This window comes from Cavia porcellus, unplaced genomic scaffold (assembly GCF_034190915.1).
Source record: "Cavia porcellus strain 051 isolate PalLab524CR breed Dunkin Hartley unplaced genomic scaffold, mCavPor4.1 scaffold_23, whole genome shotgun sequence".
Classification (NCBI taxonomy): domain Eukaryota; kingdom Metazoa; phylum Chordata; class Mammalia; order Rodentia; family Caviidae; genus Cavia; species Cavia porcellus.
In genome coordinates this window covers 40458661-40568285 of record NW_026947506.1, presented here as the reverse complement: position 1 = coordinate 40568285, position 109625 = coordinate 40458661, and the positions used below count along the sequence as shown (strand labels likewise).

Sequence of the window (109625 nt, the reverse complement as noted above, 5' to 3'; positions counted from 1 at the left end):
TTTCCCATCAATCTCTGTCTGAAATCTGAGACCAAGAATTCATGGTGTTGGTTGTGGGGAGGCACTGGCCAGGGTTGGGGTACAAAAAGCCACATGGTCCAGCTCAGTCAGAGAAGCTGGGATGGGCTAGTTGAGGAATCAGAGTCCACTCTGCAGAGAGAGGTGTGCTAATCATGGGAAGCTGCTCCCAGTACCCATAAAACCAGTTGGGTGAGTCATCAGAAAGGGGCCTTGTCTGATCCAAGAGGAGAGAGGGAAAACCAGAGGGCAGGTCTATATCCACATGGAAACTGGTGGGGGATAGGGTGGGGGAAGTCAGTGCAGGAATGGAAAGGTGCTGGCAGAACAGATTCAAAGAGGAAGGGGCGAGAGACCAGATACAGTACTCACAGTCACACCTCCATGGCCCCCAGACACCCAGAAGTGTGCCTTACCCATCTGCTAGGCATTTCTTAAAGAAGTTGCCTGATCAGGATTATCCATGACACTCATCCATCAGGATCCCCCCCAGAGTACACTTCAGCAAGACGGGTGCCATGTCCCTGTGCAGTAAACCAGCTGGGCATCTTTCTTGTCTACTGGGACGGGTTGCGTATGGCCTCTTCCCGCATCATAACCTGCTGCCTGTGTGACCCTATCTAAAACGCCAGCCTAGATGGAGGAAACTAGTTTCAGAAACTCTGACACCTCTCTGCACATTCCTAAGCATACTCTGCTTCCAGAATCTGATCCTCAGCTGGCCATCGTCTGGCCATCCATTTGCTACTGACCTCCGCTCTTCTAATCCTCCTCATCAGCATCTGCGTTGGGTGAGATTTAACCTGTCCCAGTGGGTTGCAACCTCCTAGGCCTAACTTGTTACCTAGAAATGTGCCCCATGGCTGGCCTGGGGCTAGGACAGTTGCAGTTTATTGGCAAAAGAAATAGGACAATGAGATGGAGGGGAAGATAATCACCTTATACAGAGAAAAGGTAGATTTTGACTCACAAGATTTCAGACCATAATTAGGTGGTCCTGCAGTTTTGGGCCTGTGGCAAGACAGCCCATTACAGTAGGAACATGTGGCCACAGAACTGCTCTGCTCGTGGCCAGGAAGCTAAAGAAGGAAAAGAGGAAGGGGCTGAGTCCTGCCGTCCCCCTCAAGAGCGCATCCCCGATGACCTAAGGACTCCCCATGGGTTCCACCTCTCAAAGTGTCCACCACACAGAAATACTAGCTCCAAGTGCTTAGAATTTGGGCAAATTGCATTTGCTGCAAGTTAACTCAAGAATGCTGTGCGTTGTGGCAGGTGTGGTGGCACATGCCTGTAATCCCACAGTGGAGAGGCCTAGGCAGGAAGATTGTCATGAGTTTAAGGATAGTCTACGCTACTAGTAAGTTCAAGATCAGCCTGAGCTATACAGTGGAACTTTTCCTAAAAAAAAAAAAAAAAAAAAAAAGAAAGAAAGAAACAATGCTGTGTGAATAATGGCAAACATTCCGTCAGATCTTCTTGGCAGAAGTGCATGTCCAGGGTACAGAGAGAAGGTGGGTTGCTAGAGCCTCATAGGGCACTGAGTTTCTTCCCTTTTTTCTCTTCTCTTCTGGAGGTCTGGGTCCTAGAGTGCTGGGCTGCTAAGGACCTTCCCTGTACCTTCTCTCCTCCCACATAGCTGGAAGCCAAGGCCGAGCTTTCTCCTTGCAATCTGGAGAGTACTGAGGCACAATGTATGATAGAAACATATGAATGTTTAAAATTGTTTAAATGTATGACAGAAGCTGGGCATAGTGGCACATGCCTATATCCCGGCACTCAGGAGGCTGGGCAGGAAGGTCACTGTGATTTCAAGGCCAGCCTGCACTACACAGGGCGAACCTGTCTCAAAAAAAAAAATAAATAAATAAAAATAAATAAATAAATAAAAGGTATTATTGTTAAAGACACATTAAGCCCCCTCAAAATACTGCCCCTCGAAAAGTGGCAGCACACATCTGTAACCCCAGCACTTGGGAGGCAGAAGTATCAAGACCGCTGTGAATTCAAGGCCAGCTTCAGCTACAAAGTGAGTTCAAGGCCTGCCTGAACTTCATAGCAAAACCCTATCTCAAAAAGAAAAATACTACTCCTCACTTTGAACACAATTACCTCACTTTTCTTGCCACTCTCTGAAGCAGTTCTGGCCATCCACGAGGGTGCTGGCCATCCACATTGTGACCCACAGCCTGGGTGACCCCCAGGATCCCTTTAATGGTTCTGGAAAGATCTCTGGTTAAAGAGCAGAGCCACAGTGTTGATGCTCTCATTAAAAGTGATGTTTCCATTGTGTTTAAGATTTTTCTGTTTCTTTCTGTCTCTCAGGCTCCTCGAGGGCTTTCAAGATCAGGGCAGAGGCAGAAGAGCCTACCTGTTCCAGATGGCCAGCCTCAACCACCGTAATCCTCAGACTCTTTCCGTCACCAGTTGCCTTGACAATGTCATCACCCAGTTTTTTGGAGACTGACCCAAGGGAGCAATCTTGGGAGCCAGGGCAGACATGGCACTGACTTCGCCACTGTGCACCTCGGATACACAACTTTGATCTCACTGGGGTAACATTTGGGCAGCATGGTGGGGACGGCTGGTGTCGGATGAACCCAGATTCTGGACAGCCGAAGAAATTAGCACTTAACCTCCTCCTAGCCAAAAGCCAAAAACCAGATTTTGTTTTTTTAAGCCTGGAGATATAGGTTAATGTGAGGCCCCGGTTCAATCCCCTATCCTGGGGTAGGGTGGGAGGAAGTGCCATAGTGTCACCTCTACCTTATTCTGTCCACACAAACCAACCCTGGCACAGTGTGGGAAGGGACAAAGCAAGGACGTCAGCACAGCAGGCAGATTCCCTCAGGTGGGCGCCACGCCGACCAATACGAGGTTTAGACTATTTGGGGTTAATGAAAACACACAGCCCCCTTCTCTCTTCCTCCCCCTCTCCTTTCCTTCCTTCCTCCTTGGTGGTACTGGGGATCACACCCCAACCTCCTGCCTGCTAGGTAAATACTAGCACTGAGCTCCAGCCTCAGCCCAAGGCACAACTTCTTTAAAATATCATTTATAAGGTGTTTGACACTTGTCTGTTGTTTGATGATATCAAGGAATTATTAATTATTTTAGATGTGATAACAATATTATAGTTACAGTATTGTTAAAAAATCCTTAGCTTTGGGGGCTGGGGATTTAGCTCAGCGGCATAAGCACCTGCCTTGCAAGCAGGCAGCTGTGAGTTTGATCCCCAGTACCGATAAAAAAGAAAAAAAAAGACAAAAAAAATCCTTAGCTTTTAGAAACATATGCAGAAATATTTACCAATGGTATCTAAAATTGGTTTCAAAATATTAGAGAAAAAGCTTGTAGTACTGATTAAATACTATTAGTTATAAATACTATATATGTGTAGGTTAAATACTAAATTATATATATATTATATATATGCTATCTATATTATATATATATATTATATATATATATATATATATATATAATATATATATATATTATGGGGGTTTAGGCTGGCTTCAAACTCACCACAATCCTACTGCTTCAGCCCCCTAAGTGGTGGGATTACAGGTGTGGGCCACCATGCCCAGTTATATATTGTGGGTCAAACCCAGGGCCTTTGCACTGAACTACATTCACTTTTGGATTTTTTTTTTTTTAATCAGTACCAGGGATCGAACTCATGACTGCCTGCCTTATGCCGCTGGTGCTTATGCCGCTGAGCTAAATCCCCAGCCATCCTTTTGGATTTTTTGATTTTGAGACAGGTTCATTAAGTCATTAAATTGCCCAGGCTGGGCTTAAACTTCCTGTTTCAGCCTCCCACAGTTCTGAGATCACAGATGTGTCCCCACCATGCCCAGCTATGAACTGATAATTGCTGAAGCTAGTTTTTCCTTTACCCACTTAAGTGACCTTAGATAACAATCGGCCTGATCCCACTGTCCTCCACTGCAGAAATAGACTAAGGTCATTCATTCACTTGCTGAGCACCCTCTCTGTATCCGGCGTCTCACACCAGAGGTGTGAGACAACTCTCAGGCCACCTTGTCCTGAAAGAGTCCCTGGCTGAGCTCAATGCTTTTCCATCCCTGATTTGTGAGCTACTGATGGTGCCCCTAGAGCAGCAGCCCTGGGTGCAGCATGAACCGGAGAGGCTGAGTGTTCCCTCTGAGACCTGCTGCTCCACTTGGCTACTGAACCATTCCTGCCAGTAAGTGGCTTGCTGTGCTAGAAACGCTGCAGTGGGTGCTTTGTCTACATCATCTTCTCCAGTCCTTACTGGAGGTGGCTCTGTGTCCTCCACCCTGACAGGAAGACTGTCATCATGGCTCACGGGTGTGTGGTGAGTGCGTGGCGTCTGTCATCCAGCGATGAGCTGGATGACTCCTTTCAGGGCTATCATTCTGGATGAGGCTTTTAGGTGCTCACTGGCTCTGTGATTTTGAGCCAATTCCTTTACCCTTTCGTATCCGGCCTCCTTTCTTAGCTTAGACACAGCTGGCTGTGTGTGGCAAAGCACATACTATCCAGATCTGTTCATTTTCTCTCTGTGTCCCATAGGTAGCTGGAGATGACCTGGGAAGTCAAGGCTTGACTGGCAGAGGGTGATTTGCCCAGGTGGAGGTGTCACTGGGGAAGACAGATGAGGTGGAAGCCGGAGGGCTCTGCCTTGGTCTCAAGCTGCAGAGAGAGGGAGATGCCCCGGAGGGGACCCTCTAACCAATAAACCTGCAGAAGGAAGCCCTGGCCCTACATGGATGGGTGCAGAGACCCTCAGGAAGCTGCAGATGGAGAGTCAGGCAGCTCATTGTTGGGGAACGGTGGGACAGGAAGTGGGGTGACGGAGGGCACGGCCACAGAGAGCAGGACAGCCAAGGTGCATGGGACACAGCTCAGGGCTGCAGCACTTGCCCAGTGTGCTGGATTTGATCCCCAATTGTCTTAGTTACTTTTTACTCATCATTGAGACAAAATACCTGATGCCCAAGTTGGGAAAGGAAAGGTTTATTTCTTACAGTTTTTGGAGGTTTCAGTCCACACTCAGTTGGCTCCAAGGCAGGCGGGCATGGCTGGACCGCAGTTCATGGCAGCTGTCAACAGCAAGCTCGAACCAGCAAAGAGAAAGACACACCTTCTTCCTGCCATTACATCACATCCTGGCTCCACCCCCATGTGGGTGGAGCACTGACACCATCAATCCAAGCACTAGACAATGAACCATCACAAATGAACAATGCAAACTCATAAGGCCTGGGGGACACAAACATAAACCATGACACCAATGCTGGGAAAAACAGAGATCACTGTGTACTCTGAAGATGAGGAGGGCATGCACAGCTGACTCTCCCCAAATAAAAGTCTGTAATAAACCATGTGTGGCCCAAAAGGTAGTGTATAAGACAGCACTGACAGAATTTAGAGTGGCCAAAGGACATTGCTAGTAATAATAGCATGGATCACACATATGCTTTATATGGTGTGGGATGAAAATATATGGTGAGCCAGGTGTGGTGGAGCAGGCCTGTAATCCCAGCACTTGGGAGGCTGAGGCAGGAGGGTCGCCATTTGTTTTAGGCCACCCTGAATTACAAAGTGATTCATTCTCTCTCTCTCTCTCTTTCTCTCTATATATATGTAAATTATTATAATAAAAGATACATTGCCATGAATCCCTCTCAAAATATATCCCTCGAACACACTGCAAATGCACTGGATCCACCATTCCTGCCACTTGCTGAAGCAGCTCTGGAAGTCCTCTTTCGTGAGTGTCTTTAGTTACACTATTGTGGCTGCCTCAATGTCCTGAATCCACTGAGAACATCTCCTTTTCATGGTCACTTTGACTGCGGAAGAGCCAGATGCCACACTGTGCCCAATCCAGTGACTAAAGTAGATGAGGATACACCATCGTGTTCACTTGACAGAAGTTGCCATAAATGATTTGACCTGATTACCCCTTTACCAGTTTTGTGTTTGATTAGTCACTGTGATAAGATGCCTGGGATAAATCACTTTAGAGGAGAAAAAGGTTTTGGGCTCACAGCCTCAGAGGTTTCAGTTCATGGTCACTGGGCCTGTGGTGACAGCAGGAACATGGGGCAGAGGTCTGTTTTCTTCATGGCCAGCTGGGAAGCAGAAAGAAAGAGGAGAAGAGGCAGGAGGACAGCAAATATGTACAGAGGAACCCAGCCTGCGCAACTTAGCAAGACCCTGCCTCAAAAAAAGAAAGAAAAGAAGTTGAATGACTTCTCTATTATTTTTGGGCCTCCTAGGGGCTAGAATTGCACCCCGGTTCTCCTGCCTTTAACCCTCGGTGTAGCTCTGAGTGTGTGCCTCTAGGAACATGATCCCCTGTCTTCTCACATCCCTTTGCCATGGAGGGAGATAGCTGAGCAATAACTTCCAGGTGAGCAGAGGGGCTGAGCGCTGGCAGCGGGTGTAGGAGGGAGGGCTCAGCCCAGCAGGCCTCAGGGGCTCCTGACTTTCCCCGCACGTCCAGAGCACTCTGCAGTTACACAGGACCTGTGTGGCCATCACCTGTCCCTGTCCTTATAGGGTAGGACTTATGGGTGTCCTCCTCTTACTCAGTAGGTGGAGTAGGGAGCCCCTCAGGAGTTAAGAGGCTGGGCCCCCAATTTTTAGGGTCAAGGCAGCACTGTATCCATTCCAATCCCAGGCCCGCTTTTCCTGCCACTCTTTCATCTGCTTACCTGGCTTCGAGGGGTGCATGGTGTGGGGTGCATGCTCAGTGCACCCTCATGGGCCCCCAGGCATCTTGGCCTCCTGAGCCAGAGTGTGTGAGCTGGGAGAGGTGCAAGCTGGGAGAGGGCTGCTGGGGTCGGGGCACAAGTGTGGCGAGACAAAGACCATTTGGTCCACCACACTCTGCGCAGGCTCTCAGTTTCCATCTCTCAGTGTCACTACCTTCCTGTCCCTGTCTTCTCTGGTTTCCCATCTTCTCTGTCAGTTTCATCTTTAAGGTCTCTTTCTGGTGGTTTGTCTCTCGGTTTTATTTGACTTACACCCCATTCCTTTTTATTTTTGAGACAGGGTCTCCATAAATTTCAGTTGTCCAGGCTGAGACCTGAACTTGCAACCCTCCTGCCTCAGCCTACTACACTGTTCTGGGATTAGGGTGAGAGCCACTATACCTGGCTTCTAGTAGTTCTAACCTAGCAGCTGGAGTGGAAAGGGGTCTTTGGAGGATGTTACTGTGAGGGTGGCTCCAGACCTGGTGTGGCAGGGATTGGGGGATTCAGGGACCCAGCATAGAAATGCTAGGGGTGAACTGGGCAATCACTACCTCCATCCAAACTCGAGACTCCTCATCCTGCTCCCACTCTCCAGCCTGCATAAAGTGGGGAGTCATAGTGGGCAGGACCCGTGGTCGCTGACCCACCGGCACCAGCCCCCAGCAGAACTAGAGTCCGCTCCAGATCCTTCCCAGGTTTTTCCTCCGTGTCGTTGGGGTCTCCGCCCCTCCGAGTCGCCAGGAGACACCCTTGTCCCCAACCTCCAGGAGCCTGGCCTGGGCCGAGCCTACTTGGAAGTCCGAATCTGATTCGACGCGACCCTGATCCCCGCGGATCATCCTCCCCGCCCCCCACCTCTGCTGGGCTCTAGGCACCCTGGCTCCGGCTCGGCGAGGTAGGTGGACCCTGGACCCGGGGCTGGGGGCTGGCGCGCTGCTGCATGGCAGAAGGGGGCCAACAGAAGCCACCGGTGTCCCCTCCACCTAAGGGACACGACGGCCGTGCCCCCTCCCAACCGGGTGACCCAGATAACCAGGTGGAGACAGCCTCAGGTGCAGAGGCACTCTGGGCTCCTCCCACTCAGCCCTTTTCCATCCCCAGGAGGTCCGGGACCGGCCAAGTAGACTGCTTTCTTGGGAATCTGCCTCCCTGCGGCTTCACCTCAAGCCCTCACTCCGCGAACAAGATGGAGAAAGACCCTCATCTGAGAAGACCCCCAGGTAAGCCCCCTCTCTCTGACTTGGCCTTCAGGACAACCCCCCTTGCTGGTCGGCTTCCTGGCCCCTTCCTGCCCACTTCATCTTGTCTCCCTGCCTCAGTTTCCGGGAGTTTTCTTGCAGCTCTTCCCTGACTCTGCTCACCCCTGGGCCCACCACCTCCCCGCCAGCATCCTGACAAGAAAGGGATGTGTCAGTCACCTTCTATTTATGGTTCCCCTGGGGAGGGCGTGCACCACGGGATTCTTAGAACATCAGCCAGCAGGGAGTCCCAAAGTGTCCTTCTGTGATGGCAGATCAGGTACCTCCTCCGGCTTCCCTCTCTTCCCCTCTGGCCCACATATCCCCGTCCCTTTGTCTCCTCTCTGCTTCAGTTCCTGTCCCTTTCACTCTGTCTCTGGGGCTTTTGTACAGCAGCTTGCTTTGTCTTTCCCTGGTGGCATTTCCCCTCCATCTCCTCCTTCCCTTCCCTCCTCCAGTCCCGGGAACCCTTCAGGCCAGGTGCCTCAGGTGTGTTGGGGTGCAATGGGGGTGGGGTGGAGGTGGGTGTACACCCAGATTGCCCATTTACGCCTCCAGTCACCATCTCCTCCAGGGTGGTTATTCATGAGAGTAAAAGAATGGCCCCGGGGATATGTAGAAGAGGGTTAGGGGGACAGGCCCCTCTTCCTGAAGCCTGGTCCTGAACTTGCCTGAACTACATCTCCCACAGTGCACTGGGGACCCAGGACTGCCTCTTCTTCCACTGGGACTCTTTTTGGAAGTTAGTTCCAGGGCACGAGGTTCCAGGGCAAGACTAGAAGATGAGAAGCGATCAGATATATTTTTTTTCCTGGTTCTGGAGCTTACACAACTCACAGGCCGGGCTTGTCCTGGAACCCCAGACCTACCTTGCTGCTAGCAGTCACCTCCCTCAGGACTCAGGGGACTTTAGAACCTTTTTTATGTCCTCCCACTCCCAAAGGGAATAAGAGCAGCAGTGCCTGGAAAGGAAAGATGAGGGATGAATTGGAAAGTGTCTTCTTTCCTGACCCTGGGAATCCCCTAGCTCACTGTTCCTCAGACCCCAAACAACCTTATCAACATCCTTATTAGAAATTCTCTGCAGAGATTGTCTCCTTATCCCAAAGGTCAAGGCGGGGTGCTGGAGCCTACAGCCTGGAATTAGTTTCCCAGGTTCCAGATACAGGTTGCTTTTGCTTTGCCCACAGGGAGTCACGCTGAGATACTAGCTTGTGTTTCCCCAGGACCCTTAAACAAGAGAGGACAGGGCCCACTAGAAGCCAAAGTTGGCTCAGCTCGCCTGCAAACAAGGGAGCTAGGGGCCCTCTGTTTATCTGGGGGACCCCATTCCTCAGAGCCTGGCACAAGCAGTCTAGCTCTGGAGCTGGTCTATGTATAGGCGCTGGGATTGCTGGCAGTGTGGGCAGGGTGAGGAGGAGAGAGGCTCTCCCGGGACTTCCTCGATGGGTCTGGATTAATTTAGCCCATCTGGGACCCTTACTTCTACCCACGTGGTTCCTGTCCTCCATCAAAGCTGGTTTGAAGACCCGGGCACACAGAAAGTGCCTCTTCCACTGGCTTAGGAGGCCAGGGACAGTTAATTTGTAGGCTTTTCCTACCTGAGCAAATCAGTTTGAACCAGACTTTTAACATCTTTGAGCTTTAATTTCTATACTGCAAAAAAGAAAGGGTTAGACCTCGTGGTCTTTAATGGCCCCAAGAGGGCCTCTAAAATCCTCTGCACCTGCTTCCCCCTTCCCTCATGTTGGCCCTGTGTTCTTTAACCTCTCCTTTAGGCACTGGAATTGGATCAGAGTTAGGAAAGAAGGTGGAGATGACACTCTTAGTTTGGTGCTTTATGTATACATGCTGCTTTTACTTAAAGTGTGATTCTGTCATAGAAGCTTATAACTGTGCCCTCAACACCCCTTGGTGCCACAGCAGGTCCCCTTCCCCAAATCTGGATCAAGTATTTTGTTTTTTAAAAAAAACTCAGCGAAGCCAAAATCACTTGCTACAGAGTAGCCAGTCTGTGTCCCCTGGAATGTTGGTTAATGAAGCTCTAATGCAGATTATGTGAAGGGAGCATTATGATTGGCTGAGAGAGAGGAAGGGGGATTTGATTGGTTGATTTGGTTGGTCTGAAGACTGGAATTGGTAGTCATCAGGACTTGCGCAGGGGCTGTCTCCTTGGCTCTGTCACTAGGCAAGGAAAATAAAAAAGCTGGCAGCCAAAAAGGTGTCAGACCCTTTGAGGAGAAGAACGGACAAAGAAACTTTTGAGTGGGAGATGATGCAATGCTTACATGAACAGATTTAAGAAGAACAGAGCCAGGCATGATGGTATACACCTGTAATCCCAGTACTCAGAAGGCTGAGGCAGGAGGATTGCTGTGAGTTTGAGGCCAGCCTGAGCTACATAGTGAAACTCAGTCTCAAAAAAAAAAAAAAAAAAAAAAAAAAGAACAGAGAGAAGAGAGAGACTTCATCTTTGGAGGAAAAGTAAATGTGACCATGGTGGACAGTTTTGTTTGCTGGACTAGCAGTGGCAAGACTACCACCTAAACAGGGTAGGGTGCAAACCTATAATCGAAGCACTCTGGGAAGCTGAGACACCACTATCCTAAGTTTGAGCAGCTTAGTGGGACCTGTTTCAAAAAATTTTAAAAAGGGCCTGGGAACATAGCTCACTGCAAAGGTTTTAGGTTCAATTCTCAGTACTGAAAGAAAAAAAGAAATCACCACCCTGCCCTGGAGCGGAGCCCAAATCACCCTATGGAAAGAGGGAATAAAGTCAGGATGCAGAAAAGAAAGTGGGCTTTGATTGGCTGAGAGGGAATGGCTTGCGAAACCTGCAGTGCTGTCGCGGTGCTTGGCCTTTAGGTCTGCTTGCATGGACACCCTCCCTGTTTTCTCTGGGGCACACCACGGGAGGTGACATTGAGGGGCTAGACCCTTTGCTTTCCCTGGGGACCCTCTCCTAGGCACCTTGGTGATGGTGCAGTCTTGCTTTGGTTTCGGACAGCGGGTAAGTCTTTGGGAACTGGCTGGCACGGAAGCAATCTGGAGTTAAAGGCTTTGGGACTCTTGCTAGGTTTTCCTTTTGCTTTTGTATGGAAAAATACCCTCAGACTTTTTAAAAATGACTTTATTTTGAGACAGGGACTCAGACATTAAATTGCTCAGGGTGAGATTGAACTCGAATCCTCCCGCCTCAGTCTCCAGGAGTGTTAGGATTGCAGGTGTGCAGCGTGTGCTTAGTTCACACTAGGGGTTCCTGAGTTCCTGACTGTTGGGAACACTGTGGCAGGGGTGGGGGAGATAGAGTTATGATTTCTGGGAACTCATGGGAGGAGGGAAGGGACTGGGAGACTGACATTACCAGGGGAGCAGGAAAAAAAGTAAGTTGTGTAGGAAGGGATTATTGGGACTGTCATGCGGAGACCCAGACATGAAAACAGGGGCCTCTGATCCTGGGCTGAATTCTCTTTTCTACAGGGTGATGGAAGCCACCTTAGAGGTCCCTCAGGCTGCTCCAGATGTGGACTCAGCTCTGATACCCGACCATGGAAGACAGGGCCAAGTTTTGGTGTGGATCTGGGCTTCAGGATGAGGCAAGGGAGCTGAGCCAGGACTTGAGAGCAAGGCTGAGTCCTTGGGCACAGAGCTCAGGTCCAGATGGCGATCCGAAGCAGAGGCCAAGCCCTTGGACTTGGTGGCAGCCCTGGAACAGGAGTTTGAGGAGGTGCTGGCCTTCTCGAGCACATCTGCAGTGGCCTTGACTGCTGCTGGGCTGTGGGATTCCAGCCACACTGCAGTGCTGGCCATGCGCGATGGAGGAGTCCTGACAACCGTGGAGCAGGGCCCAAGCGAAGGGGATGAAACCAGATTTGGATGCACAGATACTAGGAAGGGAGCAGGGGGCTAACATCTCTCCATGCTTTGCTGCATTGCTGCGGAGATACGGCCTGCCATGGTGTCACAGCACAGGGTATGGGATCCAGGAGCTAGATCCTGGGGCATGGGGCCACGGGGGATCCCAAACAGTAACTGGGCATGGTGATGGATGTGTGAGATCCTAGCACTGGGAGGCTGAGGAAGGTTTGCAAGTTCAAGCCCAGCCTGCGTAATTTAGCGCCTCAAACTGTTTAAAAAAAAACAACCCTGGGTTCAATCCCTACTGGTCCCCCACCACCATTCTCCCAGTCCTATGAACAATAGGGAAACAGCCGAGGTGGATGAGGGCTGAGGGTCCATCTGAGAGTTTCCGGAGACAGGACCATGAACTCAGGGACCAGGCAAGAGGAGTAGGAGAATTGAGAGGGGAACCAGGCCCCCAGCAACAGAGCACAGAGACAGAGAGGGCACAGCTGAGGACCCGCTGAGCTAGGCTGGTGGAGGAGCCAGGGAACTTGGCACAATCCTGGGGGTGAAGCCAAGGAGAGAGGCCATGGAGAGCAGACAGGGACCAGGTGCCCCAGGAACTGGCACATCTCAAGAGGCAGAAGAGGCCCAAGTGGAAAGACTTTTGCAAACTCTGCAATCCAGACACTAAGTTCCCCGGAGGCAGCAGCAGAGGCGGAAGGGCGCCTCCTAACGGCAGCCGTCTGTAAAAGGCGCCAGAGCCAGTGGATGTGATTGGCACAGGACAGCCAGCGCGACCAGGGTGTGGAGGGTAGCAGCTGGTCAGGCCACAGCACCTGGGGGTCAAGGTGGCACGGCTTGAGCCCCGGGAGCTAAAGAAACACAATCACCAGGAAGGTAAGGACAAGGCATGGCTTGGCCTCCGCTGGGACATAAAGGTGTCCATCCCAGCCCAGTGCATTTTTACTTTTTTCAGTACTGAAGCGGCACTTTCAGGCCCCCTCCCCCACACTGTTTAGACAGGGTTTCATTACTGAATTGCCTGGCTAGGTTTGAACTTGCGGTGCTCCTATCTCAGTCTCCCAGAGAGCTGGAAATCCTGTCATGCACCGGCATGCAAGGCATCGTTTGTTTTTTCTGGGTTTTACTGAGTGGAGCAGCTTGTGAGCCTAGACCTTACCCAGACCCTTTCGCCCAGGGAGCGTCAACTCCTCACTCCTGGCTTCCAGCCCTTAGTCCTAACGTCTGGACTTCTGTGACTCTGCCTGGCCTGTGTCATCCAGCTGCTCTTCTGCACTGAGCCTGCATCCTTACTCTCCGCCTACCCCACCTGACATTCTGCTCTGCTTCCTCATCTCCAGCTCACCTCCTGCATTCCCATCTCCTCGGGGATGAAGGCGTGGGGAACCCCTGACCCAGGCCCATCCCTGCTACCCTGGGGGCCCAGGTGCTCCCACACTCCACTCCACCCCGGTTGCTCACAGATGGTCCTCCTGAGGGCCTAGGAGGGAAGTAAAGACATGGGGGGCACCGAGCTGGCCCATGCTCACTCATGCCCCCGGCAGGTGGCATCATGGCCTCCTCTCACATCACCCTCTGCTTCTGATGTCACTCTCCATGCAGAACCAGGTGCTTCTCACTGGGACCATCTGGCTGCTCTCGGCCAGGGACAGTGACCCGTGCCTAATGGCAGCCAAGGGCCTGGACAGCTGAGTGCACCCACTTATGCTCACACTGGGTGCAGTGCCCTTCCCCCTCCACTGCGGCCACAACAATGGTGCCACCTCAACTTGGCACCTGCAGTGTTGAGTTCCACACCTTGCCAGTTTCAGTGTCATGTGTTGGCTCTTCCTGGCACCCCAGCTGTGGCAACAGCTGGCTCATTTCTGCCAGGCTGACCTGGGGCTGGGACTGGCCAAGAGTTCTACTAAATGGCATCTGCTGGAGGCTGACATCTGAGGCTCCCTCTCCCAGTTCAGAAGGAAGAAGCTCTTTAGATTTGCACCCTCCTATTGCACCCCTCTCCTCTGAAGTTTCCTCTAACTCCTCCCCTTATCAGGTGTCCATTCCCACCCTCCCTTTCTAGCTACTCTCTTGTCTCTAGCATCCCCAAATATCCTTGCCTAAATCTAGATGTGAACTGTTTTTTTTTTTTTTTTTTTTTTTTTTTCCCGAGGTAGGGACACTGGGTATTGAACTCAGGGCTTTCCTACTGAGCTAGAGTCCCGGCCCTTTTTATTTATTTATTTTTCTTTTGAGACGAATCTTGCTAAATTGCCCAGACTGGGCTCTAAACTGCTGTCCTCCTGTCTTAGCCTCCTAGAGTGCTGAGATTACAGGCTCATATGCCTGGCTGTGAACTGCAGAATTTGCGGGAGCCCTTTGCACTGCTGTTTATTATCTAACTTCTCCCTTGCCAAGAACTGGGCCCTGTAGGGCACTTTTCCTGCAAGGCCCTGGCCGGGGAGTGAGCTCCGCCTTCCCTGGCTTCTCTCTTCCGCCCCCTCGTGGGTGAAAGCAGGCAGAGGTCTGTCCCAGCTCAACTGTTGCTCCTCTTCCCCGGCCACTGGCCACAGTAAAACTTCACAACTGCCCAGCACTCCCCTCCTCACTGCCCCCTTCAGCCTTCTGTGCCCCTAGATCAGTGTCATCTCCCTGATTCTGCCCCCCATTCCCCGCCTCCCCACACCTCCCACACTCTTGGCCCCTTTTCCTGCCCTGCCATTCTCCCTGTGCTCAGCTTCCACACAGACCTAGTGTGCAGTAACCGAGAGAGACCTGTACCCAAGACAGTCCCCCATCTGGGCCTCTACAGCACTCTCCTGAGCCTGAAATCCCCCTCCCCCCACTTTGCAGGCCCTCGGCCCAGCTCACCTGGGGTTCAGGCTAGAAGCTGTGGTACCGGTGAGGTCAGGCTATGGGCCTGGCATGAAGCTGTCTCCTGGTTCCATCGGATACCCTCTAGGGAACATTCCTGATATTTGTGGACACTGCTCCCAAACTCTGGATTGCATTGCTTTTTGGACTTTGTGAACCTGCTTAAACAGAAATGGTGACTGCTGCGTTTAAACAGCCCTGTCTCCTAGACTTGAGCCCTACACCATCGTCTGAGGAAGAAAACATGCTCAAAATGTTCCAGGTGACTTCTGAGTCACTCTCAGGAGCTGGGAGGCTGGCAGGGGCTAGAACCCAGGTATGCCAAGCCCAGAGCATGCCCAGAACCTCCCACTCTGTGATGCTGTGAGCTCGAACTTCTTGTTGGACAGTGGACAGTTGCTAGGGAGATGTTGACCCTAGCAACAGGGTTCTCTGGGCCTGGAATCCAAGGTGTGGGCAGAGGAGGGCTCCAGGAAGGTGGGAGAAGGGTGGGCAAGGGGGACAGTTTCTCCCCAGCATCACTTTCCCCAGCTCCGACTTCGGGGCCGCTTGTCTCACAATAAAAGGGACCTTTTGCCTGCGCTCCGCGTGCGGTTCACTTCTTCTCAGCGAGAATGGATGAGTCGTATTTTCTTCCCCCTTCCCCAGCAGCCTGTATTAGAGAGGATCTCCAAGCCCTGTGGCAATGGGGCTAATGACTTCCTGGAAGGGGATGGGGAGGGCTGCTGGACGTTGGGCGCCCCCTCCTCCCCGGAACGGAGGAAAGAAGCGGCCGCTCAGAAGCGAGGCGCGCAGTAGCACGGCGCCCACCATCCCCGGGCCTCGCTTTACCCCGAACCTGGGAGTCAGCTCCTACCCAAATTCTGTGGGTCCGCCTCCCAAGTTCACCCCGGCATCCAGGACCAGCCTCCGTCTGCCCCAGGACTCAAGCGCCTGACTCGCTTTCTAGTAGCGCTTGCTTCCCCCATTTCTGGGTGGGCAAAGCGGGGCGAGGGAGAGGACGTGGAAGGAGCCCGGGCGCCGCCCCCGTGGGAGCAGAGCTCAGAAGCGGCGGAGACTGCGGTTCCGAAATGTAACGCACGGGGGCGCCAGGAAGAGCGCGGCCGCGGGAGAGGCAGCGAAAGCTGGTTCCGTCCGTGTGAGTGTGTCCATGGGCGTTTTTGTGTGTATGTGTGTGTGTGTGTGTGTGTGTCTGTACATATGTGTATGAGTCTGGGGGTGTCAGGGTGGGATCCATCCGGGACAACATGCCTGGTGTGCCCCAAAAACAGGTACCCCAAATTGCTTTTTGATGAAGATGATGCTAGATATGTAACTAGGTAGGTGTGGACAGGAAGGCAGAAGACCTGTGTGTATTGTCGTGTGTGTACGGTGCAGACTGGGAGGCCCTGAAGCCGCGTCCTGGGTTTTTGAAGTCGCAGCTCTAGAAGGTTTTGATCCCTTTTCCATCATCCCGTAAGAGTAAGGAGGACTCACAGCCCCACATCCTTAGCAGAAGTCGGGGTGACTGTACTGGGCTAGGTGTGACATTGTGTGTGTTAAGTGGGTGTGTCTCAGAATCTTAGTGCAACTATGTTGTGTGTGTGTGTGTGTGTGTGTGTGTGTGTGAGACTGGTGGGTTTTGGAAGGGGCTGGATCAGAATTATGGAAGTGCATAATTTCTTTTCCCTTCTTAGTCTATGGATACCACCTATGCTGTGTGTGTGTGTGTGTGTGTGTGTATGTGTGTGTGTGTATGTGTGTGTGTATTTTTTTTCAGTCTCTCCAGGAGCTGTGTCTCTGTCTCTCTCCCATCTCTGTCTCTTTCCTTTTCTTGGTGACTCATCTATGCGGAGATGCTCTCCCCCGGGTTGCTGGGTCTCCCTTCCCCCATCCAGGAGCTGGGGAGGTGTCTGAGGGAATGGGACCCTAAAGCTAAAATCGGAGTGAACACCCCTTTCCCATCAGTCATCATCCAAAGACCCTCCAATGCTCCCCAGCCCCCTTCCCAAGACACCCCATCCCTGGATGGCTAGGGAGTGGAGCAATAACATGTTCTTCATGGAGCTGTTTTCAGGGGGTCTTAGGACTTGCTTTCTGTTTCAAGTGAAGACCCCTCATCTTCTCATAAATTGCCCCCTTCCTGTCTGTTCCCACCATGGCTGACGCAATGAAAGGCTGCAGAGGTGAGTCACCGGTTGGGGGAGGGGGTAGGGAAGAAGGACGTGAGCTGTATGTGTGTGTGTATGTGTGTGTGTAGGGGGGTGGTCCAAGTCCTTTCTTTCCCTTCCAGATCTTTTTAGGGAAAATATTCAATGCTCTACCCCTTTCTCTCTTGGTTTCCCAAACCTTCAGCTTGGATCACTACTCTGCTGGCTCCCATCTTCTCCTGCTACCCTCCTGGAGAGTATGGGAGACTTAGACACAAACACAGAGAAAGATGGGTTCATACCGATAGCTCAAAGCACACACCAGGCATCCCTTCCAGATCCCCATTTGAGCTCTGCCCTTTCCAGCTGTCTCTATCTTTCCTGCCATCTCCCTCCTCTCCCGAATCTCAGAAACTTGTCCCCAGTCCAGATATTTTCTAGAAACTCCTAGAGGCAGGAAGGTATTAAGGACAGTGCTCATCTCTAGGGGATGGAGAATGAATGAGTTGACCCAGGTAAGACACTGGGATGGAGAGAGACAAGAACAGACCCAGAGTAGAGGTGATACAGAAAAGAGAGGTCAATATTGAGATTAAAGAGTCATAGAGTCCACAGCCTTTGGTGTCCATCTTTCCTAACTCCTACCTTTCCCCATCCCACCACCTTCCCCATCCTGTAAAGTTCTTGGGATATGGATGTCTGAGAATTCCTTTGGGCTTCCCAATAAATTGGGGTGGGGGATGGAGGAATGGAGATTTCTCTGAAAACCAGGGGCAAAGACCCAGAACTTGGAGCCTGCAGGTGAGTAGCTTTGCTTGTGAGGCTGCACTGCACAGGGCTGGGAATGAAGGTGGATGGAGAAGGGGCAAGAGAGATCAAGGCATATGGCAGTGCACATAACCACCGACATATCCTGGTAGGCACAGGACTCAGAGAAATGCATGAAGACTTGCATGTACACACATAAACATTATTGTGCACCAAACCAGGCACATGCTTTTCAGATGCCAGCACATCCTCAGAAGTGGGTGCGTTCAAAAGACGAAAAATTGCACAGGCACTTGGAAGAGATCAGAACCCAGAGACTCCTGGTAGTAGGCAAAGACAGTCACACAAAGATGTCCTATTTGAACTGGAAACACTATCAAGCCTATCCACTCCCAGGTTGCTTAAGTACATAATTGGCTCCCCCAAGCCTTTTGTTTCCCTTGCCGGCTATGGGTCTCTGAAATCTCTGTACACAGGCAAACACACGTGTGCACGCACACACACAGCCCCACAGGTATGCACAGTTTGTCTAAGTGCCTGCCCTCCCTCCTCTCTTGCACTTGGACCCTTGTCTTATCTTCTGGCCCCGTGGCTCCCCCCCCTAGAATGGCTTCCCCTCCCCCCCTCAGATGTCTGAGCCTTCTCTCCACTGGACTTCCTCAGGAGGACCCTTTGCCCACCCTACTACTCCCCATAACTGGGCTGAGAAGAGAGAGATGAGTGGGTGAGGGGAGCCCAGAGAAGCAGGGGTAGGCCCTGCATGTGTGTGTGTGTGTGTACGTGTGTGTGAGGAGGGATGTGAAGCATTGCTTTGGGAATCCCTTGGCTCCTCTTCTTCCTCCTTGCTTTGGAATCCTCACTGTCCCCATAATTCTCACTTTTTTTCTCCTTTAGTTTGTCCCTTTCACCTACTCCAGGTTCCTTCCTCCCTTTCCCTGCCCCCATCCCTTCTTCCTTTCCTCTCTCCTCTCCTCCCCACTTCTTTCCCCGCAGAGCTGATGGGCTTTCTTCTGGGAAAGTCAAGCCACTGATGGAAGCGAGAAGCCACTGCTGGCAATAGAGGGAAAGCACGTGAGTGTGTGTATGGGGGGTGGGGTGGAAGGAGGGTCATAAACAGGAAGAGATGAGGAGGGGGCTAGGCCTGGCTCTGAAAGAGGCTCCAAGTCCCTGCAGACAGCTTCAGTCCTGGTGGCCAGAATCTCAAGAGTGCGGGTGCCCTGCGTGTACCCATGAGCACCCCTGTGTCCGCAGTTCTTGTGTCTGGCGTGTGTCATTGTCACTCCCCCCTTTCCCTGCCCACGCCCCCGCACTGCTCTCCGCCCGCACCGCACCGCAGCCCCCTCCGGCCTCCCTCCCTCCTCTTCATGCCTGCAGTGGCCGCTCCCCTGGCCACCTTCCCTTCCCCCCTACCCCCTCCCCATTTCCGTCCCCCCCCCACTCCCGCCCACGCCTGGTCTCCCTTCACCGGACCCGGCTCGCTGATGGATTCTCTCTGCGCAATCTGTGCGTCATCGCCCCCCACTCCCGGAACCTCTAGCTATCCAAGCCCCCAGCCCCAACCCCTCTTGTAGGAGATACGGTCGAAGGGTCTGGTGGCAGAGACTGTCTATCTCTGACGTTGCAGCCCCCCCCCCCCCGCATTCAAACCCCTTTAAGCGGTGGAGAGAGCTGGAGTTGAATCACTCTCCCCACCTGCGCAACCCCCTCCCCACCTGGTCTGATCTCGCCCTCCAAACGTCCTTGGGTAGGGGGAGCAGTGGAGAGGAAAGAAACTGGAAGAGGGTGGGAAGAGGGGGGCTGAAAAGGGGCACCGCAGGGGTCCCCCCACATGCACAGCCAAACCAGCCAGCCGGACAGAAAGACACACCTTTTTCTCCAGACACGAACGGGTCGTGAACAGACACGACCCAGAGGCACACACATCCTCTGTATTTCCCTTTCTCTTCCGATTCGGACCCTTTCCAATTTGACTCTCAAAACCGCAAGATCCACCCATCTGCCGGGGCCCTGGGCCGGCACCCCGCACCGCAGATCCTCGGACAGCGCCCTCCTTTTCAGGTTCACGCCGTCCTTGGGCGTGTCCCCATGGGCCGTGTGGACTCGGTTTAAGGAGTCTGGCCCCTTCAAATTGCTAAGCCTTAACATGCCACTCTCCAATATTGGTGTCCAGCTGGGTCCATTCAGACGCTGGGGGTACCCCCTGCTTATTCCGTTTAGCAGCTCGAGCTCTGCAGCAGCAAGTTGCTTTGTAACCCACCCTCCCGCCTTCTAACGCCTCTGCAGCCACCCTTCCATTCATTCTTCCATTCATTCATTCATCCTTTTCTCCTCGTCTCTCCTTCATTCATTCATAGCCCCCTGCCCCCGCCTGTCTCAGCGTTTCATTCATTCATTCATTCATTCATTCATTCTTTTCTCCGAGCTCCGCTAGCGCACGCCCCTCCAGCCGAGGACGCCAGTGCGCAAGCGCAGACCGGGAAGGGCGTGCATCCTCCAATCACTGGGCAGTCTCCCTCCACCGGGCGCCCGCCCGCTTCCCCATGAATGAACATTGACGTCAATGGGGCGGGGAGATCCCACGTGACCTCGCGCGCGCTCCTTTATAAGGTGGCGGAGACGCGGGCGCTGTCCAGCGTGCTGGAGCCGGAGCTAGCGAGCCGCCCGGAGCTGTGCCGACCCAGTTGAGCCCAGACCGCTGGACGCCAGGTCTCGACCGTCGCTCCTGCCCAGCTAGCGCTCGGATCCAAGGCAGCCGGTCCCGATCTTTCCTTGCCCCTATCCCGCTCCGACCCTCCTCTCCACCTCCGCCGTGTGACACCGGCTGGTAAATACTCTGCTGTCCATCCCTCAAACCCCTGGTAGCCTTAGGCTTGAGGAAGGGTTCTCTTTCCTTCCAGATGGGAGTGTTGAAAACACAGTAGGGAGCCCCTGGTAAGGGTCCCTGGTAAATGGGGGAGTCGCAGCTTTTCTCTTGCTGATGAAGTCGCCCACGCACCATCCGGGGAGTCCTGTGGGGAGGGAGCAAAGATATTTTTTTACTTATCCTTGCTGCTTAGTACGTGGGCGCTGGCAGTGAGATGGCTCAGGGAGGGGGTGAGGAGGCATCAGGTGAGAGAGGGTTGCGGCGTTCTTTTTCCCATTTACACGGCACATCCAGAGATCGGCAGAGCTTCGCTCCTAAATGTTCCTTCTTCTGGGTAAGGTTGGGGGATGAGGGAAGTCCTGGGTTTCCTGCTTTAAGATGGAGGGAGGGAATGTAAAATTAGACAGCAGGGAATTCTTACAGGAATCCCTTTTCTTTGGTTTCTTCTATTTTCAGTTTGCAGCAGCCCGTCGGTCATGAAATCCCTCAGGTTGCCGGCTTCCACTCTCTTCTGCTGCCTTCTACTGATCAAGGGGTTAGGAACAGCGCCCCCGGGGCGCCCTGAGGCACAGCCTCCTCCCCTTAGCTCTGAGCATAAAGAGCCGGTGGTAGCTGGGGACGCAGTGCCCGGGCCAAAGGATGACAGTACCCCAGAAGTCCGAGCCGCTCGAAATTCCGAGCCGCAGGATGAGGGAGAGCTTTTCCAGGGCGTGGATCCCCGGGCGCTGGCCGCGGTGCTACTGCAGGCACTGGACCGCCCGGCCTCGCCCCCGGCACCGGGTGGCTCTACGCAGGGTCCCTCAGAAGACGCAGCAGAAGCTCTGCTGACCGAAACCGTGCGCAGCCAGACGCATAGCCTCCCGGTGCCAGAGACTCAGGCGCCCGCCGCCCCGCCTCGCTCCCAGACTCAGGATAACAGTCCCGAGGCGGGCGACCCCAATGAGGAGCTCGAGGCGCTAGCTTCCCTGCTCCAGGAACTTCGAGATTTCAGTCCGAGCAGCGCCAAGCGCCAGCAAGAGACGGCGGCGGCAGAGACCGAGACCCGCACGCATACGCTGACCCGCGTCAACCTGGAGAGCCCCGGGCCTGAACGCGTGTGGCGCGCCTCCTGGGGAGAGTTCCAGGCGCGCGTCCCGGAGCGCGCGCCTCTGCCGCCCCCGGCCCCCTCGCAATTCCAAGCGCGTGTGTCTGAGAGCGGATCCCTTCCTGAAGCCCGCCAGTTTGGGGAAGGAGTGTCCTCCCCGAAAACACACCTGGGCGAGGCTCTGGCCCCCTTATCTAAGGCATATCCAGGCCTGGGTGCCCCCTTCCCCAAGGCGCGCCGGCCGGACAGCGCACTGCTGGGCGGCTCCGAGGCGAGCGAGCGCTTACTCCAGCAAGGGCTAGCGCAGGTGGAGGCCGGGCGGCGGCAGGCGGAGGCCACGCGGCAGGCGGCCGCGCAGGAGGAGCGGCTGGCCGACCTCGCCTCCGACCTGCTGCTCCAGTATTTGCTGCAGGGCGGAGCCCGGCAGCGCGGCCTGGGGGGTCGGGGGCTGCAGGAGACGCAGGAGAGAGGGAGCGAGCGGGAGGAGGAGGCGGAGCAGGAGAGACGCGGCGGGGAGGAGAGGTTGAGAGAGGAGGACGAGGAGGCGGCGGAGGCGGAGGCAGAGGCGGAGGAGGCGGAGAGGGCGCGGCAGAACGCGCTGCTGTTTGCTGAGGAAGAGGAGGACGGGGAAGCCGGAGCCGAGGACAAGCGCTCCCAGGAGGAGACACCAGGCCACCGACGGAAAGAGGGTGAGGGCGCAGAGGAGGGCGGGGAGGAGGACGATGACGACGAGGAGATGGACCCGCAGACCATTGACAGCCTCATCGAGCTGTCCACCAAACTCCACCTGCCCGCGGACGATGTGGTCAGCATCATCGAGGAGGTGGAGGAGAAGCGGAAGCGGAAGAAGAACGCCCCTCCCGAGCCCGTGCCCCCTCCCCGGGCCGCCCCCGCGCTCGCCCACGTCCGCGCCCCGCAGCCCCCGCCCCCCGCCCCCGCCCCAGCCCGCGAAGACCTCGCAGACTGGAACGAGGTGCTCCCGCCCTGGGATCGGGAGGAGGACGAGGTGTTCGCCCCGGGGCCCTACCACCCGTTTCCCAACTACATTCGGCCGCGGACACTGCAGCCGCCCGCGGCCTCGCGCCGCCGCCACTATCACCACGCCCTGCCGCCTTCGCGCCACTATCCCGACCCGGAGGCCGCAGCGCGGCGCGCGCAGGAGGCGGCGGAGGCGGAGGAGCGCCGGCTGCAGGAGCAAGAGGAGCTCGGGAATTACATCGAACACGTGCTGCTCCGGCGCCCGTGACCCGCCCGGGCTCCGCCTCCGCGCGCCCCCGCAGCGCGCGACACCTCGTCCCCCTCCGTGTCGCTCCTCCTCCCCTCGGTGTTTGCATGCGCCCCGGCCCCGCCCCTGCCGCCGGCCCCGGGCTGCGTCGGATCTCCCAACTGTCAGAACTCACTGGCGACCCGAGGCCAGCCACGTTGGGCAAGTGGTTTGTGTGAGATTCCTTTCCCCACGGGGCTCCGTCCCCAGCTACTCTGTCTGGGGACGTCCCAGTCCGAACTGGAAAAAGCAGTTCTAATTAATCATGTAAAAAAAAAAAAAAAAAAAAAAAGTGTGTCTGTCTCCAGCCCTGCCCGCGGGCCTCCCCGCCCTCTCCACATCGCTGTGAATTTACCCCTTCCTTCCTTTCTCTATTGTAAATACCCCTCACGGAGGAAATAGTTTTGCTAAGAAATAAAAGTGACTATTTTATTAGGACTTTGTTCTCCGTTATTCACCCGACCCCTTGGGCCTGTGTGGTCCTTCCCAAGGGGCGGTGAGGGAAGAAGCCCAGCCAGGACACCCATCGAGCCTCCTGCCTCTTAACCGCCCGCCTCTTAAGCCTCTTAACCGTTTACCGAAGCCAATTTGAGGGAGAATGTTTCACCTGTTAAAAACCCTCCATTCCACCTCCATCTGGGAGGCGGGCTAGCCTCCCTCCCCAGGATGGGGGAGAAAAGTGGATGTCCTAAAAGCCCAGCAAGCTTCTGTTGGAAAGGAAAAAGCCGCCGACTGACCGCAGCTCTGGGCAGTTCTTGCTCCCCAGGTGCCCCTTCCCATTACCTATCCACTTCCTGACCAATTCCCAGGACTTCGTGGTCCTACACTTCACTAGAAATCCAGGGAGAAGGGTTTGGCAACCACCTGTTTTTAGACATCTGGAAACTTTTCTGAGCAGATAACCCGGAACTCCTGATTCTATCCTCAAATAAAATAAAACTCGGAAAATGAAATCTTCCACAAAGAAATGTTAGAGGCATGAACTCACAGCCCTAGGAGCTCCTCCTCACGGGGTCAGGGCAGCGACTGGAGAGGCATCAATGTGCAAGGGGTGTGAGCTAAGAGTGCTGGTGCATTTCACTACATGGGCACGCGTTTGCTAGGTAGGGTAAGTGTTCCCTGTACTGTATGGAACACACTTCTAAAAACCCCTTTGCTGTCTGACACTCCAGTTTAACTGGTGTCTATTTTGTTTTCTTTCCCGTTGGGCAATCTCATTTCCAGGAAGAGGTGAACAGGCAGAGAGCTCCGGGCCTCCCTATGGATGCCAGCTGACCTGCCTTCCTTCACAGAGCTTGACTTGAGCCAGGTCCAAGAAACACTTTTTCCTTTTATTTCAGATGAAAGGAAATCAAGGTGGACACTTGGGCCACCCTGCCCCTTAGCTCCTGCCTCACCCAGAAAGTGGGGTGGAGAGACAGGGCCAGTGTTCCAGAAAGCCTGCCCTTCCCCCAACCCTTCCTTCCCTCAAAGCGGCAAGGTTAGAAAAAAATTAACTATGTTATTTCTGCCCTGGCGCTGGACAGTGGCCACACTGCAGCCCAGGAGGAAATGGGACAGCTGAGGGAAAGGCCCCCGCCCAGGCAGAGAAGCTGCCCTGGCTGGCCAGGGTGAGGAGTAGAGGTAGGTTTTGGGGCAGGAGGGAGAAAAGAGCCCTGAAAACCTTTTCCCTTTAACCTGACATATTTATATATTTACAGTGGTAAGGGGGGAGGATGGCTGGGGTCACACTGGTCCTTCTAAGGCAGGGAATAAAAGCCAAATAGCACCCCCATCTTGGTCACGTCTTCCTGCCTGCTGGCTCCTAAAGCCTTCAGTGGGAAAGGTCGGGATGGAGGGAGGGAATGTTTGCAGGGCCAGAGCCCATGGCTCCTTCTAAAGAAGGTGAGGTGGCCAAGGAGGGGGATCCAGGTAGGGTCCTGTGGAAGGACACAGGAGAAGCAGCCACCATGCCCTGCCTTGCCCCCAGTTCCACAGGGCCCAGCCTGCGGGGGCTATGCCAGGCCCATCTCCTCCAGCACGCTGCGCGGCGACTCATCCTCCTGAGGCAGAGACGGACAGGGGTGACGCAGAGACACCAGGAGAGGCAGACAGGGTGGGCAGGACAGCAGCAGTCACGAGGGAGGAAGCAGTTGAGGCGGAAGCAGACACACGAGGTAGGGGAGAAAAACCAACGTGAGTCTGAGGCTGAGCAGTTGTGGGTCCTCCCGGGCTCACAGGCTCCGGGCATCACCCCAGTGCCCAGGGTAGCCATGAGGGTCCAGATTGCGTCCATCACTGCCACCCAGAGAACCCAAAGCCAGGAGCTGGGGGCACTGGGGGCTCAACCCCAGGACCTGAGGGGAAAGGCAGTGAAGCTGGGACAGGGACAGGAAACTCGCTTTTGGGGGTCTGGGGGTACAGATGGTTGATTGGGTCCTCACTTTCAGGTAAGCAGGAAATAGTAAGAGGTTGGTACCAGTTCCCTGAGGGAAAAATGAACCAGACTGCAGAGAGATGAGTCATTAGGGTCTGATCAGAGCACTAGTAACCAGGTGGGGGTGTGAGCCAGGGCACGTGAGAGAGAGGGACAGAGACAGAGAAAGGGGACAGTGGGCCACCAGGGTGCCAAGTCTGGGTCTGCCCTTTCTTAGGCAGGCATGAGCCCCTCCCCCAGCCCTCCCCCTCTCCCCCTCCTCAGAGCCAGCTCAGCCTGGCTTGCTCATCACTGTCACTGCAGATTCCGGTGACTCATCTCCCTGCACCAAGGCTCACGGTGGCACAGCAGGGAGAGGGCAGGCAGGAATGGGGTGAGTGTGGGGCACTGGATCACAGGGAGAACCAGCACCAGGTGGCCCCGCCCTGGCCCCCAGTCTCCACAGCCTTTTGCTCCTGAGAAGAGGAGGCTGCTGAGTGTGTGTTGTAAAAAGTGGAGAAGTCAGGGAAGGAAAGACTGAGCTGCCATGTGTCCTTTTTCCAGTTCTCTCAGAAACACTTTAGGCCAAGAGAAGCATTAAGGAATCCAAGGAGATGAGGCAGGGACAAGATAGCTTGGGTCTCGGGAGGAGGACAGAGCTTCGAAGGAGGGGACAATTGCCACAGGTGGGTGATGGCCCTGCTACTTCCCACTTCACGGCCAGCTGGGCATGGTGGGGGCCAGACGAAACAGGGAGGGGGACGCCCTTGGCGGTGGGCAGGGTGTCCACAAGAGGAGGGTCCCTTCAGTCATGACACTCTTCCTCCTCCTCCTCACTGTCCCTGGCTCGTACCTCCTGCAGCAGATCAGCCTGCTCGATCGCCTTTAGCACACTCTTCTTGGAGGTGTCCTGGACGTCCCCTCCCATTAAAAACTCATCCAGGATGAAGTAAGCCTTCTCAAAGTTGAAGATGATGTCCAGCTCACACACCTGTCAGAAGAAGGTAAGGCTGAGCACTGGGGTGGGTGCACCGTGGCCCCTCACTTTCTCCAGGACCACTCCTCCCTCTCTGGGTTCCTGTTAAGTCTCATGTTCTCACCTTCTCCGGATCCCCAGGCTTTGGTACTTAGCTTGACTTTTTCTTACCTTTCTCTTGCCTCTTGTTCCCTAAGCACATGACATGAGTCACCTTCACCATCCTTGTCTGTGATTTTTGTTTTCTTCCCCTTAATATCTGTGACGTTGTTTCCCCCAGCGACTAGGCTAGGCTCCCTCCCCAGGCCCTGGCGCAGGGAAGATCTGGTCGGTAGGGCAGAAACCTCCAGTCCTAAGCAAGGCTCTGCCAACACCCAGGTGGCAGTGCACATCACAGAATGTCTCTAAACCTGTTTCCCATCTGAAAATAGATATACCTATGCCTGTTTACAGGATGGGAATAGGAGCAAACAAGAGAGCCTAAAAGGACTTTGGGTAAATTGTTAAGCAGGACACAAATTATGGATTCATCACTATCTAAAAATCCAGATTGTTTGCCCAAGCCCAGGCCCCAGACCCCAATATGGATAAGTTTAACTCACAATCTCCGAGGTTGGGTCTCCAACCTTTTTTTAAAACTTTTTAATTTTTTGAGATAAAGTCTTGCTTTGTAGTCCAAGCTGGTCTTTAAACTGTAGCCCAGGTTGGGTTCAAACTTGTGACCCTCCTGCCACAGCCTCCCACAGGTGTGCCCCACTTTCCAGGCACTATTCTTTTTTTAAAAAGCCTCTCCAAAAGAGTCCAACAAAAAGCCAAGGTCACAAATCACTGACCAAACCCGAATCTGGTCTCCATCCTCATTTGAGGAGTCTCAGCAGAGCTCTATTGAGATTAAGTACCAGAATTCTGCCCTTTTTCCCCCTACCACCAGGGCAGATTAAAGGATGTGGCTAATAGGATTAAAGCTTAAAAAGGGAGATTAATTATTGTTCTCAGTGCTCCAACTTCACCTCTCCCTAAGACTTCCAGGGCATGGACTGGATGGGCCTCCAAGTTTAGCAGAAAAAGTAAACTGCTGGGTACAGGGAGAGCGGGGAGACTTACACTGCCAAAGTATTTGTCCAGGAGCTCCACGTATCGGTGGATCAGCTCCAGTGTGATGAGCTCGTTGTCTTGGCCCTCGATGGCGCAGCAGAAGTAGAGGCTGGCATATCTGAGGAAGGGACACAGGAGATATAGCCAAGAGCTGGTCCCAAGGACCCAGGCATTGGACCTCAGCCCTCCCCAGTCCCAGGTCTGTAACCTGGCTGGACACAATGGGGGAGGCTCCAGGGTACGCAGAGTGACACACTCTGCCTCTTACTGCTCTCTCCGAAATAAGCAAACATGCAGTCTCCTTCCCTCTTGGCCTCTGACCTGTTTAGTTTGACTCAGCAAAAACCTGAGCCAAACAATTTACCTGTTGAGAGAAGGAACCAGAAAGGGTGTGTGTGGGTGTGGGGGTGTGGGAAAAGTGGGGCAGGGCCTCTGATTGGTGAATGAGTCTGCAAGAGACATTGGAAAAGGGTAAGACAGAGCCTATGGGACAGAGGTAGGTGTGAGAAGCAAGTTTAGGCTCAAGCAAAACTAAGTGGGGACTGGGAAAGTAAAGAAAGGTAGCATTCATTACTGCGCTGCGTATGTCCTCAGCCCTTAGCTCTCCTGACCTGGGAGACACTTATTTCCTCAGCCTTTTTAACCCACTGCTGAACTACAGCCCAGCAGTCTGAAAGTAAGTAGAGAGTCACCTCTTATAAACAACTTTGAGGTCCCTCCATTCTAGGAAGCTGCACATCTTGGGCTTGCGAGCCAGAACAACCTGCATAAGCTCCCGAACCATCTTCTTCCGCTCCTTGTCTGACGTGGCCAGGTACCATTTCTGCAGCCGCAGCTTTCCCTGCCGGCTGAACAGCAGCATGAATCGCATCTGGAGGACAAAGAGGACCAGAGACAAGAGAAACAGATTTGCTTCTTTCTTCCACACCACACAGCTCCAAACTCAGCACTGGCCTTCTCTACGCACGGTTCCTACTTTCTTCAAAACATCCAGCCCCTTGCTATCAACGCAGGGTGCTCCCACCAACAGGTACCTTTCCTTTAGAAGAGCAAGGGGGTTTTGTGAATCATTTGGGTTGAAAACTGGAATTATTAGTGAGGTGTGATCTTGGGCACACTGCACCTCTGAGCCTGTTGCTTTATCTGTAAATGGAGTACCTTCTTCTTGGAGTTGATAATGGCATCAAATGAGCTGATATTTGCATGAATGCCTGGAATATAGTAGCTTCTATAGCATGTTTGGTATATTATTCTTCCCTGACCTCCTCTTTCCTGCTTTCAAAAGGAAGGAAAACACCTTGCACAGTGACAAGCAGCAGGTAGCTGGTGTCAGAGATGTTTGTTCTGTCCACTTCCACACTGGAACCGGATATTTTGTGTCAGGCTCCTATGCTTGCCATAAGCTCATTGATGTCCCCAAAACACTGCCTCCAGTGCCCACCCTTTGCCCAGGGGTCTCCTTCTCTGCAGATATACACATATCCAACACCACACTTGGTTTTGGGATGCTCAGAGTCTAATCCCTCCTCCCTCAGCCATCCCAGCATTTGGTCCCTATAGTCTTCTCTAACTTTTCTTCCTTTTAGGGTGCTTCTTCTAAGATTCACTCTTCCCCAAGGTCTAGGTGTCCAATCTCCCTTTTAGGCCCTCCCTTAGGACATGGCCATCCATTGGGGCTCCTCTAGGGGATATCTGTGCAACAAGAAGCAAGTTGGGTGTAGTGAGATAGGGTGCAGAGCTCTAACTACTCCGTGGGCCCCAGGTTCCCAGTTCCAGGGTGCTTGGTGCCACCTATCTCCTCCTGGCAGCTCGCTTTTCCGTGGACATTATCAGGGATGAATCCCAGGGTGTGTGCAACAGTGTCAGATTAGTAGTTCAAAAGTCGGAATTCAGGAGAACTGGTGTGTGTGTGTGTGTGTGTGTGTGTGTGTGTGTGTGGTGGTGGGAAATGAGGAGCCTGAGACAAGGGAGCACAGTGCGGCTAAGATAAGGGAGTGGGAAGCTAGCAGGAAGGCGGAAGGCCTTGGTTCCGGAAAGAATGGGATGAAGGCGGAGATCAAAGATCACCAGGAGCCGGGGAGCCCAAAGCCTGGGACCCCGCGAGCAAATTCTCGAGCCTTTCCGCCTCCCCACCTAAGCCCAGACCCTGGACGAGCGTGGCCAGGAACCGCGGCAGGACGTTCGCTCCCAGACCCGGAAACTGTCCTCTCTCACACCCCAACCTCCTGGGCCCCGCAGGGAGAGGTCCGGATGACCCCACTGCCCTCCTCTGCCCAGAGACCCCAGGCCCCTCTCCTTGGGTGGCTGCTCTGCTGCAGAGGTCGGGGTCCCTTGGGCCGAGACCCGGGCGCCTCTCCGAGCTCGGGGCTGTCCTGCTGCCCTCTGGTCCGTCCCCTCTTGCCCTACAAATGCGCCTTCTCCCCAGGCCCCTCCCGAGTGCCATTTCAGCTCTTCCTCCGAGGCCGGCTCGCCCACCCGCTCAGGGGAGAGGGCCTCAGAGGACCAGAGGGAAGGAAGAGCGGCTCCCACGGAAGGCGGCCCCCGAGGACCCCCGCAGGTGCAGCCCACGCCCCTCGGTTCCCCCTCCCCTCCCTCTTCTCATTGCCTACCATCCTGCAGCCTCCGGCTCGGCGCGTCCCTCGTCAGCCACCGTAGATACCAGCTCCACTCCCTTTCTTTTCCTTTTCCTTCCCTCCCTCCGGGCTGAAGCCCCGCCCCGTCCCGCCCCGGCTGGGAGACCCAACGCGCTGCGCACTGCGCAGGCGCCAACGCCGCAGGGTGCGCGGGCGGGGCTGGAGGCGGAGAAGCGAAAACCATGGTAACCAGGTCCTTGACTTCGGCTTTGAGAAGCTGGGTCGTCATGGTAACAAGGCTGTCTGGTGGGTTAGTTACAGGATGGGGGAAGACAACAGTGATGTCCTCGAGCTTTACAGAATTGGGGAAAAAGGCGGGAAAAGGGATAAGAGGCGGTTGGGACAATTGAAGCTGGGAAGACAAATGGAAGAAAAGTAGGCGTTAAGAGGGAGCATGGTAAGTTAGATGTAGGAGGGGAGGAATGATGTGGGAACTAGGAAGATAAAGGGAAGAAATGGGGCAGTGTGAGAAAAGTAGAGAGTTTAAGTCGTTATTGAAAACCTCCTGGACACATTCTTAAAAATAAGAGAAAACTGGCGTGGTATTGTACACCTGTAATCTCAACACTCTAGAGGCTGAGGACTGCCACGAGTTTGAGGCCTGCCTGGGCTGTATAACCTGAGACCCTATCTCGGGGGGGGGGGGGAGGCAGGAAAAGAGAGGGATGAGAAATAAATAAGGAAGAGCTGATATGAAGGGATATAAGGAAAGGAGGAGAATCGTGAATTAAGGTGAAAGAGGGAGAAATAGAGAATTTTGAAAGGTTAGCAAGGGTCAAAACTGAAAGGCAAAGATGAAAAGCATGTAAATAGTAATAGGAGCTCTTACCCAAGTGTATCATGCAACTGTGTGTGTGTCCATTTAGTATAGCAAAGGAGCATAGATTTAAGGGAAATATTTTACATTTCATTGTGCTGAAAAATCATACACCCTTTTTATTTATTTTTAAAAGAGCAGAATATATTTATTGAGAGAAATAAAGCTTCAGTGTGATATAGACACAGAAGGGGTCCCCAGTGGGTTGCTGTCTTGGTTATTTTTCTCATTGCTGGGACAAAATACCCAACAACCAAAATGAAGGAAGGAAAGGTTTATTAGCTCGCTATTTGTGGGGGTTTCAGTCCATAATCAGTTGGCTCCAAGGCGGGGCAGCATGGTGCTGAGGCAACACTTCAAAGCGGCAGAAGACAGCAAAGCAGCAAGAGCAGAAGAGGAGAGAACAAGCCTCTTCCCCTTTATACTGTCCATACACCATCCCTCCCTCCGAGACGGCGGCAGCACTCACAAAATCTCTGTGCCCTCCTCTTGCACAGGATGAGGATGTTTAGAAAGTAAGAACCCTGGCTCTTTACTGACTCTCTTAGTTAAACTTCTGATCTTCTCAAGTTGACACAGTATATCAACCGCAACAGTTGCCAAATACTATCTTTTCTAGGGTCTTTTCTATAGAGCAAAACTACAAAATGAGGCCAGGTCTAAGATGAGGAAACCGTAGAACTCCCAAGGTGGGCATGAGGTGGGACAGAACTATGGTCATCCAATAAGATGATGAGTATAATTGCTCAGGTAAAATTGATTAAGTCTGGGACAAATGAAGAAATAAGTCATGTAGCAAATGAGCATGTGTAAGGAGCAGTGACTTCCTGTGGGGGTTGGCATGGTGACTCCTGGCTTCCTCAGGGTGATAGAGAGCTATCTAGAATATCAGTTCCTGATGCTATCCTCAGGAAGTATGTGGGTACATTTGATTTATCCTTTGTCTTAAAGTCTGGCCCCTAGAAGAGATGTCAGTCTCCCTCACAGCTGCAAGATATTTTTCTTCTGCACTGGCTCCTTCTAGGCCCCAACCCTGTCTGACCATAGTCCTTATCCTCAAGGGATTATGTGCCAAGGCCCCAGTGGATTCCTAAAACCCCATGTAGTACCAAATTCTATCCATACTGTTTTTTCCTACACATACACATGTCTATGATAAAGTTTACCTTATAAATTAGGTATAGGAAGAGATTAGCAACAATAGAATAAAATAGTGCAGTTAGAACAATGTGCTGTAGCTGGGTATGGTGGCACATGCCTGTAACTCCAGCATTCGGGAGGCTGAGGCAGGAGGATCATTGTGAGCTCGAGGCCAGCCTGGGCTGCATGGTGAGTTCAAGGTCACCCTGAGCCACAAAGTGGGTCAAGCTGTTAAACATCAATGTTTCAGTACTGCCACAGTAAGTGACTAATGGGTGGGTAAGTGTATGTTGTATGTATGCGCTGGAAAAAATGAGATTTGAGACCGATCTAGATCACATCAAAACGCTATGCAAATTCAAATTTATGGATTATTTCTGGAATTTTTCATTTGACTATTTTCAGACTGCTGTTGACTGCAGAGAACTGAAACCACAAAGTGAAACTGAATAAGAGAGGACTGCTGTGTTTCTTTATTTTCTTTTTTTTTTTAGCACTGGGAATTAAACTTAGGACCTTATGCTTGTCAGGCTGTGTCAGCCCAAGGGGAAGCATTATAATGAAACTGTGTCTCTTCCTTTTTTTTTTTTTTGAACCAGGAATCGAACTCAGAACCTCACGCTTGCCAGGCAGTAATTATTAGCATTATTTTGAGTAGCACTTGAAGCACTTGTTGAAGTCTTATTGTCTTCACTTTGTTTTTATTTGGCAGTATCAGGAACTGAACCTGAGACTTTGCACAGCGCTGTATCCCTCCCCCTCCTTTTTTTTATAGTTTAAAAACTTTTGAGACAGGGTCTCCCTAAGTCACTAAGCCCAGGCTGGACTCAAACTTTCTGTTCTGCTTCAGATCCCAGCGTGCTGGGGAATACTGGTTGCATCACCATGCCTTTTTATTGTTATTTTTGTTGTTATTTTTTGAGACAGGGTCTTGCTGTGTAGTTCAAGCTGGTCTTGAACTCACTAGAAAACCAGGCTGGCCTGGAATTTGAGGCAATCCTGCTGCCTCAGCCTCCTGAGTGCTGGGATGACAGGCATGCTCCACATAGCTGGCTTTTTCTTGTTCTTTGATATGGAGGTTAATTTGTGCTGGTGGCAAGAATCACAAGGGATAGAATCTCGTTTCTAACCCTTATTAAGTCTCTAGTGAATCTCTAGCCCCTCATTTAAAAAGTGAAAGCAGTAGGTGTCTTGCAACATGGTTCGAGGACAGGAAGTAATGTATAGAAACTCTCTTGCACGCTGTAAGTGCTTGATAATGCTAGCTATTGTTTTCCTTTCTTAGCTCATTGCTTCTTTTTTCTGGCTTTTCCTATTCCCCTTCTTCTCAGCCTATACTTATACTCACTGTTGACAAACTCTAAGGTATGTGGTATATACCAGTGGAATATTTTCCTAATGGCATAGTCGGCTAAATTATTTTGATATTATTCATTAGGTGGAGAATAAGACCACTAAAGCAAGTTGCTTGAGTTAGAAGAGGCAAACCATTAGACAGAAAGAAGAGATATTGCCAGGTATGATGGTGCACATCTGTAATCCCTGCACTTGGGAGGCTGAGACAGGAGAATCACTGTAAGTTAGAGGCCAGCACGGGCTGCATAGTGAGCTCAAGGCCAGTCTAAAGCACAGTACATAACAAGACCCTGTCTCAAAAAATTAAAACAGAACAATAACCAAAAAGAAGAAATACAATCCCAGCATGCAGAGAGGCCGAGGCAGGTGGGGACGTAGCTCTGTGAAGGCCTTGGGTTCAGTCCCCAGTGGGGGAAAAAATAGAAGGACAAAAAGCACAATAAATCATTAAACTTAGAGAAACCTGTCTATGGGAGTGAGAGAAGGATGTGTATAAAGAAGTAGTGATCAGTGAGGTAAAGACACAGAGAGAGCTAGGCAGCAGCCTGCCAAAGTCTGGGAACTGTAGAGATATAAACTCCTACACTCCCTGGAAAGCTGACACTTTCTAGAATTCCTCTTCTTGATGTGGTATGTCTAACTGCAGAAAGGATAACACGCACGAATTGTTGTTACAAGTACAGATTTTGCTCCGGTGGAATAACAGAATCCTAGTGGCGAAGGCTGGTTAGAAGACGGTGGACTGGATTTCTTCACTGTTAGTGAAGAATATAGCCTGGCATGGGGTGCACCTTAGGAATTCCAGCATGTGGCGGGGGCGGGGGGGGGGCGCTGAGGCAGGAGAATCTCTGTGAGTTCAAAGCTAGCCTAGACTGCACAGAGAGACCCTCTCTCAAAAGATTAAGAAAAAGAAAAAGCAATACATGGGACAGTGTGGAAAGGACAGGTGGGTGGCTGGAAGAACAGCGCACAGGGGCAGTTTTGGGAGTCCAGGCGGAAGGGTGAAGGGAGGCAACTCAGAGAGAGACACGAGACAGCCAATCAGAGGAGGCTGAGGATTCACCCAAGTAGGCAGCCCCTGGGAGGTAGCCCCTGTGGGACTCTTGGGGCCTGGTTGCTTCTGGAGCCAGTAGCTCTGTGAATCTGTGACCCACATCTCTCCTCTGACATCAGGCAGTGGCCTGAGTCCATTTGTGCTACTATAACCGAGTCCCTCAGCCTCAGGAGGTCCAGATATGACAGAAAGTTCTGCAAAATCCTGGAGCTGCGAGGTTTGAGATCAGGGAACTCACAGACTTGGCTGATGAGGGCTGCTTTCTGCTTGTAAGATGGACTCAGCCTGGCATGGTGGTGCATACCTGTAATTCCAACATTTGAGAGGCTGAGGCAGGAAGATCACTGTGAGTTCAAGGTCAGCGTGGGCCACATAGTGAGATCCTGCCTCAAAAACAAAAATACCCCAAGATGACATCTCATTGGTTTGTCTTCCAGAGAGAAAGGACACTGTGTTCTTACTTGGCAAAAGAGACCCAGTTTTGGGGGGACTGCCCCCATCAAGTCCTGTTATAAAGTCACCTGATCCCATTCGTGGGGACTGCTTAATCGCCTCCCAAGGCCACCTCTTAATACTCTTGTGTAGGGGATTAAATTTCAGTATGATTTGGGAGATGGGATTGAGACAGGATATTGCTATGTAGTTCAGGTTGGCCCTGAACTCATTATGTAGTCCAGGCTGACCTTGAACTTGTGGTGATCCTCCTGCCTCAGCCTCTTGAGTGCTGGGATTACAGGCATACAACAAACACCATGCTGGGCTCAACGTGAATTTTAGAAGCTAGACCATCTTCAAAAATCCCCTGATGATGTCATTTGCAGGTTTAAGAAAAAAACCTCGTTGGATTTACTGAGAAATCCAACGAGACCTTATCAAACGCTGCTCCTTCCAGCCCCAAACATTTGAATCCTTGCTGTGCTCAAGGGCTGTCATTTTCTTCACCTCCCGGATGCTCAACCTCCTTCTTAGAATTTGGGGACTCCCCATCTTGAGGCTAGGGGGATACAGACTGCCTTTCCAGTGGGGTGATGGAGATTTCCAGGTACTCACTTTGCAGCCCCTTGGTGACCGTGCCGCTGGACCCTCACTCGCTGTCTGCACCCCGCCTGGACCTCTGAGTGCAGAGGAATGAGAGTGGGGTGCACAAGGTCCCTGCACAAGGCAGGGGCCCGAGGGCGCAGTGCCCAGTGTGGCCCTGCCGTGGCATGGATGACTGTATCCTGCATCCAGCAAGGAGCACAGGTGGGTTCTGGGAGGTCGTCCCTGGGTGAGGCTTGATTCGCTGGGCCATCTGGCAGTTCTCTGAGTTTCCTTTGGGGCTCCACTTAGCCAGGCTGGTTGCTGGGCCTGGTAAACTTCTCGTCGTGCTGTGTCATTGCTGTGAGTCAGCCCCTTCTCTTCAGCTGGGCTTTGCAGTTCCTTGGGCAATGGTGCCGTGTCCAGCTCTCCTGCCTTCCCATCACCCAGTGCAGCAGCGGTTGATCAGCCTCAGTTCTGATCGATGTGAATGATTATTGTTATGGTTTGAGTGTCCCCCCCCACCCCTGCTAAAGCTCATATGTTGGAACTTTTTTTTTTTTTTGGTTCTTGAAACAGGCTCTCCCTATATAATTCAGGCTGACCTTGAACTTACCATGTAGCTCAGGCTGGCCTTAGACTGGTGGTGATCTTCCTGCCTCAGCCTCCTGAGGGCTGGGGTGTTGAAGCTTTAATTCTTCAGTGTAGCAGCATTGGGAGGTGAAGCCCTTGAGGAGTGCTTAGGTTGGTAAACAGGGTGAATGGGTTTCTCACTCTTGTGGGGCTGGAACCATGATCTCAAATTATTTGTTGCTGCCCCCCTCCAAAGTACTCAGGATTGAACCCAAGGCCTTTGCCCTGAGCTAAATCCTCAACTCTTTTTCATTTATTTAAAAACAAATAAAACAGGGCAGAGTGTGGTTGCCTGTAATGTCAGCACTAGGAGGCTGAGGCAGGAGAAGGGCTGCAAAGGCCAGCCTGAACTGCAAAGGGAGACCCTGTCTCAAAAAGACAGAAAGAGACAAGAGGGAGGGAAGGAGGGAGGGCCAGAGAGAGAGAGAGAGAAAGAGAGAGAGAGATCTCACTAAGCTGCCTCAGCCTCCTTCTTCCCTTCCCTTCCCTTCTCCTCCCTCCTTCTCTCTCTCTCTCTCTCTCTCTCTCTCTCTCTCTCTCTCTCTCTCTCTCTCTCTTTCTATCTTTCTTTCCTTCTTTCTCTCTGTAAGAGACAGAGCCTTGCCAAGTCAGTAAGTTGCCCAGGCTGGGCACAAACTGATAACCCACCCGCCTCAGCCTCCCAGCGTGCTGGGATCACATGTGTGTGCCAACCACCATATCTGGCTCACAACTTTTTCTTTAGATCCTAATATTAACATGGTGGCTGTTCTCCTTAGGCATCTGATATTAAGAAGCATCGCTTACACTTAAAAAAAAAATACTTCACAGTACCCAGTATAAAATTATGCTTCTGGCTGAAGATTTAGCTAGGCAGCAAAGCGCCTGCCTGGCAAGATCAAGGTCCTGAGTTCGATCCCCAATGCCAAATAAATAAATAAATGCATAAATATGCTTCTGAGTAAATTCTTGTTAAATTGAATGGAGTTCACACTTGGGAAGATTGTGGTTGAAGCCACAGCTGGTTGGCTTCAGGGAATGGCCTTCTATGTAAAGTCAAGGCGACATCTGGTGGCCAGGAGATAGAATTCTATATGCAGGAGGCTGTGTTGAGGTGGCCAAGGTGGCTGGCATATGATGTCAGCCCTGAAGGTGCTGGTGGCTGGCTATGGGGGCGTGTGCTTGTGCCGAACGTTTCTGAGCCCTTGTAGGGTTCTGGGATACTTGTTGCCTGTTGTTTTGTTCACAGATCCCACCAAGAGGCCATATAGGATGGTAGAGGATGCACTGCCTGAGCTTGTTAAGTAGAAATAATAATAATAATAATAATAATAATAATAATGGTAGAACAAGAGCTGGGCAGAGTGGCACGCACTTGTAGTTTTGACTGCTTGGGAGGCAAAGACAGGAGTATGGTTTCAGCCCAGGGGTACTAAGCCAGCCTGAGCAATTTTAGAGCCTGTCTCCTAATAATAATAATAATAACCACAAACACTGGCATGGTAGCACATGCCTGTAATCCTAGCACCTAGGAGGCTGACACAGGAGAATCACCTCAAGTTCAAGGCCAGCCTTGGCTGCACAGTGAGTTTAAGGACAGCCTGAACTACATAGACCCTGTCTCAAAAAACAAAAATAAAAACAAACAACCACCCAAAATAATAATAGCCCAAACTTCTGTTTCTTGGTTTTCTTCCTCTCTATGTAAATGTTTACAAAATGTCATTACGATGAAACTTACTACTTTTTAAAAATGATTTGAAGCTGGGTGTGGTGGTGCATTCCTGTAATCCCAGCACTCGGGAAACTTAGAAGGATCATTGCAAGTTCGAGACTAGCCTGGGCTACAAAGCAAATTCAGGGTCAGCCCGCACTGCATAGGGAGACCCTATCTCAAAAAAAAATGATTTGGAAAACAGATGGTGTCACCTTGGCAAGTTTCAGTTTTTTTAAAAAAAATTATTTTCATTAGTACATGTTTTTAAAATTTTTATAATAGTACATACTTGCAGGACATAAAGCTTAGATGCCTTGTGGAAGGTTGGTACATGTGCATAACAACGTCAATTCTTTTTGTTGCCCTTCTCTCCCTCAATCTAACTTTGTTTTGTTTTTTCCTTTCTGCTACTAAACTTTGAATCCCCAAAAGTTGGAGGCAAATTAAAATCACTCAGGGCATCCATTCACAGCCTGCAGGAAAGGGAAAAAGCAAAAGGTACTTGTTTTTGTTGCAGGGAGAGGGGACATTTTGCTAAAAGTTGTGCCTCTGCACCTGTGAGGACACACAGCCATAACTGTCTCTTCAACTGTCTGTCCAAAGTGTAGAAGACAGTATGATAGTGACATAGGGAATGAAACCCCCTATCTACTATGTCCGGAATGAGCTCGTGTTCTCTAAAATTAAAGAACGAATTTTAGGAACAATGGAGATTAAGAGTAAAAATATTTATTGAGAGAAAGCGTCTGTCTGAGAGAGAGAGACAGAAGGGGTCCCAAGTGGGTTGCCCCCCAATTTAATTTTGATAGAATATTTTTACCATTGGAAGATGTTTGCCACTTTTTTTTTTAATCTTTTTGAGACAGAGTCTCCTTACAAAGTCCAAGCTGGACTTGAACTCGCTATGTAGCCCAGGCTGGCCTTGAACTTGAGGCAATCCTCCTGCCTCAGCCTCCCAAGTCCTGGAATCACAGATGTGCGGTACCACACCTGACATGTTTGCCATTTATGATATTCACACGTATTGCCCACCTGTGAGCAGATATATAGTTCACTGTGTGAGCTTTACAGAAAGCCTGCAGTGTAAGTGTGGTGGTGTAGCCTGCTCGTGGGGAGCCTGTGGCAGAAGGGTCCTAACTTCAAATCCAGCCTGAGCAACTTAGTAACTTAGGAAAACCCTGGCTCAGAATTTTAAAAAAGGAGAAGGAGGAGGAGGAAGAGGAAGAAGAGGAATTAGAAGTGTAGCTCAGTCCTGGGGTGAATCCCTAACACTGATGAAGAAAAGCATCTACAGGTAGACATTGGTTGTCCCCTCTACCCCCAAAAACAATAGAGACAGGAAGAAAAACTTCTGTGTGTGCAGGGAAGAAAATCTTTGAATGCCAAAGATGGAGGCCAAGGTGAAGTCAGACAGGGCTGCAGGCCTGGCGCTGAGAGGCCACATCGCCATCTTTGTCCTCCCAATATCTGATAAATGAAGCAGCTGCAGGTGCGGTGTGGGCCTCCTCGGCAGCCCTTGGGTCTTTTGAAGAATTCCCTCCTCCTGTGAGCCGCGTTTGAACTGTGTACTGCAGACTTAGGGCTCACTTGTCCTGCTTTTTGAAGCATTTTGTGCAGTCTCTGGGTTTCTAAAATCTGTTAACAAACAGGTCACTGCTCAGTGCCGCTCCACAGCCCATCTTCGGGCCGAGGAGGTCCGAGACAGGCCGGGTTGCAATGTCCCTGAGCCCTTGGACAGGGCCTCCTTGGTGACCCAGATGTCATGGGAACCCCGAGGGAACTTTGGAGCTGTGTTCTGAGCTGACGGCCACATGCAGTGCTGTCCTCTCCAGGCCACCCAGCCAGAAGCAGGTTGGTGGCCTTTGATGTTCTAGTTCTACCACATCTTGGCCCCGGTGTGCATGGTGACAACAGCAGAAGAAAGGCAAAACTCGTGATGTTAAAGAACAGCATCTTTCTTCAGAGCTAGAAGTAGGCCTGGAGAGGTGGCGCACACCTGTGACCCCAGCACTTGGGAGGCTGAGGCAGGAGGATTGTTCGAGTTTGAGGCCAGCCTGGGCTACAAAGTGAGCTCAAGGCAGCCTGAACTGCACAGTGATACCCTGTCTCAAAAAGACAAAAACAACAACAACAACAACAAAAAAAAAAGCAAGTAGGCAAATTTAGAGTAGCTTTAGGGAGTTGGCTTTGTATTCCGGGTCTGTCCCCAGATTCCTCAGCTTGCTAGGGGCAGGAGACCCTTCCTGCCAAGCTTGCTGGAAAAAAAAGAAAGCTTCACATCAGAAGAAATAAAGGAATCCATAAAGAAGGGGCTCTCTTTTGAGCATCTGAGCACATCACATGGAGGTACCCAAGAATATCCCTGGAAAGCCTGATGTGGGGGCACACACCTATCATGATCCCAGCAGTCAAGGAGACAGAGGCAGGAGGATCACTTTGAATTTGAGCCCAGTTTGGGCGATGTAGTGACTTAGTAAGACCCTGTCTCAAAAATTTTTTTTTAAAAAGGGCCTGGTTCAACCCCTAGTTCAAACAAACAAACAAACAAACAAACAAAAATATATCTCTGAGACCAGATTGAGAGGAGCCATGAGAAAACCTTTACCACGTGTTGAATGCTTGCAGAGTAAGCAAGTGAATGAATACTCTTTCTGGATTTCTTCTCAAAAATTTTATACTCAGAATTACCTCCAAGAAAGTCTAACACCATTCAAGAAAAAAGGATAATGTGAGGACTCTTAAACAAGAAAAAGTTAAGTCTCACCAGCAAATTGGTCCCTTTTGTTTGTTTGTATTTGAAAATGTTTGTCTCACCGGAGTCACAGTTTTAGGGCTGGAAGTTTGTTGCTGTTGTTTGTTTTTTGAGATAGAGTCATGCTATTGTAGCCACAGGCTGGCCTTGAACTCAATGCAGTCCTCCTGTCTCAGCCTCCTGAGTGCTGGGATTATAGGCGTGCCTACCACATCTGACCTACTTTTGTCTTTTTGAACCATTTCAGTGTCTTACTATGAGCATATTATTAAATATAATTTTTAAAAGTCACCAAATCTATACCCTGGTCACTGAAGCATCTCTACTTAGTAGCCATCTGGCTATCCTTGAATATTTCCTGTGACAGAGAACTCACAGCCTCTTTACTAGATCATGTGCTTTGAGCCAGACTCCAGGTGAGTAGTTCCTACTCAGAAACGAGCCACACATGCAGAGAGCTGGATCTAGCAGTATCAGTCCCAGAGGTGGTGAACCTATGGCACATGAGCCACAGCGGGCTGCTCGTATCATTGAAAGCTCCAAAAGGTTCGCCATCATCAATCAATCCTATCTTTAGGGTTCTGGAGCCAGATGGCATGCAAGTTTGCTAGATAGTTATTGGTAATTGTTTTCAGTTTAAAAATTGGCTTTGCAAATGTGAACCGGGAGTAACTGGGAGAATTGTGTCCATTGTCTGGAGCTCTTAGCACACCAGAGAGGGCTGAGTGCCAGCCCCAGAGTTCCATCCCCAGCTCAGGAAAACAAAGCAACAACAACTAGAAGAAGACAATCCTGGTATTTTAGGAAGCCTTTGAAGGAGGATACGGAACGCTAACAAAAGAGCCTTTTTCTTTTTATCGGTATCGGGGATTGAACTCACGACCGCCTGCTTGCAAGGCAGGTGCTTATGCTGCTGAGCTAAATCCCTAGCCCTAGAAGAGCCTTTTTTAAGGAACCTGATGTGGGGAGCAGATGAATGCAATCAGTGACCAAAGGATCTTAAGTACTGACTGCACTTGAGAGCCATCGGAGGGGGAGGAGGGGAGGAGCGGATGCAGGGGAATAGACTTGAGAGCTTACAGGGACAGTGATCATGATTGGGCCTGGGTGGGTGGGTGGAAGGTGTCTGGGGAAACTGTCTCCTTTCCTCTCCCCTCCCCTCCCTGCTCTCACTGTGGTGCACACAGGGCCTCATGCATGCTAAGCGAACACTCTACCACTGAGCTATTCTCCTAGTCCCTCTTTCTTTTTTAAGGATGATTCCCAGGGGAGAATGAAGTCCCCCCTCAGCATGACCTGGACCATGTTGCATATTCGTGGTCACCGCCTTGGGGACTCACCCACAGTAGCCCTACTTGCCTGTGCTATTGGTGAACATTTCCCGGAGATCCCAACCCCCGAGAGATCCACCACCCAACAGGCTTTGAGTCTTGGTACCGTAGGGAACATAGAGGTAAAGATAGGGATGGCATATGCGTTATATTTATTTTATTATTATTTTAAAATACATTTATATTTATATATCAAAAGTGAACATGTAAATAGTCGAATACAATTTCAAAACACTTGACACCATGTTTAGGGACCCCTACAAGGGCTGCGGGTGACTTTCATCATCCAGTGCATCATGAGAAAAGAAAAAAAAGCATTAAAGAGAACTCAGAGAATGAGGATTTTTTCAGTGGAGAACATGGTGGGATGGTGGAGGCGCCTATGAGATTACATTCATTTCGCATCCACGTGCAATGCTGCTATAAATCGGCCTTCCTGCCTCCCCCCAGCTAGCAGGGTTTCAAAATGATTATCTAACAAGGTGCTCGGCGTCCGAGCTGGCTGTCTCCTTCACCCCCCCCCCCCGCACGTGTCCACTGCTCCCACACAGCAGCCGGAAATGACACATTGAAGTGAGTCATGCGGCTGTGAGTCACCCTGTAATTGGGGAAAGTTCTGTCCTGGTAGGTCATGCAGCCCCTTGCATTTCTGCTCTAAATATATTGGAAAAACTTGAAACCACTTTGTCCTCACTCAAGTCTCTGTCACGTCACCCACCCATCCTTTTGGTCCCTAAGGTGGGCTATGGTTAGAGCAGCTTGGCAGGGTCCCTTGGCCATCAAGTGGAAAGAAAGGAGGCGTGGGCCCAGGCAGCCACAAGGTGGCAGTGTGGGGCCCGGCACGTCTGCGCCCAGAGCGGATTGAGGCTGGAGGGCCGAACCCCTGAGATGCGAGGGCACAAACCACAGCAGAACTCTATGTACAAGCTTAAATAACACTTTTTCCTTAAGAAAATATCTTCCTCTCTAACAAGCACACAAAGGCAAGGAAATGATAAATATTCAAGCACACCCCTGGCGCCTCACTTTCCCCACCAGGAGGCTGGTGCAGGTGAGGGGCCAGGCACACGTCTCACCTTTCTTCTTCTATTCCTGCAAAAATAAAGTTGTGGGAAGCAAAAACCTGCTTCTATGAGTAAACAATCACCTACACTCCAGAATGATACGCAGTTTCGGGAGAGGGAGGCTTGGTGTTCACTTTGCCAGTCTGTGGCCCTTCTGAGAGGGGCAGTGGTCAGTGCAGGGAAGATGTTGAGATGAAAGCGTTCCCTCCGTCGGCCTGCTTTGGCCCGTCACCAGCTGCCACCGCAGTGTCAGGCAGGGCAGGGATGGCAGCAGCATGAGCGGAACACAAATTGTTCCTACCAAGCACAGACAAGCTCCAGTAAGCCTCGTGGTTCTGGTCTGCAGGGGCCTCGGGGACAATCAGGTCCGAGGACCCAATGTGCAGAGAGGCAGGCAGACACATCTGGCCAGTGGATCTGCAGCTCCTACAGCCCAGCTTGGAGACCCTCATGTTCCAGGGGCCTCCCCCGAAGGGGGTCCCCAGCCAGAGTCAGATTCCAAGCTCCTCCCACAGAGACTTAGATCGAGGAAGTCGACTGGAAAGATTTACCACAGAAAGGAAAAGGCAAATGTCCCTGTCTTTCTCTGCAAAGAATCATAAGAGCAAAATCTCTTCTCCGACACAGCTTTAGTTTTGTTCCGGGTGCAGTCTTCCGTTCCCCTGCTCAGGGCTCCATCACTTGGCCCATGAAGATGACTGTCCCTGTGGACAGCAGAATTATGAGAGGTGAGGAGAGGAAGGGCCATGTTCACGGGTGAACGGATCTAAGAAGGTGGTGGCTGTCCCGAGTTAGGACTGTAGCCCTTCATCAGCTGTGACAGCTGGCCGCCACCTCTGAGGACAGGCAAGGGACCCAATTCCAGTCCTTGCCCAGAGTCTGGATGTTGAGTGGACTTGAGGGGCATTTACAACTGGCTGGCTGTGCGAGACAGCAGAGGGGTGCAGGGGAACACGGGTGTTACCTGTGGGATTGTGGCGGACCAGGAAAAGGAAAGATCTGTCCAAGATGATCTCCTCAGGGGCCATGCGGGCTGAGATCACAACAACTGGGAGAGAAGGGACAGTGTCTTCGGTGAGGGGGACATCAGCACAAATACCCGGGTTGATCCCAAGGGGCCCAGAGACGTCAGCCTCTCATCTGAGGACAACGTAAGGAAGTGACTTTCTGGTGGCTTCTTTGTTCTGAATTTGGATCTTGGAAATTGAGGGATGTCCTCTGAGCCCAGGCCTCCTCCGGAGTTTGGTCAAGATCTAGCAGTTGTTCGCTCACAAATGCCCACTTGTCTAAAGCTTTATGGACAAGCAGGACCCTTACATCTATTTCTCTTTTGTGGAACCAGTTTCCCTAGAGGAGGGGATACTTTTTTCTTTTTTTCCAAACTAGGCATTAAAACCAGGGCCTCTGAACTGAGCTACATCTTTAGCCTTTTGTTTTGAGACAGAGTCTTGCTAGATTGCCCAGACTGGGCTTGAATTTGAGATCCTCCTGCCTCAGCCACCCAGAGTGCTGGGATTACAGGTGTGCACCACCACACCTGGACTGTGGGGTGGGGCTTTTCAAATTCAGGGACCTCAGGAACCATAGGTGAGGGAACAGGGTCCTATGGAAAGCATTGTGTCTTCCAGGCTGAGACACAGACGATAAAGAAAGGGGGAACTTCCTGTTCTCATGGAAAGTATGCTTGGGGAGAAAGGTCGGAGTAGAACAGGGTGGCAGGGGTCCCTTCTACAGTGTCAGCTTCTGTGAGCTGGACCCACCTGTGGAGGAGGACGCCACTGAGCCGTTCTCGTTCACTTTGATCTTTACTTTTTGCAGCGCCTGGGACACATACAGAAGCTCTCTTTCTGAAATGGGGAGATGCAAAGGTGGGTCAGTCATTGCTCTGGGGGAGCCTCCTCGGTCTTCTTGGGGGCCCCATTGGAGGAGGGCCATGACAGTACAGGACACGGTCTCTCACCTGAAAGCTTTGTGAAGTCCGCCCGGTCTGGCCTGAACATGTCGGTCATCCCCAGGTTCTCCAGGGGCTTCCTGAGGTCCACTTCTGACTCCAGGGAGAACCTGTTGGCCACAGGAGACAGCTCGAGCTCAGCTCCCCTTGCTGTGGCAGCTGCACCTCCCAGGGCCCCACCAACTGGGGCAGATCCGGAGGGAGGGAACCGATGGGGTGGAGGAAGAGGGAGGTCTATTTGCAAAGTCTCCTTGCTGGAAGTTTCTAATACTAATGGACATTCTTTTTCAGTCTCTCCACCTGCCTTGAACCTGTGACTGGTCACTTTTCTCAAGTAAGGCAGTATTTGCAGCATAATATTTTTTTCTTTTTGTCTTTTTCCTTTTTATTGGTACCAGGGGTCAAACTCATGACTGCCTCCTTGCAAGGCAGGCGCTTATGCCGCTGAGCTAAACCTCCAGCCCCTTGCAGCATAATTTTATTCAGTCTGAACTGAAAGGAGGGTGGGAAGGTCAAACGCTCCTGCAAGGATCAGGTCTATAGATTGCGTTTCTTCTTCTTTTTGAGACTGAGTCTTGTCCAGGCTGACCTTAAAGTCATGGCAGTCCCAAGTGCTATGATTACAGGCATGTACCACCATGCCTGGCTGTAGCACTAACACCAGAGGACTCAGGCAGCAAATCTTTAGAGGGCTGGATGCTCCCCACCAGGGTGCGCCTAATTACCTCATTCTTGTAAGAGGGAATCTGAGCTGCCAGCTAAGCCAATAAATTCTCCTCTTTCCCTAAGCCTGGCATTATAGCATCTGGAAGTCTGTGGTAAGCCTGGCAGAAGATCCCTGTGATTGATCACCCAGCCTCAGCCTTCTCCACCCGCTTTGCTTGTGCAAAAGGACTTTGGAACTCCAGCCAGAAGCTGCAGTCGGGCTGTCCCATCTGGGAAGTGATTTCTTTTGTTCTACCGCCTGAATGTTGGTTCCAGGAAATGGAGGTGGAACTATAGGACATTCAGAAAGGGCCGCAGGCCGATTCAGCCTCCTGCATTTCCACCATTTCTCCAGCTCCCCTCCAGGGGAGGTACGCAGGGGGGGTGGGGAGGGATGAGGGACTCTCCCCTGCGCCCACAGAGAAACAGATGGACGGATGATGCAGGAATTGTAATCAAACTCAGGCTGGCGTTTCCCATCAGCCTCCCACACATGTCCCTGCCCTACCAGCGTCACAGATCTGGGAAACACAGGGGACAGTGGTTTCAGGGACTCAGCACACAGGCAAGGGGAAATGGGGAGTGAGGGGGGTGCCCGGCTGATGGTTGATAGCTCACTTGGGCAGGACCAGCAGGCGGGTCCTTTGGGTCATGTTGCCTTTCCACTGACTGATGAGCTCGGCATCCAGAATGCTGGTGATGGCGGAGAGAGGCACCTCTTTTCGGTAGGGAGCGGCGATGAACATGCTGAGGGTCTCCCCGAGGTAGGGTAACTCCAGGATGTCGTAGTAGTCACCACCAGGGGTGAGGAACTCAGCTGTGAAGAAACCAAGGTGGCTGCTCAGGCAGCACTGAGCTTTCAGAGCCTCCCCGTCCCCACCCCGCGCCGTTCAGATGTGGAGTGTTTACGGAGGTTTTGTGTTTCCAGTCCTGCAGACTGAACTCAGGACCCCACTCTTAGGGCGCTACCACCAGGCTACACCCCCAGCACCTATTCAGTGTCTCCATCCCATTTCCCTTCTCTTGTGCCAGTTTGGCGTCTCCTCCCCGTTCCTCCTCCTTCTTCTCTCTGTCTTTCTGGGTTTTCTTGACGCTTAACTCCCTTCGGCTACACCCAGACTCTAATTTCACTCCTGATCCCTTCTAACCTGATCTTCCACATAGCCCTTCCCCAGCAGGATGTTTTGGTCCCAAATGATCAATCACATGATGGTGTCTGAGATGAGGAGAGGGTCTCGCACTCACTGTAGTTGAACTTGCTGGTCTGTGCCATCATGGGCACAGAGACAGTGCTGCCGTCGGGCTTGTGGAAGAGGCGGGGTCGGGTTGCAGCCTCCAGGAAAGGCATCTTCCACTGGCCATTGAAGTACAGCGCGTTCACCAGCACCAGGCGCGTCAGCTGGTCAACGGCCCCTTCGCCAAGCAAGTCACTGATCATACCTGGAGGAAAGCAGGAGATCGGGAAGTGAGGCGCCTCTGAAGCCTCTTCGACAGTTCTCTTCAGCTCCCAGCCTTCAGGTGGATGTATATAGATGGGAACCAGAGGGCAGATGGGGACAGATTGATTGACTGCTGGGGATTCAACCTAGGGCGTTCGCATCAAGCAACATTCCCAGCTGTTTTTCAATTTTTAATTTTTTTGTCCTTTTTTTTTTTTTTTTTTTTTGCACCAGAGATCAAACTCAACATGCTTAAGCTACTGAGCTAAATCACCCCCATCTTTTTTTTTTTTCATCTTTTTGAGACAGGGTCTCACTATGCATGCAGTTCAAGCTGGCCTTGAGCTCACTTTGTAGCCCAGGTTGGTCTCAAATTTGCAGTGATCCTCCTGGCTCAGCCTCCCAGAGTACTGGAATTACAGGAGTGCACCACCACTACAGTTTTAAGTAGACCAATCTGGCCGCTTTCAGTTTGTTCCATCTTTCTAAGAGTCTCAGGAAGTCTTCCAGCTCACCACACTCTCTTGACCCTAGGATCCTGTCCAGGGTCAGAGCTAGAAACTTCAGCCTTGACTTCCTTTCCCCCTAAATTGCCATGTGTATGAGTGTGAGCCCAAGGCCTTTCACACTGAGCTATGTTTTCTTTTTCTCTTTGTCTTTTTGAGGCAAGGTCTTTTTTTTTTTTTTTTTTTTTTTGGTACCAGGGCTCAAACTCATACGAGGCAAGGTCTTGCTATACAGTTCAGGCTGGCCTTGAGCACACTTTGTAGCCCAAGCTGGTCTTGAACTCGCAACAATCCTCCTGCCTCAGCCTCCCAAGTGCTAGAATTATAGATGTGAGTCATCACATCCAACTAAACGCTTTGGTTCTTAAAGCCCTGGACCTTCTGCCCACCTGGCAGATAAGTCCGCAAGGGAAGGTTCAGGCATGGGTGCTATTTCCTAATCCCCTCCCCACAGCACGGAGACCTTCCCTGGGTGGCCACTCACCTCTCGTGTGCTTCTTCACCCAGTCATTGATGATGAACCTGGCTCTGTCCACTTCCGTGAAGTCCACCTGCTTGACCGTGGTCCTGAACAGCTGGAAGAAGTAGGGCATGAAGCCCTTGACCAGCCTCAAGTCCCTCTGGACAAAGATGGCGTCGGTGATGCTGACCTTGTCTCCGTTCCACGAGCCTGTGAGCTCCTTGTACACTTGAAGGAGACTGCGGGCCATGCCCTTCCCTGCGTCAAATGAGAAGGACAGGCCCCTCAGACTCATCCCAAACCTTCGTCTCTTTCTGCAGCTCCTTCCTTTCCCCCCAAGGCTCAGATCCTAACCCCTTCCTTGGGTTAGATTGTTTTCTCTGTTTTTAAGTTATCATTATTATTTGTGGTCATTTTTTGAGATTGGCCTTGATAGTTCAGCTTGACCTCAAACTTGAAGTGATCCTCTTGTCTCAGCCTCTTAAGTGCTGGGGTTACAGAAGTGCACCACCATACCCATCTTGTTCTTAAATTACGAATCCTAAACTTCTTTTGATATGGCTGGGCTGATCATTTCACATGCATAATTCCATTCAGTAATCATTCAGCTCTATGTCATAGGCATTTTTATCATGCCCATTCTGCAGATGAAGAAAATGCAATAAGATCTGATTGGTGAAAGAAAGAAGAAAGAAAGAAAGAAAGAAAGAAAGAAAAAATAAACTGAAGTTTAAGGTTCATAGTTAATAAATGGCAAATCCGCTGGCCTGTACGGCCTTACAGATCAGGGTGTGGTGGGGGAAAACAGGCCATCTCTGTACTGCAGCTGGACGTGTCCCCTTGGCTAAGCTGGGCCCAGCCTTCCCCAGCTCCTGCCTCATTCGGTGCCTGCTTCACGGAGGCCGTCTCTCCCCCCCACCTCCCTCTCTCCTCCACTCACCATCGATGCTGAATCCCATTGCTGCTTCAGTCTGCCGCCGGGTTTCTCCATTTGTGGTTGCCTGCAGCATGGCCAGCACCGAGGCCACCCCGAAGGGCGAGAAAGCCAGGTTGCTGTCCTTGGAGGCCTCCACCGCCTGCCGGAACACCTTCATTCCGAAGTCTGTGGCCAGCTGGGCCACCTGGGACTCATGAGGTTGCAGGGTGGACCCTTCCTTAAAGACGAGGGCCAGGCCCAGGATGAGGCAGGCAAGTGTGGGAGCTACGTGCATCCTAGGATGGACCAAGAAGGATCTAGTTAGAGAAAGTTCCAGAAGAACGGCTGAGTAGGAGCTGACGCCCCTAAACAGAGCAAGTTCAGCTTCTAAGAGATCTTGGCGGGACAGATGCCGAGCCCGTCCCATCCCACTTCTAGCTGATGTTGTCCCTTGCCAGCCCCTGGGAGTGCAGCCTGTTGCTTGCTGTAGGAGTAGAGCGAGAACACCCGGGTACATCCCTTCCCCATCCACGGGCCCGAGAGGCTATGTTACGATACATGGTGCTTTTTGATTCCCTCATCACATCCCCAACCACTGTTTCATTCAGGGGAGCAGCTCAAAGCCCCTCTCCTGAGGTGGGGGAAGAGGGGGCGCATCTTCCTAGAAAGCCAAGGCCTTCGTTCTGGATAACGGGTTGACGTTGGAGCCTGATCACCTTCCCTGGCTCCAATGTGATCACTGCTATTACAGATTAAGGCTCCAGGGTTGCAGGGAAAGAAAACAGAGAGAAAGTGAGGATCTGGATGGAGGAGACTCTGGGAAGGAAGTTCTTTGCTGCAAGCTCCAGAGAGAGAGGCAAGAGAGGCACTGGCTTATCTCACCTGGCCTGTGACTGGTGGTGTGTCCTGCTTGGCAACAGCTGAGCTGGCTCTGGGCTGCAGGCAGAGGGCGTGTGGCTCTCCTCGACAGCAGCACTTTGGGTCCTGGAGCCAGGCACAGCTGTGTCCCTCCTGGGCTGCAGCCTCCCTTTATACCAGATGTGAGCAGGAAACAGATGAACTCATGCTGACCCCTCCCACTTTCTGACTCTGGAAGCCCGCTGGGTCTCTTGGCTCCTCCCTCTCCAGGATTTGCTGGGGCCTGTGTGCGTGTGCCTCTGCATGAGTGTGCATGTGCAAGGGCTCAGGAACAATTGAGCAAACTTTGGTTGCTTTGGCCTAGTGGCCTCCATGCACTTGTCCGCCCCCTGCCTGTGCCTTGGCTCTCTGGATGTTCTGCCAGAGTGATTTTTGGCAGCACCCCAGGGCCCACAGCGCCGGGTGTTTGCAGTGGCCTTCCCCGCCTTCCCCGGGGCTCAGCTTGAGGGAAAACAGCTCATGTTTTCCTCTCTCCCTTTGGAAAAACAGGTAGCTGGAGTTATCAAGATGCTAACAATCCCTCGAGCTTTCTCCCAGTGCTGTTTTCCTGCACCTCAGGCAAACTCCGAAAAATATGTCTGCTCCTCTGGGTCTCAGCCTGGTGTCCAGAGGGACATAGAGTGTGCCCCATGACTGTCTGGGCTCTGACAGACCAAGGACACCAGATCCTTTTGCGCCCGCCTTGTGCCCTCTGTGCTCCGATGATGCGTGGCTGACTCTCCACGTGCCCAGACGCCCTCGGTGTGCCCGAGGGCTCGCCTTGTGTCAACAGCCCTGTCTAGCTTGCTGGGGTTTGAGGTGTGCTGGGTGGGGTGTGGGTGGCTGGCAGAGATGGGAGTTGCCATGGTAAACTCTGGGTGAGGAGTTGGGAGCAAAGCAGGTGTCAAGTTCATTCTTTCGCTTCGTGCGGTGGCAGGGGAGGGCTTCTTCCTTATCCTCCTTCTCCAGGCGAGGATGCTGGTGGCTGTGGTCATGGGAGGAGGGATGGGAGGAAGCAGTGTCAATTTGTGGTGAGCTTTTGGGGTGCATTTTTAGGGTTAGGGGATTAGGGGAAGAAGAGTGACCAGTGAGTTCTTCCAAGGGCAGATATTCAGGGCTTCGCAGGGTCAGGTGCCTTGGTCGCAGGGCCTGGATGTTGTGGATGGAGGGGAAACTAGGGGGTGCCACAGGGGCTCTGCAGGGGAGAAGACGGCACACAGGCCCCTGGGGCTCACACACTGTCATGCTTTGTGTAGATGACAGGATTCTATGGCGGGCGGTTTCCATAGAAACAGCGGATAAATCAGAGGAAGCTTAAGTGGGTGTTTGGTAGTGTCGGGATAGTTGTTTTGGAGTTTTCAGTAAACAGCTGCCAAGGGCAACCACGGGGAGCCTCCAAGCAGCTTTCCCATGGTGGTGGTGGGGGTGTGTCGGGAAAGCGGGGAACCTCAGTCGGAAAGTCAGGATCACAGACATGTTAGCGAGAGCCGCTGCCTGCGGAGCTATCTCTGTTTACATCTCCTTCCTTTCCTTAGCCTCGTTCGGAAGCTGACGGGATGATTCGCTGGATCTCTCCCAGACAAAAGACACAAGTGGGAAGCCCCAGAAATGTCCCATGTGCCTTGACTGCCGTCTTCAGGAAATCTGGGAGTCCAGGCTGGGCGTGCCAACCCCCAAGGACTCAGATGAGCTGTGGTTGTAGTCTCAGCTGGAAGTGCCCTCTCCTGGTACCCAGCTCGGGCTCTCTGGCTGCACTAGCCAACCTTCCTCTTTCCCTCTGCCTCTGCCATAGAGCTCCCTGCTGTTTTCTGTGGATGCCTGAGGGCTGGCCAGGCAGAGACCAGTTCCACTCCCACTCGTAGACCAAGTGGCATATGCCATTCCAGCAAGTAGCTCCTAGTTGGGGCACGGGTCCAGGGGAGCAGCTCTAGGTCCTTTTGGGGTTGGGGATGCATATTCTTTTGGACAGGGTCGACTTACAAAGGAAACTTTTCCCAAACTGAGGGAAATTTTTACAGTCCTTGAGTCTCTTCTCTCCTGCAACCTGTCGGCAGCTGGCAGCTGGCAGCTGGTTATGAGGAACTGAGGCAAATTCCCCAGAAAGCAGTGCTGTGTTCATTGTCTGACTTTTCCACTGACTCTACTGGTCCAGAAGCCAGACTTGACTGTGGTCCCTGCTGCTTCTATCCTCACCTTGTCCATCCTCGGAGATGGACAATGCTGGGCTGTCACACACAGGGTGCAGCTTCCTGTGGGCTCCCCCAGAGGCCTCCCTGCAACACCCTTCTCAGAATCTAGCCTGACTCACGGAGTCATCACTTTCCCTTTCCCCCTGCACCCCAAGCAGCTTTGACCCAATCCCCTCCGTCAAGCTTTGGCTGTGGTAAGGGGGTCAGAGGAACAGAGAGAGAAAAGTCCCTGATGTTGAAATAACTGGGTCTCTGATTTCCGGAGGGACAGAGATAAGAGAGTGAGTTGCAGACTGTGGATTTCTGGGGAAGTTCCAGCTCCAGTTCCAGCTGGGAGAGATATCTCCATCTGTCCCTGCACAGGTGGCCTGTGACTGGACTGGATGCACATTTTCCATGAGTGGCCCTCTCCCCGCCCCCACCCTCACGTAGCCGCAGAGCCCCAAGAGCCCTGGTCCTCCTGACACCCTGGTGCTCTGTCACCTTCCCCCTCCTGCCCTCTGCCCACTCTTTGCTCTTCCTCTTTGCTTGTCTCCTGCTTTCTCCCAGCAGCCTCCAGCTCACTATGCTCTTTTTCACTTTCTCTCTGTCCCTAGAGGCTTCTTCTTCCTGGCCTCCCTTTCTTTCCCGGAGTCTCTTCTCTCCTGCAAGAGGTCTCTTCCCACTCCACTCCCTCTTGTCTGTTCTCTGACTCAATCCCTCTTTCCCTCTCCTTGAGCTTCCAGAATCCCTTTTACAGGCACAGGCTCTGCTCCAGGAGCCCTTCCTGTGGGAAGAGAGCCCGGGCCCATCAGTTACAAGGCTCCCTGGAATGTCGGCCGGCCCTCCAGTGCTCACTTTCTCGGTGATTTCTCTGGGAGAGCTGGGGGTGGCAGCAGGCAAAGGCCGATAACTCACAGGACTATTTCTGGCCTGGTGGCTCTCCAAACAATCGCCCAAAATAGCCCGAGCTTGGCCGGCTGCTCTGCCCTCTAGAGGAGCACGCCACAATGAGTGGCCTGCGCGTGGGCCTTGCTGCTCCGGGTCACAGCCCAGGACAAAGCAGCCGGCCCTGTCAGCCGGCTCCTCCTCAGGCTTCCCCTCCTCTGTCCCCCTAGCACCCCATCCCTCTGCCTCTTCTCTTCTCCAACTTGCACTGCTCCCCACAATGGCCTGCACTCTCCAAGTTTACATATTCTACGTTCAGCCCAAAGGAGGCCAGTGAGAGTCCTCTAACCCACTCCTGAGGTTGAGGGGCTGAGGGATGAGCTTCTGTCCACACGGCAATGGAAATACGCGGGAGAATGGTGACCCCAGGTCCTTCAGCCAGCCTCCAGCCTGGAATCCAACCCGCTGACTGTGTGTTACTTCTTTCTTTCCTTTCTTTCTTTCTTTCTTTCTTTCTTTCTTTCTTTCTTTCTTTCTTTCTTTCTTTCCTTCCTTCCTTCCTTCTTTCTTCTTTCTTTCCTTCCTTCCTTCTTCTTTCTTTCTTTCTTGCTTTCTTTCTCTCTTTCCTTTGTGAGTTCCTGAATGAAACTCAGGACTTTGTGCTTGCCAAGCAGAGGCTTTGCTGTTGAGCTATATCCCTGGCCCCTGCATGTTTCTTTCTTCCTTTAAAATTTTTTTGTTAAAAAAAAAAAATTAAACCATAATCTTCAGGTGAAAAAGAAAAAAAATTTTTTTGTTAGTATGTTTACAATGCATAATAAGTATATTCACTGTGGGATATTGGTACATGTATATACTGTGGCTGGGTGTTGTGGCTTATGCCTGTAATCCCGGCACTTCGGAAGCTGAGGCAGGAGGATCGCTGAGTTTAAAGCCTGTCTGGGCTACAAAATTAAGCTCTGTCTCAGAAAAACAAAACGAAGATACAAATGAAAAACATGTCTATATGGTACCTTAATCCATTTTACTTCCCCTCCCTTCTCCTCCCCCATTTCCTTCTATCTCCAGGCTGGACAGAAGCTTGCTATATATCCCAGTGTCTTAGGCTGGCCTAACTCTGAATCCTCCTGCCTCAGCCTTCTAAGCACTGGAATTATAGTTGACATTTTTTTTGTTTTGTTTTGTTTTTTTGAGACAGGGTCTTGCTATGCAGTCCAGGCTGTCTTTGAATTACTATATTGCCCAGGCTAGCCTGGAACTCACAGCAATCTCTGGCCTCCACCTCCCAAGTGCCGGGATTACAAGTGTGTACCACCCAGCTGACTATTTTTAAGGCAAAAATTGACTTTCATTGAGCCTCAGTTTCTTTTATTTTCCTTTTCTCTCTCTTTTTTTGGGGGTACCAGGAATCATGACCTGACACTTGTCAGACAGGCGTTTATGCTACTGAGCTAAATCCTCACCCTTGAATTGTATTATTTTGAGACAGTCTCACTGAGTTGTTCAGTTGGGCTCAAACTGCTGATCTTGCCTCAACCCCTCAGGGGGCTGAGACTACAGGCAGGAGCCAGCACACCCGGCGATTCTCCATCTTCTGTTGCTTCCCTGTAACAGTCTAGATCACTGTAACCACTCTTACATGTTTAATACAAGACCTCCAAATGACATAAGGAAAATATCATAAGTCTCACCCTGCTAGATGCCCAATATGCCAAGTTCAAGTTCCCCAAAATCAACGAACAAATTCTGAGGAACAGTGGAAGTTAAGAGCCAAATCACAAGGTGGGTATGAGATCACCAGGTGGGCACAATGCGGGACAAAACTATCATCAGCTAATAAGATTACAAGTACAGCCGCTTAGGTCATGCTGATCTGACGGGGAAGCGGGTCACGTAGCACGAGTGGAAAGAAGAAGGGCCTGTTCTGGCAAAGATGAGTCAGGAGGTCCCGGTCACCTACCCGGGTGCCTGATGCCTATTTGAAATAATGATCATTACTGTTTATCCCTCCGGCAGGTATATAGGTCTAATCGTTTGTCTTTATCTCAAAGCCTGGCCTTCAACGAATGTGCCTCCAGCCACAGTTGTAGTGTGTTCTTATCTTCTGCACTGGCTCCTCTGAGGGTCCAGCCCTGTCTGACAGCCTAGAATATTTCTGCCTGGCTTAGCTGTCTATAATAGCGTGGTCATTTCTGTACTAACCCTGCCACGACCACCTACATGTCTTCTGCGCTTTCATTTCCTGGTAGCATCTACAACTGGTCTCTCGTCATGTCAGCGGCCAGTGATTACAGATGACCCTCACGGATCCAAAGCAAGAACAAAGCTCCCAGGGACCCTGCACAGACACCAAGAGGAAGCCTGGTGGACCGGGATGTATGATGCACATGACGTCTGGGGTGGCGCGAGTGACATCTGAGGTGGTGTGCGTGACATCTGGGGTGAACGTGACCACCAAGCTTGACCATGTCAGCCAGTGAGGTGATGCAGCCTGCCGGCACCAACTCTGGCCTGATTCGGTCCTCCTGTCCATTTCTCCATGTCCAAGTCTCTGGATTGTCAGGCTCTGATTCACTTTCCTTCATCATTACCATAGCCAGTTCCGCATTCTCGACGTTCCTAAGTCTCCTTTATAGTTCGTTCTCTTTGGACACATCCTGTTCTTATTTTACCCTGGTTGGTAGGAATGTTGGCTTCCCCACTGTGGCCAAATAGTCCTTGGCAATCAATGCCTGGTGATGTGATGCAGAGAAATAGAAACTCTTCCCCGCCGGAACAATGTCCTGGAGACAAGAGATCGATGTGCATTTAAAAATGACGCAAAGCTGGGCCTGGTGGTGCCCGTCTGGAATCCCAGCCCTGGAGAGGCTGAAGCAGGGTAATGATCTTGAATTTAAGACTAATCTTGAATTAGGGCTACACAGCGAGTTCAAGGCCAACCTGAGACACTGTCTCACCAAACCAACTTCTTTTTCAAAAAGGAAACATAAATAATTATAAAAAAAAGCATAAAATTCCCTGTATGCTGAATCATAGGCCTGGGGTGTCAGAGTAGAGCCCAGGGCATGCGGAATGTGGAGGGAAGGCTTCCTCGTGCTGGGGAAGAAGTAGGGGCGCCCTTATGGATAAGGGGGGTTGAGAGCCACTGTAGGGAAAGGGCAGAGCACACCCCTCTTCTGTCCACATGCCCATTTCTAGGGAGCATCTGGTTTTCCTGAACCCTTCTACTCATGTCTTTGAAGTAGACATGCTGGCTCTCCTCTGGACTGGCTGTGGACTCTTCTTCTGAGCTGGGCAGATGAGCACAGAGGTGCTGGCCAGACTCAGTGGGGGCTTTGTGGGTGGCAGAGGTCCCAGAGACAAAGCCGCCAGTGACACACTAGGGGTGGAATTTGCCACGGTGGGGGAGGTTCTGGGGGCGCCTCGAGTCATCAGCCATCCCTTTCTTCCCTGCTGTATGGAGCAGAACTCTCTAGTAGCTCTTCATCTGAGTCATCTCGGCCGTCCTCCACATTATAACTCAGCCAGGCTCTGCCTGTGCCCCAAGTCTCCCCAAAGCCTCTGTGTGGTTCTGCAGCTGCAGGGCAGGGTGACCAGGTGCCAGGTGGGACAGGAGGGCTATGCAGGTCCTCACCTGGGCCTGAAGGCCCAGAATGCCTGTGCCTTCCTCCTTAACACGCACAGAGCGGCTTCTTGTCATCTTTCCTGGTGTGGCCCACTGCAACCTTCTGGGGTGTCCAGGGCCAATCATGACCTTGCCTTCAGGATTGCCGTCCAAGCAGCATTCTGTACCCAGTGCAGGCTGGTGGCCACATGGGCAGGCTTTCCCACCTCTGCCTATCCCGGCTTCCTCCTCCTGCTGTTTCCTGTGTCCTTGCCCCTGGCCATGCCCCAATGTCCTCACTGTCACAGTCCTCATTGCTGCTGCCTTGCCTGGTCTCAGACAGCCCTCCCTGAGCAGGACGGGCAGCACAGTACCAGCAGAGCCCAGGATGACCTCCTGCTGCTGCACTCGGTACAACCTGCTTCTGGGGCCCAGTTTCTGGACCCCAGCTCTGCCGGTGGTCATTGTCTGATTGTGCTGGCTCCCATCAGAGACAGCCTGTGTCCTCCCATAGACATCGAGGATCTGAGCACAAGTAAGAGATTCCCTTTCCTCCCTTGAGCCTCAGTCTTCCATTCTGTGAAGTGGGGTGGCCATGCCTCCCTTGTGCAGCATTCTTAGAGATCAGCACAGGGCACGTGAAACACCTGCTGTATCAAGCCACAGAAAGCGGCCAGTAGGTTCCCAGGGACTTTAAAATTGTCTTCTTCTTTTTAAAAAATGCAGCCAGACATGGTGATGTGCGCCTGTAATCCCAGCAGGAGGATCATAAGTCTGACCTAGTTTGGACTCCTTAGCAACTTCCTGAGACCCTGTCTCAAACTAAAAAATAAAAAAGGACTAGGAATGTAGCTCAGTGCAAAGGTCCTAGGTTTAATCTTCAGTTCTAGGGGGGAATAAAAGGTATTCTTTTAGGGGCTGGGGATTTAGCTCAGTGGCATAAGCGCCTGCCTTGCAAGCAGGCAGTTGTGAGTTTGATCCCTTGTACCGATAAAAAGGAAAAAGACAAAAAAAAAAAAAAGGTATTCTTTTGAGTCCCTCAGTTTTCTGTAAATAGAGAGACCAGGGCTCATGTGCTAGAGAGGAGAGGGCTCAGCTAACCAGATCTAAGGAGACCCTGCCAGAGGCTGAGCAAACAAGGCCATCAATGACACTGGCCCTGGGGTGAGCAGGATTCCTGCGGGGGAGGAACCTGGAAAAGACCTCATTACTGTGCTGAGGTCTTCGATTCAAAGCAGAGCCCCCAGGCAGGCCTTCCCTGCTGTCCCCAGATATGTGCCTTTCCAAGGCCCCTTCCCAAGGGGCTCGGCTGGGCCGTGTGGGTCAGGAGCAGTGAACAGGATGACATGAGTAAGGCTGATGCAGGCTGAGCGAGTAACTGTTATTCACAAGGAGACAGCGCCTCCTGCCTTGCCTTGGGGGGGCTGGGGGAGGGGGCAAAGGGAGCTGAGGCGGCAGATCCGAGGCAGTTCAGTTGCAACAGAGGACGTTTTGTTCCAGGGTGGGAGGGCATTTAACACCTCAGGAGCCGGGCATGGAGACAGACAGCTATAATCTTGGCACTTGGGAGGCTGAGGTAGGAGGATCGCCAGGAGTTCAAGACCCAAAAATGAATAAATTAACTAATTAAATATTTTTTAAAACACTTGAGGAATTTGATCTGTGCTTTTTGTTTTGTTTTTTACAGTGGGCATATGGGAAAAGCCCTCAGATAGCTTTGGATAGGACCAGAGGCCTGAGCTCTCTTTCTCTTTTTGCCTCCTGTTCCTCCCGTACCTGGAGAAGCCCTCAGGAAGTGCCCTGGGCAGAGGCTGGCCAGACCTGTCCCCTGCCCAGTGATGACTTTGGGAGTTGGTCTCCATTTCATCCTGTCTACATGTGCTGCCTTCCTCTTGAGCCAAGAGGGTCTTGCAACAAAGTAAGGGACAAAGCCTGACATTATGAGTTCTAAGGCTGTAGCTTGTGTCTCTATTCATGTGGGACCTTCTCCCTGTCCACCCCAGACTGCTCCCTGGGCTCACACTGCCCACTGCAAGCATGGTGGACACCCTACCCCAGGGACACCACAGGCCTGCAAAAGGGGACCTGACGGTGGAGGACCTTCTTCCTGCCTCCTGCTTCCTGCCTCCTGCTCATCGCTGACCTGGGCCCCAGCCTCTCCATGAGTGGCCAAGCTCCTGGCCAGTGACCAGCCCTGTCTGGACAGGAGGAAACCAACTGTGAGCCTCCAACACTGAGTCCTAAGAGCAGAAATTCCCCTGGAAAGGGAAGAATGCCCAGGGCAGTCAGCACCCTCCAGACGGCTGGGGACAGGGCTTTTCTGTCCCGTGGGTGAACAAGCCCAGGCGGGAGCAGATGCCACTCATTGTCACCCAGGTGCATGGGCTGGAATCCAAGCTGGAGGTCCTGGTGGGCACCTGTTTAGACACAGTGGGGACAAATGGGCCCCACTGCCCTCCTCTGTCTTCTGAAGACAGATGGGCTCCTCCTGGGAGGACCAAGGTCAGGAGGACCACAGGGTGGCCAAGGACAGAACTGAAGGACATCTGGCCAAAGAAGCCCCACATGGCAGAGAAGACTGGCCATGGCTCCCCATGGCCAGGTGGCTGCAGGAAACTAGAAAGAGCTCCGGCAGTGGGGGCAGGAGTTTCAGATGCAGAGACTGCAGTCAGCTGCGTGAGAGGTAGAAACCAGCCCCTGGGCCAGAGGGGACAGTGTCTTTCTCACTCTGGGCACAGACCAGGGGAGCTAGGAATAAGGCAAACCAGAAGGCACATTTCTGAGAGGCCATGGTGTCTCTAGGATCCCCATCCCAGCTTCCCCTGCCAGGGGAACTAACTGGAGGGAAGATCGATGTCACCAGCCAGATTGGTAGTGCGCTCCGGGAGGCTGAGGCAGAAAGATCCCAGGTTCAAGCCCAGCCCAAACAACTTTCATGACACCCTGTCTCAACAATTAATGAATAAATACACAAATAAAAATAAAGTGCAGGGGTATAGCTGAGTGCAGATGTGTGATGTCCATTTCACAGATAAAGACAGGTTGGTATCTTGCAGTTTGCTTAAAGTCAGGCAGCTGATGCCAGGGTCCAGCTATAGCTCCTCCGGCCCCATTTTGTGTCTCATGAACTCCCCTTTAGCTTGCCCCAATTTGAAGGGAATGTACTAGTCTTATATCCCGAAGGCAAACATCCCTCTAATGTCCTGCCTGAACCAACTCCCTATCTCCTCGATCCCTTTCCATCCACCTTAGAGTCTGGCCTGCAGTCTGAGATCAACACAAAACCACCCCACAAAAGCTGGGCTTGGTGGCCCACACCAGCAGTCCGTGTTCTGGGAGGCTGAGGCAGAGGATCACAAGTTCCAGCCCAGCCTGGGCACCTCAGTGACTTAGGGGAGCCTAGTCTTGAAATAAAAAATGGCTGGGGCATAGCTCAGTGCGAAGGCTCTGGATTCAACCCCTAGTGCCACAAAGAAGCAAAAACAAAAACAAACCAAGAAGTAACCCACAGACACAAGTGAGATACGGGCCAGGACAGAAACCTGCTCTTCAAGGAAATAGCAAAGGACAGTGTGACACATCTGGTCCCTGGCCCCTCTCCACAGGCTACATCCCCACCCCCACCTGCCACCAGCCCAGCCTCAGGGCTTCTGAGTGGCTCCTTCCCGTGTGACCGAGAGGACCCCAGGGTCCCACATCCAGCCGTGGGACAGGGGTTTGAATTCCACAGCAGGTTCTTGTCTGGTTCGAAAGGCTGCAGCCTCAACCCCAGATTCAGGAGCACAGCTGATAACAAGAAAACAAATCCCAAACACCAGTAGCCTAGGAGGTTGATCACAATCAGCTAGCCTCGAGTCCTCCAGGGGTGTGTCCCGTGTTGTTGGGATTTGGGACCACTGCACAATGGCACAGAATGACATCATTTAAATGCCAGAGTGGCTGGGCATGTCCAAGCACCTCTCTAATCCCGGCACTTGGGAGGCTAGGGCAGGAAGATCGCTGCAAGTTTGAAGCCAGCCTGGGCTACAAAGTGAGCTCATGGTCAACCTGAACTGCAAAATGAAACTTTGTCTCAAAATGACAAAAACAAGCAAGCGGTCGCTAAGTTGGAATCAGTTCCTCAGTTTAGCAGACCTGGGAGGAGGTGACCAGGAGAGCAGTGACACATGCTTTGGGGGTCCTGGGTCCATCCTAGGGCACAGATTTGGGGACAGGTGTTCGAGAGGACAGCTGAGGCCCTGAGACACTGGATGGGGCTGGGGAGCTGGAGCCAACCCCTGGTGTCAGCTGCATGACCTTATTAAGCAAACTGCAAGATACCAATCTGTCTTCCTCTATCTGCGAAATGGGTATCACAACTTTGCACTCCACTACACACTTAGACTTTATTTTTATTTGTTTATTTCTTCATTAATTTTTGAGACAAGGTCTCATTAAGACCTGGGGGGATGACTGTCAGGAAGACTTTGAAGAAAGCGAGTCTTTAGCAAAATTGAGACTGGGGATTTAGCTCTGCGGCACAAGCAACTGCCTGGCAAGCACGAGGTCATGAGTTCTGTTCTGGGTACAAAAAAATTTTGACCCTGCAAGCATTTTGCCATTTTCCTCTGCCCTTTGGTGGTGGGGCCGGGGAAGGACTTTGGGTTTTTTGTGAAAGGGACTATATAAAGGTAAAGATAAGAAGTTTCCAGGTGAGTCTGCATGTGATGCTTCTGGGTGACCATTAGATGTGGAAGGATCAGGGGCTTAAGGCAGGGGAGGGATGACTCGGGGCTCTGACACACATGGGAGGAGGGGAGGACTTCTCAGCTGGGGTTCAGGAACTTGGCAGAAGGCCTGGAGACAGAGCTCCGGTGGAGGATCTGCTCATGTGTGCAGGAGTCCCCTTTCCCGCTCGTTCAGCGTGCCTGGTCCTGTTCTCTTAGTCACCTCTGTGTCGGGTGCTCCCTTCCCTGCAGCTCTGGAGGTGGCGATGAGGCTTCCGTTATTCATGGCCTAAGCAGCAGCCGGCTCCCTTGGGTGCCTCCCAGGGTGCCGTCCAGCCTGCCAGCTCACTGTGCCTGCAGTGGCGTCTGACCTAGATAGCCCCTATGTGCACTGGAGCCTGCAGAAGCCTCAGGCCATGCAGGTGAACCTCAGGCCATTTCAGGAAGCAGAAAGGCGACTGTCCTGCTTCCTTGGCACACAGCTTCTCACAAGAGGACAGCCACGGGGTCACAGAGAGACCAACAGAGGGGCTATGAGGGCCAGGCAACTCGGGGTCCTCCTCTTTCTGAGCCCTCCTCCAGATGAACACTCACAGGAACCATTCCTGGAACTGTTCTCAAGGGATGTTTGTCACCACGCCCTCATCCTCTCAGGAAATTCTGTTTTGCTCTTGTCTGGCTTTGGTAGTAGATCACTTATGGGGACAATGGGATGAAGGCAGGAGGCAAGAGACGGCATCCATGTGGAAAGCCCCTGTCCTGGGGAACTCCTGGCTGTTATTTCTGAGAATGCCAAGGGCCTACAGATGACAGGGCATGTTGTGTCTGGGACGCCTGGCTCATTCCCGGCCTGATTCAGGCCCACGGTCAGGGGCCTTGAAGCAGGTGGAAGGTGGCTGGGCTGTCCCCACTGGCTTGAGTGATTTCTCTCTCTGACACAGCTTTCCTGCCCAATGGACCAGTACTTCTACAGTGGATGGATGAGAGTGCGTGTGTGTGTGTGTGTGTGTGTGTGTGTGTGTACACGTGCGTATGTGCACGCGCAGTGGGTTTCTGCTGTGATTATATTCACTGCCTGGCCACCCTTGAACTTCCTGAGTCTCTCAATAAGCCCAGCACATTAGGTAGGGCGGATCTCCATGGTCACTGTGGAAGGCTGTAGGAAGCCCTGACAGCATTCTTGACAGGGATGTTAGGGACATGTCTCGGTTTGCCACATCTGTTCCTCCACACCCTCCATCATCTGATTTCCATCTCTCATCCTTCTCCTGTTTGTTAGACAGCCTCATTTGCCACGGGCTCCCTCCTCCTGCTTCTGCCTCTGTGGGTAGTCTCAGCTGCCTCCCAAACCCAGGCACCCAGCCTGCCATGTCCCCCTCCTCTGTGTGGCCATCCAGGAAGCCTCCCCAGGATGGCCCTGTGTGGCACATCCTTGTCCTGATTGCATCGAATGTGTTACTCTATTTCTGCTACTGGATCACTAGATCCACACACCGAGTGGGAAGAGGACGTGGGTGCCTTCTTCCTCCAAGACCTGGTCCGTACCAAGCCTTACTGACACTGTGCCCTGGGTGGTGGTGCTTGGCTAGGCACGGGGCTGCTGGAAGCTGACTCTGCCTTCTGAGAGTTCGTTTAGGAAGAAATCAAACTGAAGAAAGGACATTAGCCCTCTGTCTAGGAGACGGTCTGTCTGTGGGTGTCCCAAATCTGATTAGGGAGACTGGGCAAAACCTCAGAGCAGCAGATACGATTGTGATCACAGCAGGGAGTAAGGACGGCCCTGTCCTCTGTCTGAGGGAAAATGCCAAGGCGGGGAGTGAATTCTGTGCCCCATTAGACAAGGGCAGCCAGAGACCAAATTTTGTGCCATCTCCAGACTGTGGTGCCCTGCTGGAAAACATCAGTGACCAGCCACAGCTCAGGTGCCTGGATGACACAGGCTGTTCTTGGATGTCAACAGTCATTAAGGTCATTCGGTACACTGGAGTGTGGTGGGAGTCACACCTTGCCTGTAGCCCCAGCACTCTGGGAAGCTGAGGTAAGAGGACTGAAAGTTTCAGCCCAGACCAGGCAATGTAACTTAGACCTTGCCTCAAAAATAAATAAAAATTTAAAAATTAAAAAAGACTGGGAATATAGTTCAGTAAAAAAGCCCTGGAGTAAATCCCCAATACCCCCCCAAAAAAATCACCCAAACCATGTCCTTTTTTTTTTTTTTTTTTTTTTTTTTTTTTTTTTTTGAGTGGAGACAGGATCTTACTACGCAGTCCTGGTCACTTTGTAGCCCAGGTTGGTCTCGAATTCCCAATGATCCTCCTGTCTCAGCCTCCCTAGTGCTAGGACTACAGGTGTGCACCACATGTGGCCATGTTCTCATTTTGATTCTGGTAACTCTCATGAATTCCCAGGACACATGTGTCCACTAGGGACACTTACAAACTGGCACTGTGGCTCTGTATGTCGTTTTCCATATGCCCAGTTTCCGTGACTTGGCTCCTATTGCTGGTCTGTCTGCACTGTGCACACATCAGCCAAGGGCCAGGTACGGGACTGTGATGAAGTCATCACAATCAAGTCACCTCATCTGGGTAACCAGCCACCATCCCCAGCTAGCCATGACTCCCCCACATCTTTCCTCTTGCTGATTGCATTGGTTACGTGGAGCCAGGGCCCAATAGGCACTTTCTGCATGGTGCAAGGACTGATCAGTGTGTAAAGTGGAAGGGAAACAGCCCCGCCCAGGAGTTTTGCCTCTAGGAGGATGGGGAGAAGGCACAGGGAGGTCATGAGGGCCGAGGGGAGGATGAATAAGTGGGTAAGTGCTGATGAGCCATGCACTGTGCCACGCACTGGCCGATTGCACCTACAGTGGCCCTTGGCTTAGGAACTCAGCCGCATCCCAAAGACTGCTTATACCTCAGGGTGTCAGTTGGAGGCTCAGGCTGCTCTACACAGCCTTCCAAGCCTGTCTCCTGTACAAGGCGATCTCTGTGTCGTCAGAGAGACATTGGCCCAGGATTCCTCAGTGAACCCCCTATAAGAAGGGGTGCTGTAATACCACATCCCTATTGTAATGCTCCTTTCAGTACACTTTAAGGGTTGGATCTGTACCTGACATAATCTAGAAGCACAGGGAGCCGGCACTCGGGTCCTAACTCAAGACTTTGGGTGTGAGTTAAAACTAAAATTCGGCTCCTATGCTGGGATGGACTCACAATGTGCTGTTAGAACCAGGGGTGCCCCACCTGGGTGTGAGTGCTGCCCATAGGAGGGTGGCCTGGGACTGAGAGGGTTGCTGCTGTCATTCACTGTGTGGCACTTGCTTCCTGGATACTTTGCTGACTTCCTACCTTCTGCCCTCTGTGGACTGTTTCCCCTCTGCATGCCCCCCTGCCGTGGAGCAGGCCAGCTATGCACTGAGACCTCTACAAACCATGTGCTACAATAAACATTTCCTTCTGCACAAAAATTTTTTTAAAAAAAGCGCCATAGTACAGTACATCTGTGTTCATTTAACACACGAAGACCAGGGGCTCAGAGAGGGCAAGTGACCCACACGGAGTCCACTCAACTGGGGGCAGTGGTGGAGCTGGGATTTGATATCGTTCTCCTCATCCTGAACCACCTCTTTGCAGGTGCTCATGTCCTGGGACAGGGGCTTCAGGAGGAAGGGCTGGACAAGGCGGGAGGTGCCCAGCATTTGCCCTTCGTAGACAGATTTGGCAGTTGTGGCCCTTAAGGATTAAATGGTAGGAAATGAGCTCTGGGGAATTTCCAGCCTTGAGTCTTTGAGAGGCGCGATCTGGCATGGTGCCCTGACAGAGAACACCCTCCCAGACCAGTGAGATGAACCACGCCTCTCCCCAGCCACAGGCAGGAGCCATGCCTGAGGCACCATGTGCTTTTCCCCTCTGGCATCTGCACGCTGGTTCTGCCTTGGATGGGGATTGAGCAGGGCTATATGAATCCTCAGCCCTCCATCTGTCATCCTGACCATGATGGGCTTGGATTCTTTTCGGAGTTGGGCAGAGGCCAGAGCCAACCATGGCCAACTCGGTCCAGTGCTTCACCTGCCATGGGGAGGGGCAAGCCATGCTTCTGGGATCTCTTCCAGTGAATGTTCTTCCCTGTTTCCCACCCTACCGACTTCCCGGGTGACTCCAGCCCCACCTCACCCCATTCATGTCTCTTTCTGGAAGGACACCATCTCAGCCGGAAAGATTTTGTTCTCGACCGAAAATTGATAGAGAAATGAGGACTGTGAAGATTAGAATACATCCATCAAATTTCATGTGTTGGGAACCTAATTTCTAAATTCATATATTTAGGAGGCAACTAGAATTAGATGAAGTCACAAGGCTGAGGGCACCATGAAAAGACTGGGGGCTTTATAAGGAGAGGAAGAGAGACCTGGGCTGATCTACACTTGCTCTGTCTTAGCACATGACACCCTCTGCATACTATTGCACATCAGGAAGGTCCCCCCTGGTGCCAGCATCATGAAATCCCAGCAATCGGGAAAACTAAGCTCAACTTGGGCAATGTAGTGAATCTCTGTCTCAAAACTTTAAAAAAAAAAAACCCACTTAAAAAATGACTAGGAATGTAGTTCTGTGCAAAGGTCCTGCACTGCAAAAAAGAAAAACACAAAAACAGACCAACGGAGGGCACAGGGAAAGTGGTGGTTGGGGAGAAGGGGTGTGGCCTGTGTTCAGGCTGGCCTCAGGCTCCCAGGCCAGGTGGGGACTGAGGTGAGGTATGCTGTTCCCCGGCTCTCTCTAAGGCTAATCCTTGCCTCAGACTGGCAGGAGGCTCCAGGCCAAAGTGTGGGAAGGGGGATCCCCTAGGTCACCTTTCTTTGAGTTTCCTGCCTGAGCATAGGGAAGGTCCCACCTACTCCAAAACTCCAGCGCCCCTGGTGCTGCCTCCTCTCCAGACTAGCTCTGCCCAGCAGGGACAGCAGCCCCAGGAGCCTCGATGCCCCACCCTGAGCACAGGCCTGCCTTCCGCCTCCTCCATCAGCTCCCTCGATGCTCCAGCTTCCACCAAGTCCTCCTTCTTTCCAGCCAAGGAGAAGCTGTGCGTCAGGGGAGAGAGATACTTTGGGAGGATACTGGGGAGAGAGAGGGAGCAAACACTGAGCAGTTCAGAAGAAGGGTGGAGGTGGCTTCCCTGGAAGGCCTGAGGGCAGCTGTCCCTGGGGTGTGGCGGGCTACTTGCACAGGTCCTGGTCTCCTCCCTGTTACCGGATCCCTCTAACCTCACTGTCCTCAGCTTTGAGACAGGCGTGATAGTAATACCTACATCCTGGTACCAAGCGGAACTAAAAGAAAGAATTCAGGAGTGTGCACAGCAGGGGAAGGTGCTCCTGGTTGCCATTCATTCATTCATTCATTCATCTGTGCATTCGTTCAGTGTCTACTGTGGTTCAGCCACTATTCTAAGGGCTTAGGATCTGTGAGCAAAACAAAGTCTCACTGCATGTGCATCTTACCTGGGACAGGAACAGCTGCAGTGGGGTGGGGGACAGGCCATAAACAAGCACCTGAATAAATAAGGAAATGTTACTGTTCAGCAGAACCTTCCAGTGCCATGGAGCAAAGACACCGCTTCCCCAGGATGAGGTTATTATCCTGTTCCCCAGACGTTGGATGTGTCACTATTATTCATGCCTCCCTTCTAAGGAAAAGATAAAGCTTGGCCCCAGGGCCTATCCCCAGCTGTACAGTTGCTGAGTCCTCCCAGGTCAGGCCCCACTTGAAGAAAGGTGAATCGGTTTAGCATAAACTCACTCATCTGTTCTGCAAAGCAACAGCTCGCTGCAGAGGAGCTGCTTCCAGCCTGCCTGCTCGAGGTGAATCAGAAGCCCTTGTCCCGAGGGGGCACGGAGGGAGGTGCCTGTGAGCATCTGGTCAGGGCCTCCGGAGCCTGGCAGGCAGTGGGAACGGCCTGTGTGCACCCTTCTCATTGACCAACCCACCAGGCTCCGAGTCCCCGGCCCGTCTGGACTTGGTAGAGGAAGCCCTGCTCTTTCTTAGGCCGCTGGCTGCTTTCCTCCTCCGGAGCGCAGGACTGTCCCTAACCTACTAAGGGAAAGAGGAAATAGACACTGCTGTTTCTGAGATGTTTCCTAAATTGTCCTTGAGCAAAATCAGAGAGCCCGTTTCCTTAGCCCTCCAAAGTGGGGAGGGATGCTGCAGCCGTCTGCCCACCATGTGCCCAGCCTCTGACATGTCCTCGCTGTCCCCACTCCATAGTGCAGCCTCTGTTGCTCTTGTCATCACGCCCTGCAGAACACATGTAGGAGAGAGCAGAGCAGACTGTGCCCACGGCCTCTCACTGCGGACATGGCTGTTCACCAAGGTTGTGGGAAGCACAGGTGGCCTGGATGTCTCAGGGCCTGTGACATTCAGCAGTGCACAGGAGGAGGGATGGGGTCGGCCACATGGCGAGGAGCATGAGGCCCATGTGAGTTTTACCGCAGAGGGAGGTGCACCACCTCCACACTGCCTTGGGGTTTGGAGCTGGGAACAGCCTGTTCTCCCCACAGTCACAGCTCACAGGGGCCACAACAGTCTCTCCTGCCACCGGGCCCCCTCAGTGCTGAGTCACGCTCTCCAGGGTTCACTGAGGCCCCAGGCCAGAGCTGGCTGAGTCACTGGATGATGAACTGTAGAATTCTTATGCCAGTTGTCACCGCAGTGGCAGAGGCCCTGCTCCCTTGCTAAGCCATTCAAAACATTCTGTCTCGGGCTGTCATTCCCTCTCCATCTTGGAGGCCTTGGCGGTGAGATCAAGAGAGGGGAAGGGGTCAACGGGGTGTCTACAGGCTTCTTTCCAACGCCTGCATTCCAGACCTCTTCTAACAGAGACATCAGCTCGGTGAGCACCAGTGAGGACCTGAGATCTCCCACTGGCGCTTTGTAAACAGATGGACTCAGGTGCCCTGGCTGAGGTTTAGAGCTGCTTGGGAGAGCAGAGGACCTGGTGTTGAACTGGGAAGGGCAGCTTTGGAGTCAGACAAGCCCTGGGCTGAATCTGGGTAGTGGGCAAGACTCATCAAGCCTGAGTGTCCTTTATCTATCAAATAACACAGTGATTCCTACTTCTCAGAGACAGACTGCTGAGCAGGCATAAGCAGGGACTCAGACACTGCTGTTTGGACTTCCTGTGTTTGCTGGGGAGTCCACGAGGTAAGGTCTTTCTTTGTCTTGCTCAGAAAATCTCAGAAGGGAGAGGAAGGATGCTTATTCAGGATTTCTTGGAGATTAGGTCAGGGGAGTAGGTTTGGCCAATGGGCAGATGTTTCTGGAATCCTGATCTTCTTGACCCAACAGGGAGGATCACAAATCAGCACGTTTGAGCTAGCCAAGACGCTTGTCTAATTGCCCCACACCAGAAAACAGGCAGAGAACAAGCCAATGGGCATAGCCACCCTCACCTGGCTCTCTTGCCCCCCTCCTACACGTCACACCTCCAAAAATCACACCCCAAGCTCTGCCCGTGTGTGCAGCCCCCACCTGCTCGAAACCACTGGGCAGGAGTAGCCCTGCAGATGCACATCTGCACTGCAGACCTACCTCTCCTGCAGGAGCCAGTTGAGACAGAAGGCCCCACAGGGTGACCATGTCACACCTTACAGCTCCTGCTGTGTCCCCAAGTAATGTGTGCAGGCATCCTGGGAGTCACCATCAGCCAGCCAGTTTCTGGGCCAGAACATTGGAGGCTCCCCAAACCCATGAACTCATCTGAGCAAAGGTCTCAATTTTTCCCAAGAACTTTATTAAAAGGAGTAGAGGAAAGAGATACAAAATGTATCATCAAAGGAATGAAAGAATACACAGCACAGATGCCTGACCCTACTGCAACTCAGAGATGGCTGCGATATGTACCACAGAGGGGAACCAAGGCTCTGGTTTCACCTTCAACCCAGTCTCTCTTGGCCACTCGGCCAACCTTCTCTGGAGACAGCTCAGGCTGCCTTGCTAAAGCTTCTTGTGCCCACTTTCCTAATTTCTTTCAGCACAATCCTTTCCCCTCTGGCCCCCAAGACGTTTATCCAGCACTTCTGGTGGGGTCTTACCTGATCTGACTCTGCCTTCTCCACCCCTCCAATCACAGGAGCCTGTGGCCCTGTTTATTCTTGCTCTGATGCGCTGAATTAAACTACGTACATAAGCCAGTAGGGCGAGTTGGTTTGGCTACCCTTGATCAAATCACCTAAGCCTTTCCCAAGCCTGCATATGAACTTGGTCTTCCCCCTGCTAGAAGCATCTTGGGTGCTCTCCCTGGCAGCTATCTGCCCCAGCTAATGCAAAACTGCTTTCTCCCTAAAGCAGATGTCTGCATCCCTGCCCCAACCCCCACTAAATTTATAGGACAGTTGGAGGTCTCCACTTCTCTGCCGAAGAGAGATAGTCAGACACCTTGATCTTGGCACCCACCAGTCAAACCTTGCCCGGTTCAGGTCCCAAACTCCATCAACTTCCGTTGAAAGTTTTTCCACTTCTTTCTTGGACTTGTGCCCCTTTGGAATTCTGCCTCTGCAGTTTTAGAAAATGACATCACTTCATAGATACAGTAATGGGAAGATGACAGTGAAGGAGAGCTCTTCCCTCCCAAATTATATCTTCTCTAAACTATTAAAAGACTGGGCCACTCTTGCCATTTTTAACTTTCTCTAAATGTCTACGATAATCAGTCCTTAATTAGTGCAGTCAGAATCTCAGCTGGCTTTTAGGAATGGCAATGAATCTTGGCAAGCTAGCCATTGGTCCCTTCTTCTGTCGTCACCGTGTGTCTTTGCAGATGGCTTCCTCGTGTCACTGTTGGAAAGCAAAACAAAATAGCCTCCTCCAGAGGCGCATGGTCTGCAGACAGCAGCTCTACCCAGATGTTCCTGAGCTTCTACATCACAATATGTGCACGCCACATCCCCATTCAAGCTTACTGACATCAGGTGAAATTCTGCTAATCGATGCGTTGGCGTTGGGCTTTAACTGTGTGTGCAGTACTTCCCTACACTTCTCATCCCATCCTCACTGCAACCTTGTGAGGTGGACGTGATGGCATTACAGTCCCGGATTACTGATGTGCAAACTGAGGCTCTAAGTTGTTAAGGAGCTGGAGCAAGACTGTACAGCTCTTTGTGGAAGAGCCGGTGCCCAACCCAGGTCTCTGGTACCTCATCCTCTTCCCTCTTTCCAGCATGAAGAATACAAACAAGGTCCTTTCCTGTCCTCCCACCCAAACAGCACTCTCCTGAACAGCCCATGTACCACCTGGACAACCAAGGAAAGAACAACTGATCAAGCTAACTGTCATATCCAACGTGGAGGGTTGTGGTACACCACGAATGCTTCCTTCAGGTCAGGGATACAGCTCAGCAGCACAGCACCTGTCTTGCAAGCACAAGGTCCTAAGCTCAATTCTCAGTACAAAAAAAAAAGTTTCCCTCCTTTTTTTGGTCTAGAATTCCACACTTTTTTTTTTTTTTTTTAGGATTCCTAGGTCCCAGGTAAGGAATTGAGGATTTTACTTCCAAATTATGCTCAAAGTTACACTTCCTGTCCTCCCCCCCAGGGATCAAACTCATGACTTTGCCAAGTAGGAATTTACCCTACTGAGCTAAACCGCTGCCCCCCTGCTTTTTTTTCTTTTTCCTTTTTATCAGTACCGGGGATTGAACTCACGACTGCCTGCTTGCAAGGCAGGCGCTTATGCCACTGAGCTAAATCCCCAGCCCCCTTTTTTGGTCTTTTGGAGACAGGTCTCACATGCAGTTTCAGCTGGCCTTGAGCTCACTTTGTAGCTCAGGCTGGTCTCAAACTCACAATGATCCTTCTGCCTCAGTCTTCAGAATGCTGGGATTAGAAGTATGCACCATCACACCTGCCTTTCTGTCCATCGTGCACATTTTGCCAGCATTCTGGACCCTTTCACCCTTATTCCTTTAGTAGGAAAATTATTTGCCTCTGTCTTCCAATCCCACTTGGCCTCTCATCTCTTTGCGCACTTGTGGGATTCTCTCTAGCAGCCAGGGCACATCTCACTGCTCTATATAGCCTGAGTGGGTGTCCCGTCTATCCTGGCTCACCAACCAGGTCCTCTGCCAAGGCCCCTGTGCACCTCTAGAGAGCTGCTCTTCCAAATCACATGTGCATGTGCTCCTGGAGAGCCTCTCCCAGAGCCCCACTCCACACACACACAGCCAGGACACCCTGATCTCAGCCCTGCTTTTGACAAGGACTGTAGTCTTGGGAGGCACACGATGGACTGTGCCACAGTGCCCCCTACTGGAGCCTTCCCACCAGCCAACATTTTCATGCAGCTTGGTTGCCTATGGCTATGGCATTCCACAGTGGGAAATCTCTGCCATTAAACACTGCCTCCTCCCTTTCTAGACTTCATTTATTTCACAGACGTTTACGGAGCACCCACGAAGAACTATCAGGCGTTAAGCCCGCAAACAGAACTGCAGCGAAGGCAGACGCCATCTTGGCTTCCATACCACCTACCTTCTTGTACTAGGTGGTTCTGTAGAACCACTACTTGGTCTGATTTTGCTGGTGAACAACTGTCCTCAAAGTCCAGAAACTGCCCACCTACCGCTTTCCTGGGGGGCAGTTACTGGTCCAGATGAACCCAGCTCTAGTGACGCTTCCTCTCTGCCCTGGCTGTGCCTCTTCTCTGAACCACTAGTTGTAACTATACGTCCACTCAACCCAGTAGCTATCTATCCTCAAAGCTCAGATAGAGGTGTGTTTTGTTGGAGTAACTATTCAAGCATACATGTTATGTCATGGATAAATACTAACTGAAGTAGAATGTGCGTATCTGAATAATATCAGAAAACAACTCAAAAAGAACCCAACCTCCTGAATCACTATTTACGGATCAGAACCTATCTCCACTTACTTCCTAATCAGACATACTTTTCCTTTCCTGTTATCACTATGTGGTCATAATTCATTCCAAAATCGCCTAGTTTTTCGTGCTCATGACTGCATCATGTAACTGCCTCTTCCAAATAGTCTTCATACTCTTCATACGCCAGGGTAGAGCTCACTCCCCTAACAAACCGCAGTCCACTTCACTGTCATTCTGCAACTGAACCGTTTCCAGCAAATGACTGGACTCCAGCGGGCAGTCACAGATGTCTCTGTACAAATATTTTCCCTAATAAGTTACTTTTCCAGAATGTATTCCCCAAAGTAAGATAAGACAGTCTTACAATTTTTAAAAAACTTGTCAAGAATTGCCACACTAGCCTAGAGCCGGGTGTGGTGGCTCATGCCTGTAATCCCAGCACTCAGGAGGTTGAGGCAAGAGGATCATTGCGAGTTCGAGACCAGCCTGGGCTACAAAGTGAGCTCAAGGCCAGCCTGAACTGCATAGTGAGACCCCATCTCAAAAAAGGACACACACACAAAAAAATTGCCACACTAGTCTCCAGCAAGCATTATTTGTAGTACCAGGAGTCTACATATTTCTCCAGAGGATATTTTGAAAAAAAATTTTTTCCTGCCTCTTTGTGACAGGGTCTTACTATCCAGTTCAGACTAGCCTTGAACTTGCTTTGTAGCCCAGGCTGAACTCAAACTCACAGTGCTGGAATTCCTGGCATCTACCAGGAATGGAAATTTGGCCTGGAAATTCATTTTTGATAAAAGCAAGTTTTTCTGTGGTTTGTTTCCTCCACATGTTACTAGCCCCTGCTTGGTCATATTTCCCCTGGGTACACAGCCTATTTCATTCTTTCTCCAAATAGGTCTCTTAGTCACTCCATATACAGTGTTTGAGACTCAGTTTTCCCTCATCAACTCAATTCTACATAGTTTTCTCATCTTACTGGCTTTCTTTTAATCATTATTCTTTGCTGTATGCATATTTTTATACGATCGAAGCCGTCCACCTGGACACTGAAGATCTGCCCCACTGTTTCGATAAATAAGAAAGGTGCTTCCCCAGAAAGACTTCCTTTTCCCTCTCCCTGGCGTCCTGCACTTTCCATCTGGACTTGTTCTGAATCCCTCTGGTTTCCACGAAGACTCCACCACCCATGATCCTTACATAGATTCCCTTCTGCTCCTCTCTCGACAACCCCCAGCTAACGAGGCCCATAGTCTCCTCAGTCACCTCAGCGCCACCTCTGCCACCACCGCACAAAGGACTGGTGGCCACGGTCACCTCTAACTGCATCCTTCCCTTGTTTTTATGCCTCCTGACCCTACTGCTGACTTCTCAGGTCCTCTGACTGGCCAGGCACACCAGCCCCACACTGGCCTGTAGGGTTCCACAGCTTCCCAACTCCTCTGCCTAGAAAAACTAAGGGGAAACAAACAACAACAAAAAGACTCCAGGAAATGTAAAGGAAGCCTAACTGAAGACTGCATGGTGAAGATTTGACCCCGAGCATAGGGGACGCCTTGGACTGGTGCAGAGTGGAGGCACGCAGGGCTCCCCTTCTCCGATACTCCGCAAAGCTGGCTTTTCTGGCTGCCTGTTCTCTTCACAGCCTCCGAGGCTAAGACCTACCGCCGCTGTCAGGGCCAGTACTTCCTGGCTACAGCCAGCAGATGTGCCATTGTCATCTGTAGCTATTTCGAGACCTCAGGGCTCTTGTGACCCCAGGGGCCAATCTGAGGGTAGCCAAGTTCTTGGTTCCTTCACAAAATGCCTACAACTGATCTACTCTAGGTATTTTGGAGTGTGTGTGTGTGGGTGGTGCTAAGGAACCCAGGGCCTTCAACCTGTGCTATGTCCCCAGCCCTTTTATTTTGAGACAGGATCTCATTAAGTCTCCAAATGACCCAGCCTGGATTTGAACTTATGATCCTCCTGCCTCAAGAATGCTGGGATTACTGGCCTCTGCCACCAGGCCTGGTTTGAGGGCCTTCATGTCTCAGAGGACATGTACTAACGTCTCCAGGACTCCCTCTTGGCTACTCTACTAGGAATGTTTTTGAAGAATGCAAATCAAGACACACTTACAATTCCCAGAAATCTACTGTCACATACAAACAGCAAGAGGCTCAGCTGACACCCAGCACCTTCTGCCCCACTGCTTCTGGGAGCTATGGCCATACCACGATTGGTCCTCACCTTGCATATCAGAAGAGGGGTCGGCGGTCTCGCATTTCATGCTGAAACACTGCCACCCTTTACCCTCCAGGAAATGCCCTATATCCCACCCCCTTCCCCCTCCCCCCGCCCCTCTAACTGTCAGGGGAACGGACCCGAAAGACATGGATGGTCCCATTACTGAGAGACACAACCAGGTACCTGCCGTCTACCATGGTAGTCACCCGGGGCTTTTCTAGGCCATGGAAGGCTGTCAGGAAGTCGCCCAGAAGTGACCCCTTTGGGTCCAGAATCACCACCTTGTTGACCTCTCGGATGGTCAGAAAGATGTAGCCCTTCTTATCCACAGACAGGGACCCTGGCTGGCAGCCATGCAGGCCTGGCCCCTTGTACTCCCCAATCACCTGACCCAGCCCGTCACAGACCACCACACTATTCTGCTGCCAGTCAGACCCCACGAAATTGCCCTGGGGGCTGGCTGTCAGGAACACCAGTGCCCGCTGGCCCCGGCTGGCCTTGCCCCCAGGGATGAACCGGGTGGCCAGGCTGCCTTCCATGTTATATACTTCCACGTGGCCCGCCACACTGACAGCCACGCGATCCTTGCCGGGCAGCGCAGTCACCGCATGGCTGGCCTGGCCAAGGCTCAAGGCGCGACGCCACTGCACCTCACCACTGGGGCTGATAAGATAGAGCCTCGCTCCAGCCGAGAAAGCCACAGCATTTTGGAGGGCCGCCACGCTGCATGGGGAGCAGCCCTCAGGGACCGGCACCGTGCCCTTGTAGTCGCCACTGAGGGAAAAGCGTTTCAGTGCCCTGTTCTGCTCATCTGCTACCAGGATCTCCCTGGGGCCGAAGGGACACAGCCCAGTGATTCGAGGAGACCGCTTGTCTCCAGGCATCCGAATGGGGAAGGTGCAGTAAAAGACGGGCCTGGGGAGGAGGCCTGAGCCATCCAGGTTTGGCCCCAGCGCAGGGCTGGGCTCGCGGGAGATGGATTTGCACCTGCCTTTGAACTTTTTCTTCTTGTTGGATCTGCCACCCCTCTCCAACTGGGGTCCTGCATCTTCCTGGGGCAACTGGGCTTTGTCCTCTTTTGGGGATAGGGCTCCATCCCTATGCTGGGGCTGGGCTCCGCTCTGCCCCTCTGGCTTGGCTCCAACCTCTTGCAGGTTTTGGTTTTCAGACCCTCCCTGGGTTCCCGCTCCATCTTTCCCACTGTCCTTCTCCGTCTGCTGCTCCTCAAAAGACAGCCGCAGAAGATGGCAGTTCTTGTCCAGGAGCCCGGGGTGGAGCTCGAGCTGGGGCAGCAAGCAGGGGGCTGGCCCTGGAGTCCAGGGACAGCCCTGCAGCTGCTGGAGTCTCTGGGTGATCGCTCCCTCCAGCGAGAGTATCTCAGCCTCTCGCCCCAGGCTGAGCACTCGCCGGGCAAAGGCAGCTGCTGCCTTGGCCACCTGTTCCTTGTCCTCTAGCTTGGCCAGCCTCTCCCGGGCAGCCTCCTCAGCAGCCTCCACATGGGCCCGCAGCTGTCCCAGCACCTCCTGCTTCTGGGCCAGCAGGGCCCGGAGGACTCCCTCCGCCGCCTCCTCCACCTGTGTCCCTACTCTGGCAGCCTGCTCCCGCAGTCGGGCCAGAGCTTCCTTTTCCACCACCCGACTGGTCTCCAGCTCCACCAGGTGGCTGTCCACACCTGCCAGCAGCTCCTCCAGGCCGGGTCTCCGGGCACTGACTGCCTCCGCCAGGGGGAGGCAGGGGTGGTCCAGGTGGGGGTCGAGGCGGCATTCACGGCACAGCAGCTGGGAGCAGGGCTGGCACAGGAAGCGCAGGGCCTCCCCAGGGTGCTGGGGACACTGGGCTGCCTGGCGCTCCCGGGCCTCTTCATCGTACCACCCTGCCCTGTAGCCCACCAGGTCCACCACGCGGTGGGTGTGGGTTTGGCGGGTACAGCGATGCCCATCAGCACAGGCCTGGCAGAGGTCATCGGCACAGTCCAAGCATCGGGCTGTGGCTGGCCCCCCAGCACTGGTGCCACCCACCAGGGGACATAGGGCACAGGCTGGCTTTCCTGCACGCAGGTCCCCGCAGGCCCGGGCCTTCACCAGGTCCAGAAGCCCATTGACAAAGAAGTTGGTCTTAAAGGCAGCCACTCCGGCAGGAGGCACAGGCACCATCTCTCGGCACTCAGGGCAGCGGACATGGCCGCTCTCAGCCAGCTGGGCCAGGCAGTCCTGGCAGTAGGTGTGCAGGCAGGGCAGGGTCTTGGGCGTGTGCAGCTGCTCCAGGCAGATTTTACAGGCCAGAAAGTCACTGCTTAGGGCCTCCAGCAGGGAGGGTGAGGAGCCCTGGGAAACCATGCTGTGAAGCAGGGGAGGGGTCAGAGGTCAGAGGGTGCCTCCCACCCCTCCCCCCATCTTAAGCCTCCCTCACATTCTCAGGTCTGAAGTCTCACCTGGTGAAGAATTTCCTTCTGGCTTCCTGGTGACTTACAGAGGGCTCTGGGCCTAGTGTCCACCCTGTTCCTCCTCCTCTTCTTCCTCCCCAGGTACATTCAGCAACTGTGAACCTGGTTGTGTTAGGCCTGTGAGAAATGAAAGATCAAGAAGGCCCCTGGTCTTAGAGAGCAGAAAACACAGGTGACAGCCCTGTGGCAGGTGTGGCAGGACCCTCTGTGGGCGAACAGGAACCAGGGTCCTGCTGGGTATCCTGGGAGAAGAGGGTCAGGTGAGCAGTCACCTGGTCCCTGCAGCTGGAGCAGGATCTGGGAGTCCTATAAGGGACCCTAACTTCCCGGGTCTCATGGGGCAGCATGGGGTGGGGGGGACCTGCTGCCCCAACATTTCCGGAAATGGATTCTGGGCTCCTCTTCTGGAGTCCTTCCCTTGCAGCCTTTCCTGCCTAATGCATTCCAGAAACTTCTGCAGGAGTTGGGGATGCCCAGCACAGGGACAGGAGTCCCTGTCCTCCACACAGAGATCTGATGATTTTCCCTCTTTCTGGGGGGCTGCGGGTGGGGGTTGGGAGAGGAGGGGTCTTGGGGGAGGCTCCCGGGCGGGGCAGGGCCGGGCGCAGCTCCCGCGGATCCCTCGCTGCCCTCCCTTCCTCTTCCTCGCGCGCTTCCCCTCCCTTTTCCTTCCCCCCTCCCCCGTGCAGTTCTGCCCTAGTTTTTTAGGTGCCCCTGGCCCAGCTTACCCTGCCAGAGCCGCCCTAGGGGTGCCAGCGGGACCCCTGTGGCCTGGACACCGCAGTTGCTGACAGCCAGTAACAGAAACAAAACTGAAACTAATTGAAGTTGTGGTGCAACTTCCGTCCCTGCCGGGGACACGGAGCGCGGGCGCAGGCCCCGCCCCTTCCCCACCCGGCAGGGTCTCTCCCCAGCTCCCCGGGCCGCTCGGTGTGTGCGCGTGTGCATGCCTGTGTGTCTGTGTGTCTGTGTGTCTGTCGCAAACAAGGCACCGCCTGAGGATCTGTTCTAGCTCTGCGGTGATTCAGGGATCCTGAAGCCAGGCCTGCAGCTAGCGGACACCTCGGCGAGGCCCTGCGTTGGGTAATCCTTGCTGAGCCATCAGGCAGGGCGGAAAGGGAGCCCGCAGCTGAAGGAAAAGATCTCTTGTAGCAACAGAGCAAGGGGTGAGGAGAGGACTGGGACCCCGGGGTCAGTGCAGGGCCCAAGATGCAGCTGCCAGGGAGGGAGGAGATGGAGATGCCCGAGGGAAGAGGTCCCGAAGCATGACGCTGGCCTTCCAGAAGGAGGTGGGCAGAGAGGCACCGATGCCCCGATAGGATGGTTGGAGTTCACAGGGCTCCCCCACTAGGGATTGAACCCAGCCTTTGCATTGGGGTACATCCCCATCCCTTTTCGGGTGTTTGTTTGTTTTCTGAGACAGACTGTTGTAGTTTATGAAAGGATCTTGCCCTAAACACTGCAGCGGAGGCTGGAGGCGGAACCAAGGGGCTCTATCTTGAGGTCACCTCCCCCATCCCTAGGCAGTTTACCTGTGGCTCGAAATAATTCCAATGGGCTACTTGTGCATCAGTAATGCCCCTTAGGCTCCACCCCAAACCTAAGCTATATGTGTGACCCCACCCCACGTGTCCCGCAGAGAGAATGCCACACCTCAGTGGTGGTGGTGGTGGTGTTTCTCTCTCTACATTCTTAAAATAGAGGCCACTTTTATTTCATACTTCTATCTTTTTAGCCGTGCGGAAAATTCTATCAGTTTGGACTGAACTAGAACTCACTGTGTAGCCCTTGAACTCACAGCAATGCTCTGGCGAGTTTTGGGATTACAGATGATTGCCACTCATAATCCCAAAACCTGGTTTCATCTCAGCCCCTTTTTTTTTTTTTTGTACCGGAGATCGAACTCATGACCTTGTGCTTGCCATTACACGACCGGGGAGCTAAATCCCGGCCCCATCTCAGCTCTTTTAAAAAAATCATTTTGCTTTAATTTTACACATAGGTAAGCTGTGTGACAGAGACATAATTACCCAAGGTCACTGCAAGTGCTACAGACACAGAAGAGGGAGAGGCCCTTCTCCTAGGAAGGGTGTGGCCTCAGTCAGGAATACTGCCCCAGAGGCAGCAACTGAAACCCCACCCAATGCCCTCCCCCACACACAGAGCCACTGCTTTAGGCAGTTGCAGTGCTTGCCAGACCCGAGGAGACAGCTTCCCCGGGAGATGGGAACGCTCTCCCCTCAACTACAGGTGAGCCAGGAGCATCTCCATGGATACGCACTAACCCAGAGGTCGGGGAGGAAGGGGAGTGTGGAGGGGGTGGGGCCGGATCTTGTCTGATTTTGTGGCTCCTGAGGGTGAGGCAGCAGAGGGACCCCCCCCTCATCAGTCTCATAGGATTGGGGGGTTGGAATTAATCAGAACTCTCCACCGATCGTGCTATAAAGCTGTAAGCTAGCAAGAAGCTCCGGCCACCAGAGTTCAGCCTCTTCAGGTTCATGGATTCAACCAACTTCCTGCTGAAAATACCAGGAGGAAGACTTGAAATGTACAGACTTTTTTCTTGTCGAGATTCCCCCTAAACATTCATGTAACACTTCTCTTCTCCCATCCCAACCCACTGGCAATCACTGGTCTGATTTCTCCCTCTTTAAATTTGTCATTTCAGCTGGGCATGGTGACACATGCCTATAATAGGTGCAATTGGGAGGCTGAGGCAGGAGGATCACTGAGTTCAAGGCCAGATTGGGCTACAAAGTGAGTTCAAGGGCAGCCTTGACTGCATAGTGAGAGCCTGCCTCAGAAAGATAATAACTTAATTAATTACTCATTTCAAGAAAGTGGCACACACCTGTAATCCTGACACCCAGAGGCTGAGGCAGGAGGACTGCCTCAAGCTCAAGGACAGCCTGGGCTGTATAGAGAAACCCTGTCTCCAAACCAAAAAAAAAAAAAGTTCTATAAATGGAATCATAAAGTATGAAATCTCTCTTTGGAGGTGGCTTATTTCATTTTGGGTAGCACCCATGGGATCCATCCAAGTTATATATTTGCCAGTAATTTGTTCCTTTTTACTACTGAATAATGTTCCACCATTCAGATGCACTACATCCGAATAGCCAGCTGGGCACTGGGTTTGGTTTATCACCAAGATGGCTATGTACAGGTTGTGTGAATCTGAGTTTCCACTTCTCTGGGATGAATGCTCAGGGTATGTTTGATGTGTTGCATGATAAACATATGTTTAATTTTACAAGAAAATGCCAACTCATTTTTCTGTTCCTTTCAGTAAGTAATACATGCTACTTGTTCCCTCCACATTATTGCCAGCATTTATTAGTTAATATTTTTATTTTAAAATTTGTATCCATATGTCTTCTTTTTATACATCTTTTCTTTCTTTCGTGTAGCCTCCTGTGAAGTGTCTGCTGCTCTTTTGCTGATTTTTAATTGGATTTTAAGATCCCTGCAGACTTTGAACAGCTTTTTCTACATTCTGGATACAAAGAATTGGTCAGATACGTGATTTGGGAATGTTTTGTCCCAGAAGCCCCTATCTCTCCTGCCCCTAGGAAGTTACCTGTGATGCCATCTTCCCGCCCCTGGAAATTTACATATGGCCCAAACCTAGGACCAATGGGCTACCTGTACATCCCTAATGCCTGCCTTAGGTTCCACCCCAAACCGAGGCTATTTACATGCCCCCACGCCACGTGTCCGCTGGAAAGATCGCCGGACGCCAGCGGTGGGGGTGCTGGTCATCTCTCTCTGTGTTCACAGAATAAAGGCCGCTTTTTATTTTATACTTCTCATCTTTTGGAAATACTTTTCATCTTTTGGAAATAATCCTAGCATTTGGTGCCATGACTCGATCAGCAGGCAATTGACTCCTGGGACACACCCAGTTGAGTCCCCTAGCCGATAACCAGATAACATCCTGGATTAATCCCAAGCTTTTTCCTCTCCCAAGGTGTCCCTGTCCCCAGCCGCCTGCACTCAGCATCGACCAGATTGATTTCAGGTGAGCACTCCCCGGGGAACTTTTGGCACTGGGCAGCCCCAGTCGAATGTTCTCCCCGTCTGCGTGGGTCTGTGCATTTTCACGTCCTTAGGACCGCCCAGGGCAGGGTTCTTTCTGGGAAAACCTGTGTCCACAAAATCTCTCACGGTCTTTGGGTTCAGATAGCCCAAAGCAGAGATTTTTGGGACCGCCCACACTGAAAGAACACCTCACTTCCTTAAAGCCTTGCGCTTTCACGGGCAAAACTGTTACTGACCCCACGCGGGCTCCACTCGTAAATCAGTGATGACTGGAATATACGAGTTTTTGGAACCGTAGCTGCCGCGTGGTGCCACAAACAAGTGACGGCTTGTTCTGGACCTCCGGCTTTTTTCTTGCCTGAATCAGTCATGGGGAACGTATTTTCTAACTCCCAAAAGACGCCTTTACAATGCTTAATTTCCAATTTACGTACTCTAAAAATTAAAAGTACCATAAAAACTAAACAATTAACTTTTTACTGCCAGGAGGTCTGGCCAACCTACCCGCTTATCGGCAAGCGTTGGCCCAAAGAAGGAACATTTGACCCCTGCATTCTCAGGAACTTGTATGATTTTTGTCAAGCTGGCAACAAGTTATTAGAACTCCCTTATATTCAGGCCTTTCTTATTCTGAGAACATGCCCATCTCTCATTAAGTCTTGTGCTCCCGCTCAGATACTTTTAGCTAAGTCTACCACGCCGCAAACTTTTCCATCCTGCCCTCCGGTGTTTTCCTGGCCGCCGCCTGCCTACCCCCAAACTCATTCCCTGCTGTTACCTCCCACCTGACCCCTCTCTCCTTCCCCTATGCCTGATTCTCTCAGCAGCTCTAATCCCTCTCTGTCGCAGATACCTCCCGCTGTGCAAACATCTCCCTCTCCCAGCAGCTCTAATCCCTCTGTTAGTGCTTCCTCGAAGTCTCTGACTTCTTCTTCTCCTGAGAATTCTCTATCCCCTACAGCATTCTCACCCACCCACTAGGTCTCAATCGCTATGTCCTTCCAGCAGGCCACGTGATTGTTCCAGCTTGCGCCAGGAACAGTTGCCATGTTACAACCTTCTGCCACGTGGCATGGCACCACCATGTTCAGGAGGGTGACATGGCGACAGGGCGCTGCCATGTTTTGGGTCACGTGACAGGGAGCCGCCATGTTCCCAGGACCCTCACTGTCAACGGGCGCCTCCCTGTGGCTCCTCTTGTGAACTGCAACAGCCGCCCTGTTGCAGTGCACATGATGCTTCACTGTGCTGCCGACAGCAACCTCTCGCTGCAAGGCTCACAGTGAGATGCCATCTGCCTGTGTTTCCCAGGGTGACCAGCAGCAGCTCTGTAGGCCCTCTACAGATGATTGCTCACATGCGCCTACTGGACAGGTGGCTGCCCAATGGCCTTCTGCTCCGGAATCTTCTCAGGCTCTGCTACCGCTTCGGGAGCAAGCTGGCCCCAAGGAACTTGTTAACATCCATGTGCCTTTTTCCCTTTCTGATCTATCTCAGATTATCCTTAAATTAGGTAGCCTCTCTGTTGACCCACAGAATTATATCAGGCAATTTAAATTTATTACTAATTTTTATGATTTACATTTTAAGGATGTGATTCTAAATACCACTCTCAGCTCACAAGAACGGAATCAGCTGTGGCAAGCAGCTCAAAAAGAAGCTGATCAGAGACATAAGGTAAACACTACTGATAATGACTCTGGGCCTATACCTGTACCAAAGCAGGACAAGCATACTAACTATAACAAACTTTTAAAACAGGTCCAGGAGGCTAATCAAAACCCAGCTGTGTTCCTAAATTGGCTTTCTAATCCTCGTGCCCCATGAGCAGTTCCAGCTTTGCGCACTGTGTTGGACTGCCTCCCAGCCCCTCCCTCCCCTGTGTGCCATGGTCGTCTCTGCCTTACACGTTTCTGGGGGCAGTCCCAGCCCACCCTTGTGTGCTAGTCCCAGCGCTCGCCCCACATGCACGCTGGGCGTGCTCTGCCGGAGTGCAGCAAAACAGCAGCTCAGTGACTCCGCTCAGGCATGCTATGTTTTACAATTTGGCTCCGCTCAATAGAAGCTATTTTTTTTATCACAATTCTCAAACCATTTAATCAAAGTTACTGGCCACCTGATAATTTTACCAGCCTTGTTTATCAATCAGCCTTCACCAATCTCGTGTTTAACAACTAAGATTATAAATTCCTTTTTGCTGGGAACCACTAGCTCTATTTCAAGACAAGGGTTTTCTTCAAAGTTTTATTTTATTTGTCTTGGTTCATACTACTGCAAATAACAACTTTAAAAGTAAATGTGTTCAAAATTTGACAGTATTAGATCAGTTTTGATAGATTTATTCATAAGATTGCTAAACCTTTACTGCAAAATGTTTCCATTAAATCCTTTTTAGACAGATTAAAGCCTTTTTTTGTTAATTCCATGTGGCACCTTAAAAAAAGCGGTATGCCATCCAGATAAAGCCTGCTCTCTAATCTAAAATGCCAATATTAAATTCCTACATACTTACTTAATTTTACTGTAGTCCAAATCCCAAACAAAAAGGCAAAACTTGACCTTCAAACCTTATAGAGATCTTAATATGTTTTTTCATATTTTTAACACTTGTGACACTTGGAATTCTGAGACAGGTAAACCTACACAAGGTGGAGCTACCTGGCCCCTCCATGGACCACGCTCAAATGCAGCAGAAGACATTGGGCAAAAAAATGCCCCTTCCTGGCATTCTTTGAGACCTTACTTCAGGGCTGCTGGACTGTCCTAGCCACCAAAGCGTGGGTAAGCCATCCTAACTTGTGGCCCTCACAGGAAATGTCGACACTGCCAGATTCGTCACCGACAGAAAATTGCTGCCAAAGACTGAGGGAGTTCAGGGCAACAACAGCCCCTTTAAGGTGTCTGTCTCAGATTCCAAGTCGACTAAAGTCTCAGGTAAGACATTCTCTATATTTGTGGACATACAGGCCATATATACAGAGTTCTTCCTGAGTATTCAGGCTGCTATATTAAGTCCTCAATCTCTGTGATAGGGTATTGATGGTCAACCTATGCCATTTACAAACAGGGCCTATTTTGTGCAGGTCCCAGTCCTAAATCTTAAAATGCCTTTTATACAGGCTGACTTAGACACACTGAGGCCTCAACAGCTTCCACCTGTTATCACTAGTAAACCTCTCCTCAGTGATATAAGACCACCCCCTTCCTTTCTTATTCACCAATTTCTCAGGTAACCCTGGTCAAGACTGACAGATACATTTTGTCTTCTCACTTTGGTTATACTTTTTCAGGATACATAAAAGCCTTTCCCACAACCAGGTAAACTGCTGATACACCCAGGTTACAGCGACCCATGCCTAAATCAAAGTTGCTAGACTGCCATCCTGGTTTCACATCACTCAAGCCCTAAATCTGATCATTCTGAGTGGTCATCTCATCTTCTGTCACCCACCCATCTCCGTTTCATGAAGGCCTCACAGCCACAGTTAACAGGCTAAGTCATGTGTTGTTATCCACTTTGGTTCCTAATTTCTTACATTCTATTAATGATCATTTTTACAGCAGGACTCTTGACAGTCTTTCCTAAAGACTCCCACATCATGCGTAAGATAATTTTCATAATGTTCTATATGATAACAGTTGCAGTTCTTTCTACCTTCCCTATACTGGTACAGCCACCGCCTTCCCTGCTCCCCCTATTTTTTCAGTTCAACTCCTGGACCAGAGACAAGTTTTATATACCTACCATCTTAACTTTTATGCTTTCACTTGGGGGAATAATCACCTCTCATAATATCATCTCTCCTAACCTCACAGTTAATTTTCAGAATTCTGCCTTACTGTGGAACATGTCTAAATCAAAGGCACCTTTCCTTCTACCTCACCTGGGTCCTTAAATATGACAGTGCCATGCCTCCGCATAACATGTTGTCTCTTTGTTTTTCCAGTCTGACATACATGCATTCACCAGTGAAGTTGTCCTGGCAAAAACACCTGGCACCAGTGTCTACCTGGGCAACAACCTTCATCCTGTCAACTCCCCTAGGCTCCAGTACAGCGCCCTCTGCCAGCAGGAAGTAGTTAAAGAGAGAAATCTTTGCCCCTTTTCATAATAATAATCATAAGACAGGATATGAAAGGGTTTTGGCCCAGACAGGACACTGTAGCCAGGAAAGCCTCAACCGGAAGCAGGAAGGCCCTATCTCCCCTGCCCTTAGGAAGTTACCTGTGATGCCATCTTCCTGCCCCTGGAAATTTACATATGGCCCCAAACCTAGGACCAATGGGCTACCTGTGCATCCCTAATGCCCGCCTTAGGTTCCACCCCAAACCGAGGCTATTTACATGCCCCCACGCCATGTGTCCGCCGGAGAGATCGCCGGATGCCAGCAGTGGGGGTGCCGGTCATCTCTCTCCGTATTCTCAGAATAAAAGCCACTTTTTATTTTATACTTCTCAACTTTTGGAAATATTTTTCATCTTTTGGAAATAATCCTAGCAGTTTATATTTCCCCTATTAACAGTGCTTTTGGAAGGCAGCATTTTCAGGTTGACACAGTCCAGTTTATCAGCTTATTCTTTTGGGGGTTCGTACCTTGGGGGTGCCGTCTAAACTGTGCCTAGGTCAGGGTCACCATGACTTCCTGCTGCAGTCCTTTCTAGAAGGTGCTGGTTGTGGCACTGCAGTTAGGGCTCTGGCCCATGGGGGGGTCAGTTTCCTGGTCTGTTTTGTGGGAAAGACCCTGGCTTCTTGGTTATTTGCATATAACCGTTCATTGTTCTAGCATGATTTGTTGGAAACAAGTCTTTCAATTATGAACTTTTTAGCATCTTTGTAAAAAAAAATCAATGGGCCATAAGTGTGGATTTCCCCTGGATTTTCTGTTCCACCCCATTGTTCTATGTGGCTGTCCTTATGCCAGTACAACACTGTCATGATCACTCTACCTTAACAGTAACCTTTGAAATAAAAGTGAGTCCTGAAACTCATTCCCTTTCAAAACTTTAGGTCCTTTGTGTTCATATATAAATTCTGAGGTCATCTTATTAATTACTTTAAAACTTTCTGCTCTTTCTGTCTGTCTGGCTGTCTGTCTGTGTTTTTGAGTCAAGGTCTCACTGTGCAGCTCAGGCTGGCCTTGAGCTCACTTTGTAGCCCAGGGTGGTCTCAAACTCACAAAGATTGTCCTGCCTCAGCCTCCCGAGTGCTGGGATTACAGATGTGCACCACCACGCCCGGCTTTTCTGGGATTTCATTAGGGATCGTATTGCATCTATAGATGAATTTGGAATTTGGTCTATAACTCCATGGCTGTAGTGTATCTGCTCATTTATTTAGGTCACCTTTATATCTCAGCAGTGTTTTCATACTTGGTGAACAAGTTTTACCGCTTCCTTTGCTAAATTTGATTCCGTCTTTCGTTTCCTTTTTATGCCATTGTGAATGCAATTGTTTTTTCTAATCTTATTTTGTGATTGTAATTTATGAAAACACAAATAGTAATCCAAGCACAAAATACAAGTAATTTGTCAGATGTGTGCTTTGTGAATATGCTGTGTATGTAGTGTCTGTGCCTTCCAACCTTGTTTATTTGTTCTTGTAGGTGTTTGTTTATGGCATCAAGTTCGTTTGTGGCAAACAAGTTTATGGCATCTATAAATAATGACAGATTTACTTCTTCCTATTAGATCTATATGTCTTTAATAGTTTCTTTTCCTTCTTGTACTTATTAGAGTCTCTTACAAAGGTTAAATAAAAGTGTTGTAAACAGTCATGCCTTAATCTCAATCATAGGAAAGAAATAGTCTTTAATTAAATACCATGCTAGCTTTAGTTTAGTTTTTTTTTGTTGTTGTTGTTGTTTTGTGGTTTTTTTTTTTTTTTTTTTTGTAGATACCCTTTATCAGGCTGAGGGAATCTCCTCTATTCCCAGTTTCTTTTTCTTTCTTGAGGTAGAGTCTCACTACATAGTGCAGGCTGGACTTGAACTTACTTATGTAGGCCAAGCTGGCCTCAAACTCACAGGGACCCTCCTGCCTCAGCCTCCTGAGTGCCGGGATTACAGGTGTGTGCCACCACATGCAGCTCTTCCTGATTTACTGGGCATTTTGTTCTTTTTTGTTTTAATGATGAATGGATAGTGGGTTTTGTCACATACTTTTTTCTGCATAGGTTGAGGTAATCATATTGTTTTCTCAATGTGATATCTTACATCTACTGACATTTGGGAATCAAATAAGTGGCTTCCGGGATAAAACCCAGTTGGTCACAGATGTAGGCCTGCTTATGTGTTACTAAATACATTTGCCAATGTCTTCTTAAGGATTTTTGTGTCTGTGTTGATGAATGACGTTGCTTTCTCATTTTCTTAATATATCTTTCTTGGTTTTGGTTATCAGGGTTATATTAACCTTGCAATAATGGGTTGGGAAATGTTCTTTTCTCCTTTGTTTCTCAAAGACATTTGTAGAGAATTGATGCTACCTACCTCTTTATTTTCTTCTTTGTTGGCCTTTCTGTGTGTGTGGGGGGGTACTGGGGATTGAACCCAGGGCCTTTGCACTTAGCTACATCTCCAGCCTTTTAAATTATTTTAAATTTTGTGGCAGGATTTTGGTAAATTACTAAGTTGCCTGCTGGGCTCAGATTTGCAGTCCTCCTGTCTCAGCCTCACAGAGAGCTGGGATAGAGGCATATACCACTGTGCCTTGCTATTCCCTCTTCTTTAAATGTTTAATAGGCTTCATCAGTTAAGTCTTGTGGGCCTGGACTTTTCTTTGTAGGAAGACTTTTAAATTACGAATTCAGATTCAGTGTTTTAATAGAGATTGGTCAATTCAAACTTTCTTTTCCTTCCTTCCTTTTTTTTTTTTCCTTTGAGACAGGGTCTTGCTCTGCAGTTCAGGATGACTTGAATTATTCACCATGTGGTACAGAGTGGCCTCAAACTTGCAGCAATCTTCTTGTCCCAGCCTCCTGAGTGCTGAGATTACAGGCATGTGCCATCATGCATGGCTCAAACTTTTTTTTTTTTTTTTACTTTTCTTTTTTTTTTTTTTATTTTGAAAGTAGTAAAATACAACAGAACAAGACAGAATAAAGCCAACTGAGACAGTTTAGTGAAATTGGTACAGAATTTCACAGCAGGTTACCGGGCTAACAGTAATAGGTATCACAGCATATTTCCTTATCTTTACAATAGTTGTTCTTTCAATCATGTATCTCAAAATAAAATGAAATACAGAACATTATAGAACTTATGAAAACAGAATATTGAATAGAGCAGTACCACTAATCAGAACAGAGCAAAACAGTAAAAAGAGATGGTAGAAGGAAATCCCCCTCATTTGCTATGGTCAGCCTCCCAGGAGATGCTCAGATTTCTGGTTCCCATTTGCTAACGGGGCGGGGGGGGGACAGGAGAAGGAGGGGGAAATGGGATGCTTGACTCTAGGCCTTGCACCAGTAGGCTCACTATTGCTTAGCAGGGAGGCAGGCTGCTTGCTTGGTTTCCCAGGGTCCTGAGTTCCAACATGGCGCGGATCTCAGGAGACGCTGGTGATTCTCCCCCTGGAAGGGCTGCAGTCTGCCCAGCTCAAACTTTCATACCAAAGACTATTATAGTAATTTGTGTGTTGACAGGAATTTGTTCATTTGGTCTGAACTGTTTACTTTGTTGGCATAATACCCTCCAAAGAGTCACAATAGTCCCTTGGATTATTTAGGACCCGTAATGTGTTCTACTCTGTCATTATTGATTTTGGCCATCTGTGTTATCTCTTCTTCTTGCCCATCCTTGCTGAAGATGTATTGATTTGTATAATATTTTAAAACCTCATAGATGTGCTAGCTTTGGCAACACATATACTAAAACTTTATAGAAAATAAAGAAGCTGGCTGTGGTGACCCATATGTGTAATTCCCACCCTTGAGACAGGAGGACTTCCGTGAGTTTGGGGCGAGCCTGGATTACTACATAGTGAGTTCAAGACCAGCCTGAACTACATAGTGAGATCCTATCTTAACAACAAAAGGGGCAGGGTGAGAAAATATATCAATGAGCCTTTTGTAGTTATCTCCACATTTACTGTTTTCTTTTTAAATTTTTTTTTGTCTTTTTCTTTTTTATCGGTCCCAGGATCGAACTCACGACTGCCAGGGATCAAACTCACTTCTGCCTGCTGCAAGGCAGGTGCTTATGCCGCTGAGCTAAATCCCCAGCCTCTTTTTTAATTTTTTAAGACAAGGTCTCTATGCAGTTAAGGCTGGCATTGGGCTCACTTTGTAGCCTAGGCTGGTCTTGAATTTGCAAAGATCCTCCTGCCTCAGCCTCCTGAGTACTAGGAGTACAGGAGTGCACCACCACGCCCAGCTCCATATTTACTAGTTTCAATAGTCTTCAGACCTTCCTGTGTGTTGAGCTACCATCGCACTTTTTTCATCTGTGGCATGAAGGATTGTTCGTCTGTCTTCCTCCCATGATAGATCTGCTAACAACAAATTCCTTCAGTTTGTGCTTATCCTGGGATGTCTTTATCTTTGCACTTAATTTTTAGAAAAATTTTAAATAAGAAATTTATCTTAACAGCAAGGTGTCGACTGATAGATAGCCTAGAATCAAATTCTGTTAAAGTAACTCACTACCACTTAAACACAAAACTACCCTACCCCAGTAGCCATATATATATATATATATATATGTATATATATATATATATATATGATTTTGAAAATTGTCCTTGACTTCACCATGACAATTTTTAAAATGCACTGAAATTCTCCAAACACAGCCCACAGGAACCCTTTCATGACAGTGGTTTGTTTTGCTTAAAGACATGTTGGAATAGAAAGACGAGCATCTGCAGGGATGGCCGGGATGCAGCAGGGGCTGTTTCCATAGGAACGGATTCCCCCCTCTCCTCTTCCTCCACTGGATGCTGATGGAAATAACAATAAATAAAAGGATTTGTGCATAAACACCGGTTTTTTTTCCTGGAGAGTAATGGGATGGGAAGGGGAAAATGAAGGACTAGAGAAAAGCAGCACCGGGCAGGCTGTGCTGGCTTCTTTCCTGTGGAGCTGGAGCCCTGCCCCAACCACATTCTATTTTTAGCAGCCGCTTCCTGTCTTCAACAGGAGCAGGTCAGGTGTGCCTTTGACCTTCACTTCCAGCGGGGCAGCGCTGACTGACTACCTGTCAGATCAGTATCCGCCTTGCGGACAGCTCTTATCTCGCCCAGCCAGGCGTTCCTCGGTTATTAAGTGGTGAATGCCTCTTAATTTTCCCCATTTTACATTTTATTTCTTTTAACTGACAGATGATTGTTTATATTTATGGAGCAGAACATATTTTGATCTCTAGCTAGATTATAAGGTGATTAAATCAAGCGAATTAACATGGCCATTGTCTCAGAAACGCATCTTTGTGGCTGGACACGGTGGCACACATCTGTAATCTCACCACGTAAGAGGCTGAGGTGGTAGAATCTTGGGGAGTTCGAGGCCACAGGCTGCATAGTGAGTTCAAGGCCATCTTGAACTCTATAGTGAGCCCCTATCTCAAAAATTCAACTTGGGGTGTGTGTGTGTGTGTGTGTGTGTATACTGAACACTTAAAATCTACCCTCTCAGTGATTTTCAATTACATAGTACATTATTATTAATCAAGGCACCATGTTATGCACTAAATCTCCTAAACATTCCTCCTGTCCCACTGAAACTGTACAGTAATCAGCTGTTCCACAGCCTCCACAAGGTGCCTAAAACTAAGGATAGCACTACCCTGAATGCTGCGTATACTTTTTTCCTGAACATACACATCTGTGGTAAAATTTAATTTATAAATTAGGCACAGGAAGAGATTCACAATAATCATAATAAATGCAACAATTACAGCAACACTCGGTGACGTAAGTTATGTGAATGCTCTTTCTTCCTCTCTCAAGCTCTCCTGTCCTCCTCCTCCTCCTCCTCCTCATGGTGACCCTAAGTGTGTCCCTCCGAGATGATGTGCAGGAGGTTACGGGCCGGGCACTGCGCGGCCTCAGACTCCTGGAAAGGGACACTGCATGCAGCATTGTGATGCTGCGGCCACGGATCTGGTACCCAGGAGGCTGCGAAGCGGGAAGTCACACTGTCGTGGCTGTCTTGATGTCCTGAAGGGTTCAGACGGTTCCCTTTCACAGTTATTTTGACCTTGGGGAATGAAAGTTGCAGGGTGCCAGAGCCGATGGGTAAGATGGAGGAGGATGCCGTCCTGTTTGGGGGCCCTACCTTTCCCTTGGGTGGCGCTCGATGGCAGCTTCACTGCACTTCTGGCCACACTTGGTAAAGACTCTGAGGAGAGAGGACTTGCGGAATGGAGCCAGGTGTGACTGTAAGCCCAGCACTCAGAGGCTGAGCGGAAGCACTGTGGTGAGTTAGGGGCCAGCCTGAACTACATAGCAAGACCCTGCCTCAGAAAATCAGCCAACCAATGAACCAAACAAACAAACAAAAAAACAAAGCCACAAAATGATGGATAATCATGTTGGAAGGGAAGATGGTTATTTTGAAGGGGATCCATGCAAAGGTCTCTTTTTGGTACATTTTTTCCTTTTTTTGAGACAGAGTCTTGTTATGTAGTGCAGACTACCTTAAAATCCTGGCCATCCTTGCCTGTCTTCAGTATATTTTTAAAAATTTATACCTTCATCCATGTATTTTAACCACACCTCGTATACAGCGTAGGCACACACTGGGCAAATTATGATTGGCAGCTCCTGGGTTAAAAATACAGGGCCTTTGCACAGAGCTACATCCCCAGCCCTTTTTTATTTTGAGATAGGATTTTGCTAAATTGTTAAGTTGCCAAACTGGGCTCGAACTTTCGATCCTCCTGCTTCAGCCTCTCAGAGTCGTGGGATTACAGTAACCACTTTCACCTTTTACCCTCCTCGACCTCTCCGACATGTGATCACTCTCTTCCCAAGACTCTTTTCTCTTTAAAATGACGCCCTCCACCTCCTTTTCCACTCCCCTCTTCCCGTGGCCTCCTCCTCCTCTACAGGCTCTGCGGCCCCAGGACACTGCGGATGCTGATTGCTGACGGAGAATTCGGTCCTCGATCTGTCGTTACCATCCAGAACCACCAGAGGGCGCGCCGTCCCTGCAAACGCCGCCTGCCTGCTCCCCTGAGCGGGCCAAAGGCTCAGCCACCCGGAGAAACCACCTCCCCAGGATTCTGAGCCCCGCAGGATCCTGGTTTCTGCCTTCCCTCCGGGATTTACAGCTCCTCAGCTAGGAAACCACCGCGATGCCACGGCAACTGCCGCTTCCCTCCTCTCTTCCTCCTCAGCCAGCTCTGCTGGATGATTCCAGAATTGCCCTCCAGCGCCAGGCTCCTGTGTGGCCCCTCGCCCCATCCCTGCTCGATTTATCTTCCAGGACAACCAGGTATGGTGGCTCACGCCTGTAACCCCTGCGAGGCTGAGGCAGAAGGGCTCTGTGAGTTAGAGGCCAGCCTGAACTACAGAGTAAGAGTCAGTCTCAAAAGCAAACAAAATTCCAAGACCGCCCCTTGGCCCTGCATGCCCACAGCAGGAGAAGTAGGAGTGGTACCCAGACAGGAGCCCGCGAGGTCCCCGGCAGCCCGGGATACTCCCCTCAATCATCAGGTGTCCCTGTAGGCTGCCAGACCCTGGGCCCACCGCCATCTCCCTCTCTGCTGGGAAATCCTCCTTTCCCAGCTCAGCCCACCGGGACTTCAGATAGGCGCTACAGCAGCCCCCAAACCTGGGCCACCCATGCATTTTAACAGACGTGTTCATACGAGCGAATTTCAGTGCATCCTTTAAAAAAATCGAATGTCTGCAGAATGCATAAGGAAGGTAATCTCGCAGCCTCTGCGTGGTGATTTTTCCCTCAGGGGCCAGGGCCGCAGCCTGGTTCTGGGCCTTGCCCTCCCACCAGCCCCAGAACCTGGCCTCCGTTTCCTCTTCCCCTCACCCCTGCACCTTTCCCTTCCTTCTGCACCCTTCCTCTGTGCTTCTTACAGCCTACTGCCCTCGCCTCTGGATCGGAGCCCACAAGGAAGGGGGGGGGCCAAGGTCACAGCGACCTCCACGGTGTCTGTGCCGCTGGCATCTGACTGGTGCTGGGCAGAGCCCATTCCTTGGCATCTCCTCGCCTTCCTCCCCCCTTGGCTGCCTCTCTACTCTCCTGTGTCCTGTCAGGAGCAGCGGGCCCTGTTCCCAGCTCTCCATTTGCAAGGCCTCGCCGGGCGATCTCAACCCAGTGCTGAGGCTTTAAGAGATGCTGTACTCTCAGGAAGACCAATGTGCTCCTCTGCGTCATTATATTATAGAACACCTGAGGGGGGAACTGTATAGAGAAAAAAGGGTTGTTTGGGCCCTTGGTTCTGGAGATCCAAGGTTGAGGGGCTGCAGCTGGTGGTGGCTTTCTTGCTAGCAGGGTCCCTGAGACAGGACAGGGTGCCGTGTGCCAAGAGACAGAACACACACACACAGATCTTTTGGTCTCTCGCTTTCCTCACAGCCTCCAGAATTCAACTGCAGGCGTTCACCCCCAGGTGACTCCGGGGATCCTAGACCCCCAAAGGCTCTGCCTCCAAGGCGTAGTCAGATCAGCTTTCCACCCTCTTGATACCTTAACACACCCAGCCCACCGTCCAATACTCCCCGAGGCTTCATATCCAGACTCCTGCACACTTCTCCGATTTACAGTTGTCTTGTTCAGTTCCTCTGTCTTCTCAACGCCATTGGTGTTTTTGGTTTTTTGCTCCATCACAGGTGAGTGTGGTAGCCCCCCTGGAAACCCAGCACTCGGGAGGCTGAGGCAGGGGAATAGAAAGTTCAAGACCAGCCCGGGCTGCGTAGGGAGACTCCATTTCAAAAAAAAATTAAGTCTCTGATGCATGTAAATATTTCAGAGTGACCATTTTTTTTTGTAATTCTGCCAGTTAATGCTTTGTGTCTATTTTAAGCTATTTGTAAACTGTACTCATTAGAATTGTTCTATTTTATATGTTTTCAGGAAACTGAGCTTTTTACCACAATGCTTACTATCAATCGACCTATCGTATCATCTTGTTGCTTTTTTCCTTAAAGATATCTTGGTTTTCAAGATCTCAGGTTCCAAAGGGGAAGTAAAATGGATCAGGGTTCGATATGAGTAGTGTTAATTCCCCGCAATAAATGTATTGACTCTGTATTATAAACATGTATCATAAAAGTGACAAAATATCTCTTCTCCCCTATCTTTCTCTTGAGGAAGTTTTATCTCCAGCCTAATCAGGAAGTAGGATAATTCATAAACTATTAGTAAAGTTAAATTAATGACTATTAGTTTTATATATATATATATATATATATATATATGTTTTGTTTCATTTTGTTTACAGTACTGAGAGCCTTCATACTAAATTACACCCCAGTCTTTTTAAAAATCTTTATTTTGAGGGCCTGGTGCTGCACGCCTGTAACCCCAGCACTTGAGGCTGAGGCAAGAAAGTCACCACAAGTCTGAAGCCAACCTGGGCTACATGACAAGACCTTGTCTCCAAAATATATGCATATATTATTAGTAATATTTTTTGATACTGGGAATCGAATTCAGGACCTTGCAGCACTTGCCAGGCAGGCATTGTGCTGCTGAGCTATATCTCCAGCCCTCCAAAAATTTATTTTGAGACAGGATCTTGCTAAGTCACAAAGTTGCCCAAGCTGGATTTAAAGACTTGTAATCCTCCTGCCTCAGCCTCTTAGAGTATCAGATTTACAGGCCTGTGTCACAGTGCCCAGCTGGACTCCTCTTCACATAGGAAAGGAGTCCCTATAGGAAAAGGAGAAAGTGTGGACAGAGCCACACATGCAAGGGGCTGTCACCTGAAGCAGGAAGCAGATGATGTGTCTAGGAGCCAGGGGATACCGGTGCTGGCCAGCAAAACAGTGCAAGCCAGGGGGGAGCCTGAGCATTCTCCCACAGCCCTCAGAAAGTATCCATGCCTCCAGGACCTTGGCCTTGGACCTCTGGGCCCCAGAACTGTGAGAGAGACTTCTGATGCCTCGGCCACTCATGCTTGGTTCTTTGTCACCAGCCCTAGGAAGCTAATGGCCCTGCCCAGTGTTGGAGAACCAGCCTGTGGATGGCCTGTCCTTCAGTCCTCGTCAGACACTATGGGTCCTCTTTCCCCTGAGACCCCAGTGCCAAGTCCTTTGTAAACAAGTGCCAGAGCCCTCAGGTGGCAGCTGGAGCTCAGAAGCCAGCACTGCAGGGTCACAAGACCTAGTGGCCACACCAAGATGGAGGCTGGGGTCCTCTCGTCAGGCAAAAGCCAAGTCTTGGGGGGCCCAAAGCGGGGCTCCCTGAGGGCCAATCTTGGGGGCTTCATCAGCCAGACAGGGTGCCAGGTGGGAGGTGGCATGGGGTGCAGGCTCCCCCCTCAGCCTTCCCCTGGTCTTGTGTTGCATTTCTCTGCCCCAGACTCCAGCCTGGCTCCTGCTCCATGCCCATCGCCCCAAGACTGGGTGCTCACTCATCTTCTGCTGCAAGCCCCTCCTGGGCCCCGGTTGCTCTTGACCTTAGTGAACCCTGGTTCCTGGGCCTCCACCTTGACTCAGGCAGACCTGGCTCCCTGCCCCATTCCCTCGGGCTCTGCTCCTGCCCTCGCCCTCAGCTCCCCTCAGGAGGCACAAAGCTAATCAGGCTGATTATGGCCGAGCTCTCCTTGGCTCCAATGCGCAGTAAATTTCCTTCGCTGCCTGGCTCCCTGCGAGTGGCGCCTGTTGTCAGCTGGCTCAGCTTTGGACGCCGCCACCTCCCTCCACCCGCCCCAACACACCCGCTGTATCATCACAGATGAATCAGGCCTGCTGGGGTGGAGGTGTCATTAAACAACATCTTCAGAATCATCTCTGTCACCATCAGCTGCAAAACTCAGTTGAGCCTCCAGGGTTCTTAGTGCGGGAGCCTCTGTCCGCTTAGTGTCTGACGGGGGAGACTGAGGTTTACAAGTTGCTTTGGGAAATGGCCCCTCCTCCCCAGGTCCCCAGGGTAGGGAAGTGGCCTCAGTCATAGCTTATGTGGCAGGAGGTGATCCTGGGCCCTCCGATCTCATGTCCTACTTCCCCACCCTCAGGGTCTCTGGTGACAGCAGGTGACCTGAAGAGACCCAGAGGAGCAGGAGGCTGTGTCTGTTCTCAAAGCCAAGGCCCCTGGGAAGAAGAAGTAAGCTGACTACCCCTTTTGCCTTGATCTTTTCCAGAGAGAGAGAGAGAGAGAGAGAGAGAGAGAGAGAGAGAGAGAGAGAGAAGAGACGGGGGGGGGGGAGGCTTGACTGTGGGAGGAAAAACAGGAAACTTTGCTGTGATGAGTTTTGATTCAATTAAGTGTAAGGCACATCCCTAACACTGGTGCAGACCGCGCTGTGCTGTGGGGGGCAGAGGGCTAGAGCCCTGCCTCAGCCTCCCACGGGGAATGGAGGGTGATGGCGTAATAAGAATGCGAGGGAGCCTCGGAGGAGAGAGACCGATTGCTAAGGTGCCTGTCCCAGAAGGCTTCCTGGAGGAGCTGGGAAAGCTAGAGGAAGGAGCTGCCGTGGGAGGGCGGGGCAGTCTGTGCAAACGGGGTGTGGGATGGAGGGAAAGATGGTTCCCCAAGTCGGGGATCTTGAAAATCATGAGGAGGAGTGTGGAGTTCTCTTTAATAGAAGGGCAGGGGCATTAGTGCTCTGAGCAGAAGCACAGACCCTGGGCAAGGACTCCGCATGAGAGTGGGGTGCAGGGAAAGCAGCCTGGGGCGCGCAGGTGGATGAACAGGCAGGGCCCGAGACAAGGCCTGTGCAGACAGCCACAGGCAGTGACGCCGAAAGGCACAAGACGGAAGCACAGGTGCCATGGTCAGCGGTGGCTGGGAGGTGGCCCCCAACTTCTGCTCTGCCTTTGCCCCCCAGACAAAGCCTCCTCTCTGGGCCTCGGTGTGTCTGCTCCAAGAAGAGACTGAGTGAGCCAGGCTGGGGCGCGATGTGAAGGAGGAGATGCAAGCAACACAGAAGGTGTGAAAATTCCATGGTGAATGTTTAAATCTAAAAATTTATTACAGTAAAAGATGGTGCCATGGGCCCCCCTCAGTACCTCCCCCTTCAAACACACTCACCCCATCATCCTTGCCACTTTCTGAAGCAGCTCTGGATTCTCTTCCCTGAGTAGCCTTAGGAGGTGTGATAAAAAATGCAGGGAGCACTCCTGCCCAGTGCCATGCCACAGAAAGGCAGTTGGCACTGTGTCCTCACCCACCTAGTCATCAAATCGAGCACCTTGTGATTTCCGGCTCTTCGACAAAGTCAAAACGATCGTGAAAGGAAAACGTTTTGAATCAGTTCAGGCCATGGAGGCAGCCAACAGTGTAGCTACAGACCCTCAGGAAGAGGATTTGCAGAGCTGCTTCAGAAAGTGGCGACAGCGATGGGGTGTGTCTGGGGTGAGTGGAGATTCTGAGGGTGACTCATGGCAATGTGTCTTTTACTGTAAGACAGCTTAAAAATTCAAATATTTGCTGTAGTTTTTCATTGCACTGCTTAAATGTTTCTTTTCCTCTCTCCATTCTTCTTTCTCCCTTCTCTCCTCCCCTCCTCTCTCCCATCCTTCCCTCCCACACTTTCTCTCCTTTGTTTGTCTTGTCTTTTCTTTTGCTCTTTTTCTTTTTAGAGCTTTTTACATGCCAGGCCTAGTTAATCCTGAGAAGACCTGCCAGGGAACCATAAAACTCATGATCAAGAGCACGGGCTGGACTCCCAGACTCCCTGGTTTGCAACCTCAGCTCCACACCCAATTGCTCCAGAGGTCAGCGGAGCTGTGGGTTGGTGCTCGCCTCAGACACCCTCATCCTGCTGAGTGGGACCTCGGTTTCTGCGGCTGAGACAGCAGAGCTCCGGGGGAAGTTACTGCCCCGGACTGTATGTAAGTGGCTGGACCCCGACAGCCTCTGCATTTGGCTGCTTTCTTCTGTCCCTCCAGCCAGCAGAAGGGACGAGAGAGCGAGAAGCGGCCGAGGTAGCTAGAGGTTCCAGTCTGGCTGCTGCAGACTGGTCTGCGGCGCTGTGGAATCGCCTTTCCATGGCCACCAGTGCCAGGCCCGGAGGAGGCAGACCTTGACCGAATTCAACCCAATTTTAGCAGCTGGGGATTTTAATGGTAAGTGTGGGGATGAGCCAAGTGTGGGTGAAACACTGCTGGTGGCAGGCAAGGAGGGAATGACCAGACAGCCGCCAGTGCCTGCAGATGCTTTGTGACCACGAGGGGGCAGCAGAGCCCAGGCCCTGCCTTAGAGCCGACTGCAAGGCCGAGCTGCTCCAGCGCGAAACGCGTCCTGAGCCGCCCGGCCCGGGTCCTAATAAGCCAGCTCCAAAATGTTAAGCATGACAGCGATGAAGGGGACTTTAGAAGCGACCTGGTTCTTATCTGGTAGAGAGCCAGACGGCATTCAAAGGCTCATATGATTTCGCCCAAATCGAAGCCGGAGAACTGATGGCAAAGTCGGAATTAATACCCAGGGCCCTGCCTCTAGCGCTACGGAGACAAACGTGAGCCCATTTCCAGGAGGAGCATGCGGAGAGTCCGTGCTCCGTCTGGAAGTGAGTCCCTGCCTCGAGCAAGAGCAGGCGAGGCTTGCCTCATGACACCCTGGGGTGGCAGATGGAGTCCTCCTGACGCCCCTCGGCATCTCTAGACCCCAGCGCAGCAGGGCCACTTCCCGTAGCGAGGAGGAGACCACGCCGGCGGCGGTGGCGAGACACCCGACCGCGCACAGTGTGACAGGAGGAAGGGCTGCGAGCCACGTAGAGTAACAAAATTGCTTTTATTTTTAGTTTTTATAAATATATATATATAGTATTTGCTAATGACAAAACAGAACCCATAAAAGCAAGAACGTTAACAATACTTATGTTCTTGGAAATGCAAAGATGAACGCTGCGTGTTTTTAAACAGATGCTAGGTTCTTGGGCACCGGGGCGCCGGGCGCTGTCCTTGGTCCTGAACGCGGCTGACTGCAGCAGGAACCTCTGGCGCGCGGTGGGAAGGCCTCCTCTGGCGTGGTGCGCAGCGACCCCACGGGAGCTGCTGCGTGGTCTCTGTCCTCTTCCTCCTCGGTCAGCGCAGGGCTGCGCCTCATCTGGTTCCCAATGCTCGCAGCGGGGTCACTGCTCCAGTAGGATGACCGGGTGGAGCTCTCACTCCCGGACCCGCAGCGGCCTGCAAAACTCCTTGTCCTTACAGCTGGGTGCCTACCACCTGGGGCCTCTGAATACGGACCTGGAAAGAGAGGGAAGCTCTGAGCGCGGGAGGTTAAGAGGCTTGGGCCTAGAGAAGTGCTCGGCTTAGAACTTGTTCTAGAACCTGAAGCCTGGCACCAAAATATATGACTTCCTTCCTTCCCCATCCTGGCATCTGGCCCGAGGTTTCACGTCTGCCCCAAGGCTCCCTGTCTAGAGTACAGTGTCACTCGGTGCTCCTTCTGTCTCACTGCAATATCAGTGTGGTCATCAAGGTTAGTCTCCTTTTAACCCAGGGACCAGTCTTGGCCTTAGTCACCATGCGATGCTACGCATCTCCTGAGGGCTGCGGTGGGAGCAAATGAGTCTTATCATGCCTTGATGGTTGGTTGGTTTTAATTTTGAACTATATATCTAAGTAAAAACAATACTACAGATAGTGTACTTCCTCCAGAGAGCAATGTTTAAGTTGCATATTTTTTCTTCATATCTGTCTATTCAATTTTGCTGAGCCATTTGGAAGTCAGCTGCAAATATCACGACAGCCGCTCCGTCAGCCCTTCTGTGCATATTCCCAAATGGTATCACAAAGGAATATTCAAACTTGGAGTACTGGACTCTCTTCAGTTCCATCCTAGACTCTTTTAAAAATATAAGGCTGGGCATGGAGGCACAGGTCTGTAATTCCGGCACCCAGGAGGCTGAGGCAGGAGGATCACTGCAAGTTGGAGACCAACCTGGACTACAAAGGGAATTCAAGGCCAGCCTGAACTACATAATGAAACCTTGTCTCAAAGAGACAAAAACAAACAAACAAAACCTCCACATTTTTATTTCTTTTGTTTTTGGAGACAGGGTCTTACTTTGGAGCTGAAGCTGGCCTTGAACTTACGGTGGCCCTTGCTTCAGTCTCCCTAGTGCTGGGATCACTGGTATGTACCACCACACCCAGCCAAAAACACAGTATATTTTTAAAGCATGAGTTGGTTCCAGATGAAAAGACAAAAAAAAAAAAAAAAAAAAAAAAAAAAGGAAAGAAAGAAAGAAAGAAAGAAAAGTCAGTGAGTGAAATTTGTTGTATCTACATATGGAGAAAATAGTTACCAAAGATTCTTTAGGCTGAATGTGGCACATGCCTGTGATCTCAGTGCTCTGAGGCTGAGGCAAGAGGATCACAAGTTGGAGCCCAGCCCGGGCAACTCAGTGATTTAGTGAGATCCTATCTCAAATAAAAAAGGGTGAGGCTGTGGCTCAGTGTGAAGGGCCTGGTGTCAAGCCACACTGCTGAGAGAGGATTTCTTAGGTTGTTATAAAAGTTAGATACTGGGTAATTCACTGTATGCAGGGATGATATTTGGGGGTAGGTAGCGAAGGGTTGAGGGAGGGACTGTGGTCATATCCACAGCTGACTTCCAAACGGTTCAGCAGACATTGAAGAGACAGAAGTGAAGAAAGAAAATTTGCACCTTAAACTCTGGAGGAGTTATACAAGTATGTACTGGGGGAGGTATACAAGTATGTACTGTAGTATTGTTTTTATTTAGATGTGTAGTTCAAAATTAAAATCAACCAACCAACCACCATCAAGGACGTAAAGTGCGGGATGGAACCCCAGGGCCCGAGGCCTCAGGGTCTGTGAAGGCAGAGTCCACGTCGCTCAGGCTTCCTATGGAGTTACACTAATTTCCTGGCAGCTGGGTCTAGGGACCAAAGGCCGGACCAAATGAATCATCAGTGTGACTTTGCTTTCCTGAAGGTCATCACACATGGGAAGGGGGATGCAGGCTCAAGGGAAAGGAGGCCAATCTCCTGGCCATGCTACCTTGGCTCTGGAGTCCACGTTGTCCAGGGAGGGCTGGAAGTTACCGTAGATAGAGTCCAGATGTGCAAAGTCTAGAGGAGACGGAAGCCCCGCCGAGACAGATGGTTAGGACAGTGAACGATCCTCTCACCCTCAAAGCCCACCCAGAGAAACAGAACCACTGAAAATGGGGCAGATTATCTAAACCAGTGGTCCCAAACCCCTGGGCATAGGCCGCTGTGGGTCTGTTAGGATCCAGGACACACAGCAGAGGGTAAGCTACATTCTCAGCCTGTTTTATTTTTTATTTTGAGACAGGATATTACTAACTCTCTAAATTGCCCAGGTTGGGCTCATGCTTGCGATCTTCCTGACTCAGCCTCCCAGAGTTTTAGGATTACAGGTGTGTACCACCACGCTCTCTGATTGGCTCCCAGATGATTTAAAGATAGGAAATAACACTTCTCTTCCCACTGTTAAGCCCTGGCATCCTTCCCTGTGCCTCCTCTGTGTGTCCCCATGCTCTGAGCCACTCAGCCCAGTGGGCATTGCCAATACCTTCCCTGATGTCAAAGTTAGCATTCCAGATGGTTCCAGGGATGGATCTGCCACCGTCTTCGTACCACTTGAACAACTGAGACACTCTGAACTTTTCTCTATTGACAGAAACACCAGAGACCTCATTATGCCCAGGGAGCAGGGATAAGGACAGGGGGACAAGCCACGGGGACAAGCCATCAAGCGGGGAGAGACTGACAGCACCGAGAAGGGAGGAGTATGTGGCGGGGCTGGGGGGCTCACTTTTTCGCCACTCTCCTGCTGTGCAGCGCAAACACCAGGAGGATGACCAGGATCAGGAGCAGTACCACGGCGCTTGCACCCGTGAGCCCATACACCAGGCTCTTCTGGATGCCCCACTCACAAGTCTCCCCCTGGTACCAGTGAGTAGCTGTGATCAGGCAGCTGAGAACAGAGAGGACGGAGGCGGAAAGAACAGTCAGTACCTGCCTTGGACCCAGCTGGGACCCATGCGTGCCTTAAGCCCTGTTCCTCTCCTCCCTGGACCAGCAGGGGAGCCCCTCCTACAGGAAATGATCCCAGAGTGACTCGGGCCTCTGCTCATGAGGCTCCTGCTTCCAGCCTGGTGCTGGGCAGCTGGTGACTCTGTTTAATTCAGTTTCAGCTGGCAAAGCCTCTCTGAGGCTGGGCTTGGCAGGTTCCCCACTCCCATGGCTAAGTGGCCACCTTTGGTACTCTGTGGCAAGGAATGGGGTTCTGATGGGGTAGGGGGCCTAGGAGCTTCCTGAAGCTCGGGTCTTCCTTTGCTCCCTCAGATCTTGCCGATATCCTCAGCCTTGTGCAGCACAATAGGACACCAGTTCGGGCAGCTCTGGAGTCATCCAGGGGCTCTTCCAGTCTTGGCCGTGGGGCTCTGCCGCGCAGGTCCCTCTGACCCCAGTGTGATTCTCTTGGGACTGGATGCAGTCAGGACTCTGTGACCTCAGCCTGCAGGCAGCATCTGACTGAGCCCAAAGGTGGGGGCTTCCCTGCAGCCAGGGTGGGACACTCACTTGCACCGGGGGCCACTGGGCTGCAGCTGGCACTGGCCATTGTGGCAGTCCAGGGAGACGTTGAAGCCAGTCATGCAGGGCGTGACGCAGTACGGTTTCTGGTCCTTGTACTCCAGTGTGAAGTAGGCAGCGTAGTCCTTAGCCAGTTCCCGGCATTCCTCTGTGAGGATGAGGAGTAGCAGCTGTGGTCAGGGCCCGGGAGCTTGGTGGGGCTGCTGCCGGGGGTCCCCCGTCTCCAGCCCTCCCCCAAACCATGAGAGCAGCACCCACCTTCAGGATCATACTGGACAATGGGGGTACTTGACACCGTGGTGGCAGTTGAGTTGAAACACAGTAAAAAGTCTGTGAAAGAGACACAAGAAGCTTCTTGGAACAAGTCACCTTGCACCCTCAGGGGCTGAGGCATGCGGGGCGGGGGGCTGTGGGTCCTGCCCTGCCCTGCCTTGCTGTCCTCCCTCGCCCCAGCGTGACAAAGATGAGAGCCCAAGGGAGCACAGGGTTTACCCAAGCAGCTGTTGTTGCTGTTGCTTATTTGCACTTGGGTCGCTTTCACGATTTTCTCCATCACATCCTGGGAGGCCCTCTCCAGCACCTGCCTGTACTCCGGAGTGTAATTGGTCCTCAGGAGGACTTCGTGCTCCACCACTACACTGCCAGGCCTGTAGGGCGGGATAGGGGGAGCAACGGCGTGGTTGGGCCTCGTCCCTGTTCAGCCCTGATGCTCACCCTTCCCGCCCCTTCTCCAGACAGGCTCTGCCTCTCTGTGCCCTGGGAGCTCAGGGATGAGACAGAGAGAGAGAGAGAGGACAGGACAGGAGGTCAACACCAGGGGCTCCTACCTATCTATCGGTATCCAGCTATCTATCAAAATGAAGCCTATGTTGCACAGAACGGGCTCAAGGAATCCTCCTGTCTCAGCTTCCCAAGTCACTGGGACTACAGGTATGTGCTACAACACCTAGCTTTCACCGAGATATAATAAATCATTTCTGCCTTCCTTCTGATATCTAATACAGCACAGATGCTGTGTGAATAGTTGTTCTCCTGTGTCATAGGGACTAACAAGGGAAGAGTGTGCACATGCTCAGTACAGACACACATGCCCACCACATCTCCGCCTCCTAGAATATTTTCAGTCTGCAATTTGTTGAATCCATAGGTGCAGAGCCACAGATAGGGAGGACTGAGGTACATGCACAGCCTCTGGGATCATAGGATTGCAGTAACCCGTAGACTAGCATCAGAGGTAGAAGACTGAGGTGCTCTTTAGTTCAAGGCTGCCTTTCACGGTAAGTGACACCCCATGACCAGGTGTCTCCCTGTGGCCTGGGGGATGTGGACAGTGTCCCCTTTAGGTCACTGTCCCTACAGAGAGTGTGACCTTGGTGTAGTCACTGAGCCTCATGGGCCTCAGCATCCTTGTCTAGAAGGTGAGGAGCTGGAACCCTGGCTCCCCAAGCTCTTCCCCACCTTTTGGAAATGGCTGATTCTCACTGCCTTTCCCACTCCCAGATCTCTCTGGAGCCACCTGCTGGACAAAGAGCCATATTTCTCTCTCTTTTTAAAAAATGTAGTCCTGGGATTGAACTCAGGGCCTTTGCACTGAATTATATATATCACCAACTCCCTTTTATTTTTTATTTAGATACAAGGTCTTGCTGTCACTAAATTGCCTAGGCTAGGCTAAAATTTGTGACCCTCTTGTCTCAGCCTCCCATAGTGATGGGATTATAGACCTTGTGCCATCATGCCCAGCTAAGGTCTGGATCCCTCAGAGTTCAGCATCTCCTGTGTCTGGCCTGAGGGTGTGGGATAGATACCCATGCCCACATGATTTGTAGCCAATAGTCACATGATTCACGTGGTGATCAGAGAGATGCTGGTTCACATCAGCCCAGGAACACCTCCAGGCAGCCGGCTGAGACCAGAAATGTCAATAGAGCCACTCTTTTCCCTAGGGATCCCATCCCTCCCCTTTCCTGAGGGACAGAGGGACAGACAGAGCAAGGACTAGGGCCAGCCCTATAAGTACCCCCTCCACCCTGAAGACCAAAGGGAGGCCTGTGGGGGTCAGGAGAGTCCAGTTCCGGAGAGGAAGAGGAAGTGCTATTCTCAGAGCAGCAGCTGCAGGCTGCCTGGCCTCCTGCAGGCTGTGAAGCCCTGGGAGGGCCTGAGGGGAGCCCCGTCCTTCCCTCGCAGGTGTGGAGGGTGGTGGTGAGCTGTAGGCAGGCTTGGTTTGCTTTGGTTTTCATGACTTTTCTTGTTTGCTCTCAGCTATAAGCTCCATACCAAAATGATTAATCGTGAGTCTGATAATCCTGAAGAAGGGATCTTTCCCTCACAGTGCAGGGGCAGCGGGAGGACCACACCAGCCTCGGCCCACACCACTCAGGATCTCACACAGCTAGGGTGGGGGGCAGAATCCCAGGCAGCAGGCGGCAGAGACCGCAGGACAGGGAGGGTTGGGCAGTGCCTTCCTCATGCTGCAAGGTCTGGCTTCACCTCTGAGGCCCCTTCAGCTGGGTTTTCTAGGATGTCTTATTCCCAGCAGGACAGGGTTTCCACTTGAACCTTGGCTCTCCTATTCCATAATTGAGCCCTCCACAAGCCCTGGCATTGCTCTGTGCCTCACTCTCCATCTGTACAATGGGAACCATCGTGCCGGTGGCCTCCCTCAGTAGGAGATGTGTGTGGAGCCATAGCTGAGGGGTGTTAGGGCCCACTTGTGGGTCCCTGCCCCCGTCCATATGTTGGCACTCAAACCTCAGAATGTGACTGTCTTTGGAGATGGAGTCTTTAAAGTGAGGCTGTCAGGGTGGACACTAATCCAACTCAACCGCTTCCTGGTATGAAGAGGTCATCTGGACCCAGTTTATGCCTGTGATCCCAGCACTCTGGGAGGCTGAGACAGGAAGACCGAGGGTTTGAGCCAGGGAGAGAGGCTTCAGGAGAAGCTGGTCCTGCTGGCACCTTCACCTCAGACTTTCAGGCTGCAGGGCCATGAACGGTAACTTCCTGTCACATAAGCTCCCAGTCCATGGTCCTCTGTCCTGGCTGCCGCCCTGCCCAGGCTAACACAGGCAGCAGCATGAAAATGGTTCTTATCATCATCGTCTGCACTCCAAGACCTCTTCCTGCCAGACCCAGATACTCACCTCAGCCTTGTGATGTTGACCCCTTCATACTCAGGGATTCCGGCGTAAATCTGATTCATCTGAAAGAAGAGGGCCCTGCATCATCCTGGAGATCCCACCTTTGGGCCTGCCAGGCCTTTCCATGGACAGAAAGCACCTCTGGCACTGTCCAGTCCTCAACCCCCCTGCCTGCAATGCAGTGCCTTTCCAGAGCCCAGCACCACCCTGGTACCACCCCTACTGCAGCCCCTCAGGCAAGCTCCCTGGTAACCCCAGAGGGCATGGAGGAGCTGAGAAATTCACACGTATCTACCAGGAAAGCAGCCCTCAGCTGCTTTCTGTGCATGTGTGAACACATGGCACTAGGCACTGAACCCAGGGTCTTCTCACCAGCTACATCCCCAGACAGCACCCCCCTTTTAAATTTATGATGGAGACTAATAAATCACCCAAGTAGGACTCAAATTTGCACTTCTCCTGCCTCAGCCTTCCAGAGTTCTGGGTCTACAGGCCTGCATCACCGCACCTGGCTTCTTTCTTAACATCTCTGGCTCCTCCCTGGCGGGGAGGGATTTGCTCTCCCCGGATTACCTGATCTGTGAATGTGGTATTGAAATTCTTGAATTCTTCCGAAGACCGGTTCTCCAGCTTTGTGTTGTACTGCTGACTGGTCACTGTCACAGATAGATCCATGAGAGCAGCGACCGACCGAGGCACAGCTGAGGGGAGAGGGCAGCACTGTTTACCGAACCAACACCCCATGGGCTCCCTACCGAGGAGACCTGTACCCACGCCCCAGCGCCGGGTGGAGGCAGAGACCTGGGCCTCGTGTCCTGTCCTGAGAGGCCTGGGGCCTCACTCACCCATCTCCATGCCGTCGACCACATCTTCACATTTTGGCCCATGGAAGAGGATGGTGCACTGGCACTTGAGCCCATCCCAGGAGCCTCCGTTGTGGCAGACGTTGGCCACGTACTGACACCGATCTCCCTCAAAGTTGTCGGGGCACTCGCAGGCCTCCCCGTTCCATTTCCCACCATTGAGGCAGCTCACTGGAAGACACAGATGGCACAACACGTCAGAGCCTGGAACCTGGTCCCGAGGACAGCGGCACGACACCCCACTGCACCAGGCAGGAGGAAGAGGCAGAGACAGGCTAAGAGGCCGGGCCGGGGTCCAGGTCCAGGTGGGCTTGACCCAGTCCTAGACTCCAGTTCCTGTTACTTCAGCCCAAAAATGTGAGCAAAGACAACTGCGGGCCTGTGCCAGGGGAGAGCCGAGGGAAGGGAGACGGGAGACAGAGGCCGGGAGAACCCGGGGGAAATGACCCCTGAGGCTGCACCACAAGCGCGGTCCTTCAGTGCCTGCTTCAGAAGAGCACCACTGGACCTTGTTGCTTTGAGGGCTAGTTGGCCTTCCTGTTTGGTCTCCTAGCATGGGAGGTGTGTAGGGTTTAAACAGCCAGCAAGTGCTTATGGACAACTCGACTGTCCACGCTGATCAGCCGAGAACATCCAAAGCTCTGTTCTCTTTGGCTTTCCTTGAAAATCGCTGTGCCTGTGTAGATCAGAATCCAGGTGTGTTTGTTCTGGGGAGGTACACGAGGTAGGAGTACCCTCTGCAGAGACGTGCCACACCTCTGACCTCTGATCTCAGCAAGAGGGGACACAGCCATGACAATCACATCACGCAGCTGCTGTATTTCATCCAAGACATTTTGGAAGCATGGACAACATAAGCCAAGGGTCCTGGGCAAACGGGAGACCCGAAAATCCTTAATCAGCTCATTCCCTACCCTTTTCTCCCCCTCTTTCTCCTTCGGGCATTACTGAGGGTGCCCAGGCACAGCTAACAAGAAGCTACGAAACGATTTCAGAAATGTTTAAAAACATTTTTCCTTCTTTGAGTATAGGAAAAAAAAAATACCAATCCCGACATTGTTGATAATTAAGATTATGGCAAATTACACTGAAATTGTAGTTGCAATAGTTTGCTTTCAAGAACTATGAGAATCTGTTAATGTAACTATTAAATTAAAAGTAGCTTGAAAAGATGTTATATATTCATAATTATGCTGTCCCACAAACATTGGCAGTTTTGCTGCCAATGAATACTTCTGATACTTTTCTGTGTTACATCAAAATATTTTTATGGTTTTTGTCTATTGTAAAGGGAGCAAAGTTTCTTTTTTTGTGAATAGATACTTTTTTTTTTGTACCAGGGATTGAACTCACAACATCATGCTTGCCAGTCAGGCACTGAGCTAAATCCCCAGCCCAATAGATACATTTTTGATCTATTTGCTACTTTAATAAATAATGAACTTAATTAATGATAAAGAAAAAGAAGCTACAAATATAAAACCAGCTTCTGGGATGTGCTGACCTATAGCCCAACAGCCTAAAGGGAAGGGCAATCTTTGGTGGACAGGAAGTGGTGACCACCTGCCTTCAGTGAGGTGGCCAGTGCCAGCTGTGGTGCAGCCATCTGGCATTTTTGTGAGACACCTGCTGCAGTCTGAATATGATTTGTCCTCAGAGGTTCCTATGGGAAACCTGACCCCAGTGTGATGGTGTTGAGGCAGTGCGACCTTCAAAAGGTAGAGCCAAGGAAGGTCATCATGAGAATGTCACTTTCATGAATGAGTGATGCTGGACTCACGGAATGGAAAGGACCTCCAGGAGTGAATTAATTCCTGGATTGTTATGAAAAAATGACCCTGGCCTCTACCCCACTTTTCCTCCCTCGATGGCAGATATGACCCTCTGCGTGGGCACATTTTCCTTTCCACTCATCCACCATGTTGTAATGCCACCAGAGGACCCTTGCTGTATCCCAGCATTGTTGCAGTTTAGAGCAGTGTCCCTCAAAATTCTCCTGTGTTCAGAGGTAGGGATTTGGGAAGGCCGTCTACTCATCAGTGAGTTAATAACTCATGAGTTCATTGCTCAGTGTGCTGTCAGCCTGGCTGAGGTTGATAACTGAGCTGTGACCTGGAAGACTATGTTTCGTCTCTGGTTCTTGTCTCTGGCTTGCTTCCTGAGCAGCATAAAGTGAGCTGCTCTCCTCTGCCAGGCCCTTCCACCTTGCTCTTTCTGCCTTGGAGCCAGCTAACCATGGACTGAACCTGGTGGAACCATAAACCAAATAAACTTCTCCTCCTGTAAGCTGCAGGTGTCTGGTATTTTTGGCTAAGTAACTAATACAAGCACCAAGGTATTCAGACCTTTTAGGCACCGGAAATATATCCAATATCCAGCTGTATGCATTCTGCTCTGGCAACACAAAACAGACCAGGAAAGCACCTATGGGGCTTTCCAGGAACACAAGGCCCAGACATCCTGGAGATGCTCAGACCCCTGGTCTGAGAACCAAAAGAGCTCCACAAGACAAAGACACACTGGGCAGAAACCAGAGAACATAAGCAAATACAAAAAGACTATACAACAGTGCTGACAGGCATCAAGGTCCACCACTTTCACACTAACCAGTATAAGCAGAGTCCAGGAAAAGCTACAGTAGCAGAGAAAAACTGGGAGGAAAAAGAACAGAGAAATCCTCAGAGGTGAGGAGCAGGGACCCGGGGCTGAGAAAAGGGAAGAGAATGTTGTTTTCCTTGATGGTGAGGACTCAAGAATAAGATAAAACCAAACACAAATGAATAGAGGCACAGATACTTCAAAGATACCTGTGATTAACACTGAAAAAGCAGGCTTAGCATGCTGGGGCACACCTGAAATCCCTGCAGGCTGAGCCCAGAATGACAGGATTGTATGCAACTTAAGGAGTGATTTAGCAAGATCCTATCCCAAAATAAAGAGTAAAAATGGACTGGGATATAGCTGAGTGTGAAGGCCCTGAGTTCAAAACAGTAAAAATAAAAACAAAAACAATCCCTGCCTCTGGAAAATGCCCACACATTCAGGCCTTCACAACTTAGTGTGGACTAAAGGAATAGCAAACCCACTAAAATGGGACAGTGCAAAGAAAACACCTGGACTCTAAAATATCACAGCACTGAGCTTAGAGCATCGAACTTGCAATATACAGAATAGGACAAACCGGATTTGGGGAGAGAGGACTGCACTGATCCTACCAACAAAGGTAATAATTCCCACAAAGAATATGAAATTGAGGAGATATAGCCATAGGGGGCCTAGGGCTGGATAATGAAACAAATATTGGAATCAAACAGCACAGTGCGCGAGCCCTTACCTCCCATGGTGC

The 109625-nt window shown here is 51.3% G+C and overlaps 5 protein-coding genes and 2 long non-coding RNA genes across 14 annotated transcripts; 4 read left to right on the top strand and 3 right to left on the bottom strand.

The window, feature by feature from the left end:
* The first annotated feature begins 7956 nt into the window (after nt 1-7956).
* On the top strand, nt 7957-15329 carry Nat16 (N-acetyltransferase 16 (putative)). The gene is made up of 4 exons (XM_063233614.1): nt 7957-7990; nt 11605-11913; nt 13339-13366; nt 13681-15329. The coding sequence occupies exons 1-4, from the start codon at nt 7957-7959 to the stop codon at nt 13811-13813; spliced, it is 504 nt and encodes a 167-aa protein (XP_063089684.1). The 3' UTR covers nt 13814-15329.
* Nucleotides 15330-18579: 3250 nt separating this feature from the next.
* Vgf (VGF nerve growth factor inducible) lies at nt 18580-23277 on the top strand. 2 transcript variants are annotated; one of them, XM_063234245.1, is made up of 3 exons: nt 18580-18699; nt 20236-20452; nt 20948-23277. In XM_063234245.1, exon 3 carries the CDS (start codon nt 20968-20970, stop codon nt 22819-22821), a length of 1854 nt encoding a protein of 617 aa, XP_063090315.1. In that variant the 5' UTR covers nt 18580-18699; nt 20236-20452; nt 20948-20967; the 3' UTR covers nt 22822-23277. The 2 variants fall into 2 exon arrangements, with proteins under 2 accessions (XP_063090315.1, XP_063090314.1); XM_063234244.1 differs by lacking the exons at nt 18580-18699; nt 20236-20452 and adding an exon at nt 20517-20825.
* An 872-nt stretch (nt 23278-24149) lies between these two features.
* Nucleotides 24150-30063, bottom strand: Ap1s1 (adaptor related protein complex 1 subunit sigma 1). Its single transcript, XM_003469904.5, has 5 exons — nt 29915-30063; nt 27998-28176; nt 27315-27423; nt 26088-26225; nt 24150-24881 (listed from the first exon to the last, which is right to left on the bottom strand). Exons 1-5 carry the CDS (start codon nt 29915-29917, stop codon nt 24834-24836), a joined length of 477 nt encoding a protein of 158 aa, XP_003469952.1. The 5' UTR covers nt 29918-30063; the 3' UTR covers nt 24150-24833.
* Nucleotides 30064-41869: 11806 nt separating this feature from the next.
* Nucleotides 41870-49815, bottom strand: Serpine1 (serpin family E member 1). Its single transcript, XM_003469906.4, has 9 exons — nt 49658-49815; nt 48800-49071; nt 47884-48117; nt 46700-46894; nt 46073-46271; nt 44759-44859; nt 44559-44645; nt 43763-43846; nt 41870-43502 (listed from the first exon to the last, which is right to left on the bottom strand). Exons 2-9 carry the CDS (start codon nt 49068-49070, stop codon nt 43465-43467), a joined length of 1209 nt encoding a protein of 402 aa, XP_003469954.1. The 5' UTR covers nt 49071; nt 49658-49815; the 3' UTR covers nt 41870-43464.
* Nucleotides 49816-68799: 18984 nt separating this feature from the next.
* Trim56 (tripartite motif containing 56) lies at nt 68800-77464 on the bottom strand. Its single transcript, XM_005003684.4, has 3 exons — nt 77311-77464; nt 76571-76699; nt 68800-76476 (listed from the first exon to the last, which is right to left on the bottom strand). The coding sequence occupies exon 3, from the start codon at nt 76473-76475 to the stop codon at nt 74256-74258; it is 2220 nt and encodes a 739-aa protein (XP_005003741.2). The 5' UTR covers nt 76476; nt 76571-76699; nt 77311-77464; the 3' UTR covers nt 68800-74255.
* Nucleotides 77449-85082, top strand: LOC134472510 (uncharacterized). 3 transcript variants are annotated; one of them, XR_010042356.1, is made up of 4 exons: nt 77449-78832; nt 80553-80603; nt 82214-82300; nt 83257-85082. It is a non-coding gene; the product is annotated as an uncharacterized LOC134472510 (long non-coding RNA). The 3 variants fall into 3 exon arrangements; XR_010042355.1 differs by having other exon boundaries at nt 77466-77748; nt 78585-78832; nt 82214-85082; XR_010042354.1 differs by having other exon boundaries at nt 82214-85082.
* A 6658-nt stretch (nt 85083-91740) lies between these two features.
* LOC106027719 (uncharacterized) lies at nt 91741-108565 on the top strand. Of its 5 annotated transcripts, none has more exons than XR_010042353.1 (7): nt 91759-92057; nt 93159-93412; nt 95761-95849; nt 96574-96691; nt 97328-102228; nt 103011-103206; nt 105454-108565. It is a non-coding gene; the product is annotated as an uncharacterized LOC106027719 (long non-coding RNA). The 5 variants fall into 5 exon arrangements; XR_010042351.1 differs by lacking the exon at nt 93159-93412 and having other exon boundaries at nt 91760-92057; nt 97328-97462; nt 97637-102228; XR_010042352.1 differs by lacking the exon at nt 93159-93412 and having other exon boundaries at nt 91741-92057; nt 97328-97813.
* The last annotated feature ends 1060 nt before the right edge of the window (nt 108566-109625 follow it).

What these genes read in the sequence shown, in the direction of transcription:
- Nat16 (XM_063233614.1), top strand. Translation starts at nt 7,957, where the DNA reads ATGGAGAAAGACCCTCATCTGAGAAGACCCCCAG. An exon ending in TACTAGGAAGGGAGCAGGGG is followed by an intron (nt 11,914 to 13,338) that starts GCTAACATCTCT and finishes GGTTGCTCACAG; the next exon opens with ATGGTCCTCCTGAGGGCCTA. An exon ending in CCTGAGGGCCTAGGAGGGAA is followed by an intron (nt 13,367 to 13,680) that starts GTAAAGACATGG and finishes ACACCTTGCCAG; the next exon opens with TTTCAGTGTCATGTGTTGGC.
- Trim56 (XM_005003684.4), bottom strand. Translation starts at nt 76,475, where the DNA reads ATGGTTTCCCAGGGCTCCTCACCCTCCCTGCTGGAGGCCCTAAGCAGT.
- Ap1s1 (XM_003469904.5), bottom strand. An exon ending in CTCAAAGTTGTTTATAAGAG is followed by an intron (nt 27,424 to 27,997) that starts GTGACTCTCTAC and finishes TCCCTTCCTCAG; the next exon opens with ATATGCCAGCCTCTACTTCT. An exon ending in AGGCTGATCTGCTGCAGGAG is followed by an intron (nt 24,882 to 26,087) that starts GTACGAGCCAGG and finishes TCTCTGCCTCAG; the next exon opens with GAGGATGAGTCGCCGCGCAG.
- Serpine1 (XM_003469906.4), bottom strand. Translation starts at nt 49,070, where the DNA reads ATGCACGTAGCTCCCACACTTGCCTGCCTCATCCTGGGCCTGGCCCTC. An exon ending in AATGGGATTCAGCATCGATG is followed by an intron (nt 48,118 to 48,799) that starts GTGAGTGGAGGA and finishes CATTTGACGCAG; the next exon opens with GGAAGGGCATGGCCCGCAGT. An exon ending in GACCAGCAAGTTCAACTACA is followed by an intron (nt 46,272 to 46,699) that starts GTGAGTGCGAGA and finishes GTTTCTTCACAG; the next exon opens with CTGAGTTCCTCACCCCTGGT.